General features: G+C 44.5%; 1 protein-coding gene across 1 annotated transcript; it reads left to right on the top strand.

The window, feature by feature from the left end:
- The first annotated feature begins 26,601 nt into the window (after positions 1-26,601).
- On the top strand, positions 26,602-134,720 carry VAT1 (vesicle amine transport 1). Its single transcript, XM_082271498.1, has 6 exons — positions 26,602-27,110; positions 72,049-72,256; positions 98,362-98,532; positions 107,791-107,880; positions 115,055-115,296; positions 134,180-134,720. The coding sequence occupies exons 1-6, from the start codon at positions 26,679-26,681 to the stop codon at positions 134,279-134,281; spliced, it is 1,245 nt and encodes a 414-aa protein (XP_082127624.1). The 5' UTR covers positions 26,602-26,678; the 3' UTR covers positions 134,282-134,720.
- The last annotated feature ends 9,459 nt before the right edge of the window (positions 134,721-144,179 follow it).

Below are 144,179 nucleotides of genomic sequence, written 5' to 3'. Positions count from 1 at the left end.
TTCCCACAAACAGAGCTTTCTTTGGGTGGTATTTGATCACCTGTGCGATTTTTTGATCATGTGCTATAAACAAAAAAAGAGCGTCAATTTTGCAAAAATAACAATATTTTTCACATTTTTTTATATGAAATTCCCCCAAAAAATGTAAAAATCAAAATTTTTTAACATTTTCGGCCAATTTGTTTTATGCTACATATGTTTGGTAAAAAAAATCGCAAAAAGCGTATTTTGATTGGTTTGCGCAAAAGTTATCGCATTTACTAACAAAGGGAAAGATTTTTGTCATTTTTGTTGTTTTTTTTTTAACGCGTAATGGCGGCGATCTGCGATTTTTTTTGCGGTACTGCGACATTGCGGCGGACAGATCGGACCCTTGACTGACATTTTTGACACTTTTGGGGTTACCAGTGACATTTCTACAGTAATCAGTGCTATATATATGCACTGTTACTGTAAAATTGCACTGGCAGTGAAGGGGTTAACTTTTTTGAGAGGGAGGGGCTATGTGTGTCCCTAGGGGCATGATTCTAACTGTGATTGGCTATGGCTTCAGATGTATGAACAGTGATCAACGGTTCTACATAGTAAAACCGTATGATCATCATTCATACACCGGGGAGAATGACAGGCGGCTTGTTTACACTAGCCGCCTGACTTTCTCCTCTCCCCCGACGATCGCCGAGTGACCAGCGGACATCGGGTCCGCCGGTCACACGCGCGGGGGGGTCCGTGACCACTCGGGAGCGGGTGCGCGCCTCCGGGGGCGCGCGCTCGCTCCCTAGACCCTCACAGGCTAGCGACGTAGACCTACGTCACTCTGCCTGTGAGGGGCTGACCGCCGCAGTAAAGTCGTGCGGCGGTCGGCAAGTGGTTAAGAATATCCAAAAAAATAAAAAATGAAAAAGTCAGTTTTCTTCATAAATTTTAACCAAAATGTATTCTGTCTTTGGTATAAAAAAATAATGTAAATTGATTGGTTTGCATGAAAGTTATAGCGTTTACAAACTATAGTATATACAGTGCATTAGACTTTTTGTTTATTTATTTTTTTATACTACTAATGGCGGTGATCAGCGACTTATAATGGGACTACAATCCTGCAGTGGGCAATCCTGCAGTGGGCATTCTGACAATAACTGACGCTGGGGGAAAACTGACTAACTGCCACTGACATCACAAGTGACACTAATACAGTGATCAGTGCTAATAATATGCACTGTCACTGTACTAATGACACTGGCTAGGAATGGGTTAACATTCAGGGCAATTAAGGGGTTTAATGTGTGCCTAGCAATGTTTGCTGTGTGTATTGTGTGCTGTTTATACTAAGCGATGTGATGGTTTTTACTCGCAGGAAGAGGGAGCAAAAAAACGGCATTTCGCTGTTGTCAGTAGAGAGCCCTGTGTTGTTTACCTACACAGAGCTCTCTTCTATCATTCGCTGTGGGTGATCCTGAAGTGGTTATGTTATATGCTTTTAGAGCTACCCCTGCTGATTAGGATGGGACCTCTGTTCTTTGACTTGACCTTTTGCGGAAACCTCAGCCCCTCAACAACATCAACCAACACACCAGGTTGGGTGTACAAACATACAATATCACAGGAAACCACTGAAAGTAATACTTAGTGCCGAGGCTAGTAGTACCGGTAGTGCTATGTCAAAGCAATTAGGCATCAAACCAGGTAGTAAAGGAAAATTAAATATATTGTCAACCAATCTGGTTGTAACTAAGCAAGCATAACATGGATTACTCCCTGATTCCTGTATGTTAATGGACATAATGGATTTCTGTATGTGTAGGACAATTGAGACATACTAATACCAGTATGAAATTTAACCAAAATTCCTTAAAAAGTAAATATTTATTTGACAATGAGTAAAATCATTCATGGTTTTTATAAAAACTGGACAGACAAACCATCTTGCAAATATTATATTCCTTTGAACAAGTGGTAATTTCCAGCTAGTTAGAGATCTTTTGCATCCTACTTGCACAGCAAATGCAGAGGTTGCTGCTCCAAACTAGAAAATGCAACGTGTTTTGAAAAAATTTAAAATACTTTCTTCATCAGGGATTATTTACCACTCTGTAATAAAAAGCCAAAACAAACATAAGCTACAATTCCTTCATTTCAATATTTCCATATATTGCTATATAAATACAATATATATATATATATATATATATATATATATATATATATATATATATATATATATATGTTCACATGTTCATGTTGTTTCCATGCACCAATAGCCTTCCGGCAAGCAGTCTGTCCTTGCACATTAAAGCGATCAGCACAAGGGCCTTGTCCGGTCCCATGTAAACTCCCACTTATTCCTCTTTCCAATACAGATAAATATCTAAACAAAATTAGCAAGAAATGTCATAGGGCAGTGATGGCGAACCTTGGCACCCCAGATGTTTTGGAACTACATTTCCCATGATGCTTAACTACACTGCAGAGTGCATGAGCATCATGGGAAATGTCGTTCCAAAACATCTGGGGTGCCAAGGTTCGCCATCACTGTCATAGGGTTTTCATGGGGCAATATCAATCAATATGTTTGTGTAAAATTCCAACATTTTATTAGAAAATAATTAAAAAGTGCAATTCAATAAAATGCAATAAACTCTGCATATATGACAAGCAATAATTCCAGATTGTGCAATATTTCTCAACATGTTTCACTGTAAATACAGCTTCTTCAGGAGTAATGAATATTGCTTTTCATGCATCGGTCTGTGTCTGAAAGGATCTTACTCTTGAGGGACAGAATAGTACCCACAGGTTCACTTGATAGGGGAAAACCATCATTTTTTGAAGTGGTAATTCACAACAACAATAGTGGCCATACCGGCCACATCACATGTAGGAGACATTCCTTTCAACCCAGGCAAATAACTGTGTACAGGTGAGCATTAGTGAATCATAAGGAGTAAATGGATGGAAAGTTTTTTGATCTTATATATGAACTTGACTATATGCCAGTCCTGACAGCAGCACTTAATTAAAAGTGCAGTTGATGGCTCAGATATATAATTAGATGTTAACGGCAGTGTATCGGTCCCACATCACTGGAATGTCGCCTGCGTGTGTTCCCCTCCAAGAGTGTGGCAGAGTATTCTGTCCCTCCAGAGTAAGATCCTTTCAGACACAGACCGATGCATGAAAAGCAATATTCATTACTCCTGAAGAAGCTGTATTTACAGTGAAACATGTTGAGAAAGATTGCACAATCTGGAATTATTGCTTGCCATATATGCAGAGATTATTGCATTTTATTGAATTGCACTTTTTAATTCTTTTCTAATAAAATGCTGGAATTTTACACAAAGATATTGATTTTTTGAACCATGAAAACCCTATGACATTTCTTGCTAATTTTGTTCAAAAAATTAAGGGTGAGGTGCAATAATAATAATATATGATGGTTTTCTTGATACATCCAATTGAGGTTTATTTCAATACAGATATCTGTTCAGGGAGGAGATATATATATATCCTCTGTACATTCCCCAACTAAGGAAAAGGAAAGATATTTATATTTATATAAGGCATGTAGAAAAATGTCTCCCCAGATTCCCTCGAAGGGGCTTTTTTCTAGAGAGAGATATATCCAAAACAAAGACCCTCTTTCCAATGTGCATCTGGTCATTATGTGATTATACTTACAGGGCAATAATTACTGGATGTCTTGTGGAGCATTTGAAAGGGTCCCCAACCAAAGGGAGAAGGATAATGGTGAAGGCCTCACCAGTGTCACCTTAAGAGGGGAGAGGGGCACATGTCATATCCAGACTCAAGACGACTCCATAGTGCACAGGAGCACAAATGTCTAATATTCAGTACTAAATGATCAGGGACAAGGACTTCATAGATTGGGATTAGGGATGATCGAACTTTTGAAAAGTTCGGTTCGACCAGAACACCCGAACTTCACGAAAGTTCGGCCCGGATTTCAGAACCCCATTGAAATCAATGGGACCCGAACTTCTGTAATCAAAAAACACCATTTTTAAGCCCTAAAACCCAATAAATGCCCCTAAAAAGTGCCTAGGGTTCTGGGTCATGCCCCATTAACTATTAATCACACAAAAAAAAGTTCTTAAAAATTGTCATTTTTGATAAAAAAGCCAATTATTGAAAAATTAAAAAAAAAAAAAAAAAACCTGTGAAGTTTCAGCTCTGTAGCATGTCCAGAACCATAAAAAAAAAGATTGTTTGTATTAGAAAACTTTAAGCACAGGAATATGGCTTCTCTGCTGTAACACCTTGCCGGTTTAATAGCAGGCATTTTTTTGGGTTCTTTGCAGTCAGGAAAAACATCTGAACTTGTGTATAGTGGTACTGTGCACAAGTTCTGATGTTTTGCCTGCCTCCAAAACCCCCCAAAAAATGCCAGCAAAAACACACCTGGGCATTTTTTTTTTGACGCTAGCGTTTTTTTTGGAATTTTTTGGGGTTCTTTTGAGGCAGGCAAAACATCTGAACATGTGTATAGGGGGTATATATAGGCATATATGTCTGAATATATACCCCTAGACATATATAGGTGTGATAGTAGCAGAAATATATTACTGTAAATGATTTCATTAGCGCAAGCATTTATTTCTGCTACTATCACACCTATATATGTCTAGGGGTATATATTCAGACATATATGTCTATATATTCCCCCTATACACATATTCAGATGTCATGTCTGACATCAAACATGTCCTCAAAAAAGCACTGGCAGTGGCAGCCCCTGCAGCATTAAAAAATGCTTGCTGGTGAGAAGCCACATACCTGTCCCGAAGCAGAGAAATGATCATTTCTCTATAGCGGTCACCCTGCTATGGAAGGGTTTTGTCACCCTGCCATAGCAGTCACTGTCAGTTAACCCTACACTACACTACGGTCCCCTGACACTTAACACTTTCCCTACAGAAACTAAATTTTTGAAGCTAACTTAAGTGTAAAGGAGCACTCTAACTACACTAGATATCCCTTTCCTCACACTAAAAATAGCTAAATGACACTTTTAAAGTAAAATTAACAGAACTGCTTCCACTCTCTTCCATGTCCAGTATAACAATGCTGGGAATATGGCGGGGGCGATCTTATATACTGGGGGGCGTATTCACTAATGATTGGTCTAGGGACCCCCTAGTCACTCCAATCACATTCCTAGCATTCTCCTGCCCCCTCAATTGGCTTTTGCTAATGGTTCTGGTCCAATCACGGGCTTTTAAAGCCCATTTCCTGAAGCATTGCATTTTGGGCGGTTCTGGTTGCCGAATTCCGAACTTTTTGGGCAAAAAGTTCTAAATTCGGCCGAACCTCGAACACCCAATGTTCGGGCCGAACCGATGGTGGACCCGAACCGTTCGATCATCCCTAATTGGGATGAGTTAGGAAGCTCCTCAGAAGAAGAAGAAATAGAAAAAGTGGGGATACTTCCTACAAAAAAGTTTTGCAAGCAATCGCATAGATTTCCACAGTTGAGTCTAAATCCGACCCTGGCACTCTTTGTAAAACAGGTCACCAAGGAGATAGTCTTTGAAAATAGATCGAAAGACAGACAACTTGAATCCAAATCAACGTCATGCACTCAAATACCTGAAATAAAATATGGAGATAAATCAAACCGTCAGACAAGGGAGGGAATATTGTCCTCATGGACAACCAAAAATATGCAAATATGTGGCTAAAACTCTTGAAAAATGATCAATGCAAATTCCTGTAGCCATAATAAATTAATATAATCAAGAATATTACAGCCTGGTTGATAGGGAACAGAGGGAGGGAGTCATGGGAGAGAATTATGGGAATATATACGGACAAAACATCCCCCTATACCATACTTTTACACACTCCTAAAAATTTATAAAGATATGGAAACCCCCCGGAAGACCTATCGTCTCCAGAAAAGGATGCATTTCTGAAGGTGTTAGTTTAGTGATTGACGCACACCTCAGACCACATGTGATGAGCTTGGCATCGTATACAAAAAAATATCATATATATTTTACAAATAATTAAAAATATGGAAATTCTGGAAAGGGCGTATCTGGTGACATTAGATGTTGAGTCACTTTATAATTGTATACCACACGAGAAAGGACTCGCAGCAGTTAGACAGGTTTTGCATCAACAGAGTTTGCTCGTATGGAAATTCAATGAATTTATTTTACAGATGTTGGAATATATCCTCTATCATAATGTTTTTTCTTTTCAAGGCCCCCACTACCTCCAGGTGGGTGGCGTGCTGATGGGAACTTGTTGTGCCCAAACCTACGCCAACCTCTACATGGGGGGGGGGGGGGAGCAGGACTTTTTGAGTAGAGATGACTTAGCTATGTACACTTGCCATATTTCATTGTGTCAAAGGTACATAGATGGTATTCTATTTGTATGGGATGAACAAGAAAAATTATTAAAAGAATGTTTTCAAAAATGTAATCAAAATGACAATGAACCTTTTTTTCACCATGGCATACGACCAACATCGGGTTCATTTTCTCGATGTAAGAATTTGCAAGGATGAAACAGGATGTTTAAGCAGTAGACGGTTTAGGAAAGAGACAGCTGGCAACACATTGTTGCATGCAAAAAGTTTTCACCCGGAGTCTTCAAAAAGATCTATTACCTTCAGTCAATTTCTACGGATCAAACAGAAATGTACAAAAAAGGAGGTTTTTCAAAATGAGGCAGATGAGATGAACCTACAAAGAGATTATTGAAAAGAGGATATACTAAGACCTGCTTAAAAAAGGCCTTTAACCGAGTTAAAACTATGGAAAGACAGGGCCTTTTGTTTAAAAACAAAAGACAAAAATGAAAAGACAGGAAAAAAAGGACCATCTAACGAGGGTGATAATAAGATTCTCTAATGAACATGAAATTCAAAAAATTCTAAAAAGACATTGGTCAATTTTAATGGATGGCCCGTTGTTAAAAAATTGTGTTGCACCATTTCCATCCATAACCTATAAAAAGGCAGGTTCAATTAAGTAAACTCTAGTGCAAAGTGAATTGAGAGGGGTTTAAAGAAATGATCCATGTCGGGACTTGGGAACATTACCCTGTGGGGGATGCGCCCAAAGCCCAGTCATTTAAAAATGTAAGGAAACCATTCTACCAAATGGGGAAAAATTTGCGGTGAAACATTTTGTGAACTGCAAAATAAAAGGTGTGGTCTATCTAATGCAATAAGAGTGCATCTCCTTTTATGTAGGGAAGACACAACTAGAGAACAACTCAAAGAACTAGGAAAATGTGTAAACAAGCATATGCACAGTATGAAAACAGGCAATTTATATTTACCGTACCACTTGGAAGACATATAGCGAAGATACATAAATACAGGACGCCCAGGGTCGGTTTCATGGCACTAGATAGACTACACATCCTTTCCAGGGGAGGAGACTGGAATAAGACTCTGCTCCAGCAGGAAATGCACTGGATCAGACGTCTTAATGCCATGACCCCCCCTGGATTGAATGAAATGGAAAGTTATAGACCCTTTTTGAGTTTTGCTTCAGGAAAAACGGATTAGAGAACTATGCACAATATATGCACATACACTATTAGAGACTATGCATATACAGAGTCTTAAGATGTAAGGGGACAACCTTTCTGTGTCTCTTTCTTGACTAACATAGACCGGGGAGGTGATTAGGTTGGACTGGGGACTGAACATATTTTTCCTAGGATCAATAGAGCTATTTTCTCCACTGAAAGTTTATTTATTCATTTATTTATAATAATTTTCTTCTTTTTTATTTCCTAAAAAAAAAAACTTTATTTTAAAATGTTTCATATGTAAACGCTCAGTCGTGACATCAGGGGTATATCCCAGTTTGCCTAAAAACAAGATGCGGGGCCCAGCAAAATAGAAAGATGATCATGTAAAGTAATTTACACCATTTTTTATTGTTTTGCACCCATTGACATTCCATAGGGGTCAAGGCATTGGATTCTGGAGACCCTATTTAGCTTTCAGCACCCAGCACAGGGAAGCCCCAGGTTTTTCACTGGGGCTCCCAATACTACTTTAGGGGATGGACCACGGTTCTCCCTATAGGTCCAGGGATCTGGACCTAGTGTGGTATATATCCCTGTGTCGGGGACTGTCTTTCAAATTCAGGCAGCATGTATCTCCAATCAGGAACCTCTGTTCCAATTGATGGATGTGGGCAGCAGGCACCTGCGCAATGAGTGAGTTGGTGTTGCTAGCCAAGCCGTGCGCCTCAACACTGAGAGTACTCAGACCGGCAGTTACGTCACCACGTCAGGCATCACGCTGCACATGCGCGGTACATTTAGGAAGAGGACGAGAGCCTCGAGGAGATGGGCATCATCTGCCACTTGTGGCGGGCGTAGGAGAGAGGGGAGGCAGTAAATTAGATGTCAGAGAGGAGACTTTGATCTCATGCCATATTAGGATCGAGGCAAGTAGGCCATTTCTCTCCCTGATCACTTAGTACTGAATATTAGACATTTGTGCTCCTGTGCGCTATGGAGTCGTCTTGAGTCTGGATATGACATGTACCCCTCTCCCCTCTTAAGGTGACACTGGTGAGGCCTTCACCATTATCCTTCTCCCTTTGGTTGAGGACCCTTTCAAATGCTCCACAAGACATCCAGTAATTATTGCCCTGTAAGTATAATCACATAATGACCAGATGCACATTGGAAAGGGGGTCTTTGTTTTGGATATATCTCTCTCTAGAAATAAGCCCCTTCGGGGGAATCTTGGGAGGCATTTTTCTACATGCCTTATATAAATATAAATATCTTTCCTTTCCTTAGTTGGGGTGTGTACAGAGGATATATATATATCTCCTCCCTGAACAGATATTTATCTGTATTGGAAAGCGGAATAAGTGGGAGTTTACATCGGACCTGACAAGGCTCTTGTGCTGATTGCTTTAATGTGGAAGGACAGACTGCTTGCCGGGAAAGCTATTGGTATGTCAATGGTGTATAGAAACATGAACATATGAATATATACAGTATATATATATATATACATATATATATATACATATACATACATATATATATATATATATGTATACTTTGTTCAATAAAGCTTTTTGGAAAAAAAAAAAAAACAATATATGGAAATATTGAAATGAAGAAATTGTAGCCAACATCTGGTTATTTATTAGAGAGTAGTAACTATTTCCTGATGAAGAAAATATTTTCAATGTTTTTGAAACGCTTTGGATATTCTAGCTTGGAGCATTAACTAACATCTGCATTTGCTGTGTAAGAAGGATGTGACAGATCTCTAGCTGGAAATTACCACTTGTTCAAAGGAATAATACATTTGCAAGATGGTTTGTCCCTGAAAGGGAATAACACATTATCTGTACTGTTTTTATAAAAACCATGAATGATTTTACTCATTGTTAAATAAAAATTTACTTTTTAAGGAATTTTGGTTAAATTTCGTACTGGTACATTAGTATTTCTCAATTGCCCTACACAGTCCCATAAATATAGAGGAATCAGGCAGTAATATTGTCGGGATGAAGGCAAGCACACTCATTGTTATGTGAGCATATTATAATTAAGCATAAAATGGATTAACAATGGTAATAACACAATTTAGCATCCAAAGTCATATACAGTACGGACTAGGCATAAGATAACATTTTGGGCCCTTTACAAGTGTCGGTGCACTTAATGACAGTCCCAGTTAAAGCAACGCAGTATAGGTATGGTATAGTCTCAGCAGAGGTGCAACATAGATGTGGTTCAGAGGTGGTAAAGGTTCAGTATAATGCAATATAGAGTTGGTATAGGTACAGTCTAGGCTTGGAATAAGTGCGGTATAGAGTGCAGTATGGATTTGGTATGGATTGGGTATACTTGGTGTCCTGCTCTCAATGGCTTTGTAGCTGCTAGCAATATCAGCAATGGGTGCAAAGTCCCCTCGCCAGTCCCTGGGATGTTGTGGTGACCTCTTGCTGTAGAAGGGTGCCCCCTCGGTCTCTCCCCAAAAGCCTCTGATGAGCAGCAGTGAAAAGCAGATCGTAAGTGCACGCTCCATTCACCCTATGGCAGTGGTGCAAATGCTGTGATATTGGCAATGCTGTGCTGTCCCCAGGTGTCCTCACTCTCAGGCTTAGGCCACCACTGGTTTAGTCTCCTGCTGGCAGGTGAATATCCAGACAGAAGTGCTCCCTTGGCACCGAGAGGAAGAACCTAGCTGGACAGTCTCAGAAAAACAGCTCCTTGCCCCAGTGTGTATTGGGAAATAAAGTGCAAAGAGTCCATAAGCCCCATAAAATGGCTTACGTCTTTGACATCAAATCCCATGACCCTCAGCATTCTGTATAGGGTTCCATAGGCTTTTCTGGCTATACGTAGTTTTCCCTCTGTTGACTGGAGGGGATGGTGCAACACAACATTCAGCATAACAGCAGAAAGTGAAAGTAAACTGATTGTAAAAAGGGAAATGTTACCTTCTCCAGTTTCTGTAAATCAGCACCTACCTACATACTGCTGACCCCTGCACAGTATATCAGTGTTCTCAACTTTTTTTCAGTCCAAGCACCTTTTAAAAGTATACAAGATCTTGAGGCACCCCAGCCTAAAATGTAAAAACCATATATGTTAGTTGCTAGGGATGGGCGAACGGTTTGACCTGAGCATGAGTTCGGGCCAAACATTTCCCTGTTTGGCTGTTCGCCAAACACCCTGCAATACACTGTGCCTGCACAGTGAATTCTGTGCCCTGATTGGGTAGAGGCGCAGTGTAAGCTGGTTGTTAAGGAGTGGGGTCGGGCATCCTTAACCACTTCAGCTCTGGAAAGTTTTACCCCCTTAACCTCCCTGGCGGTCTGATTATGTCAGTATTTTTGAATGTCAAAGAGGTACATTGTTTTTCACGGAAATCTGTTGTTTTATATTGTAGGCCTGTAATATATAAATTAATAAATAAATTATTAATAAGACGTTATTCATAAAAATAAAAGGAATAAAACAGTACAAGTGCAGGCAGGGCACTGGACATAGCACTAGGGACAAAACTAAGGTGAAATGGTTTGATACAGTAATGTAATCCTAACAGATTACAATGTATCATGTCATGTTTTGTGTACTTTTTTTAAATTTCCTACCCATTTCCACCCCCATGTGTCACGGCGCTCGCAGGGAAGAGAACCCGGAACAACCCCACTATGATCACCTCCCCATACCTCCAACCTGATTACACACCCCATCATACTCCCACTCCTCTCACAAACCCCCTCATACCCTCACTCCTCTCACACAAACCCCATCTGATCTCACCTCACCCTCAACCCCCCCCCCCCACTCCAATCACACCCCCCACAAACCCCCAACCTAATCACAACCTCCCCCACATACCTCCACACTGTTATCCCCCCCCCACAAACCCCCAACCTGTGCCTGATCACACCTCCCCTCACATACTGCCAGCCTGATTCTGATCACACACCCCCAGATACCCCCTCTTATCACACCCCCAGATCCCTCCGTCCTGATCATACCCTCATCCTGATCAAACCACCCCCCCCCCTCAATTTCCTCCTCCCTTATCACACACACCTTGGGTTCACCAATCCTCCCAGATCTCACCAGTCCTGCAGCTCCTCTAGATGGCATCAGTGTCGGGCATCCAGGGCCAGGATGATAAGTTGTGTCCCAGGCAGTCAGAAGATCTCCACCAGGATCTCACGTGAGGGCCTCCTTCACCCCGCATAACCGTGCGCACACACCTCCATGCCTTGAGCTTGCCGGACAGCTGGACCCTTGAGCTTGCCTGACAGCGGGACCCCGCCCCCTCCCTGCATGCAACTTGGATCCACCCACTGCTCTGTCCTCCTATTCATCCTTGGATCCCTTTTGACAATAGGGTAAGGTGGCTGCCTAGGCTGCCCTATGGTGACGCCGACTCTGACTACAGGGTAATCCCGAGTGGGGCTTGGGGTTACCGCTTTTGGTACTGAATATTATCCCGAGCCACACTCAGGATTACCGCCAGGGAGGTTAATGACCAGGCCTTTTTGGCGATATGGCACTGTGTTTCTTTAACTGACAATTGCGTGAACGTACAACGTTGTATCCAAATACAATTGATGTACTTGTTTTCCCACAAATAGAGCTTTCTTTTGGTGGTATTTGATCACCTCTGCAGTTTTAATTTTTTTGCGCTATAAACAAACAAATTCTGACAATTTTGAAAAAAAAAACAATATTTTTTACTTGCTTTACTTTTACTTTTACTTTACTGCTATAAAACCCATCCAATAAAAAAAAAAAAAATTGAAATCAAATTTCTTTATCAATTTAGGCCAATTTGTATTCTGCTACATATTTTTGGTAAAAAAAAAATCCCCAAAGGTGTATTTTGATTGGTTTGGGCAAAAGTTATAGCATTTACAAACTATGGGATAGATTTATGGACTTTTTATTTTTTTTATTGTTTTTATTAGTAATGGTGATGATCAGCCATTTTTAGCAGGACTGCGACATTGTGGCGGACAAATCTGACATAGGGTGGCACGCCCCCCTAGAGCTCGGGTATGAGATTTTGCACTTAAGGACCGCCCTGTTGCAGTAAATGTAAGTTGGGCAGTCCTTAAATGGTTAACAACCAATAAGTCATCAGCTGTCAGTAGGTTTCCTTGCTGACAGCTGAACAAAAAAAATGTGCAGCTAAAGAAAAAATAAAGAAAAAAAACAGGATGGGGTCACCCCAGTCCATACCAGACCCGTGACGTCAGTTGGAGGTGGTGCCACTAGGTTACGTAACCAGCTAGCCCCACCCCTTGCCTATATCAGGAATGTCAAACCACAGAGAGGGCATAGAGCGTTTTTAATTTTTTCTGTTTTGGGTCAGCCGGCAGCATGATTGACGATGGATTTACATCGAGGGAAAAATGTCTCATGTGGGTATTACTTTTGTACACTTTTTTGTTAAATGGGTAGGGGTACTAGGTACCCGATACCCATTAACATAGGGGGGAGGCCGGGATATGGATGCCCCCTTGTTAAAGGGGGCTTCCAGATTCCCATAAGCCCCCTGCCCACAGACCCCGGCAACCACAGCCCTGGGTTGTCAGGAATAGACCCTTTCCTGACCTGGCAGGATTAGACATTAATGGGTTGCGTTATTTTGAGGGGACAGCAAATTTATACAATTTGTACAAGCTGTACACTCACTACTTTACATTGTAGCAAAGTGTCATTTCTTCAGTGTTGTCACATGAAAAGATATAATAAAATATTTACAAAAATGTGAGGGGTGTACTCACTTTTGTGGGATACTGTATGAAGCCCCTGATGCTGATTAAGTGTTTTTGGGATGTGGAATCTCTGCAAGACTTCTAGGTAGTAATGAGCTTGAAGTTTGAGTCGAGTTGAACACACAGAGTGCTCGGCGGGAAGTTCGCATGCCGATGAGCGCCCCATAATGCACTGCATTATTGCAGTGCATTAAGTGCTTGTGATTCGCCAAAGCATACACCTGACCTGTATGCTTCAGGCAATCACAGGACAATGTCCTGTCAAAGCCATGATTGGCCAAAGGCAGGCTGCCTTTAGCCAATCATGGCTCAGGGGCTAAGTCCACTCCCCACACTGTATAAGGCTGCTTACACGGCAGTCGTGTGTAGTGTGTTAGAAGTGGAGATTAGGCAGGGTAGTTAGTGGATTGTGCTTTGATGTTTAATACAGTCAGTGCAGTGTAGTGTAGGGCTGATTCCTGTGTAACACTGTTTACTGCAGTCAGTTTAGTGTAGTACTGTGCTGATTCTTGTGTAACACTTTGTGGTGCATTGAGTGTAGTGCTGTGCTGTGATTCTTGTGTAACAAAGTGTAGAGAGACAACTGAAGTGTTGGTGTATACAACACACCTGTGTCCAGGGCCGCCATCAGGGGGGTACAGGCAGTACTGGTGTAAGGGGCCCGGGCCTCTACAGGGGCCCGGGGACCGCTTCCCCCTTACACACTTTAAAAACAATGACTCCCGATCTTCACCGCCGCAAGCCGGGGGGGGGGGGGGTCAAGCTGATATGTGCTATTGCTGTCTCTAGGGGCCCGGGCAGGGATCGCTTCTCTGGGTACATTCCCCGCATATTCTCTGAGGACCGGGGCCGCTATGAACCTCTCTGTGACAGGTCCCGGCTGCTTATCACAACAGCACAACTAGCCGACGGAGTCTGGGCTCTTCCTCCATTCTGACCAGGGGCGGACTGAGGGTCCAGGGTAAGTGGAGGAGGAGGGGGATATATTTGCCACTGTGGGGACAGCAGCAGTGTTATTGCTTCTAAATACATACACTGTCTGCACCGGCGCTGTATGTATTTAGAATCCCCACAGCTCCTTTCTCTTCTCCACTCCCTTGTCTCCCGCACTGATCTTTGACTCAAACCCCTCCCCATCCCCCTCCTCCAATCAACAGTGCGGTATGAGGAAGAAGGGCGGTGTTCACTGTAGCTACTGCTGGCTGGGATGGCTGCTCAAACTACAGGGAAAAGGTGACCACTGACCTGAAATTTTTCTTGGATGAAAAGCTGCCAAAGTTTCTGCTAGGATTTGTCTTGTAGGTATTGCAGGGATAAGGAGAGGAGGAGAATCAAGAAGAGACAGGGAGTGTGACAGATATCTCCCAAGCTGGCACACAGCCCTATCTACATAAAGACATCCCCCAACCACTCAGTCCAAATAATGTATGATCCTTCATTTAACCCTTTGTTTATGTGGTTAGTTTACACTTCTGATTGTACAGACTCAGAACTTGGATAACACAGGGTTAAATGAATTGTCATAAATTAATTTCACATCATCTGGACATGAACAGAGTGCTGGAGGTGGATTATATAGATATATATTTACAGCTTATAAAAGGAGGATTTTTTTCTTTGGGTACCAATTTTGTATTATGTATTGTTGTATATTATTAGTGAGTGAGCACAATAGTTTATTTTTTTATTCTAAACACCACAATCTGACCACATCTCAGCCCCCTACTCCCCCCAGCTTGTATCACCCACATACCACTTCATACATCCAGCTGAAAGACACTTGGACCCTTATCTGCCCAACATCACTCCCTAGTCACCCCACAGACTGCCATTAAAATAAACTCTTCCCCATTCTGCCACTTTCATACCCTCCACACTCTTCTCTACATACTGGAGGGATTACACTGGACTGGATCTGGGCTGTACTGACGGCGCAGAAGGGATAGAACGAACGACTACAGTGGGAGGACACTGAGAGAGGACTATCATAGAAGGGAGATGAGACTGGAGAAGGATGACATGGGATGGAGGAGGACATGGGATGGAAGAGGAGGATTTGGGATGGAGGAGGACATGGGATGGAAGAGGAGGACATGGGATGGAAGAGGAGGACATGGGATGGAGGAGGACATGGGATGGAGGAGGACATGGGATGGAAGAGGAGGACATGGGATGGAAGAGGAGGACATGGAATGGAGAAGGACATGGGGTGGAAGAGGAGGACATGGGATGGAAGAGGAGGACATGGGGTGGAAGAGGAGGACATGGGATGGAGGAGGACATGGGATGGAGGAGGACATGGGATGGAGAAGGACATGGGATGGAAGAGGAGGACATGGGATGGAGAAGGACATGGGGTGGAAGAGGAGGACATGGGATGGAGAAGGACATGGGGTGGAAGAGGAGGACATGGGATGGAGGAGGGCATGGGATGGAAGAGGAGGACATGGGATGGAAGAGGAGGACATGGGATGGAAAAGGACATGGGGTGGAAGAGGAGGACATGGGATGGAGAAGGACATGGAGTGGAAGAGGAGGACATGGGATGGAGGAGGACATGGGATGGAGAAGGACATGGGATGGAAGAGGAGGACATGGGATGGAGAAGGACATGGGATGGAAGAGGAGGACATGGGATGGAGAAGGACATGGGGTGGAAGAGGAGGACATGGGATGGAGGAGGACATGGGATGGAGGAGGACATGGGATGGAGAAGGACATGGGATGGAAGAGGAGGACATGGGATGGAGAAGGACATGGGATGGAGGAGGACATGGGATGGAGGAGGACATGGGATGGAAGAGGAGGACATGGGATGGAGAAGGACATGGGATGGAAGAGGAGGACATGGGATGGAGAAGGACATGGGATGGAAGAGGAGGACATGGGATGGAGAAGGACATGGGATGGAAGAGGAGGACATGGGATGGAGAAGGACATGGGGTGGAAGAGGAGGACATGGGATGGAGAAGGACATGGGATGGAAGAGGAGGACATGGGATGGAGAAGGACATGGGATGGAAGAGGAGGACATGGGATGGAGGAGGAGGATGTGGGTTGGAGGAGATGGGACTGGAGGAGCAGGAGGACATGGGATGGAGGAGATGGGACTGGGAAAAGAAGACATGGGATGGTGAAGATGGGACTGCAGAAGGAGGAGGATGTGGAAGATGGGACTGTAGGAGCAGGAAGACATGGGATGGAGGAGGAGGACATGGGATGGGGGAGATGGGACTGGGAGAGGAAGAGAAGCACATGGAATGGGGAAGGAGGAGGACATGGGATGGAGGATATATTAGGTTGTAAAAGTATTAAAATAAAAGTGGGTGCACTGAAGGACATGGTGGGATGGCCAGTGGGTGGATTTGGTCGGAGAGCCAGTGGGTGGGCCTTGAGGAATGTTTGTGGTCAGCCCCGGGGGGCCCAGACCTAAAGCTGTGTAAGGGGCCCCAAAATTTCTGATGGCTGCCCTGCCTGTGTCACCCCACTGATCCCATTTTTTTTTCTTTTGCTGCATTGAGCGTTCTGTTGCTGCCATATTGGTACTCCCCCCTTCTGTGTCGCAGGTGCTATTCCCTCTGCGTTAGCAGTGGGGTTTTTTTTCGTGGCACAGCAGCACTAATAATATTTAGGGCATAATTGCTCTCCCCCCTACTGCATCGCAGGTGCTATTCCTTCTGTGTCAGCAGTGGGTTTTTTGTTTTGTGTGCACAGCAGCACTATTAATATTTAGGGCATAATTGCTGTCCCCCCTTCGGCATCGCAGGTGCCATTCCTTCTGCGTCAGCATTCGGTTTTTTTATTTTGAATTTTTTTCATGGCACAGCAGCACTAATAATATTTAGGGTATAATTGCTGTCCCACCTTCTGCATCGCAGGTGGTATTCCTTCTGCATCAGCAGTGTTTATTTTATTTAGAATTATTTTCGTGGCACGGCAGCACTAAAAGTATTTAGGGTATAATTGCTGTCCCCCCTTCTGCATCGCAGGTGGTATTCCTTCTGCGTCAGCAGTGTTTTTTTTATTTAGAATTATTTTCGTGGCACAGCAGCACAAATAATATTTAGGGCATAACTCCTGTCCCCTCTTCTGCATCGCAGGTGCTATTCCTTCTGCTGTGCCAGCACAAGGGGTTTTTTTGTGGCACAGCCGCACTAATAATATTTAGGGCATAATTGCTGTCCCCCCTTCTGCATCGCAGGTACTATTCCCTCTGCGTCAGCAGTGGGTTATTTATTTTGTGGCACAGCTGCACTAATAATATTTAGGGCATAATTGCTGTTCCCCCTTCTGCATCGCAGGTGCTATTCCTTCTGCGTCAGCAGTGGGTTTTTTATTTTTAATTTTTTGTGGCACAGCAGCACTAATAATATTTAGGTCCCATCTGGGCAATTTTTCTCTATCTAGCTCAAAAGTATTGTACCCACGCATCATATTCCATCCCACATTCTATAATGAAAGGTTATAAAAACCCCCCCATAAATTCCCATCATCTCCGAAAGACCAACAAGGAGAGGCAGACGCTCACAGGCCACTAAAAGAGGGCAAGCAGCCTCTGTGTCCACAGTGAAAAGTGGTGGTCACGGACATGGTGCATCCTCTGCAGGAAGGGCACATTGTCCTTTTTTTCCGGTGCTGGCTGAGCCACAACATGCAGAAGAGTTGGTTGAGTGGATAACTAAGCTGTCCTCATCCTCCTCATCCTCTGTCACCCAGGCTCATACTAGTTTGCCTACCACCGCAGCTGCCAGAGCGGCCTATGCCATAGGCTCTGTGTCCACAGCTACTCCTGCCATTGCCTCAACATCATGCATGGAGGAGTTATCTGAATTATTCAATCATAGTGTCAGTTACATGATGCGGGAGGATGCACAGCCATTTGAATGGTCCGATCCTGGTTCCCAGGTTGAGGAAGGGAATAACGTGAGCCTAGAGAGAGGGGGGTGACAATGACGGACAAGAAACTAGCAGTCATGTTCCAAAAGCTGCAGCATACTGCTCAGTTTGCTCCAGTGACAAGAAGGGAGGGGGTGAGGAGATCATTAATTGTACATGGGTTCCTGAGAGAATAGACAAGGAAAGTGAGCAGGAGGAGGTGGCACAACTCCAACGAGGCAGGATGTCTTCAAGGGGCCGGCTTAAGGGCAGCCACCCTATTGCATCCCACCACTGATATCCAGAGGTGCAGGGTGCTGCTAACTCCCCGCTGACTTCCAAAAGTTCATTGGAGTGGGCTTTTTTCAACACATGTGCAGCAGACCGTAGTGTTGCTGTTTTCAATCTGAAAGTGTCTGAAGTGGATTAAGCGTGGTTGGAACACCAGCCGCTTGGGGACCACATGCTTGACAAGATATATGACGATCTGCCATGCAGTTAGTTGGCAACAGCCCCCTGAAAAACCACATCATAATAAAATGCAGACTTCTCCTTGCACCTTATCTGGGATCTCTACCCCTACTACACCTCAAGAGAACACCAGCTGCTTGGGCACCACATGCTTGACAAGATATATGACAATCTGCCATGCAGTTAGTTGGCAACAGCCCCTGAAAAAAACACATCATAATAAAATGCAGACTTCTCCTTGCACCTTATCTGGGATCTCTACCCCTACTACACCTCAAGTCTAAACCTCCACTGACAGGGAGGATGGTATAGCAATGGGTGCCACAGGTACTTGCACCCAATCTACTAGCAGTACAATACCTGTTGCTGAACCGTAAACAAAATAATACTGTCCCAGCCATCTACATACTCAGTGTCGAAATGCTAGCTTGGCCAAATTGCTAGCACTACAACTGCTGCCTTTTCATCTGGTAGACTCTGCCCCCTTTCTTGAATTTGCGGAATGTTGTGTACCCCAGTGGCAGGTTCCAAAAATAAATTTATTTTTACGTAAGGCCATTCCAGCTCTGTACCATCATGTGGAAGGCAATGTTTTGGCCTCGTTGAACAGAGCGGTCAGCAGGAAGGTTCACATTACTGCTTACTCATGGTCCAGAAGGCATGGTCAGGGACATTACATTTCCTTAACGGCGCACAGGGTAACTCTACTCTACTAGAGCTTGTTCCGCCACCACACCTCAAAAAAGCTGGTGGTGATTCTGCCACATGTGTCTTCTCCACCCCCTCCTCTTCGTCTTCCTCTATGGCCTCTTCTGCTAAATTATCCTCTGAACAAGCAGTGCCCCCTAAGCGTTCAAGTTGCTACGTAAGCAGTCAGGCTAAAAGATGCCATGCAGTGCTTCAGTTGGTCTGTCTAGGGGACAGGAGCCACACCGGGGCAGAGATTGCCTACACCGGGGCAGAGATTCTGTCAGCTCTACAGGGGCAGGCTCAGAGGTGGTTGACGCCACTGCAGCTTGAGCCAGGAATGGTTGTATTTGACAATGGCACCAACCTTCTCTCCACCCTCTGACAGGGACACTTCATGTTCAATGCTTGCCACATGTCCTGAATTTGGTGGTGCAGCGTTTATTGAACAGGTACCAGGCCAGGAAAGTCTGTGGCCATTTCCGGCAGTCATACAATGCCAGTGCTCGGCTGGCTGACATTCAACGGGAATTCAACCTGCTCACCAACAGCCTCATTTGTGACATGCCCACCAGGTGAAACTCAACTTTGGCAATGCTGCAGCGGCTGCACATGCACCAGAGGGCCATCAATAAAATACCTGTGTGAGTATGGCACAAGGACTGGCTCAGGGGAGCTTGGCTTCTTTTTGCCACGCCAGTGGCTGCTGATAAAGGATGCATGCACTGTCCTGTCACCATTTGAGGAGGCCACAAGGATGGTGAGCTGCGACGATGCATGCATCAGTGACACTATCCCTCTAGTCTTCCTGCTGGAGGACATGCTTCGTTGAATCATGGACATGACATTTGAGGCAAAACAGCGGGAGGAAGAGGAGGACTTCCTTTCCTCACAAGGCCCCCTTTAAGCAGATACCATTCCTGCAGAACCAAAAAATACACAGGAGGAAGAGGAGGGGGAGGAGGAATAGGAGGAGGAGGCTTGTGGCAGCATGGATGTAGAGGATAACATACAGCAGTCTTCAAGGGATGGTTTTCATTCCACAGAAACCCCAGGAATTGTATGTAGCTGGGGAGAGGTTGTTCCTGACAATGTCATCCTTAGTGACCCAAAGGACTCAGAATGTCATGCCTCCTCAAACTTACACTGCATGGGTCCCTGATGCTGCAAAGCCTGCAAAAGGCACCGAGGATTCGTGGTATCAAGGAGAGAGATCATTACTGGCTGGCAACCCTTCTTGATCCACATTACAAGCAAGGGTAAATTTGCAGAGCTCATCCTGCCTTCACAGAGGGAGCAGAGGATAATACATCTTGAGGATGCCTTGAAAAAAAAAATTGTGTAACACCTTTCCAGACACTGGGAGATTACCAATTCCTGGACGTGTTTCTGAGGCTTAATTCGGTCAAAGGAGGAGCGGTAGAGAAGGCAGCGGGCTGACCGATGACTTTAAACAATTATTTAGTCCTCAGCACCCAGGGCTGTTAGGTTTAAGCAACCATCAGCGGCGTCTGCAGCATATGGTGCAGGATTATCTAGGGACAAGAGCAGATTTGGAGACCTTTCCAACTGAGCATCCACTGGGTTACTGGGTCTTGAGGATGGACCACTGGCCAGAACTTGCTCAATATGCAATTAGGCTACTGGCCTGTCCTGTTTCCAGCGTGCTCTCCGAACTGACATTCAGTGCTGCTGGAGATTTTGTGATGGATAAATAAATGTGTCTGTCTACAGACTCCGCTGACCAGCTGACATTTATCAAAATTAATCAGTCCTGGATCAACAGCAGCTATCAAGCCCCTGAAGCACCAACACCAGAGGCCCAATTTGTCTGCACCTGTATCTCAAAATCTATACCAGGCCCTTAGGGTCTAGTATAAATTTGAAGGGGAACTCAACGGCTAAATTTAAAAAAAACAGTGTGGGGTCCCCCCACAATCCATACCAGAACCTTATCCGAGCATGCAGCCTGAAAGGTCAGGAAAGGGGGGGAGAGAAAGCAGCCCCCCCTCCTGAACTATACCAAGCCGCTTGCCCTCAACATGGGGAGGATGCTTTGGGGTACCCCCCAAAGCACCTTGTCCCCATGTTGATGGGAACAAGGGCCTCTTCCGACAACCCTTGGCTGTGGTTGTGGGGACTGCGAGTGAGGGGCTTATTGGAATCTGAAAGTCCCCTTTAACAAGGGGGCCCCCAGATTCCGCCCCCCCATGTGAATGGGTATCAGGTACATCCTACCCCTACCCATTTACCAAAAAAGTGTACAAAATAAATAAACACACAAAACAGTTTTTGACAAACCCTTTATTTAAAAATAAAAAAATAGTGTCCCCCGATGTAAATCCATCGTCAATCATGCCACCAACCGCATCCCTCCCATGTTGAGGGCAAGCGGCCTGGTATGGTTCAAGAGGGGAGGGGGCCGCTTGCTCTTCCCCACCCCTTTCCTGACCTGCCAGGCTGCATGCTTGGATAAGGATCTGATATGAATTTTGGGGGGGAACCTACGCAGTTTTTTTTTCTAAATTTAAAATCCAGAAATAACTAATCCAAAAAGAGCCTGGTATGGACAGCAATACATTACAGCCACGAGCAAGTTTAAATGAAATTTTTTCCTTTAGAAATGTCAGTTATGCTGCAGCTTGCTCCATACATCGTACAAATTTGCCACTTTACAGGCACATTAAGGGGACCCCTCCAGCACGATATTTAAAGGAATTTTTCATTTTTATTGTTTCACTTTAAGCATCATTAAAATCACTGCTCCTGTAAAAACGATAATTTTAAAAACATTTTTTTTGCATTGATGCATGTCCCCCCCAGGGCAATACCCGGGTCCCAATACACTTTTATTGAAATAACTTTCTTAAAAGCCTTTGAAATGAGGACTTTTGATTTTTCATGTTTGTGTCCCATAAACTTTGATAGAGTTCGAATGTTTGCTAGAAGTTTTTCCCTGATGTTCTGGTGCGAAGGAGAGTGTTTGGCCCATCACTACTTCTAGGCTGCCTAGCTTTGTGGGTGTTGATTTCATCTGGAAACAAAACAATTTTTGTAGGTTTCATGGGCACAAAAAACACCCAAAGACCAATTTTTCCACACCTGTTTGACAGATGCATATCATTTCAATTTTTGACAGCAAGGCCAATTTTTTCTTTTATCAAGAGTACCTCTATAGGATTACAGTGTAAAGGCCCCACCAACACCCAAAGCCCAATTTTCCTCACCTGTTACACTTTATCCAAAGTCTGGGAAAGAGACAACAGAATTTATCCAAATAATCTCTAATCTTGTTTCCAGTGCACTACATTGTGGCCTCTTCATACAGACTGGATCCCCAAACCGTTATTTCCAAAATAAGGAAAGCTTGCAGGGAAAATATCATTTTTTTTGGTTTTATAAATGTCATTATTGCTGCAGCAGCTTCTATACACAGTACAGATGTGCATATTTTGATTGGTTGTGCAAAAGTTATCACGTCTAATAACTATGGGAAAGATTTATGTCATTTTTATTGTTTTTTGTTTTTTTTTTACTAGCAATGGCGGCGATCTGCGATTTTTAGCGGGACTGCGACATTGCGGCAGACAGATCGGACCCCTAACTGACATTTTTTACACTTTTGGGGGGGACCAGTGACATTACTACAGTACAGGCTGTCCCCGGGTTACAAACAAGAAAGGGACTGTAGGTTTGTTCTTAAGTCAAATTTGTTTGTAAGTCGGAACAGGTACATTTTTTAAGTTTAGCTTCAGCCAAAAGAATAATTTTTACATTTTTTGGATAGCATAGGGAAGGGGTAACACCCATGTACCATTTGTTTTGCTGTTTGTACCCCTGTTCAGAAGATTTCACCTCACTTTCTGTCTCTATGACAGTTATATTTTAAACATTTGGGGTTGTTGTTGTGGAAACAAGGATTAGTTATAAAGCTTCAGTGGAGACACCTTTTGCCCATGATAACTCTTACAGGAGTGAATTTCCCTTCCTGGGGTAGATTTCTCCTCACTTCCTGTTGTCTCCCTCCGTTTGTAAGTAGGAGTCATTTGTAAGTCGGATGTTTGTAACCTGGGGACCGCCTGTAATCAGTGCTAAAAATATGCACTGTTATAGTAATAATGACACTGGCAGGGAAGTGGTTAACAGAGTGGGTGATCAAGGGGTTAAATGTAAGCCTAGGGGAGTGTTTACTAACTGTATGGGAGTTGGGCTTGTGAAATGATCACAGAGACATGTGATCCTATATAGAAGGATCACAGGCGCTCTGTGATTATTTCAGAGAGAACGGTCAGCTGTGTTTACAATAGCTGACCGTCCTTCTCTCTCAGCAGGGAGCGATCGCGGGTGCCTGGCGGCAATCGGAGCCACTGGCCCTGTGCATTGGAGTCCCCACTGCCGAGTGGGGGTGGGGGCGCACTCAATCCCTAGCTGCAGGTGCGTGACGGACATTGGGCTACGTCGGTTCGCATAGGAGGGCCAGCCTGCCGCAGTATATCTGCGGTGGGCGGTACTTAAAGCAGGGTTCCACCCAAAAGTGGAACTTCCACTCATTTGCTTCCTCCCTCCCTCCGGTGCCACATTTGGCATCTTTCAGGGGGGAGGGGGGAACTGGTACCTGCTTTTGACAGGTACCCTTCCCAACTTCCGGGAGACGGTGCCGCGGCGCTGTCCCTCAGAAGTTTGGCTCCCTCCTCCTTCCCCCGCTGCCAAGCCAATCCGAATGTGCAGCGCACTTCAGGCATGCGCATTAGGGACCCGCCCGTGAATCTGTAAGGCTTCACTGCCGGGTTCCCTTACTGGCAATCAGGGAAGACATCAGGGGGGGACAGCCCATACACCAGTAGGGGGCCCAGGCGTACCGAGGGGCCTGGCCGCCCAGGCCCCCACCAACGAGACCAAGTTGTTGCTGCTGTAGTAACTAGCAATTGCTAAAGAAATGCAGCTGCAGAGTTAGCCGATGCAGCTGAAGGAATGGCTCTTTGCTGGATTGGGATGTCTCTTTGTTGAATATTTGAGGCCGTCTCTTTACTGGATTGAGATGTCTCTTTGCTGAGTATAAGAGTTTGTCTCTTTACTGGATTGGGATGTGTCTTTTCTGAATATATATGAGGCTGTCTCTTTACTGGATTGGGATGTCCCTTTGCTGAATATATGAGGCCGTCTCTTTACTGGATTGAGATGTTTCTTTGCTGAATATAAGAGTTTGTCTCTTTACTGGATTGGGATGTGTCTTTTCTGAATATATATGAGGCTGTCTCTTTATTGGATTGGGATGCCACTTTGCTGAATATATAAGGCTATTTCTTTGTTTGGATTGGGATGTCACTTTGCTGAATTTATGAGGCCGTCTCTTTACTGTATCGGGATGTCTCTTTGTTGAATATATGGGGATGTCTCTATGCTGGATTGGATTTATTTTCATGTAATAGGTTGTAAGAGTGTTAAAATAGAAGTGGGTGCACTGAAGGACTCGTGGAATGGCCAGTGGGAAGATTTGGTGGGCCGATCAGAGGGCGGGCCCTGCGGAATGTTGGTGGTCAGGCCCAGAGGGGCCCAGGCCTAAAGCTGTGTGAGGGGCCCCAACATTTCTGATGGCTGCTCTGCCGGCAATGGCGGTGACAGCACCCGACGGCCGATGGAAACATTGGCTGCGGTGCCGACATCGCTGGACTCCAGGACAGGTAAGTGTCCTAATATTAAATATATTTTAATTTTTGGAGGGGGTGGAGGAGAAGGCGGAACTCCGCTTTAACCACTTTACCACCGGAGGATTTTGCTGTCTTACGTCTGGGCCACTTTTTGCGTTTCGGCACTGTGCGACTTTAGTCGAATCGCAAAAAGTGGCCCAAACGTAAGACAGCAAAATCCTCCGGTGGTAAAGTGGTTAAAGCGGAGTTCCGCCTTCCCCTCCACCCCCTCCAAAAATTAAAATATATTTAATATTAGGACACTTACCTGTCCTGGAGTCCAGCGATGTCGGCACCGCAGCCAATGTGGAGGGGAAGGCGGAACTCCGCTTTAACCACTTTACCACCGGAGGATTTTGCTGTCTTACGTCCAGGCCACTTTTTGCGATTCAGCATTGTGCGACTTTAACTGACAATTGCGCGGTCATGCAATGCCGTACCCAAACTAAATTTACGTCCTTTTTTTCCCACAAATAGAGCTTTCTTTTGGTGGTATTTGATCACCTGTGCGATTTTTACTTTTTGTGCTATAAACAAAAAAAGAGCGTAAATTTTTAAAAAATAACAATATTTTTCAAATTTTTTTATATGAAATTCCTCCCCAAAAAATGTAAAAATCAAAATTTTTTTACATTTTTGGCCAATTTGTTTTCTGCTACATATTTTTGGTAAAAAAAAAAAAATCACAATAAGCGTATTTTGATTGGTTTGTGCAAAAGTTATTGCGTTTACTAACTAAGGGAAAGATTTCTGTCATTTTTGGTGGGTTTTTTTTTTAACGAGTAATGGCGGCGATCTGCGATTTTTTTTGCGGGACTGCAACATTGCGGCGGACAGATCGGACCCTTGACTGACATTTTTGACACTTTTGGGGGTACCAGTGACATTTCTACAGTAATCAGTGCTATAAATATGCACTGTTACTGTAAAAATGACACTGGCAGGGAAGGGGTTAATTTTTATTGGAGAGGGAGGGGTTAATGTATGCCTGGTGCTTACTGACGTGTGTGGGGGGAGGTAACTGTGTGACACAGGGACAGATCACATGTTCAGCTATGCTGAACCCTGCAATCTGTCACTGCCTGTCACTTCGGAGATCCGCCCCCTTTGTTTACACAAGCAGGCGGATTTCCACACTAGATCCCCAACGATTGGGGAAGAGCGGCGGCGATCGCCGCCGCTCCTCCCCTGGCCCGACTCCCGCTGTGACTGAATACAGCGGGAGCACGCCTCCGGCGCCCAAGAAAGGGGAGTGTCTACGTCGCCAGACGATAACGAACCACTTTGCCGCAGTAGAGCTCTAGTGAGCAGTGGCAAAGTGGTTAAATCTTGAAAGCGCTGATGACTTGGAATAAACTCTTCATTGTCATATATTAGGTTGTAGAAGTGTTAGATATAAGTGGGGGACTTTGGTCCCTGGGGAATGTTAGTGGTCAGGCCTGGGGGGGGGGGGGGGCAGGCCTAAAGTTATATTATCGGCTCCCACATTTGTGCTGGCTGCCCTGCCTGTAGCCAGCCAATGAGTGTGGCGGGCTCTTTAAGCGGGCGGTATAAAGGCAGTGAGCGGGCCCCGCCCCTCCTTGTCTCAGCTGAGAGCTCGGTCACTCCCCACCTTTGGCTCAGTGTGCGCTGTCTGTCTGTCTGTCTCTGAGGTAACACAGCGAACCCCATTTTTCTGTCAGCCATGTCTGCCGGTGAAGAAGCGGCCCCCGCCCAGACCCCTAAGCCGGAGGAGCAGCCACCTCAGGAGGAGAGCCAGGCCGCTGAGCCCCCTAAAGAAGAGCCGGCGGAGGAGCAGAAGCCAGCCGAGGAGGCGGCTGTGGCGGCGGAGAGTGGGGAAGCGGCGGCGGCTCCTCAGCAGCCTGAAGTGACTTACAAGTCTCTGGTGCTGAGCGGACACGGCGGCTATGATAAGGTGAAGCTACAGAACAAGAAGGGCACCCCCAAACCTAAAGCCGGGGAGGTGCTGATCCGAGTCCGAGCTTGTGGACTCAACTTCGCCGACTTAATGGCCAGACAAGGAGTGTACGATCGCCTGCCGTCCCTCCCCGTCTCCCTGGGAATGGAATGTTCCGGTACCGTGGAGGAGCTGGGAGAAGGAGTCACCGACAGACAGGTCAGTCCTATCTCTCAGCATGGATGGGTGTGACCCAAATCACATCACCTGCACTCATACTGATCAATGGCTCCTCAGCAGCAGGATCTGATACAACCTGTATATCTGATACACCCCCTCGTGTCCTCTATTAATTACTAATCAGCCGATGTATTGATATTAACACGTCTATCAATTTGATAGATGTGTTAATAGCCGATTAGCGGTAATAGTACTTCGGGCTGATTCTATCACTTGCACACGAGGGGGCGCTGTTGCATTCCTCCCTATAATGTCTATCATATGGATGGGCTGTGGCTGGCTGTCAGTGTTGGCTGATGCTTCTCTTATTGACTCTACTGCAGCCATTCTCAACCAGGGTTCCTCCAGAGGTTGCTGGGGAACTCTAAATGACCTCCCACTGGATGGTGCCTGCAGGTTCCATGGCCAACACTTAGCAGAGATACCAATCATCTTTTTAGCTGTCTAAAGGTGGCATTCTGACCACTATAAAGGGACATTCATCCAACTGGCCAATGTAAAGGCCATTTTCCTTTTCTCCTCCCCCCCCCCCCCCAATAAATTTGGTTTTAGCAAGGGCTAAGACCTCAAGGGTTGATGATGGCCGCTCTCATTCATCCAACTGGCCAATGTAAGGCCATTTTCCTACTCTTCCCCCCCCCCCCCCCCAATACATTTGGTTTTGGCAAGGGTTCCCTAAGACCTGAATAGTAAATGGGGTTGCTAATGGCTGCTCTAGTTCTGTTAGTCCCCCTGAATGGAGGTTGGGGATAGGGAAATGGTTCATTAGTTCCTGATTAGTTATCAGATGTGTAGCACAGATCAGATCTTTGCCTGATGGCTAAGGGCTCTTTCACACAGGCGGACCGTTCAGATCTGCCTGTTTTTTTTTGGCTGATCTGAACGGTCCCCCCATGCATTCCTATGGGGCAGCGGAGACATGTCCACTGACATCCGATCCGTCAAATCTGGACGGATGGAAACCCTATTTTCTATCCGTCCAGCGGATCAGATGAGAACAGATCGACGGTCCGTTCCCATCTGATTTCCCCCATAGAGATGCATGGGGATGTGACAGCTGTGTCTCCACACACAGCGCGGAGACACAGCTGTCCTCCTTCTCAGCGGGGGATCGGCGGCTCGATCCCCCGCTGAGAAAAACGTCAGTTTTGACGGACATAATGTGTGAAAGAGCCCTAAGACTACGTTCACAGCAGTGGTTAGGGCTGGTGTGCGTTGTAGCAGCAGTGTGTACAGCAATAATCTCCTCCAGGTAAGTGTTGGCTGCGCAGAACGCGGTGAATAGCTGCATGTGCCGGTGACCACCGGCCGCACCTACTGGCTAAAAGCCTCAAACCGCTGCTACAGTTTGCACTGGCTGTAATCGCTGATGTGCACATAGCCTAGTTTATCACCAAATGTTACAATAAACTGTTACCCAAGCAATCTATGTATCCAATCAGGCTCCTGTACTCCCTGTTTTTGGTAGATTTAAAAGACTTCACAGATTGTAAGAACTTTGGACCAAATTCACAAGACCCGAACACCAGAATGAGGATTGTTTATCTTTTTAGTGCTGCTTATTTCTGTCCAATCAGATGTAAAAATCCTATCTGTGTGAATGGAGCCTATTGTCTCTGCTGTGTATTCACACCATGTAACATCTTAGTGGTGTAATTGGACCCTTGTTTTTATATAGAGGTTTCAGGTGCATGTGTCTGACTTAACATTTCTGTTTATACATTAGATGGTTGTAATGTCAATTTACAATCCTTCTATATAGAGCTGTAAGTGTTGTGCAGAAATAATTGTGATCCATGTTTCCCCCTGTAATTGGTTGCTCAGACAATATTGTGATCTATGGGCACCTCCTGTGTAGGGAGAAGGGCTGTATATATACAAGATGCAGCAGCTTCTAGCAGACAATCAGTGAGCTTTGTCTTATACCGGAGTGTAGAAAACCCTGACCACTCACCAATGTCCAGGATTTCTTCAGTCCTGTGATTTCTAGAATTGTAGTAAGACTTGTTATCTTTTGTGGTGTGTAATGCTCTGTCATGGCATTCTGGTTGTAGATCATGTATGGGTGAGATGGGTGTGGCGGTCAGTAGCACAGATTCTGAAGCTCTTTAATTCTCTAGCTGTGAAAGTATTTTGTGGTCTTTGGGTTTCATTATGTACCAATTACCCTCACATCAATAAAACGAACAGTTATTCTCACCACAACAAAGACTTTATTTGTGCTTCTAGAAGAATCTTATTGCTGGTATGGCTTTAACCACACCCCATTGGACCATAATAGGGGCCTTTATTGAGGTTTCCAGTTCAGTGTGTAATTTTATACGAATGCATAAATGCCTATAGGTTGTTGCCTTCTACCCTGAGAACCATAAATTAGGAGTACTTTGTAAGGCTTTGTTTCAGGTGGCCGTTAACACCCATTTGTGCGCAGGCTTCGTCTGTTATTGCGCCTGTATCCACCCCGAGCTGTGCGCAGGTGACTATAGAGGTGGAATTGGTGTAGTGGCTTCAGACACAGCCGCATGTTAACATTTGCATTTGAATGCAGGCAGTGTTCAAATCAGTGCATCAATCCCCATAGGCTGCCTGTGTGCAGCTTTAGGCAAATTCATGTGTAATAACTAGCTGCCTGTATGCCAAATGGGTGTCAATGCCCATCTGTGGCCTAAATGCTAAAAGCAATTTTCCATTCTAGATGCCAAAGGGAAGTAAGCGTTGGGAGTAAAACCTTTTACCTGTTGGCTTAATGCTTTGTCTCATAGTGCAGTGCTGATGCTTTGAAAACAAACCATGGACAGAATTTTGATTGTTGCATGCATAAGAGCTGAACGTTTTAGCCTTTCTGTGCAACTTGTTTTTAAAAGATGCATTTTTAAGATTAGACCTTCCTGTGATACTTTTTTATCTTCTGTTTTTAACCACTTTACCCCCAGCCCTATTTCGGACACTTTTTGTTCACAAGTTAAAACCAGTATTTTTTCCTAGAAAACTACTTAGAACCCCCAAACATTATATATATTTTTTTAGCAAAGACTCTGGAGAATAAAATGTCGGTCATTGCAAAATTTTTTGTCACGCGGTATTTGCGCAGCGGTCTTTAAAACGCCATTTTTTTGGAAAAAATTTGAAAAATCACATTTCACTAATTTTAAAAAATACTAAACAGTAAAGTTAGCCCATTTTTTTTGTATATTGTGAAAGAACATGTCACGCCGAGTAAATAGATACCAAACATGTTACGGTTTAAAATTGCGCCCCCCCGTGGGATAGCGACAAACTACGGTCAATAGAGATCTCAATCTGCGACGCTTTAAATTTATTTAACGGTTACCAGTTTTGAGTTAGAGTGTAGCTCTTTTTTTTAAATTATTGCTCACGCTCTGGCGATCGCGGCGATACCTCACATGTGTGGTTTGAACAGCGATTTCATTTGCGGCTCGACTTGCGTATACGTTTTTTTTTGTGCGCGAGCTAATGGGGGCGGCAAAATTTTTTTTTTTTTTTTTCCTATTTATTTTTTCTTTTTTTTTAACTATTACAGGTTTTTAAAAAAAAAAAAAAAAAAAAAATCTGATCACTTTTATTGCTGTCACAAGCAATGTAAACATCCCTTGTGACAGCAATATGTGTGACAGGTACACTTTATGGAGGGATCGAGGGTCTAAAAGACCCTAGACCCCTCCACTACACTTCCCTGTATGCAAAACGCCAAAAACGGCATTTTTGCATACAGCCGTTTTTTAAATCTGCCGCCTTTTGCGGCACAGTAACCCGGATGTGACGTCATGGACGCCGCCTCCGGGTTACGTCATCGGAGACCCGATCGATGCCGTTTCCGGCATTCATCGGGGCTCCCGGTGGGACGAGAGCCCCGAGCAAAGCCGCGGGAGGGGGGGGGACGTCCCCTCCCGCCCCCCCGGGTAACGATCGAGCGGCTCCCGAGCCGCATCGATCGTTACCGACGGAAAGCCGACCGCCGGCTTCAAACAACGGTACCGGGATGATGCCTCTAGCTAGAGGCATCATCCCGGTATAACCACTCAGTCAGCCGACGTAGATCTACGTGGCTGGTCGTTAAGTGGTTAAGGTTTGATTGAAAAGCTATGTGTAAAACCATTTTGACACATATAGTGATCTCCATATTGCTGCATTTTTGTTAAAGCTGAACTCTATACATAACTTTTTTTTTTTTTTTTTTTTTTCTGCCTAATCAGGAGTAAGGACCTAGTCCCTTGCTGGGTTTTCTGGTCCTGGCCATTTCTTTTTAAATGGGGAATTTTTTTCCCTCTGTTCCTGTGAATCTACAATCAATTGACAAACTGGGCGATGGACTGGATAATCTAGATCCAGAGGGTCCTCCCTGGGTGCGGTTGAGGTGGCTGTTGCCACATGCTCTTAAGGGGGGCTGGTTGGAGTGTCTGCTGACCAGGTTTTTCCTGGTGCGCAATGGGGGGTTAAGCAGGGTTTCCTGCCACCCTGGGGGTTGGTGACTGGGGCAGGGATGTCCTCTGGGCTCCCTGCAGCAGTGGTTGTGCTGGGGGAGAAGATAGTTTAGCATCTGCGGGTATGCGCCTCACACGGGCAGATCGGCCAAAAATTAGGCTGCAGCTTTGCGGCCTACTAGTTGGGAAACTACGTGAGGTGGCCCCTGTGAGGGTGGCTGATTCCACTGCCTCCCGTTTGGGCATCAGCTCTCCCCTTCGCTGCCCCTGGTTGGTCGGCTCCACTGGGGCTTGCATCCAAGCAGCTGGGCACCTGCAAATTTAGGCTGCGGCCTACTAGGCCATGTGGTCAGCTCCCTTGGAAGGGGTGGTGCTTCATTTTTTTTGACAGCCTTGCCACCATTGTGTGGGGCTTCTGCCCCCTTTTAGTGATGCGAGATCAGGGTACCCTTCCTCTGCGTCACAGCTGGCGGCCCCCTTTTTTAAGGGGGCTATTTCTCATGCCCTTTTTGTGGGATCCACTAGACGGTCCATTTGTGGGCCCTTGGTCGACATCCCATTTAGCTAGTTTGCTGCCTCCCCTGTTTTTGTGTTTTACGGGTGAGCTTGGTATATAGAGACCCTACTGGGTCTGCGTCCATGCACCCTGAGTGCTCAGATAGTGAGGATAATTTGTCTGCTCCTCTAGCCATGCATAAAAATGCTCTGGTGGATGCACCGTTTGTGTTAGTGCGTGACACTTTAAAAATGGAGGTTGCAGCTGATGCTGCGTCGGGAGGCGACAGTCCCTTATGGCACCCATAGGCCCTCAAAAGCGTTGGGTGTTTCCTTTTCGGCTTAGTTTGACAACATTGTCACAAAATAGTGGGGTTGTCCAAAATGCAGTGGTTACTAAGCGCTTTTTGCTTGCGGTGTCCTTATGAGGATTAACTGCATTTAAAGGTGGACGGTCCCACCTGTAGTGAACTTGCTTGTTTAGGGAGTTTCCTTGGATGACATAATTAAGGGTCTCACGGGGAAGAGAACTCCTCTACTTCCTCCGTGTGCAGGGTGTCTGAACTGGCGGCGTTATCCTGTCCACCTTATTGTTGATTCACAAGAAAAAGGTAGTGTTTTGCCCCTGTCTATTCCTTCCTAAGGTGGCCTCTTACTGTCATTTGAATGAAGACGTGTTGCCTTCACTGTGTCCCAGGCTAAACATCCGAAGGAAAATGGCTTTGATGTGGTCCGGGCAATTAGGGTGAACCTGGCAGCTACGGAGTCTTTTAGGAAGCCAGACTCTGCTCACGGATGGACCTCACAAAGGGTTCTTTTGCGACCATTTCCAGATGGATTAGACAGACGGTGGTTCAGGCCTGTTCAATCAGGAGTCGTTCCTCCTTTCCCTGTCAAGGAGCACTCTATTAAGGGCACTTAGTGTCTCCTGGGCTTCCGTCAAGCGTCAGTGACTCGGGTTTGCAAGGCAGCCACCTGGTCGTCGGTGAACCCTTTTTGTTTTTACAAAATTTTTACAAAATGTTTCTAAAGTGGCTGCAAAAGTTTTGCTGGATGCTGCTTTTCAGTTATGATTGAGCTCCTTGTTACTTGGTTGGCTATGGTTAGCCTTGGGATTCACCGCCCCCCCCCCCACCCCTCATGTTTTGACACTGCTTTGGGATTTCCTAGTGGTTAAGATTATTAGGAGGGGTGTCTGTCAATGAACGAAAGAGAAGAATGGGACCTTAAGAGTATCCCTTGGCTGGATGGACCTATTATGCCAAGTGTTGGAAGTTTGTCACATCACCACCCTACCTGAGCTTGAGAACGCCTTGCGTACATTGGGGAAAAATGGGATTTATGACTTAATGTAAAATCCATTTCCCTGATTTTCATTGGACACGGCACCCACCCCTCTGTGGAGTTGGCTTTCTTCTGACACGGCTTGTAACAAAACTTAGTGTCTATAGCTGAGAGTGAGTGTATACCCCCTGGGTCTCATCATAGGTGTAGTAAAGCTTTTTCCTGCCTAGTGTCCTACTCCTGTAGGGGGCGGTATAACCCAATGGTTATGAATCAGGAGGTGTCTGTCAATGAATATCAAATTAATTTTATGGTCAAACTAATTCTTTTCCAATGTATGTAAGGCGTTCTCAAGATTAGGTTGGTGATGTGACAAACTTCCAACACTTGACATAATTTCATCCAGCCAATTGATACTTAAGTCCCCATTCACACCTGAGCATTTTGTGGCTTGAAGCTCTGCTACAAAATGCTAGAAGAGAGCAAAACCAAGGATTCGCTATGAAGCTCAAACTTCAGGAGTTTTTTTTTTTTTTTTTTTATAGAAACGTGCATTTTGTAATGACTTTCTGACCCAGGATGAATAACTTGTCAACAACTGATGAAACATGCTTTTTATCTATTGACTAATAATAAAAAAAAAAACAAAAACCCAAGAGCAAAAACACACAACGTGCATGAAAACGCACCAAAATCGCTCATAAACACACAAAGATGTTATGCTCAGATGTGAATGCAGCCTAATGGCTTTGGGTTTTATTTACATGGTGAAGTTCACTTTTAGTAAAAGCTGTATTAGGTTACCAGGTACTGACTAGGCAGCATGCTTATCCTTTGACCAGTTAAATCTCCCTTTCCTGAGCTGACTTATGTCATTCATGTTTGTTCTAGAGTGAGAATTCCACAAGCATCAAAATGGTGTCTATAGCCAGCATTCATATATTCACCCGTTTGTAAGCGATTTAGTTTTGTCCACAGAAGTACTACTTTCCTGTTTATTCCAAGTCCACCACAGGAACACCCTTTTGTGTGTTGTACACTAGTACACTTGGGCATCAGTAACACGAAAGCAAGCTACTCACTAGGGGGGAACCTCTGGGTGAGTCTAGGATGGAAAAGGACCTGGGGGTCCTCGTGGACAACAGGCTTGGCAGTGGCATGCAATGCCAAGCGGCTGCAAGCAAAGCCAACAGAATACTGGGATGTATAAAAAAGGGGATTCACTCCAGAAATAGATTATTCTCCCGCTCTACAAGACTCTGGTCTGGCCACATCTGGAGTATTCTGTCCAGTTCTGGGCACCGGTCCTCAGGAAGGATGTGCTGGAACTGGAGAAAGTCCAGAGAAGGGCAACAAAAATAATTAGGGGAATGGAGGACATCGGCTATGAGGAAAGACTGCAAGCACTGAACTTATTCTCTCTGGAGAAGAGACGATTGAGGAGGAATATATCAATGTACAAATACTGTACTGGTGATGACCCTAGCATAAGGAACAAACTTTTTAGGAAAAGGGAATACAATAAGACACGTGGCCACTCACTAAGGCTCCATGTACACGGGACGCTGGAAATGGCCGTTTAGGAGCAGTTGGGCGTTTTTTTTCGGAAGCCCCTTAAACCCATCTACATTTTATCTTATCTGTCCATGTACACCAGGTCATTTAGTCATTTGCAGGCAGTTGCGTTCAGGGACTGTTTTTAGAACGCAATTTGCGTTCGAACGTGTGTTTCCCGGCATTTCAAACGCCCAAACGCGATGACCCGCGTTTAGCGTTCGCGTTTTCCATTTTAAAGGGGAATAATTTTTTTGACCTCCTAGGAACGCTGCTAAACGCGACCGAACGGACGTTTCAAACGTCCTAAAAATTCCAGCATTCAAAGGGACTTTTAACGTCCCGTTTACATGGAGCCTTAAACTAGAGGAAAAACGGTTTAACCTTAAATACGTAGGGGATTCTTCACTGTCAGAGCAGTGAGGATGTGGAATTTTCTTCCACAAGCAGTGGTATCAGCAGGGAGCATTGATAGTTTCAAAAAAACTATTAGATGGGCACCTTAAAGACCACAACATACAGGGGTATACAATGTACGGTTAACAGCAAACACCACACATCATAGGTTGAACTGGATGGACTGATGTCGTGTTTTTTTTTTTTTTTTTTTTTTTCCCCAACCTCCCCAAACTATGTATATGCCACTTTGAGCATTATGTAATCCCATAACTATCCTTAATCACTGAACACTGGGCCAATTCTGATACTTCTCTCATGTGAACATTTTTTTTTTTTTTTTTTTTTCTGCAAGAAAATCACTTGGAACGCCCGAGTAGATGGATGGATCTCACATTTTTTGTAAATATTTTCTTCTGACAACACTGAAGAATTTACTTTGCTACAATGTAAGTGTAGAGCTTGTATAACGGTGTACATTTGCTGTCCCCTCAAACTAATTCAACTCGCAGCCATTAATGTCTAAACCGCTGGCAACAAAAGTGAGTACACCCCTAAGTGAATGTCCAAATTGGGGCCCAATTAGCCATTTTCCCTCCCCAGGGTCATGTGGCTTGTTAGTGATGTAGGTTTCAGGTGTGATAAGGGAGCAGCAGGTATGTTAAATTTGGTGTCATCACTCTCATACTGGTCACAGGATGTTCAACATGGCACCTCACGGCAAGAACTCTGAGGATCTGAAAAAAAGAATTGTTGCTCTACATAAAGATGGCCTAGGCCACTAATGGCAAACCTTGGCACTCCAGATGTTTTGGAACTACATTTCCCATGATGCTAATGCACTCTGCAGTGTAGTGGAGCATCATGGGAAATGGAGTTCCAAAACATCTGGGGTGCCAAGGTTCACCATCACTGGCCTAGGCTAGAAGATTGCCCAAGACCCTGAAAATGAGCTGCAGCATGGTGGCCAAGACAATACAGTGGTTTACCAGGACAGGTTCCACTCAGAACAGGCCTCGTCATGGTCTACCACAGAAGTTGAGTGCACATGCTTGGAATCATATCCAGAGGTTGTCTTTGGGAAATAGATGTATGAGTGCTGCCAGCATTGCTGCAGTGGTTGAAGGGGTGAGGGCTCAGCCTGTCAGTGCTCAGACCATACGCCGCACACTGCATTAAATTGGTCTGCATGGCTGTCATCCCAGAAGGAAGCCTCTTAAGAGAATGCCCAAGAAAGATTGCAAACATTTTTGTTGAAGACAAGCAGACTAAGGCCATGGATTACTGGAACCATGTCCTGTGGTCTGATGAGACCAAATTAACCTAGTTTGGTTTATATGGTGTCAAGTGTGTGTGGTGGCAACCAGGTGACAACAAAGACAATTGTGTTGCCTAGGTCAAGCATTGTGGTGGGATTGTCATGGTCTGGGGCTGCATGAGTGCTGCCGACAATGGGGAGCTACAGTTCATTGAGGGAACCATGAATGCCAACATGTGCTGTTACTGCAGCAGAGCATTAATCCCCCCCCCCCCTCTCCTTCGGAGACTGGGTTGCAGGGCAGTATTCCAACATAACCCCTAACACACTTCCAAGATGGCCATTGCCTTGCTAAAGAAGCTAAGGGTAAAGGTGATGGACTGGCCAAGCATTTCTCCAGACCTAAACCCAACTGTGGGGCATCCTCAAAGTGGAGAAGTGCAAGGTCTCTAGCATCCACCAGCTCCGTGATGTCATCGTGGAAGAGGACTCCAGTGGCAACCTGTGAAGCTCTGGCTAAGGCCATGCTGAAAAATGGTGGCCACACAATATTAACACTTTGGGCCCAATTTGGGCATTCTCACTTAGGGGTGTACTCACTTTTGTTGCCAGCGGTTTAGACATTAATGGTTGTATGTTAGTTATTTTGAGGGGACAGCAAATTTACACTGAGTCAGTTCACACTGAGGCGACATGACTCTGTCCTACTTCGGGGCGACTTGTGCATTGCCATGCACCACGACTTCGGAGCGACTTGTATGGATTTCACATAATGGAAGTCAATGCAAGTTGCTCCGAAGTAGTACAGGACCCTTTTTCTCTAAGTCGGAGCGACTTGTGTCACTCCTATTAGAACGGGTCCTGTAGCGGTCAATGGACTGCGAGGGAGCACGACTTGTCAGGCTGACAAGTCGCGCTAGTGTGGACCGGCTCTTATACAAGCTGTACACTCACTACTTTACATTGTAGCAAAGTGTCATTCCTTCAGTGTTGTCACATGAAAAGATATATTTACAAAAGTGTGTGAACTTTTTTTTGCAGAGGCCCTAGAGCAGGGATATGCAAACTGTGGCCCTCCAGCTGTTGCAAAACTACAAGTCCCATCATGCCTCTGTGTGTAATGCTTGTGGCTGTCAGAATCTTGGTATGCCTCATGGGACTTGAGGTTCTGCAACATCTGGAGGGCCACAGTTTGCATATCCCTGCCCTAAAGGATACAATTTCTGAGTTGCAATTTTTTTGATGCACAGTGGTTCAACTTTTTAATGTATAAAAGCCAATGTAATAGCCAGTTTGGTAAAATATAAAAGATGTTTCACTGATTAAATACAAGGGCACCTCAAATTGGAATATGATCAAAATTTAATTTTGATTTCAGTAATTTAATTTTTTTACGACACCATTGGCAGCCAATTAAACTGAAAGTGACATTGCTTCTGGATTACATGATCTGAGCCGGATCCGGCTTGGTTCAGGACTCCAACCAGGAGTTGTTGGATTCCACTGGGATAAGTCGAGCAGCTGCTGAGCCCCATCGGTACAACCACTTCATACTGACGTACAGGTACATTGGTTTGTGGGAAGTGGTTACCTCTGGGAACATGTTGCAGCTCTCCCAGCCTGCTGCTTCTAGTGACAGTCATGGTTTAACCATCCCCCCAATTGTTGCAGGTGTGACATTAGATCTATATCAAATGGAAAAAGCTTAATGCGGTATTAAACCCAAAACCTGCATTGTGGTCCCCCCCCCCCGTCTTGTTCTCACCTGGTGATCTGGCCAGTAACACCTGTTGGTGTTCCACACTCTGGATGAATGAGCACAGGGGGCACAGCAGAATTGTCAGTCTAGGCTGTAGTGGGAGAGGAGCATTGAATAAACTAGCAGATTTCAATATACTAACAAATTGAAGCCAAGCTCTTAGTGTGTGATCTGTTAGAAGCTGATCATTCTACGCACCCCTGTCAGTGCTAAATGGTTTCTCATCCCTGTAAACTGATCTGAATGTGTGCATTGAAAACACTTGGTAAGCTGCAATAGGTTTGCTTTCAGGTTTAATCCAGCCTTTGTAATGAAGCATTTTATTTGCCACCTCACTAAGGTTAAGCATTTTCACACAATCTGGCCACAATACGTTTGTATGAATGTGTAAATTGTAGTGTTTTGAATTTGTCAAAGGAAACCACATGGCTGAGTTTTGCATGCTCAAAGCCTGAGTGTTAGGCCTTCTACAAAGCACTTCATAGCAGCAAAGTTTAACCAAATGCATTTGTGTGGCTTTTTAAAGGGGGGGGTACAAAGATACCTTTATGGGAAATAAGTCCAGCAGCTTAGAGTTGTGCAGAGGTTTCACTGTTAGAATGCTTGAACGCTTTTATGACTGAAGTTGTATAGCTTCTGGCTACCCTGGTAAAATTTGCTGCACTTGCCACTTTCATGTTCTGCTGCTGGCAGTAGATTGCCCTGCCATTGGGCTTTGTTTCAGCACTATATACAGGGCTGGCACCTGAGCTCTACAAATGACTGTAGGGGTACTACAGCTGTGCATGGTACTGCACTCTCCACTTGGCTTCTGATGTGCTAGAGCCTACTATTAAACCTAAAAGCAAACCGTTGTTGCCACAACAATTTTAGATGCTCTCGTTTTTGTTGGGTGGGGTGGGTTGCGCTTTTCATTTGATCCAGTCAGTAAGTCTTGTTGTTTTCCTGAACAAGCTTTACTGCCAATATTTTAGTGAGACGACCCATTTACCACTGACAGGAGTGCCCACAATGCTCCAGGGTGTCTGCTTTAGAAACATTATGTTGGCTTAAGCAATCTTAGGCTTAAAATAAACTTGGGCCTCGTTCACACCTTGTGCAGACATCAGTTTTTTTTTTTTTTTTTCAGCACACGTTCTGCTAGGGCACATGACCTTTTTTTTTTTTTTTTTTTGCCCTGTTCACACCACAACACTGTTATTGCGTGCAGAATTATTTATCTGTGCAGGAATATGCCAACGTGTGTCTATAGTTTTCTCAATTCGTCTTCCAAGGCAGCATCTGAGAAATGGGGCTCCTCCCACCTGGAAACCCGAAACAATGTCCACCATTATAAAGTTTGCACATGCCTGCCTTGTGTTTTCCTCTGGACCAACAGGATCAGCACACCTCCAGTCCCTGTGCTAGTTGCAAGGGACTCATTGGCTGGTCGTCTTCAGTTGCCTGAGTGGGTCAGGCGACTCATGCCAGGGCCTCCGGGAACCCACACAGGTGATCCCTTCTGCCTATGGATTTGCCCCAGCTGACAAGGTATCTTGGGATGCCCCCCTAAGTCCCCCTCTGGCATTGGGGTACAGCAGCATTTCCAATGGTGTCTGCGGGCAGCCATCCACCCCCCCCCCTCTGCTCTCCCTGCTGACTCTTCCTGTATACAGAATGCCATTTGTTTACATATCTGAAAATTCAGTGCAACGCACATACAGCACACCGTCCATACATGTTAGATGGCAGAACTTGTGAATGTGTGGGGAGCAATGCCTCATGGGAAATGTAGTCCTGGGCAAGAGAAGGAACAAAGTGATTCTAAAGGCAGAGGTTTTTTTTTACCTTGCTATAGGGACACTCTATACAGTACTATACTCTGCTGCTTCCTATAGGGGCACTTTGAAGGCAGGAGGGGCAAGAAGTGCCATGGGCGGGTGCGAGAAGGAGAATCAGTGCTGCTCTGTGCAAACCTGTTACACAGAGCGGGTAAGGATGACCAATTTTTGTTAAAAAAAATAAATAAATCCAACATTTACAATCACTTTAAGGGCTCTGTGCAGGGAAGATCCGCCTCTGAACCCAGGGAAGGTGGAGGCTGATAGACTGGAGGTGATATAAGGCATTACAAATACATTAAAAGTAAACGTTTACAAGTATTGTGCATTATATTTAAGATTATTATATCTATGAAAAAAGCCTCAAGTACTATGTTTTCCCCCCTCCTCCCCCCTCCACCCTTCATATAGCTTCGTGTGGCTCCCAGTTAAAATATCCTGCATATCCGACTTCTGGTGCATATTTATTATATACATACATGTGATACAAGATACAATACTGTCACTGTTTCACAGTAGAAATTATTCTAGCAGTGATTATCTGTTTTGTACTATAAAGGGCTATTTTTAACCCCATCATGACAGGTGATTAAAAAAGCATGCTGCTACTAAACGTCTTTTGCTGCCCATACATGTATTGGATTTTTGGACAAGAATATTTGCATGATAATTTTCCAAAAAATATTAGCGTATTAGTTGAAAGGACGAGTGTTTGAAAAATCCACTTGCTTTTAACATTCAATTTTAAAATGAAAAGAACGTCTGAGCAAAAAAACCCATCCACTATTTGAAGGTTCATTTGATCAAGAAGATTTCTATTCTGCTCCTTCAAATTTTCCTGTCACTGTGGTTGAGACTGAACACTGAATGGACCCCACTAATGGTTAGGAAATCGGATGAATGTTCTCAAAATTTTCTAAAGAAAAATTAGTTTGTGTGGCCAGCATAAGGCCTCTTTCACACGGTCCGCCTCCGTAGGTGGATGACAGCTCCGTCTCCGCTTGCAGAGCGGAGAGGGAGGTGTCTCAGCCCCCACTGCCCTCTATGGGGGATCGGATGAGAGCGGACTGCCTGTCCGCTCTCATCGATCACTGAACGGATGGAAAAATAGGGTTTCCATCCGTCCAGATTTCACGGACAGGATCGGATACGGATGGCAGCTGACGTCCGCTGCCCCATAGAGCTGCATGGAGGATCCGATCAGATCCGCCTAAAAAACTGACAGGCGGATCTGATCGGATCGCCCGTGTGAAAGGGCCCTTAGTGACATCAGGCGCAGGGAGCTTTTTATAAAGCTACCTGCCTATTACAAGGGAGAGGCATGAATATTTTAGAACAATCTGGTCTGAAAATTTAGCAAAACGGGTTTTTAGGGCTTTTTCAAATTTTTTTAAAATCTGAGTCTGACATTTACCATATGTAAATCTCTAATGCACAGATCTGTCACAGAGTGGATTAAATATCCAAATATATAGTTAGATTTATATTTGCTACTGCATATAAATGATCAAGAATATTAACTAAATTATGCACCAACCCTTTTTTTTTTTTTTTGAGGTTTTTTTTTGAGGTTTTATCGATAAAATATCGTATTAATCAAAACAATCGGCCAACTAATTGATTATGAAAATAATTAATTGCAGCCCTAGACTGCAACCAAAGAAACCTAGGATATTCCCTGTACATCAATCCTTAAGACATCCTAAAGAAGGAATGGGAAGAACCCGAGAGGGGGTTGTTCATCCATCAGCAATAAAACACAGGTACCCGTTTAGGAGATTTCTTTGCATGCAGCCAGTGACATCACTGGCGGCATGCGCTCTTAAGGAACGGCTGCCTGTGCCATTCTTTCAGAGCCCTTTGCTGTGAACGGCGGCTCTTGCACGCATGTGTCAGTGGTGAGTGGGTGGTGCTATGGGGGGCTTTGTTCAAAGGGAAGTATTTTTGCATATGCATACTAGCCCATTATGTGTTTGTCTTACAGGTTTTTATTTTTTGGGATGTTTTATAACCTCTCTAATGAATGACAAAAATAGATTTTTGTACAGAACTTGTTTCTTGGCATTTAAGGGGTACTGGCCCCACTCTATTTGCTAAATTCCTCCTGAAGGCGGTGTTGTAAATTTTCATCGGACCCGTGAAAATTCCGGACCGTCGTCACTTCCGGTGACGCTACGTCACCACCACAGCTGTTGCGAGCCCCGGTGCGCATGCGCACAAGACATTTTCCAGGTCCGATGAAATTTTAAGACTTTGCTAACAGCTGACTGAGAGGAGGAGGGGGGGCTGAGGTAGGACGACAACACCGCCACGGGAAAAATTTATAACGCGCCGCATCATCGAGCAAGGAACATGTTACAGAGCTGACTTAGAGGGGTTCTCTATTAACTAATTCTCCATTCGTTTCCATAGAGAATGCGGAATTCACTCCTATGTGAGGGCGGAAGTCTATGGACCTCAGGCGGAGGTATGTGTCAGTAAGGGCGGAAGTATCGGGAGAACAGGCTCTATGTGAGGGCGAAAGTCTAGGGACCTCAGGCGGTTGTCTAAAAAAAAAATATATATATATATATATATATATATATATATATATATATATATATATATATATATATATATATATATATATATATATATATATATATATAAAAAATTTAGACCTAAGCCCGTTAAATTAACGGGCGCTAGAACATATGGCTGACTGAGCGGCTCTCGCTTATCTCTCTTTTTTTTTTTCTTTTTTTTTTTTTTTCTCTTTTTTTTTTTTCTAACGCGAGAGCCGCATGACATAGCCAGCTCTGCACATAGCGTCCCTGTTGCCCTAGCAACAGAGACACATGCAGAGCTGACCGAGCGGCTCTCGCGTGCGAGCGCATACCCGTGGCTTCAAGAGTTTTGGCCGGCCGCCCGAATGGGGTGTATGTAGAATATCTATTCTATATTAATATGCAAGTGTCTCTGCGTCCGTCCCTGTGTCAGTTGAATTGCGCTACTGCACATGTGCCCCATGGACAGCTGTTGGGACTGGGGGGGGCACCATGTTGGGGGCCCCAGAAGTAAGTCACACTGACCTGTGTAGGATGGGGAGCTCCTCGGTGTTGGGGGTTACCCCGATAATGATGCTCTTCAGGGAAGTTCCTCTAGCAGCTCTATCCAGATTCCCCCCGCGCCTGCCTCTTCTCCTGACCCATGACGGGGTGCTCCTGCCCGGCTCCAGCATGCGGGTGAGTGTAGACTCTCCGGCAGGGCCGGAGTGCGACTCATTTTTAGCCCTGGAGTCATGCCTTAGACCTGCCCACTTTAGTTCACGACTGACTATATTAAAATAATGTAATTAAAACCTCAGAATATAAGTATGCGGGGCTGCGCGCATGGTGCAGAGCAATGCGGGGCTGCGCGCATGGTGCAGAGCAATGCGGGGCTGCGCATGGTGCACGGGAATGCAGGGCTGCGCGCATGGTACAGGAGTACCATGCCTGCAGCGCTGCATCTCTTGTAGTATGCCTGCAGCCCCGCATAATGGCAGGCAGTGTAGCAGTGGAGGAGTCTCACTTACCTGTTCCTGACATGTGCTGGGGAGGAGGGGGGAGCTCCTTGGTGTCGGAGGCCGGGTGTTGGGGGTCACCCCCGATAATGGTGCGGTGTGAGGGCCGTTGTACTGCCAATAGTTTCAGTAGCCACCGTTCAGAATTAGTATGTGCTGGGGAGGCGGGAGGCGGAGTTCCGATCAGTGGCTTCGATTTTAGAAATGGCGCCAACACTTCATTGCGTATGCGCCGCCGCTCGGGTAAGCTCAAACGTTCGGCTATTCCCGGAAATGTGTACGGCTTTTACCAAGCAGCGGCACATGCGCAGTGACATGTTGGTGCCGGGTGGCGCCATTTTTAAAATCTAAGGCCACTGATCGGAACTCTGCCTCCCACCTCCCTTGCACATATTAACTCAGTTTCAGTAGCCACTGTTCGATCGGCAGTACAACGGCCCTCACACCGCACCATTATCGGGGGTGACCACCAACACCCGGCCTCCGACACCGAGGAGCTCCCCCTAGCCTACACAGGTCAGTGCCCGCCCCCAGACCCAACGGCTGTCCTGTGGCACATGCGCAGTAGCGCATTTCCACGGACACAGGGAATCTGGAATTTGTGGACGCAGGGACACTTGCCTTTTATTAATGTAGAAGATTCACTTCCTTCCCGCCTAGCTCGCAACATGTTCCTTACTCGATGATGCGGCGGTGTTGTAAATTTTCCGCGGCGGTGTTGTCGTCCTACCTCAGCCCCTCCTCCTCCTCCTCTGTCAGCTGTTAGCAAAGTCTTAAAGTCTCATCGGACCTGGAAAATGTCTTTTTCGCATGCGCACCAGGGCTTGCAACAGCTGTCGCTCCAGCTGGTGGTGACGTAGTATCACCGGATGCGACAAGGGTCTGGAATTTTCACGGGTCCGACTAAATTTTATAACACCGGCAGTAGAATGCTTTTCTTAACAGAAAAAACTGATCCTGTGTCCTAACTCCTACTTTGATTTTATGGTGTGTATACAAAATCCTGTTATACTGTGACTGCCCAGACGGCATCCTTCAGTTTCCTGCTTTCTCTCCTACACAGAATGCCTGCTGCTGTGATACCTCTGCACTGCCATTTCACATCTTACCCGTAGAACCGTGCCCATTCCCAAACACTTGCTAGTAGCATGAGCATATACACACTTGAGAAGATGGGGTGCTGAGTTCTCTTCAAATAAGGTTCTTAAAATGAGACAAGTTTTCCAACAAAATGTAATCCTTCAAAAGGAAGGCATCCTTCAGTTATACCTTTTTTGAACCTTCCCATCCATGTACAGTGTACAATTAATTGAGAGCCACAGGACTAGATATGCAGCTGATTAAGTCTGTTTAGGTTTGCCGGATTAAACATGAGATGAATATGTAATCTTCACAACGTGCCTCCTTGCAAAGGGGCTCACATGCACATATATTGCGCATTTGTTTACCAGTTTCTGAACTAAAAGTTTTGCTTTGGGGCAGACTTTTCCACCTTGAAGTGAAACCTAACTTAAAAATCTGCAAGCAGACTTTTCATTGCAAGAGAAGGCATGCCATGTTTAGTTTCCAAAATATTAGTAGTTTTTGATTAAATGAAACCTGTTTCACTAACCAATCTGACATCTGTGAATTCTCTTGCAATGCTAGCATCCAGGCTAGATTGGCAGCTCTCTGGCTTGTCTTGCCGTTGAGCAGATCCCACAAAGCATTCTTGAAGCAGTGAGAGGTGGCTGTGATGTGCTGCTCCACAATAGGGGCCTGTGTCTGATTCCTGTGGTGTCTGGATGAATAAAAGAATTTGAAGAATTGAGCAGCAGGGGAAGAGGAGGTGGAAACAGCCTTTCCTGCCTATCAGATAATGCTGGGCAGCAACGTTTTAACAAATTGCTGATTGCCAGATATTTCCACCTATTTAATAATGGGATCTTCACTGGAAGCTGTTGGCCATGTTTGTAAGGATGTCATGATCTAAACACAACAGAAGGAGATTTCCTTGAGTTAAGTGTACATGAGATCTCCACACCTAGGCTGTTTAACGTGTACCATAGTGCTGCAAAACAAGGCAAATTCTGTATAGGCTTAGCGGGTACCCTCTGAATCTAATGCCTCGTACATGTGCATTGATTATTGGCTGGGAATTTTCGGCCAACGTCCGATCGGCTGATTTTCGGCTTGTTAGTATGCTTTCGACAACCAACTCCCGACTTTTCGGCCGAATAAAATCTGGTGTGCAGGCTATAAAATTTTTGTTGGCCGTCAACACAACGGCTGATTTTCCGTCAGTACAGATTTCAGCAGACAAAAATCTGATGAGCAAGACTGGGCATGCTCAGAGAAGAAAAAACACACGGAAAGTAAACCAACACATGACATCACTTCTGAAAGTAGATTTTTGTTGGCCGAGAAAATTCGTGTGCAGTTTAGGCACATTCCAACCAACAAAACACCACTCTGGACAAAAGTCGGATGATCGGTTCGCCGATAATCGTTGCATGTGTACGAGGCTTTAGTGTATAGGATTAGCGGGTACCCTCTGATTTATAGTAGACGCCGATCTCCCTAACTTGCTGCTGGAGTTATAAGCATGCAAAAATTTTTTTTTTTTTTTTTTTTTTTAACTGAGAAATCTAAAAGCTACTAAGCATTTATTTATGCCACTAGTTGTGGTCAGTACAAAATCTGGTATTTCGGAGTATCAGATAACCAACAAATAGGCACTAGAACTGTGGCTTAATAAATCCTAACCTGTTACAAAGTCTCTATACAAGTAACAGATCTATATTCCATATTAGCGATGCCCATTTAGAGCCCAGACGGTGCCATAAAATCATTACTATTTGACAAATGGAGCCACTGTCCAATCAGGAGCTGGCAGGATTTTTAGAGCCAGCTGCAATAACACTGAGGGGAAAACTGGTGGGTTTTTTTCTTCTGCGATCACAATGTACCGGTTAGAAGTCAATTTGTTGCACATACTGTTATGTTAAATTGAGCTTTAAAAATGAAAGGTAGAAGCTAGATGTCATGTGGTGCTCCAGTTCTCATTAATTCTGCACAGGGCACCAAAACTGCAGGCTAGAATAGTCTTTGGTAAACTGCAGCTAACCTGCATGGAAACTGGGTACACTACATGGACGGAGAAGGGCATATAAATAACTTCCAGGTTTAAATCTTGAGACGTTGGTTGATTGTGCCAGTTCAAACTATAGCGATGTCCGACATTGCATGTGATTTGCACTACTCAGCAAATGGCATGCGATGTCTGTGCCATGCAGATTGTATGGTTGAATTGGCATTGCTTTCGGACCAAGTCGTGCAGAATCTTGATTGCGTGGGTGTTCACACCTATGCGATTCAAATCCTGTCTGCATTGACACGTTCGCACTGTGATATGCGAACTAATCTGGGGGTGTTAACTTTTTGTATTGACACTCCCAGCAGTCCGCATATGGCAGTGTGAACTGCTTGAACCAGCACAATATCTACTTTTAGTCAGTTTCTAGGAATGCAGCACACACTAAGCAGCATAAGCTTGCGTTTAACCACTTTACCACCGGAGGATTTTGCTGTCTTGCGTCCAGGCCACTTTTTTTGTGATTTGGCGCTGTGCGACTTTAACTGACAATTGCACGGTCATGCGATGCCATACCCAAACAAAATTTACGTCCTTTTTTCCCACAAACTGAGCTTTCTTTTGGTGGTATTTGATCCTGTGCGATTTTTACTTTTTGCGCTATAAACAGAGCGTAAATTTTGAAAAAAATGTTTTTCACTTGATTTCAAATATGAAATTCCCCCCAAGAAAATGTAAAAATCAACATTTTTTTAATTTTTGGCCACTTTGTTTTCTGCTACCTATGTTTGGTAAAAAAATATCACAATAAGCGTATTTTGATTGGTTTGCGCAAAAGTTATTGCGTTTACTAAGGGAAAGATTTCTGTTTTTTTTTTTTTTTCCGCGCGGACAGATCGGACCCTTGACTGACATTTTTGACACTTTTGGGGGTACCAGTGACATTACTGCAGTAATCAGTGCTATAAATATGCACTGTTACTGTAAAAATTACACTGGCAGGGAAGCGGTTAATTTTATTGGAGAGGGAGGGGTTAATGTATGCCTGGTGCTTACTAACGTGTGGGGGGAGGTGACTGAGTGACACAGGGACAGATCGCATGTTCAGCTATGCTGAACCCTGCAATCTGACCCTGCCTGTCACTTGGGAGATCCGCCTGCTTTGTTTACACAAGCGGGCGGATCTCCAGACTTGATTCCCCGACGATCGGGGAAGAGCGGCGGTGATCACTGCCGCTCCTCCTCTGGCCCGACTCCCGCTGTGACTGAAAACAGCAGGAGCGAGCCTCCGGCGGCGCGTGCGCCGCCCACAAGGGGAGGAGTCCAGCAACATAGGTCTGCGCTGGACCGGAACGAGCCACTTTGCCGCAGTACAGTCAACGTAACCGGTCGGCAAGTGGTTAAGCAGTCTCTGGTATGTTTACTCTTGTGATCCATAGACAAGTAAACCGTTCAGTGCACCTAAAATATCAACACCATAAAGTATAGGTAAACACAATGCAGCAAAACCACATTATAGATAAAATTGCCTAGAATGGATTTTTATTTTCAAATATTTAATACCTTTTTGGAGTATAACTGAAGGCAAAACCTTTGTTTTGAATAGAGCGAGGGAGATGAATTGGAACTCCTGTCAGCTTTTTTTGCTATCTGTGCCCCTTTAAGGGAGATTCACCCACTTTGTTCGGTTTACCATAATCCTTAAGAGTAAAAATCCCAAATTTTGGGTTGTCCCCAAAAGGAGAAATCTTCCAATGGGGACACTAGTTCTGGTTACCTAGGGGTCCCCAAGTAACTTAATTTGCAGGGATTTCTGCTCACTTCCTATTTGGCTATGAGACAGGAAGTGAGGAAAGTGAATCTCCCAATGGAACAAAGCAAAAATAAACTTTGCAGAGGCCATCATCCTCCCTTTTTTCTATTTAAAATGAAAGTTTTGCCTATAGTACCACTTTAAGATTTGGTCACGGTGACTGCACAGCCTTATTTCGCACCTTTCCTCAGTGGAAAGCAGGCAGTGGCAGACATCCTAAATGGAAGGCTCTGGGTGGGAGATGCTGTTGTCCAGAAAGGGCTGCATTGTAGGCAGCGGGACACTGAATTGACTACAGGAGATGCAGGACACTGCATGTGTAGCGTCCAGTATCTCCAAAGAGCTGCACAGTAAGGCCTCATTCATAGGGACATGCTGCTTTTACAAGCATACAGCATTTTTATTCATCTTAATGTCTGCCTATGTGGCCATGCACATTAGGCATATAGATCCAGATTTAGAAGTGTAAACTGAGTGTAAAATGTGTTCCAATGGCTAGACTAAGTTAATAATCTAGCCAGTAGAATGCTTTTACGCTTACGCCAAACATGTGTACATGTACACCATTAGTGGCATTTTTTTCTGCCAAAAGTGGAGTATGTAACATGCTCCAGTATCTGCAGCTCTGCTCCCACAACCACATACTTTTCCTGTGAATGAATACCTAGAAGTACTGCCAGCTATTGTGGCTGATGCCTTGTTCTCAATGAGCTATGAGGGCACTGATGAACACTCTAGGTGGTTCATTGAGGTTCCTGCTGTTAACTGCCAGTGGTGACTCTAGTGTGTGTGTGTGTGTGTGTGTGTGTGTGTCCTAATTTTCCCCACTATATCATACCACTGAAACTAAAGTATGTATGTATATTGTCAGCCACCAATTGTGCAAGTTCTCCCACTTAAATGATGAAAGGCCTGCCATTTTCATCATGGGTATACTTGAACTATGAGACAGAATGGGGGAAAAGAATCCAGGAATCCTTGTAGGATTTCTAATGAATTGGTTAATTCCTCAGTAAAATAAGTATTGGTCCCCTACAAACAAGCAAGATTTCTGCCTCTCACAGACCTGTAACTTAAGAGCTGGTTCACGCTATTACGACTTGCCAGGTGACTTGGGCAGCCTGGCAAGTCACGCACCATCAGGTCCATTTAGTACAGGACCCGTTCTTATAGGGGCGACAAGTCGCTCCGACTTAGAAAAAGGGTCCTATACTACTTCGGGGCGACCTGGAGGCGACTTGCATTGACTTCAATTATAAGTCCGTGCAAGTTGCGCCGGTCACGGTGCACGTGACTTCACAGGTTGCCCCCGAAGTTGGAGCGACCTAATGTGAATGGGGTCTAAGACAACAGTCGCACTCCAAAATCCACTATAGCCAAGACCAAAGAGCTGTCGAAGGACACCAGAAACAAAATTGTAGACATGCACCAGGCTGGGAAGACTGAATCTGCAATAGGCAAGCAGCTTGATGTGAAGAAATCAACAGTGGGAGCCATTATTAGAAAACGGAAGACATAAAAACCACTGATCTCCCTTGATCTGGGGCTCCATGCAAGACCTCACCCCGTGGGGTCAAAATGATCACAAGAACTGTGAGCAAAAATCCCAGAACCACATGGGGGGACCTAGTGAATGACCTGCAGAGAGCTGGGACCAAAGTAACAAAGGCTACCATCAGTAACGCACTACGCCGCAAGGGACTCAAACCCTGCAGTGCCAGACTTGTCCCCCTGCTTAAGCCAGTACATGTCTGGGCCCATCTGAAGTTTGCTAGAGAGCATTTGAATGGTCCAGAAGAGGATTGGGAGAATTGTCATATGGTCAGAAACTAAAGTAGAACTTTTTGGTTAAAAACAACTCCTGTGTTTGAAGGAAGAATGCTGAGTTGCATCCAAAGAACACCATACCTACTGTGAAGCATGGTGGTGGAAACCATGTTTTTTGCAAAGGGTCCAGGGCGACTGATCCGTGCAAAGAAAAGAATGAATGGGGCCATGCATCCTGAGATTGAGTGAAAACCTCCCATCAAGGGCATTGAATATGAAATGTGGCTGGGTCTCAGTATGACCATGATCCCAAACACACCGCCTGGGCAACGGAGTGGCTTCGTAAGAAGCATTTCATGGTCCTGGAGTGGCCTAGCCAGTCTCCAGTTCTACACCCGGTAGAAAACCTTTGGAGGGAGTTGAAAGTCTGTTGCCCAGCGACAGCCCCAAAACATCACTGCTCTAGAGATCTGCATAGAGGAATGGGCCAAAATACCAGCAACAGTGTGTGACAACGTTTGACCTCTGCCATTGCCAACAAAGGGTATATAACAAAGTATTGAGATGAACTTTTGTTATTGACCAAATACTTATTTTCCACCATAATTTGCAAACAAATTCTTTAAATCAGACAATGATTTTTCTGAATTTTTTTTTTCTCATTGTTTAAAGTATACCTATGATGAAAATTACGGGCCTCATCTTTTAAGTGGGAGAACTTGCACAATTGGTGGCTGACTAAATACTTTTTTGCCCAACTGTACATATATAATATGCATGCATATGAGAGATATAGATATAGATACATTATACAGGCGATAGTAATGCCGTATGCAATGATGCCTTTTTATTGTACTAACAAATGACACCTAAAAAGACAAGCTTTTAAGAGGTTTTTCCTTTTTATTCCTTGGGTATTGCTTCAGACCTGAGAAACTCTTTAACGCTTTTTTCTTTAAAGCAATTTCAGCAAACCCAGTAATAGCATTGGTGCCAGTTTACACAGTAATAAAGCCCCTAGTGTTCTGTCTCAGCATCGATTGTACCTGTGACTTGTAGACCTAGTCTGAAAGTGTGTGCAGCAGGTTGAATGATGACTTTAACAGTTTACTCAATGAATAAAGACTCCAGAGGTGTTCTCCAATGCTGCTTTATGCTTCAAGTTAGCAAAGGCATAAACATAGAGGCTTTTCCATAGATAAATTTCCAATGAAGTTACACAGCTTCCACACTCTGCAGTCTCCTCATAACTAGATAAAATGGGAGTTACAGCAGGAAATGGAGATGGGAGAAACCAACTAGCCAGAAACAGCAGGGGTGCTAGGATGATACCAATAACCTAGCATAACATAACAACATGTAATAACTGCTAGACAGTTAAAGCTGTGTGGCAGCACACCTAGTATTGGTGCCATGCTCAGTGCGGAGGTGGGGAAGAATAGTGAGACCTGCCAACCACAGTGATGAAAGTGTAAGACCGCCACTCTTGCGGCTGGTCTGGTCTTTTTTTTTTTTTTTTTTTATAAATTTCACAGGAGATGTTTATTTCCCTGTGGGTCTCCTGATGTGCTACAGTACAGCGCAACTCTCATCCGAGACTCCTTCCTTCCGCCCCACACCACGGCAAAACTAAGAGGGAAGGCTGCCACAGCTCAACTCTCCATCCGGGACTCATGCTTTTTACAGCAGGGGTGCCCAACCTTTTTGAGGAGCGAGGGCCGCTTTAGCGACTTGGTAACCAGTCGTGGGCCACAATGAGCAGAGCGGGCAGATGACAGGTCCATGTCCACTCAGGAAATGCAGAGCAGACAGCCTGCTCTGATCCACACAAGACAGGACGGATCCCCCTTAGTTTTTTTGTATTTATTTATTTTTATATTGGATTGGAGATATGCGGCTGTAAATGACACTAGTCTGTTTAAATCTGTTGCTCTATAGAGCTGAATGGAGGGTCGGATTGGGTCCACCTGTAAGACAGGTGGACCAGATAGGATCGATTGTGTGAAAGGGGACGAAGGCTGCTTTCAAACAGATGCACTGCAGTTTACCTGCTTCTCAACTGACCTCAATCTTCACTTCTTCCTCAGGATTCCTGCAGGTATCGCTTGCTGCTGCTGTCCCCCCAGGTGGGTATAGCTGGTGGCTGCTGCTGGCTGTCCAGGGCTGGGCAGCTGGCTCCTCTGAGACACCAATGGAGATGTGTCGGGAGTGGCGCTGCAGGAAGCATGCGGCTGCAGTAGAGCGGAGCTAATGCTGCCTAGATTGCTCCTGTTACAGGCAGTGCATTTGGTATCACTCCGCCTGTGACCTGAACTGGAACTATACAGGAAGTATCGGCTCTGCTTCCTCTAGTGCGGCTCCGTTCTTCACAATGTTCGGGATGGCATAATGTTGGGGAGGCTTGGCCCCCCTAGTGACGCCATGGTTAACTGCCTTATCAAGCAGTCAGCAGTGCGAGTCTGCAGCAGGAGCCAGACATTGCGGACTTGTGATCTGCTGATAGTCGCTGCAATGCTGTGCAATTTTTTTTTTTTTTGCTCTGCAAAAAAATAAATTCAAGGTGGAACTTATCTTTTAACAAACTGACCACACCATCATGGATCTTGCATGCTTAGTTTGATCAGAATAAAGGGTAAAAAGGAGCTGGCCACAATCACCAGCTACAGGATCTCACAAAAGTGAGTACACCCCTCACATTTTTGTATATATTATATATTTTCATGTGACCACACTGAAGAAATTACACTTTGCTACAATGTAAAGTAGTGAGTGTACAGCTTGTATAAGGCTCCGTTCACATCTAGGCATTTTGGGGTGTTTTTGGGGAGTTTTTCTGCTCTAGGATCAGCTCTCAAAACGCCCAACAAGACATCTTATTCATTTCAATGGCCCCTGTTCACATCTGAGCATTTTGACGCTGTGAGCAAAACGCCCAAAGCTCAAAAAAGTACATGAGCTTCTTTTTGGGCAGATTACAGGCGTTTTCCATTGGTCTCTACTTAATCTAAAAACGCCTGCACAAAAAACGCCTGTAAATCGCGGTAAAAATCGTGTGAAAACGCTAGGCTCAGGTTTGAATGTAGCCTAACAGTTTAATTTTGCTGTCCCTTCAAAATAACTCAACACAGCCATTAATGTCTAAACGGTTGGCAACAAGTGAGTACACCCCTAAATGAATGTCAAAATTGGGCACAATGAGCCATTTTCCCTCCCCGTGTCATGTGACTTGTTAGTGTTACAAGGTCTCGGGTGTGAATGGGGAGCAGGTATGTTAAATTTGGGGTTATCGCTTTCACTCTAAAGCCCCGTACACACGTACCGATCGTCGGCCAAAAAGCTTCGGCTGACGACCGATCTGCCGATTGTAGGCTTGTTAGTATGATGCCTCCGACAGCCGACAGCGCACATTCGGCCGAAAAGAATCTGTCATGCAAGCATTAAAATTTTTGTATGCCGACACCAGAGCGGCCGATTGTTCGCCAGTCAGTACAGATTTTGGCCGACAGACCGCAGATTTGCAAGACTGGGCATGCTCAGAGAAGAAAACACAGGGAAAGTTAACCATCACATGACATCACTTCTGTAGTCGGCGGACAAAATTCTTGTGCAGTCTTTTGCACTTTTCAACCGACACCGACAGCCCTGGACAAAAGACGGCCGATCGTTCGCCGACGATCGGTGCGTGTGTACGGAGCTTTATACTGGTCCCTGGAAGCTCTACATGGCTGTTCATGGCAAAGAAATTTGATCTGGAAAATTGTTACGCTACATAAAGATGGTAAAAGATGTAAGAAATGCAGCGCTATATAAAAATTTTTCTCTATCTTGAGGTGCATAAAAAGGGTTTAAAGTGCTTTTTCACAAATAAGGTGCAAATGGAAAAAAATCAAGTCCAATCCAAGAAATTGGCAAATGTGAAACTTGTGTATATAGTGCTTGATAGGTGTCTCAATTCAAAGTGTGCTCAAAACACCACCACCGATTAGCCACAAGATGGCCTCTCACCTCAATAAGGTAATAAGAAAGCAATGGATCCTCCAATAGAGGTGAATCCGGATCAATGGATACCACTTGCTGGACTCCTAATCTCTTGGGCTCAGTATACAGGGAGGACATGAAAGAAATTGCAAGAGATCCAAGTGCTCACTGCAATGTAACCCTTTATTATTAAAAGTATACTCATATACCTAAACTCTATTGAGCATTTGTGTGGCATCCTCAAACGGAAGGTGGAGGAGCGCAAGGTCTCTAACATTCACCAGCTCAGTGATGTCGTAATGGAGGCGTGGAGGAAGACTTCAGTGGCAACCTGTGAAGCTCTGGTGAACTCCATGCCCAAGAGGGTTAAGGCAGTGCTGGAAAATGGTGGCCACACAATGTGGGTGTGATAGTTGCAATACCCGCAGCCTCCTGATTTGAAGCCCAAGCCTTAGCCTCCGTTCACATTGGCCTGATTTGACATGGCAAATCGGAGCCTATTGCCAGCAACGGCACTGTTTAAATAGCTTGGATGCTGGCTTTGTGGCGCCGCATTGATTCACAAAAGTAGTTCTTGCTCTACTTTTGGTGACTTCAGGGGCAATTTTAAGACATCTGTGCATAATCCTGCACAGATGTCTTTTCAAATAGCCCCTGAACTCTCACTGAAATGCAGGTTTGAAATTGTGTGCGTTCAGCTGAATCCGCATGATTTCACACCCGCCCTCAGTGTGAACGTGGGCTCGGTTTGATTTTACTGAAACTGGAGAGTTCAAAATCTGGTGCAGCTGTGCATGGTAGCAAATCAGCTTCTAACTTCAGCTTGTTCAATTGCAAACAAATCTGGAAGCTGATTGGAGTGTGAGAAATCTGGTGCAGCTCTGCATTGAAACCAGTTATAGTAAATCAACCCCTTAGGCCCCTTTCACACAGCCGGACCGTTAAGATCCACCAAAAAACTGATGGGCGGATCGAACAGTCACCCCATGCATCTCTATGGGGCATCGATTGTCAGCGGAGACATGTCCGCTGACATCCGATCCGTCAAATCTGGACGGATGTAAACCCCATTTTCCATGCGTCAGCGGATTGGATGAGAGGATCGACGGTCCTTCCCCATAAGATTCGCCCTTGGAGATGCATGGGGACCTGGCAGCTGTGTCTCCGCAAACAGCGTGGAGAACAGCTGTCGTCCTCCTGCTCAGCGGGGGATCGGCGGATCGCTCCCCCGCTGAGATAAACGTTGGGTGCATGCTGCAGGGCCAAAGGGAAATCTAGGAATGCATCTGCTTATGCAATGCATGGCTGGGTAAAAGCTAGCATAGGTGTAAGCAGTTTTGCAGCAAAATGTCTTGTAGTGGAACCTGAAGGGTGCACAGTAACCTGGGGTTGCATTTCAAGCACCCAGATATGTGGCTCATTCAGATGAAAACTTTACACACAGTAAAGGCACAAATTGGAGAGCTGTATCGCCTTTATTGTATCTCTCCAATTAACTAGCCTTAGTTTTGACTGCTTCTGGAGATTTGATTGCAGATCACTCGCCCACTTCCTTTCTGATTCATTAAAGCAGATTTCCATCTGTTAAACACTCTTGTCTTCATGTCAACATTTATCCTGACTTGAATAATAGTGTACAGCAATAATTGGAAAGTGCACATGTTTTCTAACGGTTTTGTCTAAGAATAGTTTCGAAGGAGATACAAAGCAAGTTAGAAATGCAGCCTGTTTCTGTGGTTTTGCTTTAGATGTTCTTCACACATGGTGATTATGCCCTATGCTCTCCAGGTTTTAGGGAAAAAGTCCTCGGTCTGGTCTAGGAAAGTCCTTCAACTTAGGGGTTTTCCTGTTAAACTTCAAGCCCCCCCCCCCCCAAGGTCTCAAATTTGCTACGCATGTCTTACTGGCAGGAAAATGGACCATAGCAAGAGCTTGGAAACGGCAGTTGCCTTTTACAGAAGTCTTCCACCATAAAAACTTTATCAAAACTCTTGTATCCTCTTAGACCAGGGGTCTTCAAACTATGGCCCTCCAGTTCAAGAACTACAATTTCCATCATGCCTAATCATCTTTGTGAATGTCAGAGCAGAGGAGACTAGCTAAACGGGTAGTGACCTAGGGAGGCGGGGTGCTGCGAGGAGACTGACCGACTGAGAGAAATCACCGCCAGGAACTGCTAGTGACAGGCTTAAAGGGACACACACTAGGTAAGTAAGACTGGTGACTGAGATTGAACAGTGACTGAGGGTGTAGTATCTGAGTGTCTGGGAGTACCTGTTGCTACCTGAGTGTACTGTGAGTGTTGTGCGACTGGCCGGGCTGTGTGTCTGTTGTGCGTCTGACCGGGCTGTGCGACTGTTGTGCGTCTGACCGGGCTGTGCGACTGTTGTGCGTCTGACCGGGCTGTGCGACTGTTGTGCGTCTGACCGGGCTGTGCGACTGTTGTGCGTCTGACCGGGCTGTGCGACTGTTGTGCGTCTGACCGGGCTGTGCGACTGTGAGTGGAGCGGAATACCAGAGGGTGAGAAGGTAGCGTTAGGAAGCCAGGAAATAGCCACATAGGATAGACTTAAATCGCTGAATCCCCATTAGATTAGTAGGTACAATGCCTGGCGGGTGTGGAGATGCGACTCGGTGTACATCTTGTGATATGTATGCGTTCCTCAGACATGTGATCGAGGGTGAATACAAATGCGCAAAATGTAAGCACGTTGCTTCCCTGGAAGCTCAGGTCCTGAATCTAGGGAAGCAGCTGGCAACACAGACGAATGTCCATACCGGAGGAGAGCCAGGATCATACCAGTCAGGTGCAGACAGGGGTCTGCACAGAGGTGGGCGGAGTATCGGTTGTGCAGGCATCAGAGCAGAGTAGAGGGGTGACAGTTAGGAGGGGTAGAAGGGGACAAGGCAAGGAGGATGATCCTGGGCTGGAGCACCCCAATAGATACGCCCAGTTGTGTGATGTTGGGAAAACCAGTCAGGGACCAGCATTGCTGGAGCAGATTGACGCCCCTAGCTGCCAGGGGAAGAACTCCTCCAGTGAGGCCGGGAGAAAGGGAAAGGAAAGACAGGTGCTGGTGGTATGGGACTCAATTATTAGAAGGGCAGATAGTGTAATCTGTGACAAAGACCGTGGGCGCCGAACAGTCTGTTGTTTTGCCGGGCGCTCGGGTTCGGCACATTGCGGATCGGGTGGACAGATTACTGGGTGGGGCTGGGGAAGACCCAGCTGTCATGGTACACGTGGGTACCAATGACATAGGCAGAGGAAGATGGAAAGTCCTAAACGATTTCAGGGCGCTAAGTTGAGGACTAGGACCTCCAAGGTAGTATTTTCTGAAATACTACCTGTACCTTGAGCCACACCAGAGAGGCAGCGGGAGATTAGGGAAGTTAACGAGTGGCTGAGGAGCTGGTGTAGGAAGGAGGGTTTCGGGTTCCTGGAGAACTGGGCCGACTTCTCAGTCGGTCACCGGCTCTTTGGTAGGGACGGATTGCACCTAAATGGGGTGGGTGCAGCCGTACTGGGTGAGAAGATGGCCAAAAAGTTACAGGGGCTTTTAAACTAGGGAATGGGGGGAGGGTACAGATGTAGAATTAGCCAGTGGAAAGCAAGTTTCGGAGGGCAGAAATGGGGGCATTAGCGGTAGGGTGTTCGGAGCTCCTAAACCCAGGGTGGGTACGGGCAAAAATCAAGAGCAGCCTAAAGACATCAAATGAGGATAAATGTAACCGATCAAAATTACGAGGTTTGTATACCAATGCCAGAAGCCTGGCCAACAAGATGGGAGAGCTGGAGCTGCTGATGTTTGAGGAGGACTTAGATTTTGTGGGGATAACTGAGACTTGGTTTGACAGCTCTCATGACTGGATGGCGACCATTCAGGGGTATTCCCTTTATCGCAGGGATGGAGAGGGTAAAAAGGGGGAGGGGTATGTCTGTATATTAAGAACAGTATACAGGTAAATGAGGGATGATATTAATAATGGAGCTAAGGACGAGGCAGAATCCCTATGGGTAGAGCTTCAAAGGGAAGGCACGGTGGGGGAAGGTAATATTGGGCATATGCTATAGGCCCCCCAACCAGAGGGAGGAGGGTGAGGCGGACCTCATGTTACAGATAGGATTGGCAGCAAGGATGGGAAATGTCATTATAATGGGGGACTTTAATTATCCGGATATAGACTGGGCAGAAGGAACCGCGCACTCAGCCAAGGCTCGGCAGTTCCTAAATGTTTTGCAGGACAATTTCATGGGTCAGATGGTGAATGCACCGACAAGAAACAATGCGGTACTTGACCTACTGATTACCAACAATACAGACCTGCTCACGGATATAGAAATATGGGAAAACTTGGGGAACAGTGACCATAGGTCAATTGGTTTCAGTATTAATTACAGTAATAGGAAACACAAGGGTAATGTAAGGACACTGAATTTCAAAAGAGCCAATTTCCCTAAACTGCGCTCGCTGCTAGAAAATATCAAATGGGATAGAACCCTGGGAACAAAGAACACGGAGGAAAAATGGGAGTGCTTCAAGAGCATACTTAACAAGGGGGTGGGCCAGTGCATTCCACAGGGAAATAAATTTAAAAGAGCAAAACTAAACCCTGGGTGGCTAAACTCCAACATAAAAATGTATATTAGAGCTAAAGAAAAGGCCTTCAAAAAATACAAGACTGAGGGGTCATTGGCAGCATTTAAGCACTACAAAGAGTGTAATAAGAAATGTAAAGACGAAATCAGGGCGGCTAAAATAGAACACGAGACATATAGCGGAGGAGAGTAAAAAGAACCCCAAGAAGTTCTTTAAGTATATAAACAGTAGGAAAGAGAGGCCAGAGCACATTGGCCCCATAAAAGATGATAAAGGAAAAATGGCCACTGAGGACAGAGAAAAGGCAGAAGTGTTAAATAATTTATTTTCTTTAGTCTTCACAAAGGAATCGGGGGGGGGGGGGGGGGGGGGGCTACACGAACCTTGCTTGTAAGGCCGAACTAAATAACACACCTCAGGAAGTGCCGCCATGGCTAACGGAGGATAGACTTAGAGCTAAACTAGAGAAACTTAAATAAATCCCCGGGACCGGATGGCTTGCACCCGAGGGTTCTTAATGAGCTCAGCCAGGTGATTGCCAGACCATTATTCTTGATCTTTAAGGATAGTTTACAGACGGGTATGGTGCCAGCTGATTGGAAAAAAGCCAACGTGGTACCAATATTTAAAAAGGGGCCGAGATATATCCTGGGTAACTATAGGCCGGTCAGCCTAACGTAGTCTGCAAAATTTTGGAGGGGATGTTAAGGGACCACATACAAGACTTTAGTAATGAAAACTGTATTATTAGTAGTAATCAGCATGGATTCATGAAAAATCGTTCGTGCCAAACCAATCTATTAACCTTCTTATGATGAAGTGAGCTGCCACCTAGATAAAGGAAAGCCTGTGGATGTGGTGTATCTGGACTTTGCAAAGGCCTTTGACACCATTCCCCACAAACGCTTACTGTACAAACTAAGGAAGGTAGGTATGGACCATAAGGTGAGTACCTGGATAGAGAACTGGCTCCAGGGGAGAGTACAGAGGGTGGTGATTAATGGGGAGAACTCGGATTGGGCGGGTGTGGAAAGTGGGGTCCCCCAGGGTTCTGTCCTGGGACCAATCCTGTTTAATTTATTCATAAATGATCTGGAGGAGGGGATATCTAGTACAATCTCAGTATTTGCAGATGATACTAAATTAGGCATGCCAATATCTTCTATGCAGGATGTGGAAACCTTGCAAGCAGACCTGAACAAAATAACTGGGTGGGCAACTACATGGCAGATGAGATTTAATGTTGAAAAATGTAAAGTAATGCACTTGGGGGCCAGAAAGCAAGCTACTCACTAAGGGGGGGAACCTCTGGGTGAGTCTAGGATGGAAAAGGACTTGGGGGTACTGGTAGACAACAGGCTTGGCAGTGGCATGCAATGCCAAGCTGCCGCAAGCAAAGCCAACAATACTGGGATGTATAAAAAAGGGGATTCACTCCAGAAATAAAGAGATTATTCTCCCGCTCTACAAGACTCTGGTCCGGCCACATCTGGAGTATGCTGTCCAGTTCTGGGCACCGGTCCTCAGGAAGGATGTGCTGGAACTGGAGAAAGTCCAGAGAAGGGCAACAAAAATAATTAGGGGAATGGAGGACATCAGCTATGAGGAAAGACTACAAGCACTGAACCTATTCTCTCTGGAGAAGAGACGATTGAGGGAGGATATGATATCAATGTACAAATACTGTACTGGTGACCCGAGCATAAGGAACAAACTATTCAGAGAAAGGAGATACAATAAGACACGTGGCCACTCACTAAAACTAGAGGAAAGGCGGTTTAACCTTAAAGCGGAGTTCCACCCTGGATTTGTTTTTTTTTTAATACCCCCGGGACAGTCAGGGCTAGTGCATTCCACAATGGCTAGCCTCTGATCTGTCCCGGGTTGCACTTACCTGCAAGACGAAATACTTACCTTGCAAACGTCTTGTCCAGCGCTGCCATCTCAGATGTGGGCAGCTTGAAGCCAGCGCGTCCTCTTCGGCGTCTTCTTCCGCCTTCTGTGGTCCCACGATGCTCTGCGCCGGCCCCGACGTCAGTTCCGGGTCGCGCGCGTCACCCCTCCACAGCTTCTGGGCATGCCCAGAAGCTGTTTAGAAGGGGATGACGCGCGTGACCTGGAACTGACGTCGGGGCCGGTGCAGGCGCAATGATTCCTGGGAGCTATGACGTCCAGCTCCCAGGAATCATTGCAGAGCCAGGAAGTGACGACGGGCCGCGGCCAAGGAAGGAGGAAGAAGGAAGTAAGGTAAGTATATTTTCTTCGCTACGAGGTAAGTAAAAAAAAAAAAAAATATGCGATTATCCATTTCTTTTTCAGGTGACCCGGAGCGAGAAGATGGAGGTAAGTATAAAAATAGGGTGGAACTCCACTTTAAAGAGGTTGTAAACTTTGAGGTTTTTTTTTTTTTTTTTTTTTACACCCTGCAAAAGAAAGACCTAATGAGCTAGTATGCATCGCATATTGGCTCATTATGCAATACTTACCTCAGAACGAGCCCCCGCCGTGCCGCTCACTCACTGTCTTCCGGGATCGCGGCATCCGGCCATCTGATTGGCCCGGAGCCGCGGTGACGTCACTCCCGCGCACGCGCGCGTGAGCCGACAGTCACGGCACGGGGCACGTCGGCCGTTCCTTCAGAGCGCATGCGCCAGTGACGTCACTGGCGATATGTAAGGTAAATATCTCCTAAACAGTACATGTTTAGGAGATATTTACAGTACCTATAGGTAAGCCTTATCATAGGCTTGCCTATAGGTACAAGTTGTAGAGGAGGGTTTACTTCCTCTTTAAAGTGCGTAAGGGGTTCTTCACTGTAAGAGCGGTAAGGATGTGGAATTCTCTTCCACAAGCAGTCGTATCAGCGGGGAGCATTGATGGTTTCAAAAAACTATTAGATGGGCACCTTAGAGACCACAACATACAGGGGTATACAATGTACGGTTAAAAGCAAACGCACACACATCATAGGTCGAACTGGATGGACTGATGTCTTTTTTCAACCTCACTAACTAACTATGTAAGAGTTTTACAATGCCTCATGGGATGTATAGTTCTGTAACAGCTGGAGGGCTGTAGTTGAGGATCCCTTTCCTAGACACAAGGGGTTTAGCCCCTAAAATTGTAAAGCCATGAGGGGAGGGTCATAAAATATATTTCTTGCTTGTGTGTAAACTTAGTTCCATGCTTTCTGCAGCTGAGATGTTGCCAGATTTTGTTCTGTTGGAGGGTGTACAGGACAAATTGCTGCAGATTATCGGGTTCAATTTATGTAGAATTAGTTTCATCTCTATGCATCACCTGAGGCCAGTCATTTCATTGGGTATATGTAAAGCCTAGTACACACCAGTATTTTTTTTTCATTCAACCCAGCAGGGCTAAACGAAACGACCAGTTAGGACAGCTGTCATTAACCACTTTACAACCACCCGCCGCAGATTCACTGAGGCAGGCAGCTGCTCCTGGGTGAACCAACGTAGCTTAAGTCGGTCGTCGTGTGCAGGCAGCTAGGGAGCAAGCGCGTGCCGCCGGCAGCACACAATCCCCCCCAGCTCTGTCAGCGGGGAAGCTGGCGCATGTCAGACGGCTCCGCTTGCCATCTGACAACGGCGATCTCTCCCCACTGACAGGACGGTCAGCTAATGTAAACACAGCTGTCCGTCCTCCCTGCAATGATCAGAGACTGTGATCCTGCTATATAGGATCGCATGTCTCTGTGCACTTGCAATGTTTTTATAAAGTGCATCTGTGGATGCTTTTGGCTGCAAGTTTTTGTGGGCTGCTGTTTAGAGGACCTAGTCCACTTTGAGGGTGTATTGTTTTTCAGGCGAGCTCCATGTTACCTGGTTGGTTATGGTTAGCCTTGGGAATTTTTGTTTTATGGGTTTCCCACCCCTCATGTTAAACACTGCTTTGGGACATCCCAATGGTTAAGAATCAGGGAACGAAAGAAAATGGGATTTTTGACTTGCCGTAAAATCCATTTCTCTGTTCAATGAAGGACGCAGCACCCACCATCAAACAAAATACAGCCCACCCCTGCATTCCCTGCTGCTGGTGCTATTGCAAATGTGTCAGCCCCAGCATATTTCCAGATGTGCATTTGCATGGCTTTTCAATGAAGTCTATGCTTTGTACCCGATGGGTTGAGTGGCTCTAGTGCATCAGCTAATAGGCTATAGCCCAAGGTTGGCTGATTTTGGGTCACAGGAGAGCAAGTGTGCAATCCTGACCACAGGAGATGTGCAGCTTAATCTTCTGTAGAAAAGGAGTTTTACAGCGATACTAAAATTTTAAAGTACTTGCCTGCTCTGTGCAATGTTTTTCAGAGCAGCCCTGATCATCCACTTGGGTCTCCTGACAGCTCTCTGGGCTCCTACCCCCGCTAATTGCCACCCTCCCCCATAGGAAAACGATTGCTATGGGGGCACTCATGCAGGCACATACCTGTGCCCCACTAGATCATTGACTCGCAGAACGGAGTTCAGCCCCACCCCTCTGCTCCCTCCTCACTGGCTGTGATTGACGGCAGCAGGAGCCAATGACTTCCACTGCTGTCTCAGCCAATGAGGGAGAGCAGCTGCTCTCATGCCAATCACTGGATTGAGATGGGGCTCAGATAAGTATAAGGGGGTGCTGCCCAAACTGCATCAGCCTTTAGAACTCAACATTATGCACTTTGTCTTGCAACTGAATTGACGTGTTGGCTTTACTCTGAGAAATAACAATTCCAGAGTTTAATATGCTCTGGCCTTTGAGACCTCTTGAATATTGTGTTTTTACATCTGACAGCCATGCGCTTATCTATCTCTGTAGCTGAGCGAAAATGAGGAAATGATATGTCATAAAGACAAGGAAGGATATTAAAATATACCTGCTTGATTCTATTTAATATCCAGAATGTCAGGAAATATAATGCGTGGTTTCCATTTGGTGTATAAATGAAAATTTGATTGCGGCGCCCAGACAACTATACATCACAATCTATCTGTATATAGAGGGTTCAATATTTGCACCTAAAGTTCAGATTTTCTAGCTTTTTAGCCATTGGACTATTTGGAGCAATCACTGCAAACTCCAGTTGTGTGGAGGTTTGTTAGCGAGCATGCCAGATCTACCTAAGTTTTCCAGTTGTTTAGTAACATTATAAAAGGGTACAGAGACACGATATTGCATTAAAACCAACCCCGCAACAGTAAAATCAGTCTGTATATGCAGTAAAGCATGCTTGTTATACTTACTGTAGAACCTGTCTTTTATCCCCTTTCTCTGATTATCTTTCCACTGTCCCCAATCTATCTCCTGGTAGAACAGAGCTTTTGGTGTCACTCTAGCAATACATACCTGTGACAAACTCACTCAGGGCAGGGGCTTTTGGAGGGGACTGCAGGCTAGCCTCTTGCCTACGGACCAGGCTTGTGAGGGAACACTTTGGGATGTATGCTGGGGAAACCCTTGGAGTAATGTTAGTTTGGATTCAAGGCCACATCTCCAAGACAGACCCAGACTCTAGGCCTAGGAGCCATGTTAATGGCCTAGCTACCTATTGCCAATAGTAGACTGCTCTGCACAGTCAGACTCGTGGCAGATGCTAATGTCATCAGCTTACCCACCTGTCTCCACACATTGGTTGTAATTAACTTGCCTATTGTCTGTGGGGATGTGTTTACACTTATGTGTATTGTACTTCATCAGCTTGATGACGGCAAGTGTGACAGCGCTGAAATTTGCCTGAGCAGGGAGGGGATGAAAATGTCTGTCTGGTATTGAGGTGGTTAAATAATGCTAGAAACTTTAAAACCTGTTTTTGTTTGGTGCACGTTCTGGCCCATCAGACCTTCAGACACTATGCATATGGCAGCTATTTGTCCTTGTCGTCCGTGTTTTTTTTTTTTTGTTTTTTTTTTTATCTGATTTTATTAAGTTTTATAAACATTCCTTTCTGTCATCCATCTTGACATGGATTCCACTGCCTATTTAAAGTGTTTGCCAACCTAATATTTCATATCCCTGATACGCCTGTGGTAATTACTTGTCAAAATGTACGCTTTTTGTGAAATACCTGGTGATCTTGCTAGCCCCACCAAAGCCCCCCCCCCCTCCCCATTGAAACCTGTGTTGGCATGTGCTCTCATGCCTAGCATGGTCAGTTTTCTGGCTGTGAGTGAGCACAGTTCTCCAATTGCCAAAACCTTTGCTGTTATGCTGACTCGTGCAGGCATCCGCTTGGAGGATTACAGTATTTTTGCTTACTGCTGTCCTGCAGTCTGACCCCCCCCCCCACCTCCTTATCTATTTTCCTTCTGCAGCTGAGAACAGGTTATGTATAACGAGGACTTCGACAAAAATATTAATGTTTTGTGTGCGCACGTATGTATATCCTGGCAGAACTTATTTCTTGGCAGTTTTTCAGAGAATATGAATAACTCAAACTTTTCTTTCACTCATGGTTAGTGTTTGGCTGAAGCCATTTATCAAACAACTATATTTTCTCTTTTAAATCATCATGACGACAAACTACCCAAATGTCCCTGATCAAAAGTTTACGTACCCCAGTTCTTAATACCGTGTATTGCCCCCTCTAACATCAATGACAGCTTGAAGTATTTTGTGGTATTTGTGGATGAGGCTCTTTATCTTCTCAGATGGTAAAGCTGCCCATTCCTGGCAAAAAGCCTCCAGTTCCTGTAAATTCTTGGGCTGTCTTGCATGAACGGCACATTTGAGATCTCCCCAGAGTGGCTCAATGATATTGAGGTCAGGAGACTGAGATGGCCACTCCAGAACCTTCAATTTATTCTGCTGTAGCCAATGACAGATCAACTTGGCCTTGTGTTTAGGATCATTGTCATGTTGGAATGTCCAAATATGTCCCATGCGCAACTTCCAGGCTGATGAATGCAAATTTTCCTCCAGTATTTTTTGATAATATACTGCATTCATCTTGCCATCAATTCTGACAATTTCCTGTGCCTTTGTAGCTCGCGATTCACCTCCGTGTTTCACAGTAGGAATGGTGTACCTTTCATCATAGTCCTTGTTGACTCCTCTCCAAATGTAGCGTTTATGGTTGTGGCCATAAAGCTTAAAGAGGAAGTAAAGTCCCCCAAAAAAACGAGAAAAAAAATGCCCTGTAGAGAGAGGCATAATGAGCTAGTATGCATCGCATACTAGCTCATTATGTAGTACTTGCCTTAAAACGAAGTCCCCGCCGTGTTGCCACCTCAGCGACAGGACGGCAACATGTCCGGCCGCCCTGCTTCCGGGTTCGCGTCCTCCGGCCATCTGGTCGGAGGTGCGATTACATCACTCCCACGCCTGCGCGCGGGAGCCGCCATTCACGACACTGAGCTCTGAAGGAACGGCACGGGTGGCCGTTCTTCAGAGCGCCTGCGCCGATGACATCATCGGCAGTATGCACTCTAAATATCTCCTAAACGGTGCAAGTTTGGGAGATATTTATAGCACCTATAGGTAAGCCTTAATATTGGCTTGCCTAATAGGTAAAAGTTTGTGAGGTGGGTTTACAACCTCTTAAATTTTGGTCTCATCACTCAATGACTTTGTGCCAGAAGGTTTGAGGCTTGTCTCTATGCTGTTTGGCGTGTTGTAAGCGGGATACTTTGTGGCATTTGCGTAGTAATGTCTTTCTTCTGGTACCTCGACCATGCAGCCCATCTTTAGTGCCTCCTTATTGTGCATCTTGAAACAGCCACACCACATGTTTTCAAAGTCCTGTATTTCACCTGAAGTTGTTTGTGGGTTTTTCTTTGAATCCTGAACAATTTTCCTGGTAGTTGTGGCTGGAATTTATGGTCCTACCTGATCATGGTTTGGTTTCAACAGAACCCCTCATTTTCCACTACTGATTAGTTTCAACACTGCTGATTATCATTCTCAATTCCTTGGATATCTCTTTTTTTTTTTTTTTTTTTTTTTTTTTTTTTTATATATCCCTTTCATGTTTTATACAGTTCAACTACCTTTTCCCGCAGATCCTTTGACAATTCTTTTGCTTTCCCCATGACTCATGACATGCAGCACTGGATGAAAGATGCAAGGGTCTGACGTTTCTGGATTCTGTCAGTCCAGGAACTCATTGAGCTTTGATATTCACACTAATTACAAGCAAACAGTTCACAGGTGAGGATGGTTGCCTTAATAGCCATTCAAACCACTTTGTGTCAAATTGTGTGCATGTTATCAGGCCAAAATCACCACGATGTAAACTTTTGATTGGGGTCATTTGGGTAGTTTCTGTTGTCATTATGATTTAAAGAGTAAATGGTTGATTAATAAATGGCTTCAGCCAAACCCCAACCATGAGTGAATTTTTTTCATTCCTATTCTTGGAAAAATGGCCAAGAAATCATAAATTCTGCCAGGGTATGTAAACTTGTGAGCACAAGTGTGTGTGTGTGTGTGTGTGTGTGTGTGTGTGTGTGTGTGTGTGTGTGTCAGGTTTCTGTGATGTAAAAAAAATAAGACTAAGATCTTTTCAGAACTTTTTCTACCTTTGTGACCTATAAACTGTACAACTCAACTGAAAAAAAAATCATTTGGGAGGGAGGGGGGAGTAACTAGAATGTGGTTGCATAAGTGTGCACACCCTCTTATAATTGGGGATGCAGCAGTGTTCAGAATTAAGCAATCACATTCAAACATGTGTTAAATGAGTCAATACACACCTGCCATCATTTAAAGTGCCTCTGAATAACCCCCCAAATAAAGTTCAGCTGTTTAGTAGGTCTTTCCTGAAATTTTTTTTAGTTTCATCCTACAGTAAAGCCTTGGTCTGTAGAGGGCTTCCAAAGCATCAGAGGGATCTCATTAACTACTTGCCGATCGCTCACGTTGAGGATACTGCAGCAAAGTGGCTCGTTATCGTCCAGCGACGTACACCTACGTCACTGGACAACGCCCCCTCTTGCGCCACCGGAAGCTCGCTCCTGCTGTATTCAGACACAGCAGGAGTCGGGCCAGGGGAGGAGAGGCGGTGATCACCGCAGCTCTTCCCCCGATCATCTGGGATCGAGTGTGGAAATCCGCCCACTTGTGTAACAAAGCAGGCAGATCTCCTATGTGACAGTCACAGATTACAGGATTCAGCATAGCTGAACTTGCGATCTGTGCCTGTCACACAATCCCCTCCCCCCCCCCCCACACGTCAGTAAGCATGAGGCATACATTTAACCCCTTGATCACCAATAAAGTTAACCCCTGCCAGTGTCATTATTACAGTAACAATGCAGATTTATAGCACTGGTTACTGTAGTAATGTCACTGGTACCCCCAAAAGTGTAAAAATGTCAGTTAGGGGTCCGGTCTGTCCGCCGCAATGTCAGTCCCACAAAAAAAATCGCAGATCGCCGCCATTACCAGTAAAAAAAGTAAACAAAAATGACATCTTTCCCGTAGTTGGTAAACTCTAACTTTTGCGCAAACCAATCAAAATACGCTTTTTTTAATATACCAAAAATATGTAGCAGAAAACAAATTGACCTAAAATGTTAAATTTTGATTTTTCCTTTTTTTTTGGTGGTTTTTTTTGGGAATGTTGTATATCAGAATGTGTAAATATATATATATTTATTTTATTTATTTATTTATTTTTTTAATTTTTTTTCTTCAAAAGTTAAAAATCGCATAGGTGATCAAATGCCACCAAAAGAAAGCGCTATTTGTGGGGGGAAAAAGACATAAATAAAATTTGGGTACAGGGATGCACAACCGCGCAATTGTCAAAGTAACGCAGTGCCGAATCACAAAATATAGCCTGGTCAGAAATGGGGTAAAATCTACCAGTCTTAAAGCGGTTAATGCGCTCATTGAGGATTTTTGTCAGACATGTAGCTAAATAAATTTTGGCCTAAATATGACAAAAATTGAATATATTGGATATTTAACTGTCAAAGTAGAAAATGTCACTTTTTTCACTTTTTTTTTTTTTATCACAAAAAATGAAAAGCGCACAGGTGATGAAAAATACCACCAAAAGAAAGCTGTGTTTGTGGGGAAAAAAAGGACGTACATTTTGTTTGGGTACAGGGTTGCATGACAGCGCAATTGTCAGTTAGTCGCGCAGTGCCAGGTTGCAAAAAGTGGCCTGGACGTAAAGCAGAAAAATCCTCCGGTTAAAGTATCAGTCAGGAGAAATGTGCAAAAGATTTCCAAGGCATTAGGTCAGGGCTTGACAAATTTGGAGCCATTTTTTTTTCCACATGTGCCGAATGGCCGGCTTGTCAGACCGCCTTGCATACACATGGGCAGAAATGGCAGCCAGTTTTTATTTGACTGATGTTGCCTGGCATTCTGCCTTTGTACTTGGATTAATGGTGATGGGCAGTGTGGGGCAGTGCAGCAAGGGTGGGGGTGATAGATCCAGTAACTCATGCCACCTTAGCTCCCTTTCATATGGGCACCTCGGCTGGGATTTCTCCACTAATCCCTGCTAAGCAGGTGGATGACAGGTCTTGTCTGCTCAGCTATGCAGCGTGAACGCTAACAGTCTTGCTCTCCTCTGTGGGGAAATAACTGCCTGGGGAAATAACTACCTGTCCATTTCCATACAATGCCATCTGATTCGATCCGCTAGACGGATGGAAAAAGAGGACCCCCCCATCCGTCTGTTTTTTGGCAGATGGGATCGGATGGCGGTGGTCAGCGGATGTCCGCCGGTCCATAGACTGAAGGGTCCAATCAGGTCCGCCTGAAAAACCTACAGGTGAACCTGATCCGACAGCCCATGTGAAAGGGGCCTTTGGCTGTGTGGCATGACGGGGAGAGAATGAAATTTTAAAAAATAATCAGTTTCGATCTTTGTGAGGTTGTAAAAGAAACTGAGGCCGTTCCAACCGTGTGGGAGACTTGGGGCCTCTGGCATGGGGAGAGGACACCTGCTGCAGTGTAGCCCAGGAGGCTAATTCTAGTCACCAGGGTTTGTCTAGCCCTGCATAGGATATACCATGGAACACGGTGAAGACAGTCATGAAGTGGCGAAAATATGGCACAACAGTGACATTACCAAGAACTGGACGCCCCTTTCAAAATTGACGAGGAGAAAACTGGTCAGGGAGGCTGCCAAGAGGCCTGCAGGAATATCTGGCATATACTGGCTGTGTGGTACATGTGACAACAAGCCCATAGTCTGTCTGGCCTATGGGGTAAAGTGACTAGACAGAAGCATTTTTCTTGCAAAGAAAAAAACGTCATCCAAGCCCAGATGTATTTTTGCAAAATATAGCTCTCAAGTCTCCCAAAAGCACATGGAAACATGTTGTGGTTTATGAAACAAAGGTTGAACTTTTCGGCCAGAATTCCAAAAGATGTTTGTTGCAAAAACCACTGCACATCACCAAAAGAACACCATACCCACAGTGAAGCATGGTGGTGGCAGCATCAAGCTTTGAGGCAGTTTTTTCTCGAACTGGAACAGGGGCTTTGGTCAAGGTAGAGGGAATTATGAACCATTCCAAATACCAGTCAGTATTGGCACAAAACAATCAGGCTTCTGTTGAAAAACTGAACATGAAGGGCAACTTAATCTTTAAAAAGGACAACAACCCAAGGCATAACATCCAAATCAACAAAGGAATTGCTTCACCAGAATATTAATGCTTTGGAATGGCCCAGACCTGAATCCGACTGAAAATCTGTGGGGTCATCTAAAGAGGGCTGTGCACAGGAGATGCCCTTACTATCTGACAGATTGGAGTGGTTTTGCAAAGAGTGAAGATGTGCCATGCTGATACGCATACCTGAAAAGATTGAGTGCTGTAATCAAAAGGTGCTTCAACAAAGTGTTTGTTTTTTAAGGTGTAAACACTTATGCAACCAAATTTTATATTTTTACTTCCACCTAAAAGATTCCAGCTTGTTCAACTGATTTTTACAGTTTATAGGTCACATTAAGATGGAAATTTTTTTTTTTTTTACCTCACAGAAACCTGACCTTTTTATTAGGTGTTTAGACCTTTATCGTGTGTGTCTATCCTCTATTCCCGGTGGTTTAATAGGCAGGGGTTCACTTATACTGAACCACTTGCTGCCCAGGAAAATGTACGCGTTTCTCATGTTTACAACTTTTTTGCAAGAAATACTTGGAATTCCCAAACATATATATTTTCTAAAAGCAGAGGCCCTGGAGAATAAAATTGTTGCAATTTGTTGCCCCAAAATTTATTTATTAAATGCAAATTTTCCTGAAGATTCACATTAATGCATTTTAGTGCCTACAAAATATAATCCATTTTTGGTAACCTGTATGAGTAAATCTTTAACATGTCAATATTTTGCAAGCCTTTCAATGGTGGCAAACTACGGTACCAAAAAAACTCTATAGGCAATGCTGTAAAAGCCTTAGTTCTAGGTCTTAGGGCTCTTTCACACGGGCTTTCCATATGTCCACAAATCATCCTATTTTTTTGCGGGTGATATACGGACATAATGGAAGTCTATGGCATTGCGGATGTCAGTGGAATACCATCTGCTGACATCCGATTTCCTTCCTTTCAGTTCTGTTCCGTTTTTTTGGAACGGAACAGAACCCTATTTTTCCTCCGTTCAAAAAAACGTAAAGGAAGGAAAATCGGATGTCAGCGGTGTCATCCAAATACATCCGCAATCCCCATAGACTTACATTAGGTCCGCAAACGGATGGGATGATATGCGGACCTACGGAGCGGATGACAGAAATGTCATCCGCTCCATGAAAAAAAGACCGCAGCGGAGCTCTCACACTGAAAGCCCGTGTGAAAGAGCCCTTACTCTGCAGTTCGCGGTGATGCCTCATGTGTAGTGCTATCAGTTTACATGTGTGCATTCAAGTGAGTATAGGGGGATGGGGCGCTTGCCATTTGTTTTTTACACTGCAAGTACAGAAATATACCTGCTAGAAATACTTTATCCCATAACACAATGCTGCCACAACATCCCAAGCAGTGTTGTCTGCCCTGCCTTAAATGTCCTCTACGGGACTCCTAAGTCTCATAACTCCTACATACCACAATGTGACTTGCTTCTAAAATGGCATCAGTGTAAAGGTGTATCTAGAATGACAGCTGTTTCAAAATGTTGGCATACTTTTTTTTTTTTTTATCCAAAACTTCACATTCCCTCATTCTTTTTCTTTTCAGGTTGGAGATAAAGTTATGGTCCTCAACAGATTTGGTTTATGGCAAGAGCTGGTTACGGTTCAGTCTAGCCACACGTTCCTTATGCCGGCGGGAATGAGCTTTGAGGAGGCTGCAGCCTTGCTGGTAAACTATATAACTGCCTACATGATTCTCTTTGACTTTGGCAATCTGAGACCAAAACAAAGTGTCCTCATCCACATGGCAGCAGGTAAGAATTTTCAGTATTTTAAGGGTTTTTTTTTTTTTTTTTTCTTTAGTAATCTGTATTGCATGTTTGCATTGGTCCATCGTGGCAAAATAAGTAGGCATGTCTCCTACCTAAGAATAGTTGGAAAGAGGGATGGCGCGCTATGGTGTAGAAAATGTGGAACTGACCCCATATGAACATTTCCAAGGGATTAGCGCCAGGGCAATTTTTTGTTTGAATGTCTCCTACCTAATGAACTACTGGGGAGGCTTAAAATCACCATAGTTGGGATGGGAGCTACTATGGTGGTGGCCACAATCTTCCGTGTCATGTTGGGGTTTGTGCTATCTGCTTCCTCTTTGCACACATGTCACTCATTGAGCACAAACTCTATTCAGAGAATGCTCTGTATTTTTTAGTGCAAGGTGTTCAGATTGGACAAAATGGAAAGGAAGGGTGGTGTCACAATGTTTCTGCCTCTTTTGGACAACACCTTGTATCCATTTAAAACTGCCTTCTGTAAATGAGGTTGTGATGAGTTGACAAACTCTTGTGTTCTGTGGGCAAAGGTGAAGCCACCCGCACAGAACCCCAACAGGACCTGGAAGATCAGATGGCAGCTATTCCTTTAGTCGTGCTGACTAAAGTGATTTTCAACTTTGTCCAGCAGCTTGTCGGGTATGGGATACACACTTGCATTGTGCTAAGCTGGACTAAGTATGCAATACAGACCAATTCTGGAGTTCAGCTTTAATTAGCCTGATGATGCAAACCTCAAGCCTGGCTGTAAGAATTGTCATTTCAAAAACCTAGCTGATCTCCAGAATAAGAATGTCTAAATACAAACAAAAGGCATATTTTATACTTAAAGCAGAGTTCCAGGCATGTTGGACCACACTAACTTTTGTTCCATTATCCTCCCAATCAAAACTGCTTTTAAAAGTGTTGCGTGGTACCTGGTTTCATCTCGTTTGTCACATCTTCACCAATCTGCTCCTGGCACCAGTTTCAGAGGTTGCTCTGCTCCAGGAGATGTCCTCCACATATGGTGGACATGTCCTAATGCTTTCCTAATTTAAGACCTTGCATTTTTGCAATCCTTGCTTACTTGCCCCTTTTAGAAAGATCAGTTGTATGTCCTGTTATACCTGAAACCTCTGGGCCTCACCAAACCTCAGTTTACACTGGCCACCTATGTCCTACTGATGGCAAAACCAACAAGAACAAGCGCTTGGCAGTTTATACCCTTTACAGAAGTCAGCCACTCTTCGACTTTATGCTAGCTCTCCAGTGTTCCAGATACGTACACCATTTTTAAAAATGGACTCTGGATCCAATATGCTCACTCTTCTATACAAATGGCCAGTTTCAATTTCTCCTCTCACCTTCCAGGACGGCAAACATATGAGATGATAGGCTCCTCCCTACAGGAAACTCAATCGGATCACAGCTTAAAAGGTCCACCCCTTCCCCTTGTCCCTCAGTTCAATTGGGTTTCTCTCAGTGAAACATTTATATTTTTACTCTGACCTGAAAACTTGGATGGTCCCCCCTGTGAGCCAGATACAGGAACGCATGTGATGTCTGCACTCTACCTGCCGCCTCCTAGGCTTCGCACAGGCCGTCGGTCACCAGGGTGATCCCTTTAGGCCTGTGTCCTGCTGTTTAGCAGGGGTTTCCTCTGGTCCTCCGGCCATTACACTGGGTCTTTTAGCGCCATGGAAAATTCAAAGACCGCCGAAAGTGCGCTCCAAGCCTCGTTTTGGAAACCGGAACTTCCGGTTTGTTAAGCGGAGCATGCGCAGCGCTACCCGGAAGAGGGAAGCAAAGGAGATGACGGACCCGCATGGAGGCTGGAAGGCAGACTCTCAGGCCCAAAGAGCCCGGAAAGTTGCAAAAGAGATTAAGCCTGCCGCAACCCACCTCGTGGAGAAGGAGGGAAGGTCGGAACTGGGTAAGTGCCGTTTTCTTGACTGGGACTAGTACCAGTATTGGATATAATCCTTGGTATTTCCCATGCTCTCCCTCAGCAGGACCTGTAGCCAGTTTACTTTGGGGTTGGAGTGATGTTATCCCCTCTTCTCTTGCAGAGTGCCCAGGTGGAACCCAGGAGGCCTCTGATGAAGCACCTCCCTCAGCAGGACCTGTAGCCAGTTTACTTTGGGGTTGGAGTGATGTTATCCCCTCTTCTCTTGCAGAGTCCCCAGGTGGAACCCAGGAGGCCTCTGATGAAGCACACCTTGTACCCGTGGGCACTAGTTCCTCTAAAAACTGTGGTAATTGCTGTGAGACTTCCCAGTTCTCACACCAAGCCCTTTTTGTCATAGGTGTATTAACAAACTGGCTGTTAAAGTGGACTCAGGGATAATTAAAGATTTCCTAAGTCCGTGCAAGAGGAAATGTTAGCCACTACAGTCCTTTTTGCACCTCTGCAGCTTCCCCACAGGTAGTATCAGAACCAGGTGAGCTAGCTCCTAAAAGAGGGCCTGTCCTCTCAGAGTTCACTTTCCGAGGCAGGCTCATCTGCTTCTCTGCCTATTTCACAGGGTCTCCCCCCCCTACTTAAGCAAGGGAAGAGGAAGGCCTAGAGAATGCAGTGTCAGGCCAGGTCTCAGCCTAGCTCTGGGAATGAGGGCGATGTGTACCCAGATTTCTATTCTGTTTGGTCTCTTCTACCTAGCTATTTGGTCTGGAAAACCTGCATGGACTCCTTTTGAGCTGTCTACGCTACAGAAGAAATTCCAGAACCCCCTAAGGAAACTTCGGCACAGGATAAAATGTACAAAGGGCTGGGTAAAAACCTATCCACGGTTTTACCTGTTCACCAATCCTTGAAGGATTTAATCCTTCAAGAATGGCAGTTTCCTGAAAGGTCTAGTTAAATCAGTCATGGACGTCCAAGATTTAATGAACCATAAGGCAGAATCCTTAAGGAAAGCTTGGGATGCCAACTCGTCCACTATGGCTCCAGCTGCAACCTGTGTGGCTAGGAATGCAAATTTCTGGATGGAAAGGCTTACAAGACACCGTTCACAGGTTAAATCCCAGGATTTGCAGGATTCCCTTTCCGTTTTTTAGGGAAAGCGGTCGCTTACCTGGTTGACACAGCAGTTTAGTCAGTAATAGCCTCAGCCAAGACTGGGGCTCTCACTAATTCACCTAGGTGAGCCATTTGGGTCAAAGAGTGAGAAGGCGACTTTACCTCAAAAGCTAAGCTCTGTGGACTACCTTTTTGAGGGGTCCTTACTGTTTGGCTCAGGCCTGGATGAAGTTTTGTCCAGGTCCTCTGGGCTTGGTAGGAAACTTCTTCCCTTTCTCAAAGAGGGAGATGTTTAGAATTTTTCCGTGGCCCCCCGGGGCAAAATCAGCAGAGGGCTAAGAGCCCAAAAAGAAATGGGGCTTCGGAAGAGGTAGGCAAATTTGCTCCCCCCCTCTCCAGCCACTAGTGCCAAAGATACTAAGTGACCCCAGAATCAAAGTGGGGGGCGGACTGCTTCATTTCGTTTCCCAATGGGAGGAATTTTCTGTCAGTCCATACATTCATTACCTCATTCAGGAAGGCTACCGCCTAGAATTTTGAACCATACCCCCACTAGCAGTAGGTTTAACTCCTCCAATGGATGTTCTAAAAATTAGCCCTTTTGCAGAGGATTCAGGAATTGGCAGAGCAACTAGTAGTAGTTCCTGTGCCAGAAAACCATCTTTACCAAGGATTTTACTCCCACGTGTTCGTGGTGCCCAAGCCCTTGGGAAAATACCGCCTCATCATAAACCTCAATCTTAAACAAGTTTCTAAAAGTTTTCTATGGAAAGTATTTATAGTCTGCAAAAACCTGTTGAAAAATGTGAGACTACTCTTGATCTCAGGAATGCCTACCTGCATGTTCCAATTCATCGAACATCAGGCTTTTCTGATATTTGTGGTGGTCCCCGAGGAGGGGACTGCACATTGGTAGTTCAAGGCACTCCCCTTTGGTCTAACAGCCAGTCCAAGGATTTTTTACCAAGATCCTGGCAGAGGCGGTGACAAATCTTCGGCTCCAGGCAATAGCCTTGATTCCTTATCTGGACTATCTTTTGGTCCATCAGTGGACCAAGTGTACTCAGGCACCCAGAGGGTGTTGACAGTCCTAAAAAAAAACTAGGCTGGTTGATCAACATGGAAAAGTCTTCCCTGCAGCCTGCCCAGGTTCAGACCTACTAAGGGGGATACCAGATAGTAACAGGCAAAAATGTTGCCTTGTTGCATTTACAGCATTCCAAATAGAATTGTCAAGTTTAAACATGGCTTCCTACCATTTCCTCCCAAGTTAGCTCAAATGATATGCAATTTCAATTAGCTTCTTTGCCTTGATATACTGAAGCAAATGGGGAATAGCCAGTCCTTTGAATAGTAAGTAGTTCAAGTCATTCCAGAGATGACCTCGCATCCTGCTTTAAAGAACCGATAACCTGTTTCCGCTCATTTTCCTGTATGTAATATCGATCTTCCTGTCCAGCTGCAGTTCTTCCTGTTTAGTTCAAACATTGAACAGGAAAAGAATCTGACTAGAAAAGCATTCAAAGAAAAATGTACTTTTTTAGGTACTTTTGCTGCCACATTAATGAGGCCACTTGATAAAGGATGCTCATATGCTTGGAAAGATCAGACTCGCAGAACAAGCGGTGTGGAGCCAACATTGTAACTATAAAATGCATAGCCAGCTCCAAAAGCTTCAGAAGTTGCCTTTCCCTGGTATGAAGCCAGCCTTCATGATTCAGGGGTTGTAGAAGCGATTGTCTCCTGACCTCATTCACCTGTATGGTCAGTATTATGGTTGAATCTTTTTAAGGCTGGGTTCACTTTGAATTGGATGTGGGTTCCCCTCATCCAGTTCGTATGACGGGATTGTGACCGGCTCTCTATAAACCAGTTTACTCATCTCCGTGGCTGCTGCTGGTACCTAGTTTTGACAGGTACTTGCTTCTGCTCAGACCACCTAGGCCAGTGATGGTGAACCTTGGCACCCCAGATGTTTTGGAACTAAATTTCCCATGATGCGCAACTACACTGCAGAGTGCATGAGCATCATGGGGAATGTAGTTCCAAAACATCTGGGGTGCCAAGGTTCGCCATCATTGACCTAGGCAATCAAAGTGGAACTTCACCCCTCCCTGCAATTGTAGCTGCTGACTTATAACAAACACAAAAAAATGAACACTGATTTTTACAGTTGTCATTTTTTTTAAATACAACTCAATTGGGGTGAGTTTCTATGTAAGCCTACATGACTTTCTCAGATTCAGTGGATCCTCTGGTTCCTCCTTCCTGGGTTTCAATCTCCCTAGGCACTCAAACCCGGTCCTTCATTACAGATGGTTCTGCTAACATGTCTGTCACTTTTGATCCAGGGACCAGCTGGATTTTCACACTTGTGTACCCAGTATAATGTGGAAGGGAACAAGGCAAACAGGCAAACCTGGGAGGGGCAGTCGTTTGCTTTCTTCAGGGACTTGCTCAGTGCAGCTCTTTCCTGTTGGCAAGAGGCCTTCCACAGAAGTTGCTGCTTGTGCTAAGGTCATGGGGATGCATCTGACCTGGTCAAAGGTTCTTTTTGTCCCCTTTGGTTAGACAGGGTAGAATATTTTTCTACCTTAATGTCCCTTTAGGCCTCATGCACACTGGGCATTCGCCCATCTCCTCAAATTACTTTCTCCTGGAAAGGGAGAAGGGGCCAAAAATTGCACCTAAAGCCTGGTTTAGCAAACCTGTTTAGGCGTGTCAAACGTTTGGGGCATTTTGGTATTTTACAGGTGTTTGGGCACATCAAGGTTTTTCTGACCACCTAACACTCATCTTCTGACTGGCAGCTTGTGATTTATTTATTTTTATTTTTCTTGCATCTTAAATGGTAACTACCACTTTTGTTGAGGGGAAAAAAATAAATTGGCAAATATTGTATAAATCAAAAAACAAAACGGGTGCGCTGCTATGGTAGAAACTTGCCACACCTATAGAATGAAAAGCAGCTCCCACCAAAATAAGTACTCAAACTTGTGAAGTGCAAATAAGTGTAAACAGTGGTGCGCTATTCAGGTGGTTTAAATATAAGAATCTCATAAACCCCACTCTTATGTTTTTTCATAGACTATTGCTTGCAAAATTGTTTTAACATGCACTTTTGTTACTGACCCAAATATCCATATTTTTGTATCTGAATATTTCTTCAATAAACGTTTATAATCAAAATCTCATAAACAATAAAATTATATCAATGTGACCCAAGGTGTGATCATAAATGGTAAATCTAAATCAGGACTGTGAAACCCGAAAAATCATAGGGGAAAAACGAAAAAAAGTCACTTCGTCCATTCATCGGTAATCTTGCCTTGTGCGTTCACCTCTTAAGTCAACAGTCAGTCTATACCATCTACAAAATCTTCATCACTTTGGTGAATCCTCATCTCGCAAAATATCCAAGATATGCAAAAGAAAAAAATGGATCTAGTGTAGTAATGTCAAAATCAATCAGTAAACCATGCTATAACAAATCACAAGTGTGCAAAAAACCGTACCATAAAATTAGTGCCACAAGAATGTGCAGGTGTGAAGTGCCGCAGAAAAATATAAAAATCTTCAATCGTGTAAGGCTGAAATGCATGCTCACCTGCAACAGAAGACTTTTAATAATCTTATGGCCTCTCAACTCGTATGTCGGGGCTGATGTTCTATGTTCTATCCACAGAGTGGAGCACTCGTTCAATATGAAATATATTATAGGGAGAATTCTAGCTTTCCTGCAAGCAGGGTAGATATGAAACTAGCTTTGCGCACGTTGAAAGGGCAGATTTCAGCTTTATCGTTTTTTTTTTTTTCCAGGAACCGAACACTTCCCATTCGTTGGTTCTAACCTTTATCCAGGGGATATTGCATTTGCTTCCACCTGTGAAGCCACCATTGTGTCCTTGGGACTTAAATTTGGCTTCGGGGGGGGGGGGGGGGGGTTGACCGGGGCTATAGCACCGAGTGGGCCTCCAAAAAGCCCCGGGTCTCCTTTTGCGTTTTTAAAAAGATTAGCCCCGAGTCAAGGCCTGAGGTTAGCTGGGAACTCTGGGCTACATACCTCAGCAGTGTACCATTTTTATAAAGCGCATCCAGTGATTGGTGGGTGATCTAGGGCAGCCACAAGGAGTGATTGGAGCTGAGTACTTGGAAAGCAGTGTGTCCAGGGGACCTAGTCCAGACTTCTGATCAATATTCTGGAACTGAGTGATAAAGCTTTGCTTGAGTCACAGGACCAATCATCTGCAGGGTTGTCCAGTTAAGATTCAATCAGATGATGCCACAGCCATGGTTTACAATTAAGGGGGCACCAAGAGTGTCCTGGCTGCCTGGGAGGTGGCTAAGAGCTTAATATTGGCAGAAAATTTTGTTCCATCCCTCTCCATAGTGCATATACCCGGATTGGAGCACTTGCGGCGTCAGGTGTTGGCTCAGAGGGAATGATCCCTGCACCCGGAGGGGTTTCACCTGTTGTGTCCGGTGGGGGAAACCTGATGTAGACCTGTTAGTTTCTCGGCTCAACGAGAAGGTACTGAGGTTTGTGGCCAGGTCTCAGTATCCTCTGTCCGACTCCACACGCACTGGTGGCTTCTTAGGAGTCGGTATCAGCTGATCTATGAGTTTCCTCCGCTGAAACTTCTGAGGCTTATGCGCTGAATAGTGGTGGAGGGGATACCGGTCATTCTTGTGGCCCCAGACTGGCCTCGCTGGTCTTGGTATGCAGATCTGGTAAGGTTGGTCGCCAATGCACCTTGGAGACTTCCTCTTATGGAAGATCTGTTGTCCAAGGGCCAATCTTTCATCCTGCTTTAGTCACTGGCTTAACGGCATGGCTGTTGAAAGCCAGGTATTGAAGGATAGGGGTCTTTCTGACTCCATGATTCCTACACTGTTGAAGGCTAGAAAATCTACCTCCCAGAAAGATTTATCGTATGTAGAATCATACATCTCATGGTGTGAATTGATTAGGGTGCATCCACGTTCCTTTTCAGTGGCTACGATATTGGCTTTCCTCCAAAGGGGGGTTGAGCAGCGGTTGGCCTTGGGTACTATTAAATGCCTGGTGTCAGCTTTGGCTTTTTTTTTTTTTTTTTTTCCACCCTTTAGCTGCGCGTTCTTTGATTTGCACTTTTATCCAGGGAGTTCGTCATGCGGCTCCTCCGATACGGTCTGTTACCTCTGTGGGATCTTAACTTGATACGGTCTTTCAAAAATCTCCCTTTGAAAACTAAGGGAGATTCCTCTGCTTACACTGTCACAGAAGGTAGCCTTTTTGGTGGCTATTACCCCTGCCTGCAGAGTGTCTGAATTGGTGGTGCTGTCCTGCTGTTCTCTGGTGGTCCAGAGATTAAGTGGTACTTTGGCCTAATCAGTCGTCTCTTCTGAAGTGGTTTCTGATTTCCATTGAATGAAGACATTGTGCTGCCTTCACTCTGTCCTAAGCACAAGCATCCCAAGGAAAATGCCTTTCATTCTTTGGCTGTGGTTTGGGCAATTAAGGTTTGCCTGGTGGTCAGAGTCTTTCAGGAAACCGCTCTCCTTTGGTCGCAGCAGACACAGCAATCCTTTCCGAGGTCCTTTGAGGACAATTCTGCTAGGGCGCCTCTTGGGCTGTTCGCCATCATGCGTCAGTAATACAAGCAAGGCGGTAATTTGGTCGTCTGTGCACACGTTCACTAAATTGTACAAAGTAGATGTATTGGCATCCTCTGATGCTGCTTTTGGCCGCAAGGTTTTGCAGGCTGCTGTTTAAAAGAGCAATTTATTCTTTGAGGGTGTATGTTTCTAAGTGAGCTCCAGCTGTTCCTGGTTGAGCTCCAAGTTACCTGGTTGGCAAGTTTAGCCTTTGGGGTATTAGGTTTTCTGTTTTCCCACCCCTCATGCAAATACTGCTTTGGGACGTCCCAATGGTTAAGAATATGGAGCTGCGTCTATCAATGAATGATGAACTGGATTTTTGACTTACTGTAAAATCCTTTTCTCTGTAGTAGGACTCCAGGAGTAGGACTAGGCAGAACAAAAAACACCTGACTACGCCCATGGGGCGTCAGCTGGTGTATAACCCCCTCCCCCCCCTTCCCCTCTGCTCTAGGTAATCCGTTTTTATTCTGTCTAGTCAGGGGTAAGGACCTAGGCTCTCACCTAGGATCTCTGGTCCTAGCAATTTTCTCCTTGCATCTTTTTTCAAATCGGGAGATCTACAATTGTCGGGCTGGATAATCTAGATCCAGTGGTCCCCCTGCCCGCGAGTGTGTGCAGACTACAGCTACGCACTAGGTCGGCCGTGACATAGCCTCACGGACAGATGCTGACCCGCCAGTTAAACGTCTCGCAGAGTCGCATACGACTGGTCTGAGTTGCAGCGGTCCCTTGGCCAACAGCTCCCCTACTTTGGTATCGGAGTTATGTCTGGAGCGTTACCTGCACCATGGAAGGGTAAGTACAGTCATCGTGCCCCCCTCCCCTTTTTTTTGGTGGTTTTCTTTGGGGCGACCGTGAACAACCTCCAGGGACCATGCCTGCCTGCAGGTTTCCTTCTCCCATCCTAATTCCCTCACTGAGCTAGGCTTCCCCCACTCCCATTCCCCCCATCTGGACCTAGACTGGTGGGGGTCCCAGGGCAGAGAATACAGCAGTCTTAGTCTGGGGATGCTGGAAACAAATGAAGCCTCATGGAAAACTTTTATCCGTGGTCGGACAAATTGAAATTTGACATTTTTGTTGGCAAGCATGGGTGCTGTGTTTTTCCAGACTAAATAGAAGAGGGTCCTTCCAGCTTATCAGTGCTCAGTTCAAAAGCCTGCATCTCGAATGGTATGGGGGTGCATTAGTGCATATGGGTAGCTTGCACATCTGAAAACACAATACTGAAGGATGCATCCAGCAGACAAGACTCCTTCAGCATGAAAGACTGCCCTCACCCATTGTGGTGGGGGGGACATCTTCACTGGTTTCTGGCCCCAGAGGACGACTTTGGTGAGTGTCAAGGAGATCTGCCAATGTTTGTTTTGGGGGTACCCAGAAAGCGGGCCAAAGCTTGTCCTCAGTCTCCTTGTGCAGATTTAATTCCTGCAAAGGTTAAGGTGATGGCTGAACAACCTAAGGTCCCCCCTATCCCTGTCCAGGAAATTGATTTTATTTAGATTTGGTTTCTGACCAGGGTGGTCCTTCCTCTGCACCAACTTCAGGGACCACAGGCCGTGATTCACCTGCTGCTGTCATAGTTCTCTCCCATTTTGCATACAGGTTCTGAGTCTGGTGGTATCCACCTTCCAAGACGGTTCTGTTTGCAGTCTTGCATGCAGCACCTTTAGCAGGTTCTGCTCAGAGGATACCAAAGTTTGTGACTGGGTCCTCTGATAGACTCAGCAGGTGTCCAAGGGCCACGGTAAGGTCAGTATCCTCCTCTGTTAAGGCTTCTTCAGCAGTTCCTGAGAGGAATCAAAAGCAATGAATCATCCTGGTGGCTGTAAACGTACCTTGGGGGCTTCTCTTAGAAAAGACCAGTTGTCCAAAGGGCTGATATACCATCCTGTTTTAGTCGCTGGTTTTAAGGCTTAGCTATTGAAAGCCAGGTACTGAGGGATAGAGGTCTGTCTGGATCAGTGATCCCTACTATGCTGAAGGCTAGGAAGTTTTCCAGCAAGATATACCATCGTACAAGGAAAACGTACATTTCTTGGTGTGAGTCAATTGGCGTTCATCCTTGATCCTTTTCTGTAGCTTGGATCTTAGATCTTAACCTCTTCAACAGGGTGTTGATCAGAAGTTGGCCTTGAGTACCATCAAAGGCCAGGTGTCTGCCCTGCCAATCTTTTCAGTTCGAACCTTAATTCAGGGGGTTCGACATATGGCTCCACCTGTACAATCTCTTTTGCCGCCATGGGATTTAAATTTTAATGTAGTACTTTCTGTTCTCCAGAAACCTAATTTGAGAATATTTTGGGAGATTCCATTGCCTGCGTTTATCGCAGAAGGTGACACCCTGTAGGCTGAGGTAGCAGCCACCAAGAATGTCAGAATTTGCAGCATTATCCTGTCGCAGTCCCTATTTAGTGGTCCATAGGGATAAAGTGGTTCTGTGCATCATTCCTACCCAAAGTTGTCTCTAACTTCCATTTTAATGACATTTTGTTGCCTTCCTTGTGTCCCAAGCCGGCTCATCCCAAGGAATTTGCCTTGCATACCTTGGATGTGGTTTATCTGATTCAGGTATATCTGGCAGCTACTGATTCCTTTCAGAGGTCACACTTTTTTTTTTTTTTTTTTTTTTTTTTTTTTTTGTGGTTACGACCAGACCAAGAACAAGGCTGGCTGTCTGATCCATCTGGAGATGGTAGCCGATGAAGCAGACGGTGACTCAGACCTATTCCATTAAAGGTCAGGTTCCACCTTTCCCTGTCACTGTGCTAGAATGCTTCTTGGGCCTTCTCTCGTCGGGCTTCAATAGCGCAAGTTTGCAAGGCGGCCATTTGGTCGTCCGTGCATACCTTTACAAAATTCTAGAAGGTAGAAACTTTTGCATCTGTGGAGCTTCTATTGGCTGTATTTTTTTTTTTTTTTTTTTTTTACAGGCTGCTTTAAGAGGGGCTGCTCCCCTCTTGAGGGGTGTTTTTTTTTTTTTTTTTTTACATTTATTTTTCAGACAGGGCTCCTGGTGTCCTGGTTAAGGGCTCTTATGTTTAGCCTTGGGTTATTTTCCCCACCTCATTTTCCTTTTGGCACTGCTTTTGGACGTCCCACTAGTTATGATTTATGGAGCGCTGTGTCCATCAAAATTGGATTTTTGTACTTTATCCATTTCTGAATTCAACAGACACAGCACCCACTCCTCTATGGAGTCTGATACTTCTAATACTGCTTGCTACTAATCTGATTACCTAGAGCAGAGAGGGAGGTTCTAGCCCAGCTGTGAACGGCCTGGGCATAGCCAGGTGTTTTTTGTTCTGCTTGGGCCTACCCCTGGAAGAGGCAATATAACCCACTAGTTATGCTTTATGGAGCACTGTGTCCGTCAATGAACTTGGAGAAATGGATTTTCACTAACGGTAAATTCGAAAATCCCTTTTTTTGATGCCTGAATTTTTTTGATGAGTGGATGCCTGAAATCTGACTTGCATCTTAGTGCAGGCTTCTGGGAAAATCAGTGAGCCAATTACACAAGCGGGAAATGTTTCCGGGGGATGTTCTGCACAGATTCTGTATAGAACACCTAGGTAGCCATATTTCATTGAATTTTCTGAAAATGTCATTAGCTGCAAATTAAAAGTATATTTTAATAACAGTAAATTGCAATATGACTTGTGTTGCAATTGTATACGCTATATTTTCTTTGCCATTCTTTTTTTTTTTTCCCCTCAAAAGTGGATTTACCCTTTGAAAAGGAAAGGTGATTTTTAAATCTGCAGCTCTAACTTTCTGTAAAATGCAATACAATATGGCTATCTGAAGGTATTCTGTACAGATGGTGTGAAGAATGCCCCGGATATGTCATTTCCTGCTTGTGTGATTGGCTTACGGATTTTCCCAGAAGTCTGCACTAGGATACAAATAATACTTTCGGCATCCCCTGCATAGAACATTTTTTTGGCAAGATGATCCCAAGGGTAAATCGTATCTAAAGGGATGCTGACCACAGGGGATGCATCTGAGAATTTTAAAACCACTCCCATTAGATGCCATTTCCACATGGACAGGCGAACTTTCACTTCAGAATTACAAAAGGTAGGAAACTGCAGCAAAGTTTGATAAAAAAAACACATTGCCTTCTGGGTGGGTGATTATGTACATTGTAAGGATTGATTTTTTTTATTTTACATGGAATTGCTGTTTAAACCCCTATGTGTTCATTAACGTAGGTTAACAGAGGGATGTTTAGATTCAGGGAAAAAAGCAAACCTCTGTAAAGTGGTGATTTGATGCCCAATGTGCATGAGCCCTTAAAGCAGTATTAAACCCAAAAGCAAACATTTTATATTGCCATTTACCAATTCTAGGATTTGATAGCTGTATTTGTTTCCTTTAGACCGCATTCACACTGCCGCGACCATAAGTCGCCCCATGTCGTAGCGACTTTACCGCGACTTGTGAATTATTTAAAGCGACTTATATGATAGACGACTTTGTATTTGGCCAATCAGAATATGATGTGTTGTGACCCAATTCCCCTCTTCTGTTTTTTTTTTTTTTTTTTTTTTTTACTCATTTCCTCATTGCCCACCAGTGCCACGTATCGGTGTCCACCAGTGCCACGTATCGGTGTCCACCAGTGCCACTCACAGACCAGGCAGAGATAATGGTATATAGGAACTGTAGGCATGGCTGCAATGTGAGGAATGCCTGGCTAATCTTCCTTCTTCCTTAAAAGTCTAACAAGTCGTTTCAAATAAGAGAAGGATTCGACTTGGAGGCGACTCCCATTGAAGTCTATTGGGACAAGTCGGATACAAGTCGCCTTAAAGTAGTACAGGACCCTTTTCTGAAGTCGGAGCGACTTCAGTAGTGCCATTTAAGACGGCACTCATTGATTTACATTGCTTTTATTATGTTAAGCGACTTGGGGTGACTTGAGGGCACACAAGTCGCCTGACAAGTTGCGGCAGTGTGAATGACTTAGTCTCTCCATCTGGTGATCCAGCCAGTCTGTTTTTCAACAGAAAAGCTTTTGCAGTTACAGAAATGAGACAGATCATTTAACTGCCAGGAGAGCTTAAAATGATCAGCTTTTATTTATGGAAAACCTTTATCCAAAAAGACAAGTCTGATTATAAAGTAGTTGTTTTTTTTTTTGTTTTGTTTTTTTGCAGCTTATTAGATGCCCCCTACTTATTCTTGTGGTAGTGTGATTCAGGTTTAAACTTGTGTTTTAGGCTAGGAATGTAATTGTTGCTGATATAGAAAAGGCCAGCTGAGGGCGCCAAGGTTAGTGTGAGTGTAATGTGTGGAACTGCATAGGAAAGGATTGATGGGAGCCTGCATCTCTCAGCCATTGCAGCTTGCTGATAGTAAGGAGGCTGGGGCTTTAACAGACCGCTCCGAGGAAAGAACAGGTAGGTACACGTCCCATACATTTTAGGCATCGTTTTCGCCAGTTGACCTTTTAATTTTTTTTTGTTTTCATACTCCAGATGTGGCCGGACCAGAGTCTTGTAGAGTGGGAGAATCTTTCTGGAGTGAATCTCCTTTATGCATCCCAGTATTCTGTTGGCTTTGCTTGCAGCGGCTTGGCATTGCATGCCACTGCCAAGCATGTTGTCTACCAGCACCCCCCAAACTATGACTAAAATATTTTTGTGGACAACATTGACATGGTATTGATGTAACGTGGCACTCACACATAGCGCAGCCAGCCAATCTCCAGGTACTTTGTCAATGAAGAGAGAATTGGTCAAGCTTGGCATGCATAAACAAGCATTCTGAGCCTTAATGAATGCAGGGACATGCTGATTAAATATCTCCATAGGCTTTGAGCAGCTGCAGACAAATGCATGCAGGTTAATATGTGAAGACTGATTTTTGATTGGTAGGTGAAACGTATGACTCGCGCCAGGCATCTGCTACTGACTACACTCAACCCTACAAGTTCTCATGCTAGCTGAGATGGGACAGCCCAGTGATGTGTATTTACTCAGCAGGATGTAAGCGGATATGTGGAGGGTTAAATGCTAGTGGCGGCATGCATTGGAGAACCATAGACTAATAATCTTCAGCCACAAAGTGAAATGCTCTGAGAATTGTTGATCAGCAGCTAGTTCTTAAAGCTAAGCTTTTTCAGTAAGGTCTTGTAGTAAGGCAAGCTGTGTCCAACATGTCTGACTTGATATCTCTATCAGCTTTGAAAGCTACACTTCAGAATGTTTGTGAATCATCCAGCTTAATTTTTGTTGGCTCAGTCTGCTTTATTATGCATGTCCAGCTGGGCTAACTTTTTTTTTTCACTGCTCACTCTGGTTATACTGCAAGCTCCTTGGTGTGTGCAGGTCTTGGTAAGAGTTGCAGTAAGTCAAAGCCTGCCTTATTTTCTGGCTGAAGATCATCTAGTGCTTCCCCCCCCCCCCCCCAGCTATACTGTCCATGGCCCTTCCTTTTCATTAATTTAATTTCATTCTCAAAATCATGGAGTCTTAGTATTGCACGTGTTACCTAGTGCAGTTTGCATGCAAAGGTAGCCTGCTTGGCATTTCCCACTCCTCGCCCAGACTGTCCACTAAATGATTCCTATATTTGCAGAACTATTACGAAGAGCCAGCCCAGTGCTTGCATCAAACCTGGGGATACTTATGTACTGGGGCAGGGTGCAGTGATCTCAATAAGCTATTTACAGCACCCTGGCAGCCTTCCCACAAGCCATGATCTGCCTGCATTACATAGAGATGCAATGATAGTGAAGACATCACTGGTGTAAGTTGTACAATACAATGGGGGGGAGGCAACATTTTATAAACGGTTTTAACTGCAGAACAGATGCAAATTACAAATGCTTTACTAAACCAGTATACTGTAAGTATATTGTAAGTGAGGTTGCAGTGGATGTGGCTAGTTTGGCATTGTGGCAAAAATGCTGGTTCTGTTTTTTCATTTTTGGAAAACTAACCTAACACAAAGCAAACTTTGCAGGGAGAAAGCCCAAAGTTAAAGTCCCTAGTCTACTAGTTTGACAGCCATGAATGTCTGATCATCATGGAGGCAGAGCTCAATCATGGAGGCAGAGCTCATAAGTCAGGGGTAGGGAACCTATGGCTCGCAAGCCAGACGTGGCTCTTTTGATGGCTGCATCTGGCTTGTGGACAAATCTTTTAATAAAGGGGGTGTGTCCGGACGTGAGCCACGCTGGACGTGTAGTCCCAGAGCTCCGCTGCATCTACCACTTAATCCAGTGCCATCCGCGTAGCTGTGCCCGGTGCCAAGGAGACTTCTGCACCCATCGGCGGTACACTTTGTGGGCTACCCTCAGTTCGTCTCTGGGTGACAGGATTGCCATGCTACGGACCCCGCGGCCTACTCAATACCGTTGCCGGCTCATGTGCTGTGCATCTGAGGACCATGGCAATCACCGACCGGTAAGCAGACCCTGCCACCTTCACCCTGTGCCCCGACAGACACGATCTCCTTCCCCCCCCCCCCTCCGACACCCAGGGACCCGCCTCTCACATCCACTTCTGAGGCCTTCAGCGGCCGGCCGCCATTTTCTCAGGGCCTATACTCACCATCACTCGCAGGCTCTTAACCACTCCGGCGTCGTTGCATGCCTGCTCTTTCTTCCCGACCGGGCTCCAGGCACTTTCACATGGCTCCATCTACTCACTGTATAGCTTCGGCCTATGAATATTAAAGGTTCTCGACCCCTGAAATAGTGTATAGCTCTCACGGAATTACATTTGAAAATATGTGGTGTTCATGGCCCAAAAAGGTTCCCGACCCCTGTCTTAAGTACTACTGAACTAAACACTGTTCACTCATTGGTTTTCTATGTATACATATAGTGCTAAGCACTTGTGAAAAAAATACTGGTGAGGATGCTTTTGAAAATGCCACCTTTTTAATTTGACAATTGCATAAACCAAAAAAGTAAATTATGTTGTATCCTTTTTGGTTCATTTAGCCAATTTTTTTCGCTCACCTGTTAAAATCTGCTTTTACTCAAACAATTGTATTTGGTCTGAAAGAGGTTTATATTCTAATAGTTTCAAATATTTATCTGAATAAATGTGTAGAAAAGTTGTTTTTTTTTTTTTGTATTTTTTTTTTTTATTTTTATTCCTGCCTGTGTCCGCCCTTTCCACCCAGCTTGTTGCCACATCTTCTATGAAAACTAGTTGTTTGACTGGAAGATGGGCTGATAAATGATACATGGAGCTTGGTAATGGTGCCCTAGATACATCTGTATCATAGGTCATACAAAGGAAACTTAACTGGTTGATATAAATGTCCCACCCACATTGTATGTGAATTTATGGGATGGACTGGACAAAAGGGTGAAAACAAAACCAAGTGCAACACATTGGGGAGGGTGCAGCTCTCCTGGGAGAGATGGCCGAAAAGTTAGTATTTTAAACTAGGCGATTGGGGGGGGTCCAGATGTAGAGCTAGCCAGTGGGGCGCAAGGTTTAGCAGGCAATATTGGGGGCATTAGCAGTAGGATGACCAGAGATCCAAAGTCCAGCCTCATAATATCTAACCAGGACCTAGTATGTGACCAGACAGTCTGGCTAACAAGATGGGAGAACTGAAACTGCTAATGTATGAGGATTTTAATTTTGTGGGAATTTAGAGACTTGGTTTGTCAGCTCTCATGATTGGCTGTCAACCATTCAGGGGTATTTCCTTTATTGCAGATAGGGAAAGGGTAAAAAAGGGGAGGGTTATGTCTGTATATCAAGAACGATGTCCAAGTGAATGAGGAACAATATCACTAATGGAGCTAGGGAGGAGGTGGAATCCTTATGGGTAGAGCTTCAAAGCAAGGAAAGTAATACTGGGTGTATGCTATAGCCCCCCCCAACCAGAGGGGCAAGGCAGACCTCCTATCACAGCTTTGAATGGCAGCAAGGATGGGAAATGTCGTCATAATGGGGGATTTTATTTATCCAGATAGACTGGGTAGATGGAACCGCGCATTAGTCGAAGGCTCGTTGTTTTCTAAATATTTTGCATTACTAGATCTACTGATTACGACCTGATCGCGGATGTAGAAATATGGGGCAACTTGGGACACAGTGACAATAGGTCAGTTCGTTCCGTATAAATTGCAGCAATAGGAAACTCAAGAGCCACCTTCCCTAAACTGCGTTCTTTGCTAGACTATAATAAATGGTGATCTAATCCTAGGAACAAAACACGGAGGAAAATGGAAGTGCTTTAAGAACATACTTAATGGTATTGGCCAGTGCATTCCAACAGGGAATACACTTTTGAAAGAGCTCAAACCCTGGGTGGCTAAACTCGAACATAAAAATGCATTTAAAAATGAAAGGAAAGACGTTCAAAAATAAAAGGCTTGAGGGGTCATCGTCAGCTTTCAAACATTAAAAAGAATGCAATAAATGTAAGCGCAATCAGGGTGGCTAAGATAGAAACGAAAGGCACATGGCGAGAAAGTGAAAGGAAATTCAGTATATAAATAGTAAGCAAGTGAGGCCAGAACATATTGGCCCCCATAAAGGATGATGGGAATTTGGCTAGAAAGGACAGAAGGCAAAGCTTTTGAATACATTTTTTCTTAGTCTTCACAAAAGAAACGGGGATACAGGAACCTAGGCTGTAATGTTAACACCTCAGAAGACAGACTCCAAACTTGGACTTGAAAAACTAAACCTAAATAAGTCACCGGGACCAGATGGCTTGCACACGAGGGTCCCAAACTCAGCCAGTTGATAGGCCAGACCATTGTTCCTAATTTTTATGGACAGTCTGCTGAGGGGAATGGTACTAGCTGATTGGAGAAAAGCCAACATGGCACCAATATTTAAAAAGGGGCCGAGCTATATCCCTGGGAACATCAGGCCAGTTAGCCTAACATTAGTCTGCAGGCGATAAGGGACTATTTACATGATTTTAGTAATAAAAACCGTATCAATAGTAGTAGTAGTAGTAGTAGTAGTAGTAGTCGGCATGGATTCATGAATCTTTCTTGCGAACAACCTTTTAACCTATGAAGTAAGCTGCCATCTAAAGGCCTGTATGTAGATGTGTATCCGGACTTTGCAAAGGCATTTGATAGTCTTCCCCCCCCACAAACATTAACTGTACAAACTATAGTACATAGGTATGTACCATAGGGTGAGTACCTGGATTGAAAACTGGCTTCAGGGGCGAGTCCTGAGGGTGGTAAAAAAAATGGCGAGTACTCTGAATGGTCTGGTGTGGAAAGTGGGGTCCCCCATAGAATTGTCCTAGGACCAATCCTGTTTAATTTATTCATAAACGATCTAGAGGATGGGATGAATAGCTCAATCTCAGTGTTTGTAGACGATGCTAAACTATGCAGGGCAATAACTTCTACACAGGATGTGGAAACCTTACAAGAATACCTGACCAAAAAGAGGTTTCATGTTGGAAAATGTAAGGAAATGCATTTGGGTGCCAAAAATATGAACGCAAGTTATGCAGTAGGGCAGTGATGGCGAACCTTGGCACCCCAGATGTTTTGGAACTACATTTCCCATAATGCTCAACTACATTGCAGAGTGCATGAGCATCATGGGAAATGGGGAACCTTGGCACCCCAGATGTTTTGGTACCACATTTCCCATGATGCTCATGCACTCTGCAATGTAGGTGAGCATTATGGGAAATGTAGTTCCAAAACATCTGGGGTGCCAAGGTTCGCCATCACTGCCCTAGGGGGAGAACCTTTGGGGGAATAAAATATGGGGAAAAATCTGGGGGTCCTAGTAGACAAGCTCAGCAATGGCATGCAATGCCAAGCTGCTGCCAGCAAGTCCAACATATTACTGGCATGTATAAAAAGGATTCACTCCAGAGATCAAATAATTCTCCCACTCTACGAGACTCTGGTTCAGCCACATCTGAAGTAAGCCGTCCAATTCTGGGCACCGGTCCTCAGGAAGTGTATGCTGGAACTGGAGAGACTTCGGAAAAGGGCAACAAAGCTAATAAAGGGAATGGAGGATTTCTGCTATGAGGAAAGATTACAAGCTTTGAACTTATTCACTCTGTAAAGGGGATATAATATCATGTACAAACTTTTCAGCGAAAGGGAATTTAAAGACGCGCGGCCATTCACGTCAATTAAGAGAAGCGGTTTAACCTTAAACTGCGTAAAGGATTCTTTACCGTCACAGGTAAGGCTGTGGAATGCTCTTCCATAAGCAATGGCATCAGCATGGAGCATTGATAGTTTTAAAAAACTGATCCACAGAAGGGTGTGCTGGAACTGGAGAGTCCAGAGAAGGGCAACAAAGATAATTGGGGGAATGGTGGACATCAGCTATGATGGAGTGCAAGCATTGAACTTGTCTCTACTCCAGAGAGAATATTTTAGGGCATATGATATCAATTTAAAAATACTGTACTGGTGACTATAGCATAAGAAACAAACTTTTCAGAGAAAGGGAATACAATAGGACACGTAGCCACTCACTAAAACTAGAAGAAAAGCGGTTTAACCTTAAACTACGTAAGGGGTTCTTTATCATGGTTACATAGTAAGATCAAATAAAGACAATAGTTCATCTAGTTCAACCTGTGTAGGTGTGGCCATAATTTCCCATAACCCTGAATGTTTTTTGATCCTTGAGATGCAAGTCCAAGATTCTTTTAAACGTATCCTAACTACCATTTGTGTTGGAGAATTCCACAATCTTGTAGCCCTTACTGTAAAGAACCCCCTGCGTAGCCTGAGGTTAAAACACTTCTCTAATCTCATTGTACGGCCTCGTGTTCTCACGCATTCCTTGCGATTGTAGATTTTTTTTTTCTATGTCTAGATCACGGTTGAGGTATTTGTAAATCGCTATCGTGTCCCCTCTCAGGCGTCTCTTCTCTAGGGGAGAATAAATCAAGCGTTGTAGGCGCTCTTCATAATTAAGGTCCTCCGATCTCCCTAATCTCTGGACTCTCCAGCTCCAACACATCTCTTCTGAGAATTGTTAACCCGAACTGGACAGAATATTCCAGATGCGGTCGGACCAGAGTTTTATAAAGTGGTAGGATTATGGTTTTATCTCTGGAATACATCCCCTTCCTTATGCATGCCATAATATTCTGCCGGCTTTGGCAGCTGCAGCTTGACATTGCATGCTATTGCAAAGTCGATCTTCTAAGACTCCCAGATCTTTCTCCTTTTTTGATTCCCCCAGAGGTTCCCCCTCCTAGAGTGTATTGTGCTTTAATGTTTTTAGTCCAAGTGCAATACCTTACACTTTTCCACATTAAACCTCATTTGCCATGTAGTTGCCCACTCTTGTTGTTCAGGTCATTCTGTAAGATTTCTGCCTCACGATGTGAAGTTGTTGCCCAGCCCAATTTTGTGTCCTCTGCAAAAACTGAGATCGAGCTAATGATCCCATCCTCAATGCTATTTTTGAATAAATTGAACAAAGTTGGTCCCAGGACTGAACCTTAGGGGGGGACTCCACTCGCCACCCCAGACCAGTCTGAGTACACGTTTAAATTACCACCCTTTGGACATGCCCCTTTAAAAAGTTCCGTATCCAAGAGCAAACCTTGTGGTCGATGCCTGCAGACCTTATCTTATAAATTAAACTTCTGTGGGGAACTACATCAAATGCCTTCGCAAAATCCAGGTACACCACATCCACTGGTCTCCCCCTATCTAGTTCACAGCTCACCTCCTCGTAGAATGTTGCCAGATTGGTTTTGACAAGAGCGCCCTTTTGTAAATCCGTGCTGATGTTGTCTTTAGCAAACTCTTGGATATAGTCCCTTATCCCTTCCAGAAGTTTACATATTATTGGCCTATAATTTCCTGGGATATGCCTCTGCCCTTTTTTGAATATTGGTATCACGTTGGCTTTCCTCCAATCACCTGGTACAGTTCATGTCAAAATACTGTCAGCAAAGATCGGGAACAGTGGTCTAGATATAACATTAGAGTTCTTTGAGTACTCTCAGATGTATGCCATCCGGGCCTGGTGATTTACTTGTGTAATTTTATCCAGTCTTTCCCTGATTTCACCCTCTGTTAGGCATAGCGGCAAGTCCAGTGAAGTACTGCTAACCATACAGTCATCGGTGTACCCCTCTTCCTGTGTAAAGACAGGTGAAGAAAGCATTAAGCACGGTTGCCTTTTTCAGTGTCCTCTGTAACCATCCTCCCATCGTAATTATGTGTGCAACATGCTCTTTTTTGCTGTTGATTATATTTAAAGAATTTCTTGGGGCTCTTTTTACTATCCTCTATTTCTCTCGAAGTTGATTTTAGCCATTTTGATTTCGTATTTACATTTCTTGATTCCTTGTACTGCTGATAATGTGCCCTCCGATTTTGTATTTCTTGAAGGCCATTTTTTCCCCGAATAACTTTAGTTACATTATGGTTTAGCCAGCCAGGTTTGGCTTTGGCTCTTCTAAATTTATTTCCTATAGGAATGCACTGAGATGCATTGGTTTTAATGTTCCTAAAGCATTCCCATTTTTCCTCCATCGTTAGTGTTCCTAGGGTTTAGTCCCAGTTTATTTCCTTTATCATTGAGCAGTTTGGGAAAGTTTGCCCTTCTGAAGTTTAGAGTTCTTATGTTCCCCTCTTGCCTTGCTATATTGTAATTTACGCTAAATTACATCATCTGGTGATTGCTAGAACCCAAGTTTCCCCAGACTCCTACATCTGAAATGCAGTCTGCCAGCCGGGAGCCACTGTCACCTATTTTGCAAATCTCTATTGTATCCTTAAGTTTACTATGACCCTGCCTCAGTAAGAGCCTCTGCAATTATTTTGGACTTCAGTTGTCCATATTGAATGACACGTGGCCGGCTTCACCACCTGCTATACCATCTATATTCCTGTGATAAACAAGACACTGCTAATCAGACTGTGGTTAACCCATTGATTTTAACATCCTTGCAAGCATCACTTATTCCCTGTACAGTCAACCATAACACCACTCAAAGCCACCCCTGAGGAAGAAGCTTTACAGTCTTCGAAACGCGCCGGGTTTTGGTCTTTGTATGTGGTTGGTTACTGTAATGGTATAAATGTTTTTGCTTGCAATCATTTTAACCTCACTTTTTGTATATTTCTGTTTAATAAAATATTATAACTATACTTAATATTTCTATAAATCTTTGTGCCTAAAAAATCCCACCCCAGGGGAACCCTCCCAATTCTTGTACATCTGAAATTAGGTCAGGGTCATTAGTAATTAATATATCCAGCACTGCATTCTTTCTAGTAGAATCCACCAACTGAGACATGAAGTTGTCATGTAAGTTTTCCATGAAGAGGCGGGCCTTAAAGCGGAGTTACGGCCACAGAAAAAAAATTTCAATGAACATACCCCCGGGACAGTCAGGGCTAGTACATTCCACAATGGCTAGCATCTGATCTGTCCCGGTTCGCACTTACCTGCAAGAAGAAATACTCACTTTTAAAATTTCTTCTCCAGCGTTGCCATCTCTGTTGTGGGCAGCTGAAGCCAGCGTGTCCTCTTCTGAGTCCTCTTCCGTGTCTTCTTCTCCCAGAATGTGCCGGCACCGGCCCCTCTCGTCACTTCCGGTGCGGCGCCGCATTCCTCCACAGCCTCTGGGCATGCCCAGAAGCTGTTTAGCAGGGAATGTGGCGTCGCACCGGAAGTGACGAGCAGGGCCGGTGCTGTCGCATTGATTCCTGGGAGCGATGACGTTCAGCTCCCAGGAATCATTGCAAAGCGGAAGGGACGGCACGGGCTGCGCGGCCGAGGGAGGAAGTGGAAGAAAGGTGAGTATTTTCTTTCTGCAATTACAAGGCAAGTTTAAAAAAAAAAAACAATCGTAACTTCCCATTTCTTCAGGTGACAACTAGGAAGCGGATGGCCCAAAATCGTCTGTCGATTTTGTGTCGAACTCCGCTTTAAGTGAGTGTTCAGTCCCCTCTTTCCCCAGTCATTGTCTGGATAATTGAAGTGCCCGAATATGACTGATCCCAGCTTTGCCGCCTTACCCAACAGTGATCTAAATTCCAGCTCTACCTCCTCCTTTTGGTTGTGTGGCCTAGAACAAACCCCCCACAATTACTTTTCCCTTTACTTCTTCCCTGGGAGTTCTACCCACACGGATTCTAACTCTGTACTCATCCCTTACATAATGTCACTCCTCTCCACCACCCTTACATTATGCTGACTCCAATAATACCGTCTGTCCTTAACTCCCTTCTGACTGACTCTACTCCTGAGCCCTTCTCCCCCCCACTCCTAGTTTTAAAGCCCCTCCAACTTTGTGGCCATCTTTCTCCCCAATAGAGCTGAACCATCCCCATTAAGGTGCAGCCCGTCCTTACTAAAGAGTCGGTAGCCTACTTTAGTCAGCCCAGTTCTCCAGGAACCCGAACCCCTCCTTCCTACACCAGTTCCTCAGCCACTTCAGTTCCCTAATCTCCTGCCTTTCTGGTGTGACTTGAGGTACAGGCAGTATTTCAGAGAAAACTACCTTGGAGGTCCTACCTCCATCTATTCCCTAAGTCCCTGAAATCATTTTTTAGGATCCTCCACCTTCCTCTTGGTCATTGATGCCTATATGCACCATGACCACTGGGTCCTCAGCCCCGCCCAAAAATCTGTCTACCCGATCTGCCGAACTCGAGCGCCTGGTAAACATACTGTTGGCTACCACGATCCTTTTGACAGATTGTTCTTTCTGTCCTCTTGATGATTGAGTCTCCCACTACCACAAGCTGTTTAACCTTTCCTGAATCTCGGCCCCCCTCCTTCCTGGAGCCGCCGCTCCCCTGGTAGCTGGGGGAGGGCACAAGCTCACGCACTGCCACCCCTGAGCTGATATCCCCATAGTCATGCAACTTGGCATATTTTATGGGGTGTACAAACTTGGGACTGGCCTCCCTAGCACTCTTCCCTTCCCCCCCCCCCTTCTGTCACCCAACTTGCCTACCTCTGGTGCCTGCGTCTCCACTCCCCCCCCCCCCCCCCCCCTCCTATATGCCTGCCCCTGCTGGGTAATGTCCCAAGCTCCTTTCCCGGCTATTGATGCTACGCAATATTGCCACTTTGTTTTCTAGATCTGGGCTTCCAGAGAAACAAGTCGCACACATCTTGCACAGCAGTGTTCGCCCTCGTTTGGTTCATCAAGGAACGCATACATGCAGCAAGAAGTGCAATGAGTGGCATCCCCAATCCTGTCGGGCATTACCCTGTACTCTGAGGATAATTGGTATACGACCTGCTATTGTTTACCTACCCTACCTCCTATCTCCCCTGGTACTCACCAGTCGCCTGGTTACACCCAGACACTCTGTACCTTCAGTCGCAAGGAACTCGCAGTCGCACTCCCAGTCGCAAGTGCTCTAGGTATTAAGGTATTAAAGTGTTCCAAGTCCCTCTGCTGACCCTTCAGTTATGCCTGTCCCACCCCCTGGATTGTCCCGCGCAGCCTCCCTGTATAGAGTGAGCAGAGTAGATCAGCTCACTGCAGACTATTCCAGCTCCCACTTATTCCCTTACAGTGACTTTTAGTCTCTTACAGTGCTGATAGTTATTGCTCCCTTCAGCCCCCCCCCCCCCACGATCTGCCGATCAGCTGATTCAGTCCCCTACTCACGTCCGCTGCCTCTGTCCGTCGTCCGCCACTGCTTCTGCCACACTGTCACCGGTCCCGAGGGTCCCCGCACCCGGCTTCCTTGTGCGGATCCCCCCCCCCGTGCACATGTCGCATGCAGCTCTGCCTCCTCTGTACAGAGCGGTAAGGATGTGGAATACTCTTCCACAAGCAGTGGTATCTGTAGGAAGCATCGATTAGATGGGCACCTTAAAGACAATATACTGGGTATGCGATGTACGGTTAGCAGTAAACACACACACACACACTATGGGTTGAACTGGATGGACTAAAGTCTTCTCTCCCCCCCCCCCCCCCCCGACCTCGCCAACTATGTAAGATGTGTACCTTAAGAGCACAACCAAAAGGTATATACAATGTTTTATTGACAGCAGACACACATGGGTTGGACTGGTGGTGTTTTTTTCTTTCTTTCCCCCAACCTTACAAACTAGAACAATTAGGGGAACTTCTGCATCCGCGTTAAAAAAAACTTTGCAAACAATATTTGAACTCCGTTGTAACAGCCGAACACTCATGGCATTCTTACCTCTGCAAAAGGTGTTACTTAGAGTAAAAAATGTTAAATTAAAGGAAACTATTCCATGATTTTTGTCAAATTGTCAATTGTACTATGCTCTTTTCAGAGTACATTGAGACTTTGTGCATATTAGTCTATTAAACTGGAAAAATGGGGTTGTTCTAAAACTTGACCAGTGTATGTACTTGTAATCATACTGTCTATATTTTTTGGACTAATTTATGGATGTATTGTGGTGGTTTTTTCTTTGTATTTTGAAAAAAAAGATTAGTGGGCTGATCCTGTTAGCCATCTTATGTAATGTATTCTCTTCCATAGGTGGTGTTGGCACTGCAGCAATACAGCTCTGTAAAACTGTGGAGGATGTAACCATATTTGGAACTGCTTCTTCTGCCAAGCATGAAGCACTTAAAGAACATGGTGTGACTTACCCTATTGACTACAGGACGAGTGATTATGTGGATGAACTTAAGAAAATCTCTCCTAAAGGTACAATATATAAATGGAAGTGCAGCACTACACCTATAATGCATACACGAAAAAGCACATACAATTTCTGTGACATTCAAAAATATAAATTGTATCCAGTGCTAAACTTTCCTTCATTGACTGACACAGCTCCTGTCATTCTTGACCATTGGGTTATGCTGCCCCCTACAGGAGTAGGACTCTAGGCAGAAAACTTCTGGCTACACCCATGGGCAGTCACATGGGGTATACTTCCTCTTTCTGCTATAGCCAGTCACTTTTTTTTTTTTTTTTTTTTATGCCTAGTCAGGAGTAAGGACCTAGTTCCTTGCTGGGATCTTTGGTCCTGGCAATTTTTTAGATCATTTTTACCTCCTGGATTTTTCTGGTGAGAGCTACGATCATCAACTGCCAGACTGGGCGAGAGGCTGCATAATCTAGATCCAGTGGTCCAGGCAACTTCGCCCCCCCCCCCCCCCCCCGCTAAGTCCCTTATTCTGCCCCTCCCTTCCACATACGCAGGGCATGTATTTTTTGGGTCTCCTGGCCACTTTCCTGGGGGGGGGGGGGGGGCAGGGCGCTAACTGGCGATGGGGGCTGGGGGGGTGCACCGCTGTCGACCGGACAATAGATTATGCGGGGGGGCGGGGTTGTACCCGCTGCAGGCTCCTGCCAGGGCCCCTGTTCTGCCATGATCTGTCCTGAGGCCTGGTCTCCCATATCTGGGTCCCTGTACGCCTAGTGGTGCCGCCATTTTGTTGTAGCCTGTATATTCCTATATATGGCGGCCAAGTTTGTGTAGTCTGGTGGCCGTTTTCTTGTGGTTTGCAATTGCAAATAGCGGCGGCCATGACAGTGGAGCCCCATGGGTGGCTATTTCGGCAGTGGGAGCCCCTCCTTATCCCCTGGTGCTGAATCCTGGATTAATTAGCTTCCTGATCGCTGCAAGTGTAGTGCAGATGCCTGTGTCGGCGGGTGGCAAGTCTGGTTGGGTCCTCGCCCTCTCTCCTGAGGATTGCTCTGGGCCTTGTGCTTGGCGACCGGATGGTGTGGGGTCCTCCTGGTGACTCATGCAGTCTTTTGAGCAAGTTTCCCCTCCTGATTTCCCCCCCCCCCTTGCTGAGGCTGTGGGGCCCTCCGGGTCCCAGCCACCCATCCATGCACTGACGGCAGTCCTGGAGTCCCTTGTGTCCCGGGTGGAGGTGGCTTGCGGGCGACGGACTAGCAAAAAGCGCTCCCCGGCCTTACCCCTGTCTCATCTGATCCTGAATCTGGTTCGGCTGCCGTGAATGTGAGTCAACCCGAGTTGGCGACCACATGCCTGGAATCCTCTGGTGAGGACAATTCGACAGTATGGTCGCTAAAGAGTGGTGACGACCAAAGCCTCCCTGTGGGGTTCCTAAGAGTTTTACTAGGCGTTACCCCTATTAGGGAGTCAAACATGATTCTGGTTGAAGAGCACCCGGCCTTTAAGGATCCGACTGATGGGAAGGTGGAGGCTGTTCTCCTTAGCTGGTACGTCAATGAGGCCAGTATTTACCATTGCCCTGTGGTGTCACAAACTCTGACAAAGTGGGATAAGCGCCTACGCTGTGACCAAGAGGGAGAACAGCTCCCCGTTCCTTTGCTGAGCTGGTGGACCAACTGGTTCAGGGGCTGCAGTTTATCTGTGGTGCCTCTTTGGATGCCGATCCCCTGATGGCTCGCCTCTGTTTTGGCAGTAGTCCTTTAGCGTGTCTCTTGGCTCAAATGCTGGTCTGCGGACCAGACTTCCAAAAAGACTGTGACTGATCTTCCCTTACAAGGAGATCGTCTGTTTGGAGCTAGAATAGGAGAGTGCCTGTTTGGAGCTAGCATGGATGACATTTAAAAGTCTCACAGGGAGGAAAAAGAGTACCCTCTCCTGCAGGCTCCGAAGGCTCAAGTTTTTTTTTTTTTTTTTTTTCTCCCCCCCCCCCCCCCCACCCCGTCCCTCAAGGTTGACTGGCAAGGGCTCAAAGCCTTCCAGGGCCTCCTCTGGTGGCCCTGAACGAACCTGGTCTGGCAAACCCAGAGCAGGCTTTTCCAGACCTGTGAACACGGCTCCTTCTGCATGAAGGTCTGCCCCTCCTGTATCGGGGGTGGGGGGGGGCATCTTTGCTGGTTTCCGGACCCGTGGACTTCCCTGGTACAAGACAAGTGGGTGAGTTTTGCTCTTGTCCCAGCAAGGTTTTCCTTCCAACCTGCGCCTGTCCCCAGACCGGTTACAGGGTCTGTTTGGGCGATTGTCCCGGTTCCGACTTCAGAAAGTTTTCAGGGTTTTCACTTACCTTTTCAGTCCCTAGGAAGGCAAAGTGCGTCCAATCCTGGACCTCAAGGTGCTAAACTGCTGATTGGTCTTCATCCAGAGGTGTTTCATCAGCTTTGTCTCTGGAGCACCTCCCAGGTAGATCAACAGGTGCAGAGAATTGTGGCTCGGTCAGGGATCCACTGGTGTACACGCTGGTGGCCCCGTGAGGTCAGTATCGTCCGATGCCTTCCCCCCTCAAGCTTCTGCCCAGACTCCTATGCAGGATAGAGACAGAAGGGATTCTGGTCATCTTGGTGGCTCTGGACTGGCCTCACTGGGCTTGGTATGCCAATCTAGTGTGGCTGGTCGCTGACATTGCTTAGATGCTTCCTCTCATGGAGGATCTGCTGTCCATCCTGCTTTAGTCGATGCCGTTGACTGTTTGGCTGAACGCCAGGTGCCGAAGGATAGAGGTTTGAGTCAGTGATTTCCTACTTTAAGCTAGGAAATTACTTCTAGGAAGATCTACCATCGTATGTGGAAGACTTGCATTGCGTGGTGTCTCTTGGGGTTCATCCTCGCTTCTTGGTGGCTCAAATCTTGACCTTCCTTCAACAGGGGGTTGAACAGAAATTTCCCTTGAGTACCATCAAGGGCCAGGTATCGCCCTTGTCTCTTTTTCCAGCGCCCTTTAGCCACACTCCCTGGTGCGTACTTTCTTCAGGGTGTCCCGCATTTTGGTTCCTCCAGTGCAGGGCTCCATTGCCGCCTTGGGATCTTGATTTGGTGCTTTCAGCTCTACAGAAGCCTGCCAATATTTGGGAGATTACCCGGCTTACTGTCTCAGCAGGTGGCCTTTTTGGTGGCCATCTTCTCAGCGGGCAGGGTTTCGGAACTGGTGGCATTCTCCTGTCCGCCTTATCTGGTGATTCACAAGGATAAGGTGGTGCTTCGCCTCTGTCATCCCTTCCAAAGGTGGTCACTTTCATTTGAATGAAGACAATTGTGTTGCCTTCCCTGTGTCCTAGGCCTAAACATCCGAAGGAAATTGTCTTGGATGTGGTCCAGAGAATGAATGTGTACCTGGCAGCTAGCGAGTCTTTCAAGAGGTCAGACTCTATATTTGTGTTCACGGATGGACCTCGCAAAGGGTTCGCTTCCTCTGCGACCATTTCCAGATGAATCGGACACAATGTTTCAGGCCTATTCCATCAGAGGTCAGATTCCTCCTTTTCCTGTCAATTCGCACGCTCCTAGGGCGATTGGTGCCTCCTGGGCCCTTCCGTCAAGCGTCAGTCGTCGGTGCACACTTTTACAAAGTTTTATAAAGTGGATTTGTTTGCATCTGTGGATGCTTCCTTTGGCCGCAAGATTTTGCAGGCTGCCGTTTAGAGGACCTAATCCTGTACTGTTTTTTTTTTTTTTTTTTTTTGGTGGGCTCCAGTTTTGGTTGAGCCCTTGTTGCCTGGTTTTGTTACTGTTTAGCCTTGGGAAATTTTTGCTGTTTCCCACCCCTGGTTAACACTGCTTTGAGACGTCCCAAGAATGATAGGAGCTGTGTCTGTCAATGAACGAAAGAGAATGGGATTTCTGACTTGCCGTAAAATCCATTTCTCTGTTCATTGACCGTCACAGCACCCACCCCTCTGAAGTTATAATTGACACTGCCTGTAACAAAACTGTATCTATAGCAGGAAGGAGTATACCCCCTGGGACTGCCCATGGGTGTAGGAAGAAGTTTTCTGCCTAGTGTCCTCCTGTAGGGGGCAGAATAACCCAATGGTCAAGAATGACAGGAGCTGTATCCGTCAATGAACATCCAAGAAATGGAGTTTACAGTAAGTCAAAAATTTTTATCGCTCTGTGCAAGCGATTTAAAACACTCCAACACTGTGCTTAACCTAAGATGTAGTCTTAACTTAAAACAATGACCTGGATATTAGATGTCATACAGAGCCTTTTTCTCCCTGAGGTCTTGCTGTCCCTGATGGTGTCCAATGCCTCACTGTCAACTCAAGACAGATGCCATATATAGTGTTCCATTTTAAGAAAAAAACCCTTTTTAAAGCACTTACAATTACTTGTGCACAATCTACTAAGTTTACACAGGTAACCTGCAGTGTTCATAAAACTCAATTTGGCATGCAGCTTATAGTAGCCCAACAAATCTGAATCCAGTTGCTTCCTGGCTTGTGTGCAGTGTCACAAGCCAGGAAGCCCAGCCCCTAAAGGTAGTGTCCATACTTTATGGACACCTTTTTATGTTCTCTTTAGATCAAGATAATGAAATGTAATGCACAATGAGAATCCTAATAACAGTAACAAGTCTGTTCTATAACAGACTAGTTTCTCCATGGAAGAGCTGGAGTCTGTCATTTCGGGAACGATCAGTCAAGCATTTTTTTTACAGTTTAAACTTATATGGGCTACATAACTTTTAACTTAAATCTTTCCCTACACAAGCCTGCCTTAACTTTTTGTCCTAGAGGAAACCTAGAAATTCAGGTAACCATTTCTAAAACCAATTCACTGTGGCCATAAGAAAAATGACCCCCTTTGTGGAGGTCCCACCTTACACACAGCTTAAAAAGGTCCTTGTTGGGCAACTGGTTTCACCAAGTGTTTTCTTCGAACTTTGCAGGCAACATCCAATTGTAGGTCAATTGGAAATGGCTCAAACCTCTAGCAACCACTGGAGGAACTCTAAGATTCCTTGGCACTCTGAGAGTGACTGCCCCAGATAAGGAATTTCTTGCCAAATCATTTGTGAATTTTCAAAATCTCACTAAGTTTTGGAAATGCATTCTTCTGCCCTAAAGGTACCCAAAAACAGAATCGGACATCTCTTCTCATAAGTACTTGCAGGTCTTGCTGACTGCTGTTGCGGCGATTGGAGCATTTGGCAGGACAGAAAAACGGACCCGATTGCTAGTCTTCCTCTTGGATATGCCAAAGCTGATGTTTCTGCTTCACTTTTCACGGACTTCATAAGGTTGGCTAAGTTGCCATTACAAGTTCAAAGGACGCTCTAGAGACCATTTACCTAACGTGTAGTCCGATGTAACACTTGCTATGAAGTATTTAGGGCAGCTTAAGCTTTAGTTTTGCTAAATTGAATTCCCTACAGCTTTAGTCACATCACTTCCTGGAAGTATACAGTTGTGCTCATAAGGTTACATACCCTGGCAGAATTTGATTTCTTGGCCATTTTTCCGAGAATATGAATAACACAATTTTCTTTCACTCATGGTTAGGGTCTGGCTGAAGCCATTAACTGTTTTTACTCTTTAAATCATAGTTACAACAGAAAATACCCAAATGACCATGATCCAAAGTTTACATACCCTGGTGATTTTGGCCTGATAACATGCACACAAGTTGACATAGGGGTTTGAATGGCTATTAAAAAGGTAACCATCCTCACCTGCCATCTTTTTACGTGTAATTTAGTGTGTATAAAAGGTCAATGAGTTTCTGGACTCCTGACAGACCCTTACATCTTTCATCCAGTACTTCACTGACCTTTCTGGATTCTGAGTCATGGGGAAAGCAAAAGAATTGTCTGCAAAGGATCTGCAGGAAAAGGTAGTTGAACTGTATAAAACAGGAAAGGGATATAAAGACATCCACGGAATTAAGAATGCCAATCGGCAGTGTTCAAACTCTAATCAAGAAGTGGAAAATTAGGGGTTCTGTTGAAACCAAACCACGGTCAGGTAGACAACTAAAATTTCAGCCACAACTGCCAGGAAAATTGTTCTGGATGTAAAGAAAAACCCACAAGTAACTTCAGGTGAAATACAGGACTCTCTGAAAACATGTGGTGTGGCTGTTTCAAGATGCACAATAAGGAGGCACTTGACGGAGGGGCTGCAGGGTCGAGTCACCAGAAGAAAGCCATTACTATGCAAATGTCACAAAGTATCCAACTTAAAATATGCCAAACAGCACAGACAAGCCTCAAACCTTCTGGCAGTCATTTGCAGTAATGAAACCAAAATTTAGCTTTTCGGCCACAACCATAAACGCTACATTTGGAGAGGAGTCAAGGCCTATGATGAAAGGTAAACCATTCCTACGGTGAAAACACGGAGGTGGATCGCTGATGTTTTGGGGATGTGTGGGCTGCAAAGGCACAGGAAATTTGGGTCAGAATTGATGGCAAGATGAATGCAGTATGTTATAAAATACTGGAGGAAAATTTGCATTCATCAGCCCGGAAGTTGCGCTTGGGACGTACTTGGACATTCCAACATTATGATCCGAAACACAAGGCCAAGTCGACCTGTCATTGGCTACAGCAGAATAAAGTGAAGGTTCTGGAGTGGCCATCTGTCTCCTGACCTCAATATAATTGAGCCACTCTGGGAAGATCTCGAAACATGCCGTTCATGCAAGACAGCCCAAGAATTTACAGGAACTGGAGGCTTTTTGCCAGGAAGAATGGGCAGCTTTACCATCTGAGAAGATAAATGCCACAAACTACCACAAGACTTCAAGCTGTCATTGATGTTAAAGGGGGAAATACACGGTATTAAGAACTGGGTATGTAAACTTTTTAAATCCTAACTACCCAAATGACCCTGATCAAAAGGGTAAACAGTTTATAAATGGCTTCAGCCAAAAAATGCTAACCATGAGTGAGAAGGGTTTTGTGTTTATCATTCATTCTCTGAAAAATGGCCAAGAAATCACATTCTGCCAGGGTATGTAAATTTAGGAGCACAACTGTATCTCACATTGTGCATACAGTGGGACCCTGGAGATGTCCAATCCTTGTTTCTTCACTTCAGCTCTGTAATGGTGAACTGCTTCAAGTCTTTTGGTCTCCAGGCAGAACAGCTGTCTAACAGGTACCATCCCCTCCTTTCTCCATCAGTCTTTTGACTACACTGCTTGTAACATTATCTGTGAATGAGGAGAGTGATCAGTGACGGGGCTCTCCCCCATTCATATTGATACAAACATTGTAATAAGTGTTTTGGGCTCATCCACACAACAAGAAAGGAGTGCTTCCCAAATGCATCTAGAAAATGCAGTGTTATTGAGGTTACCAAATTGCATATTGCAGTGCATTCTGGAAAAGTAGTGCTTGCACTAATTTTTCACATTCAGTGTCTTTTGTAGCCCACTTGAAGGAATGAGCTGTCAAAATGGGAATGCGTGCATTCTGGTGTTAACCAGTAAGGAAGGGGCATGTCCCCTTCAGACCATCTTTACTGCTATTCTGCCTGAACATCCAAAGCCGCACCTTTTCAGAAAAGGTGAACACCCTATAACCCCCACAAACAAACCCCCCCCCCCCTCCTTACCCCACGTGACTTGTGGGTGTTGAGCTGCCAGTACCCATGCAGCTGGTGCTGCAATCTGGGGGATTTTAAATTCCTGCTCTTCTCCTTTTTGGATTTGTCCTGGAAGCCCTGCAGAAAGGAGATCTGCTCTGTTGTGGTGCTGACCAGTCAATCCCTGATCTGTCCTAAAAGCTCTTCAGAAAAGGGAGGGTGGGGGAGAGAGAGAAGAGTGGGCATTTTAAATGCCTGGACTGCTGTGCCAGCTGCATGGGCACTGGCTGCTCATCACCCATGGCAAGTACAGTGAGGACTGGGGGCTGTCCGTGTGCTTGATTTACATGCAGAATCAACTTCATGGATGCTTGTCCACTTGCAGAACTTTCAGTGCTGTAGTGTTTAACCTTGCTCTTGTTCCCCCATTTATGCTGTCTCGCCCTGTGCAGTTTTACACATACTTCATAAAGTGGATTGTGTTGGCATGCAGCTGTCAGGAACCCCCTTTTTTTTTTGTGTGCACCATATGGGCTGGATGAGCACCCTTCTGGCAGATGTGAGGTGTAGATAGTGTGGACGGACCTCGAGCAGCTGCTACTGACTGTGCAGCCCGAACCCCAAACATCCTTTTCTGAAAGCAGGCAAAGCATAAAAACCATTTGGGAAAACCTTTTCAGTAAAAATACTTATTTTAGGGCACACAAATGCAATATTACCTAATTGTTGCAATTGTTGGCAGAGTATAAAAGATAAGGTTGCGCCAAATGGATACCCAACATGCCAAACCTTAAAATTGCATGAAGTGAAATGGAGACACAGGAACAGTGCCCTATATTTCCATAGGCAGTGCTCTAAAAGCCCCAACAGGTCATCAGTTTAGAGTTACCCAGAAGCTCTGGTGTTAGAATTATTGCTCTTTGGCATATGGGGTGATATGGATTGTCGCAATCAACATTGTGTGCATAGATGTCCTGCAGTGTGCGTTTATGTACAGGGGGGGGTCCTGAAAATGACAAATTTTATCTTTGACCAGGGGTGTTAGACCCCCTCATGCCTCACCTGCATGAAAGATCCCATTCCATCAGCTTCCTTTCCAGTGGAGGGGGGATCTGGAAATTGATTCTGGGTCATAAAGGGGAGGAGAGTTGATGCATTCACTAGGCTCCCTGCCCTCTGTGGCTGCACCTGCCATGCCGGTCCTGGGTGCGCTGATGGCAAAGCAGAGCCCTGGGATACATGGCCCGGGGCTGCATTTTTTTCGTGTTCAGAAGTGAGTGGCCAGCTGCGCTGTTTGCCTGTGGGATATACTCACTGCAGCCACCTCTGCTGTAAGGTCTGGTCCCATACAAATTTGGCAGTTAGAGGGGGAACTTACCGTTCCGGGAGAGATCTTCCTTGCTGTCTCGGATTGAGAAGAAATTTTTCCTCTGCTGGAGAAAATTGGACAATGTTTCATAGGGTTTTTATGTGACTAAAGCTGTAGGGATTTTTACAATCAACTTTTTGCTCGGTGTCCGTCCGTCCTTTTTGCTGATAGAATGTGAAATAACGAGGTTTGAGATAGAATGTGAAATACCGAGGTTTGAGAATGGAGGCATCCTAGACCTGGCAAGATGAATGCACAAAAAAGGCTGGGCTTTAGGTTGTGGTATGACTTTAGTATTTGATTGCAGCTGCAAGGCTAGGTTGCTGAAGTGATCATTTCTTTTTTTTTTTTTTCCCTAGGTGTAGACATAGTGATGGATCCCCTGGGAGGTTCTGACACTTGTAAAGCCTACAACCTGCTGAAACCTATGGGAAAACTGGTAATGTATGGTGAGTATTTTTAGAATTTCCTTTTTTAGAACAATGAAAGAAAGGTTTATGTTTGTACTAAGTTTGGATAAAGGGGTACCGCATCCCTAAAATGTATACTGTAAATTATGGGAAAAATTCCCAAAGTACACCCAAGGCTAAATCTTATCTTGGAGTTGTAAAGATGCTGCCATATTCAGGCTGGTGTGGACTTCTGCCCTGTAAGGCTTTGTCTATAAATACATCTTGCATGTGATCATTGTCATTGCTGTCAGTGTTAGCATGATTGGGAGCCAAGCCGATTGCTCTACAGTCATTGGTGACTGGAGCAGTCAAATGCAGTATGTTCAGAGTGCATCAAGATTGTGTGCATGCTGCTAGTCAACCCAGGGCTCAGACATTGTGTATTGAACATTAATCTACAGATAAATCAGGGGGGTGTACATAATTTTTTTTTTTTTTTTTGTATTGTGCAGCTTGCCCTAACATTGTAAAGCACTGTGCAAACTGTTGGCGCTATGTGTTTTTTTGTTTTTGCCAACTTCATCTACCTGTTCAACACAAATATACACTCACTGGCCACTTAGGTAAACCTTACTAGTACAGTACTGTTGGACCCCCTTTTGCCTTCAGCACTGTCTTAATTTGTGGCATACATTTAAAAGTGTTGAAAACATTGCTTTTGGTCCATATTGACATGATGGCCTCACACGTTTACTTCAGATTTGTCGGCTGCAAATCCTTGATGTGACTCTCCCGTTCCACTGCATCACAAAGGTGCTCTATGGAGTTGAGATCTGGGGACATTGGAGGCCATTAGAGTACAGAACTCATTGTCTGTCCAAGAAACCAGTTAATATTTGAGCTTCGTGACATGGTGCATTAATCTGCTGGAATTGGCCATCAGATGGGTACACTGTAGTAATAAAGGCATGGATGTAATCGGCAACAATACTCGGGTAGGGTGTGATGTTTAAACTACGCTAAGTTGGTACTAACACGCCCAAGTGTGCCAAGAAAACCTCTTCCACACCGTTACACCACCACCAGCCTGAAACTTTGATACAAGGCAGGATGGTAAAATTAAATTAAAACCCGCGCTAGGATTTAGTAACGTGTGTTAAACTTACAATGATGTGTTGCAGCTGCTGCCCACTAAGTAAAACTTAGAAAAATATATATACCCAAAAAACAGCGCTCGCAGAATAGATAAAAATAGATGGCATCAATTGATATACTGTACATTTTGACTCAACAGTGTTAGAATACTAAAATATGTGCATAAAGTTCTCTGTGCAAAAAAATATATCCAATTATATAAGTGCATAAAGTATTGACGTGCTGGATACAGAATAAAAACTTGTATAATTACAAAAACGTGCCCTGCAAAAGTGCCATCACTACTCAAAGTCCACAATAATAGCCCAAATTGGTTTCTTTCCACAATTATGATCGTGCTCCTATAAAGTGCTGTATATCTAAGGTGCCAATTTTCAAGGTGCAATGGTGCTCCACACAGTGACGGTGCTTCCAGCCCCCCTGAGGGAATGCACTCACCAGAGCTTAAAGGTAAATAGGCCTTTATAATATGGCCCAATGCTTCTCCAACCCAGGACTTCCCCTTCGGTGTCTCCTGTATCACTCAAAGGATGAGCCAAACCTAGTGAAGCCCGTAATATAAAATGTTAAGATAGATAAATACTCATAATAAAGCATAAGATAATCGGCAGAAGAATCCTATTAACCGCAAACACGGCTCCATTCCTGGAACGAGGCCGGCATGCCTTCCACGGGATCCAGGAAGTGACTTATTATGGGACTTATTATGGTAGCCGTTCACTGGCAGTGCGTCCACGCGTTTCGCACGCCTATAAGGGGTGGCATCTTTGATAATGCCCCTTATAGGTGGGCGAAACGTGCCAACGCATTTCCGGTGAACGGCTACCGTAATAAGTCACTTCCTGGATCCCGTGGAACGCATGCCGGCTGCGTTCTGGGAGTGGAGCTGTGTTTGCGGTTAATAGGATTCTTCTGCCGATTTATCTTATGCTTTATTGTGAGTAGTATTTATCTTAATAACCTTTTATATTACGGGCGTCACTAGTTTAGACATCCTTTGAGTGATACCGGAGATACCGAAGGGGAAGTCTGTATTCCTGGGTTGGAGAAGCATTGGTCCAGATTATAAAGGCCCATTTACCTTTGAGCTCTGGTGAGTGCATTAACTCGGGGGGGGGGGGGGGGGGGCTGGAAGCACTGTCACTGTGTGGAGCACCTTAGATATACAGCACTTTATATGAGCACGATCATAATTGTGGAAAGAAACCAATTATTTGGGCTATTGTGAACTTTGAGTAGTGATGGCACTTTTGCACTTTGCAGGGCACGTTTTTGTAATTATATAAGTTTTTTTATTCTGTATCCAGCACGTCAATACTTTATGCACTTTTATATAATTATTGAATTTTTTTTGCACAGAGCACTTTATGCACATATTATATTCTAACACTGTTGGAGTCAAAATGTATATGAATTGATGCTATCTATTTTTATTCATCTATGTTGCGAGTGCTGTTTTTTGGGTATATACAAGGCAGGATGGATCCATGCTTTCATGTATATGCCAAATTGTGACCCGAACATCTGAATGTAGCAGCTGAAATGGAGACTCCTCAGACTAGGCAACATTTTCTATTATCCAATTTTGGTGAGCTTGTGCAAATTTTAGCCTGTTTCCGGTTCTTGGCTGACAGTGGCACCCGCTGGAGTTTTCTGCTGCTGTAGCAGCCAGTCTGCTTCAAGGTTCGATGTGTTCAGAGATAATATTTTGCATGCCTTGGTTGTAGCGAGTGGTTGTTACTGTTTTTCTTTCATCTCAAACCAGTTTGCCTATTTTCCTGACATCTGTAGTGATATAATTCGTAGTGGTAGTATTATGTTAGGCCATAATCCACATTTATAAACCTACATATACAGAATATCCTATATAAACAATGCAACATCAACAAGGCATTTTTGCCCACACAACTGCTGCTCACTGGATATTTTCTTTCGGACCATTCTCTCTAAACCCTAGAGATGGTTGTGTATAAATCCCAGTAAATCAGCAGTTTGTTGCAATACTCAAATCAGCCCTTCTGGCACCAACAACCATGCCTTGTTCAAAGTCTTTCTAGTCTCCTTTCTTTCCAATCCTGATGCTGTTTGAACTTCAAGTTGTCTTCCCCATATCTAGATGCCTAAATGCATTGAACTGCTGCTGCCATGCAACTGGCCACTTAGCAATTTGTGTTGCCAAGCAATTGAACAGGTGTACCTAATAAAGTGGTATGTTTTTCTCAGGGATCACCTAAAAGTATATAGAGTAGCAGATAGTCGGACAGATTGGGGTAGGGAATTCCAAAGGATGAAAGGCTCAGGAGAAGTCCTAGAGATGAAATGACAGGGGAACTAGAGAGCAGGAGGTCGGGGGAAGGGGGGGAAAAAAACAAAGAATGATTAGGTTGGTATTGTGAGACTAGGATACTGATGTAGCTGTAGGGACCAAGTTGGGGATTGGTTTAAGTTGTTGGGTGAGTGGCAGCCAATGGAGGGACTGGCAGAGGTAGCAGACTCTGAGCGGTTTGTAAGGTGGATGAATCTGGCAGCATTCATGAATAGGGGGGGATAGCCTTTTTATCAGCTGACCCAGGGAGGTGGTGTAGATTGAGAATAGAGGTCTAAGGAGAGAACCTTGGGGGGGAACCCAATGGAGAAACTGAGTGGCTGAAGTATAATTGACACTGAAGGTGCGGGGAGTTGGGTAGGATGAGCCGGCAATGCGCACAGCCACTTTTTTTTTTTTGGGGGGGGGGGGGGGTTGATCAACATCTAAGGCAGCTGAAAGGTCAAGAAATAGTGTCCATTGGTTTTTGCTGTTAGTAAAGCCTCGTATACACGATCAGATTATCGGACAAATTTGTGTCCATTTTTGTTGTATGTTAGTCTTGTATGTAAGTAAAGAGGTTACTTTCATACGAAAATTCTCGTATGACAGAATTCAATTTCAGAAGTGATTTTATTGAATGGTTTTCTATGTATTTTCATTTCCAAGCATGCATAGTCTTGGTCTTACAATTTTTTCCGGACGGAAACTGTACTAATTAAACAAATAAGACGTGTTCATGTGCCATAAAAATTTTATAGCCTGCCCATCCAGTTTGTCATACAAAAATGCTGTCAAGCACTGTACTAACTATCTGAAAATTGACAGATCGTTTCTTGGACAAAAATGTATTTCCGATTTTTCTTATCGTGTATGGGCCTTTAGTCATTTTGAGTTTTAGAAGAGCAGTTTGTGTGGAGTGTTGAGGGCGAAAGCCAGACAGAAGGGGGAGAGTCACTCGGTTGTAGACCAGGCATTTAAAGAGGTTGTAAACCTCAATTTTTAAAAAAAAAACCTAACCCCTGAAAGATTAAACCCATAATGAGCTAGTATTCCATCGCATACTAGCTCATTATGGAAGTGCCAACCGCTCACCTCTCATGGGTGACATGCTGTGTCGCCCTTCTGGGTTTGCGGCATCCGGCCATCTGATTACGCGTGGGAGCCGACGGTCACGGCACGAGCAGCCGTTCCTTCAGGGTGCATGTGCCAGTGACGTCACTGGCTGCATGCAAAGTAAATATCTCCTAAACGGTACATGTTTAGGAGATATTTACAATACTTATAGGTAAGCCTGATCATAGGGTTAGCTATAGGTACAAGTTGCAGAGGAGGGTTTACTTCCTCTTTAAGGAGTTTCAAGGAGATGGGGGGCATAGATGGTTAAGATTAGTGAGGTCCAAGGATGGCTTGAAGTATGGGGGGGGGGGGGGGACTAGTGCATGTTGGAGTAATCTGTAAGCTTTCCCAACAGAGGAAGATTGAAGATTTGGGTTAGTGTGTAGGACAGAAGGGGACAGGTGGTTAGGTGGGTGTTTAGAAATAAGTTCAGCAACCACTTCTATAGTAGCAGGGGAGTGTTGATAGTAAGGGGATTATATATAGTTGTATAGAAAGTTTATATATTGTTATATAGTAAGGGGAGTGTTAATTGTACCTGTTGACGTGGGGTGTTAAGTGGTGGGGAATATCCGTAGTGGAGATTTCATCACAAATCTTATTTAAGTGATTGGCGATCTCCTGGGCAGTGAGTGGGTGGAGGATGAACTGTCCCTACTGAAAATGCTTTGAAAGTTTTTTGTACTTTACGCCAGCCTCTTGGCCAAAATTTCAATAGTTGGTGCTGTAGAATGGCTGTTGACAAAGGGAAATACTGTGATGTATTTCTGCAAGGGACAGTGTCGGTGTACTTGTAGCGGATGCAATTTTTTCCTTGCAAGATTCTAGTGTGAAAGGCTGTAAGATGCATTATAAATGGGGCACCTTGCGTGAGGTAAATCCTCATTATATTACAAAGGGGATACCTTGCATAGTAGGTTTATGGTTTGGCTTTTTTCTTGTCTAACACCTCTGCTTTATGCAGATTTGTGCTCATATGTAGCAACTTTGGTTTTTGTCTCATGGCTGCTTTCCCATCTTTGTGCGAGTTGCTGTTTGGGCTGGAGTCTAATAAATGTACTTGAGTATATTGCAGGGAATCTTTGGGGTCCAACTCTAAATGGTGTTCAGTAAAGGTTGTGTGTGTTTTGCCATCATTTTTTTGAAGAAAGTTGGATTAATTTTGTCATGTGAGGAGATGCAGTACTAGGAGCAGACTGATAAAGCTCATGAGTGTAGCAAAGGCCAGTCATGTGAGTTAACGGCTAGATTGTGTGTATATTTTAGAAATGAAAGGGGGGGGGGGGGAGCTTGCTTTGAAGCTAGCTGACCTCACTCAACAAGTAAATGTACACTAGCATTTCGTGTTCTATACATGACAAAGCAATAAACTGGCCAGTGTTTTGCACCCTGCTGTTTTCAGGTGCTTGAGGCACAGATAAAGCACCAAGCTTCAGTACCAGTATACTGTTAAATCTGGCAGGCTGAGAACTCTAACGAGTGGTACAAGCATTTAGGTCCGTGTGCTTTCAGGGATGTATGCCTGGAACACAGGCATTCCTAAATACCCAAAACATGTAAGTAGTCAGTATGAAAGTAGGCACTGGCTGTGGCTGGTTATAGCTGACGTGTTGAAGCACACGTCACCAAATGCTTTACTAACTTGAAGTGTGTGTATATTTTGTGTATATGCAGCATTAAACCATTCAGGTTTTGCCTGCACTTTTCATCAAGGCAGCAAATATACTATGCTGGAAAAGGCCTTCCTGCACTATGCTGGAAAAGGCGTTCCTGCACTATGCTGGAAAAGGCGTTCCTGCACTATGCTGGAAAAGGCCTTCCTGCACTATGCTGGAAAAGGCCTTCCTGCACTATGCTGGAAAAAGCCCTCATCGTCTGAGCCTCTAACTACTTGGATCAGTTCTGTCAGGGAACCTCCAAGGGGTTTCCCAAAACGGGCAGCAATTGTTTGATCAGCACTCAGCCTTTTCACCCAGCAGCAGGCTTCCACAGCATAGACTGAGGTCTAGCTTCCAGATAAGTTATGGGTCTGGTAAATGGAGGCTTTGCCCCACCCTAAGCTCAACAGACTTAATGATTCCAGGACCAAGAAAAAGTGTTTTTTTTGGTTTCTCAGAAAAAAAAAAATTCTCCATTGGCCATAAACCCCACACTATGTACTTTACGTTTTTACACATGAGGCTTGGTAATCAAAGTACTAAAACAGCGAAGCTAGTATAATATACACAGCAGCTAAACAATACATATTGGCAAAGTTAAATCCTCATTTTTGAATGCTCATCACTTGTTATAAGATGCAGTGTGGAGTGTTTGTATTCAGATTCAGGCAAAGAAATGGAGTTCCCCAGCCTGCAGGCTTTTGCTGGCATTAACACTTGTGGTTCTTCATCTCGGATTTAGTGTAAAATCTTAAAACTGATTTTGCAGTTAAGCTTTTGCACATTTGAAATTGCTTTCAGTTGTGATGCCAGTTTCTTTATTCTAGACTGGTAGATGTATCTTAAGGAAGGGAATGGGTATAATAACTTATATTTTGCTATAGCTTTTTCCTCAGATTTTGTACATAAACCCTACTGGGATGGGCACATGCCATTTGTTGGAACTATTGTGTAGCCTTATTTTATGGATAGTATTACTCATTTTATTTTATAGGGGCTGCCAATTTGTTGACTGGACAAAAGAAGAACCTTGTTGCCTTAGCAAAGACTTGGTGGAACCAGTTCAGTGTAAATGCTCTGCAGCTTATTCCTTCCAACAAAGCTGTGTGTGGCTTCCATCTAGGCCACCTGGATACTGAAACAGAGCTGATCACAGATGTTGTGGTTAAACTGCTTGACCTTTACAAGCAAGGGAAGATAAAGCCCAAAATCGACAGCATATATCCTTTTGAGCAGGTATGTTAAATTACTTTTTAGTTAATTTGTTTGGAGACTCATTAACTTTGACATGTTTACATTATTTTTTTTTAGCGAAGCATGTGTTGTATGGTATGGAAACCTATCTTAGTTGTATAGTATAGGACAAAGTATTTATACATAATGGGTTATCGGTGTGTACCTTTTATTAACTGACTGGACACTGGCAAAGCTTTAGAGTCTCAAGGTGGGTCTGTCTGCTTTTATGGAGAGAATCTGTAGTTCGCTGAGGGTGCTATACAGATCTAGGGTTATGGTCCATCACCAAATAACCTAGTCACTGACAACCCCTTCAGGGGTATGGCCACTGTGATGGATGAACCCTGGACTTTATTACAATCCATCTTTGTGAACAGGTAAGTTGGTATCACTATAAAAAATAGGGTGGCAGGTAACTGCTACACAGAGCCAAGGGGTGCCGGTGTGTATAACGGCACACCAGCCTAGTCCACTAACCTAAATAGGTGTGGAACCAGGTGCCTAGTTAAACAGAAAAATAGTATGGAAAGAACCATACAGACACTTGTAGGTCCACGTAGTATGACTAAGGCAACGTTTGTTAAATGCAAAAAATAAGATACTCAAAATGTTTATCGCACCAAACACCATGTTTGAAATCTATCTTGCCGTATACAAATTTGGGGGGGGGGGGTTGTCCTTTCCCAGCAGAATGAGTTGGATCCCTCAAGATCTCTCCACTACGAAGGTAGACCTTAGTTAAGCATGTGGAGTAGATCTTTGGAGCCTGGTTTTTCAGTAGGGATGTCTTGTTACCAAGCATCTAAACGTGAACCTTAAAGAGGTAAACCTGTAACATTTTTTTTTTTTTTTTTTTGCAACCTGAAAGGGAAACTCATAATGAGCTAGTATGCATCGCATACTAGCTCATTATGAAATACTTACCTTAGAACGAGCCCTCGCCGTGCCGCCCACTTACCTGTATGACGGGCGACATGTCCAGTCGCCCGTCTTCTGGGATCGCGGCATCCGGCCATCTGATTGGCCGGAGCCGCGGTGACGTCACTAGCACGCGTGCGGGAGCCGACGGTCACGGCACGGGACTCTGAAGGAACGGTGTTCCGTGAGAATTACCTTCCCGTGAGAAAAACCTACCCTCGTCACTTCTGATGCACGGCAGTGTGTGTAACGCGACCGGTTACATTAAAACAGCTGTGCTGCAATATGAGACATCTCCACTCCTATCCCTGTCACTTCCCTGATCTCGGCTAGTAAATATAAAAGCAGCGGCGGCTGTATGAAAAGAGAAATCACGGAGCCTAGAGCCGCTTTTATATTTACTAGCCCAGATCAGGGAAGGGATAGGAGTGGAGATGACTCATATTGTAGCACAGCTGTTTAAATGTAAAAAAAACCTACCCAACCGCCGTGGGTAGGTTTTTTTTTTTTCACGGACACCGTGATCATTTCATACTAGTGCGCATGTGCACTAGTCAGCTCCTCAACTCTTCCATTGCGTATCTGGGGCTGTGATCATGCGCACTGCTGCGCTGCTCAGCTGTTCCTGGCCGGAAGTGACAAGGGTAGGTTTTTCTCACGGGGTAGGTAATTCTCACGTTACAACGGCACCAGCGGCCGTTCCTTCAGAGCGCATGCGCCAGTGATGTCACTGGCTGCATGTAAGGTAAATATCTCCTAAACTGCATGTTTAGGAGATATTTACAGTACCTATAGGTAATCCTATGATAAGGCTTACCTATAGGTACAAGTTACAGAGGAGGGTTTACTTCCTCTTTAACAGGTTCTTTCCTGATTGGAGAATTTCGAGATTGCGCTTAGTCTTTCAGTGAAAAATACGTGATTCACTTGGTCCTTCTGTACAGAGACCAGTGCAATTCCAATCTGACATCGCTCATAAATAATACTTATGTCAGTTTTAAAGCTAAACAAGGCTGTCGACATCTGTAGAGATATTGAACTTGTAATGCATTCGACAAATGTGATGTGGATATTTGTATCAAAGGGCTGATGTTGGCTTGCTAGACCTTGTGGCATAAGTTTGTTTTCATGTCTTAAACTGGCTGATATCTTCCAATGCAGTAGTGTAACAATTTTTATGAAGATAACTATCTCAATAGGAGTTTGGAATATGTATAGTTTGGCTCCAGTTTGTTTTTTTGTGTTTTTGTCTAGGATGTGTATTAGCTGAATTAGGAGACCTTTTTTCAGGATTCTTGCTAATGGGTTTACAACATCCTGTGTTTTTTTTTTTTTTTTTTTTCTCCTCCTCTCTCAACACCCTCCCCAAGCTCCCAAACCTTCCAATAATTAAAATGAGCAGTGCACGTCGGTTGTTGTGCTGCTCCTATGCACTATACAAATTCTATAGTCTTTAGGGCATCTTGAGAGCAAGTTCAGCTTCTATCATTATCCTTGAGCTAGTGCTCAAAATAATCCACCTTCCTTGGGCTCTAGCCCCAGACCCCTTGCTCCAGTCCATGTTGGTACAATCTCTGGTGCTGTGCCACATCCAGTTCACCACTCTTTCCCTCAGGAAATTCCCCGTCCTTTGCACATAGTACCTTTCGGGATTCAGCCTTGCTCCAGAAGGGGACCCCTTAATCCACTAGGTCAGCTGGAACTAGCTTTGACTGTTCCCCCCCCCCCTTTTCAGATAAGGGCCTGGATCATCAGTTTAGCTCATGTACACCAGATGCTGCTTGGAGCATTGACTACAGTGTTTGGTCGAACACCTTTCTTGGCATCCCCATTGTAGAATGCTCAGGCAACATCCTGTGAACATCCTTCATAGATCCTTGTAGTTGACTCTCTAGAGTACTCCAGCAGTACTAGTGTGCTAGAAGGGCTGTATTTTATACCCACTTCTCTAGTTCTGTCACCAGTCTCTTATTTTCCATGTACTGTTGTGGGTTACTTTCCATGCACCCTACCCCCTTTAGTCACTGACGACTTTGATCGAACTTCTGGGGTCTCTGGCAGTCATGGTAGGGGAGTTTTGTCCCCTGATTCTAGGGTTTGGGTGTAACGTTTCAGGCCTTCCAATTTACATCTTGGTGTTTTTTTTATCGAGGGCACAATCGCCTTGATGCTGCCTGTGACTTCAACGTTGCTAAAATAACGACTTGAATTTTAGATGGCATTCATTTTAATGGCACCTAAAAATACCACTGTAGTTCTGCCTTGGTGGTTGTGCTGCAATTGCAGCAAACTGCATTGTGTGAAGCTTGTTGCCCAAAAGAAGAAAAAGGGGAAGTGGAAAAATCCCGGGGAAGAGATTCACCGCCCAAAATCAAGACAGACAGGAATACGACACCATAAATAGGATACCTAACGGTAGTGTAACCGGGCAATATACTAGAAAACACAAAGTTGCAAATATTGGCTCGAACACAGGCATTTGAAAAAGTCGAAAATTTTACTTTATTGAGGTGAAGACAATTAGATAATTACATACAGTGTATAAAAAAAGTAAAATTGAAATAAACAAAATGGAAAAAAAATGTTCAAAGGCCCATGAACTGTATACCGGTGAGACTTCGTCCCAGCTGATAAAACACACATGGAATACCTTGAAAGCTCAAGCCAAGCTTTCGAGGTATTCCATGTGTGTTTTATGAGCTGGGACGAAGTCTCACCGGTATACAGTTAATGGGCCTTTGAACATTTTTTTTCAATTTTGTTTATTTTCAATTTTACTTTATACACTGTATGGAATTACTTAATTCACCTCAATGTACAATTTTCTACTTTTTCAAACACCTGTGTTCAAGCCAATATTTGCAACTCCTTTTGTGTTTTGTTGCCCAAAAGAAGCTCCTGAGAATTTTTTTGGACAAAAAGCTTCATGCGATGTGGTTTGCCGTGATTGCAGCGTCATTTAGCACATGGCAACCACAGCAGAAATGCACCAAGTTTTTAGGTACCATTAAAAGGAGTCCTCTGAAATATGCATTGTGGTGGTTGCCATATTGGAAAAGATTTTGAAATGGCGGGCAGAATTGCAACAAACGCCCAGGTGTGAATGCAGCCTTAGGGGATTGCCCCTAGCTTAACAAGGTTGTGAGCTCTCTTCTGTACTTGTGAATTTTTGGTTTCACCTGTTGGGCTTGGTTACATGGTCTCTGATTCTGGTAAATTGTTGCTTCCAGGTGGAGTGTTTTTTTTTTTTTTCTGGGCTAGGTCTTAATCAGGGTGATCTGTTTCACCCACCCTCTTGTGTTTATCTGGTAGGGCTCTTGGCCTCATCTAGGTTCAGCCTCATCTAGGTTCAGATTCAGGCATTGGTCCTTCACAAGACACTTGGACTGCAGGACATGCCCAGTTCTCACTGTTGCTACAACCCTCAGATGGCTGCTTCTGGGCGTCCCAAAAATATTTCTTATTTTGGTCAGTGGGCATAAGAAAATGTGTTTTTTTTTTTTTTTTTTTTAAGGGGGGAGGGGGGCGGTGTCATGATTTCATTATCCTGAGATTGCCATTTACAAGATGAATTGAATACTGGCAATCAAAGCCCACTGGGCAGGTATGCCTTCCAATTGCCAGCATGCTTCATGTCTTAGGAAATTGTCTCAACCTTCTTTATGAAGGCCACATTGTATATCGAGGACCACAAATTCGTTTTATGAATGAATGAGGCGTGTTTTTTTTTTTTTTTTTTCTGTCTTGGAATTGGCACGATATGATTGGATTGTAGGTCTCCAGTTAAGTAATGAGTACTTGCCTAATGCTGTGGCTGACTTGCGTTTAATTCTCATTTTTTTTTTTTTTTTTTTTTGTTTTGTACTCCATTCCAAGTAGTGGGTATTGTGCGGGTGAGTAATTCAACTCAGATGTGGACATTTTTTAGGAGGGTGGCATATACTACTTTCCAGAATGTTTGGATTACTGCGCATGACCACCAAATGTGAAGCAGGGATCCTGGTTCTTAATTGCATCTCCAACAGAGCTTGGAGATGGACAGATTAAATTTGTGGAGGAGAGTTGGAACCCTGTACCATCGCGTGAGAATTTTGTAGCCATTCTCTTGGGCCGAGACATTAGATGAGCCTTTGAGAATAGTTTCAAAGGTGCTTTGCCATTGCGTGTCAGAGGTTTAGTTTAAGATCATGTTCCCAAGTCTTGCATGTTTTGTTTTTCATGGGATGCTTGTCAAATAGTAAGGAGTATATTCTGGAAATTGGATGTTTTTGGGATGATTCCTCCAGGCAAAGGGATTCAAGCTTTGTGAGTGGATGCGTCCAGGTATTAGGGTTTCTTGCTCAAAAGTAAGTGGCGTACCTGCAGGTATGTCCATAGAGGAAAACTATAGTTTAACATTTGGGAAGAGAGTTGGTCACGGGTCAGGAGTTCTGCTTTGCAAAATAAATGTTTGGCTAATATGTTTGTGGCCAAGATGTAGCGAGAAATCAAGAAATCTGGTTGACATCCTGGGTGTAAGTCTGGGTTAAGACGGAGCGAAGTAAGCGGACCAGGTGTAGAGGAGATGGGAAAACGTTGCTTTTTGTCTCGTGATAAGTGTTTTTTTTTTTTTTTTGTAGGGAAGGACCTATCAAGGGGTGTTTAAGGAGTGATTGGGGGACATGTTTCAGAGATAGCCAGGGCATAGAAGGTAGCAGTGCTGGCAAGATGGCGTCTTCTAGAGCCCAACTAGAGATTATGCTCTGCCGGACCTGGTAAACTGTACAAGAAAATTGTCTTGCAATAGGTTTATTTGTCTTTACTCTTACTGTTCCAGCAGAGTCACTCTAGCCAATTTCAGGGTAGTTTAAATTGCCCCCCTTATTAGTCTTAGCCCTTTATATCTGTGCAAGAAGCAGTCTCCACCACCAACACTGGATGGCTTCTAGCAAACAGCAATAGTTTAGTATGACCACTATGTGCAGCTCCACCCATAATGCTTCAGCACTATTTAACCACTTAAGCCCCGGAAGATTTTACCCCCTTCCTGACCAGCGGGTTTTTTGCGAAATAATTTTTTTTACTGCGTGACATTAACGGACAATTGCGCGGTCATGCGACGCTGTACCTAAAAGAATTTGACATCCTTTTTTTCCCACAAACAGAGCTTTCTTTTGGTGGTATTTGATCACCTGTGCGATTTTTACTTTTTGCGCTATAAACAAAGAGCATAAATTTTGCAAAAATAACTATTTTCACATTTTTTTATATGAAATTCCCCCCAAAAAAATGTGAAAATCTTTTTTTAACATTTTTGGCCAATTTGTTTTCTGCTACATATGTTTGGTAAAAAAAAATAGCAAAAAGCGTATTTTGATTGGTTTGCGCAAAAGTTATTGCGTTTACTAAGGGAAAGATTTCGGTCATTTTTGGTGTTTTTTTTTTTTTAACGCGTAATGGCGGCGATCGTTTTTTTTTTTTTTTGCGCAGTACTGCGACATTGCGGCGGACAGATCGGACCCTTGACTGACATTTTTGACACTTTTGGGGTTACCCGTGACATTACTGCAGTAATCAGTGCTATACATATGCATTGTTACTGCAAAATGACACTGGCAGGGAAGGGGTTAACTTTATTGGAGGGAGGGGTTAAGTGTCCCTAGGGGCGTGCTTTTTACTGTGATTGGCTGTGGCTACTAGTGTAGGAACAGTGATCAACGGTCCTACATAGTAGAACCGTGTGTTCACTGTTTCTATACCGGGGAGAATGACAGGCGGCTTGTTTACATCAGCCGTCTGACTTTCTCCCTCTGCACCGACCATCGGCGAGTGACTGGCGGACATCGGGTCCGCCGGTCACACGCACTGACTTCCCTGTGAACGAGCCGCAGCGGGCGCTCGCCCGCTATTGGCTCACAAAGAAGTGACAGGCAAGCGACGTAGATCTACGTCACTTTGCCTGGCCGGGGCTGACCGCCGCAGTAAATAGTCATGCGGCGGTCGGCAACCGGTTAATACCATCAATGTCCTCGTTCACACTTTGAGATCACTTCTCAGACACACCACCTTTTATTTTTACCCTGTCTGATAAAAACCTAGCGAGAAATATCCAATGTGAAGAATTAAGTCAAGATTCAGCAAAAACAATTAGATCCCAGTTCTTTGTTCACCAACGCCAGAAGTCAGCCAAGCAAGAGTTGAAAATTTTGGAAAAAGGTACTATTTGCCAGAAGGTTTGTAACAAGCAACTATCCATAGCCATATCTACTTATCCTGCCAAAGCCCTCCCCCATCTTCCCCTGTTTTCCCCTATTAGTGCGTGACCCCTGTCAGACTTGTCTGCCTCATTATTATATTCTTATTTCCCCTCCCCTTCATTCGTAGTTTAAATTACTCCTCCATCCTTCCTATAAACCTCTCACCCAGCACAGCAGACTGTGCCCTCCTTCCATGGTTTAGGCAAGCCATTTTTAGCATATAGGTGGTACCCCAATGAAAAGTCAGCTCAGTGCTCTAGAAACCAAATTCCTTATCTGAACACCAGGTTATTAGTAATGCATCCATTTTAAAGCAAGGGGTGCCTTGGTAAAATTAAACAATTTCAACAAGCTGGTGGGTGGCTCAACCCTAAACCAAAAGATTTCCTAGCACACTTGCCTGCCAGCCTGCAAATCCAAATGGACGATTTACATTAAAACATAGGGTTTTGTTGTACACATTTTGCAAATGTATACGGAAGCAATAGTGCCTTGTCAAGGGACCTCTGTATATACTGTGGTCCCAACTCCAGAGCCTTCATAGTAGCCCATATAAAAATGAATAGATCAAGGGCATGTATGCCTTCAGGGAGCCAACGCCTCAAAGGCAGAAGGACAGATGTGGCATCCCTGCACCCGATTCAACCAAATCTTCAAAAAATTGCAACCACCTCAAGCATGCTGTCAAACAAATCCACTGGATTTTTATCATTCAGCATTATGACCTTGGGCCAGCTGCCTGCACAGTATCCTTGTTTGCACTCTCCATCAGCACTGGGGTTAAACTAGCAAAGCTAAACAGAGGGAGAAGGGAAACCCTGGAATACTGGTCCGTACTAGATTTGCTTTGTAAAAAAAATTGCCTCTATTTTTTGGGTGTCCTGCATGTGTGGCTGGTGCTGTTATGTAGTGTTTTTTTTTAAATATTTTTAGAATGAGGCCTTAAGATTGCATGCCCTGACTGACTGAAAAAAGTTGTCATCGGAAGAAGCAAATTTCCAACATTCTGGAGCACATAGAAGTGGTTCTGTGCCACTGAACACCCGAAGCCCCCTCCCTCCCCCTTTCTGCAAGGACACCCAATCAAGGTGCAGTTGGGACAATGCTATGGCTGTGGCATACCTTGATCACCAAGGGGGTACAAAGTTGTGCACTCTTGAGAAAACATGCCAGATGGACATGGCAAAGATCCTGGTACTGACTTCTAGCACATGACCCTTGGCCTTGTCCCAATAGGGTAAATCTAGATTAAAGCTGAGTTCCGGCCTCAAAATCTATTTCACACGATTCGCTTGCTGTACTGTTGCTGAAAAAGAATTGGATAATTTCACATTTTTTTAATTTACTTGCCTTGTTAAAGAAAATATACTTGCCTTCCGTCCTCTTCCTCCCTCTTCGGCCGTGGCCAGCGCCGTCTCTTCCTGCTTGCATTGACTCCTGGGAGCTGAGCGTCATCGCTCCGAAGAGTCAATGCGCCTGCACCGGCCCTGCTCGTCACTTCCGGTTCAGGCGTGTTATTCCCTGCTAAACAGCTTGCACCAGAAGTGACAAGTAGGGCCGGTGCAGGACATTCTGGCTTCAGCTGCCCACACCTGAGATGGCAGCGCTGGACAAGACATTTTCAAGGTAAGTATTCTAAAAGGTAAGTGAACCCGGGACAGTGCAGAGGCTATCATTGCTGAAATGCACTAGCCCTGACTGTCCCGGGGTATTATCGAAAAAAAAAAATTTGAGGCCGGAATTCTGCTTTAATGCCCTCCAGACCAGATCTGGTATCTCAGAACCTTCTATTCCATCTCAGCCACTGGCTTTAATGGAATGGCTTTTGAAGGCTGAGGGTCTCCTATTCTTGATCTTCCTTTACATTAGACAGGGTTAATTATGGCAAACACAGCTGCCCAGCCCCCTCATAAACAAAGACCTGTGTAGGATTTTTCCTTGCTGAACGGTCCAGACAATTGCGTTTGGTTTTTACAATTGAGGTTAAAGAGAGGTAGCAAACAGATTTGGCTGAAGGAAGTAAATATAGATCAGCTATGCAGTATGTGCACATGGTTTGGCTGACATCCATTTTGATTTTAATGTACATGTAACTACTATACAATGTAACTTGTACTATATATTTATATATGATCTCACACTGAACATTTTTGCAAAGAAGCACAATACTGACATTATCTGCAAAGGAACGCTAGAATCTGCTTTTGCTTGCATCTCTCGATGACCTCTTTATTGCTTCCCTCTGTACTGACATCTGGTAACTGTGCCAAAGAAAGAAGTCATTCTCCAGATGTCTTAACTACAGGGACACTTTCCTCATTCTATGGGAACGCTGGCTGATTCCACCCAGATTCTTCCAGAAGCAGCGGAGTCTGAACTGCTTTTACTTGGGCTCTAAGAAGCAGCATACGGTTTCAAATGCAACACTTGTGAAAGCCATTCTGTTTCTTGGCATTAAATTTAGTTAAAATATGAAAATTTTAGAATGACATTTTATATTGTTTAAGACTGATAGGAGGAGCACTTTTTTTAGCTTTGCTTGCCAAAGCTATTTGAGTTTAAGGCAAATACGTTTTACCTTCTAACCTTGAAGCACTGAAAACTTTTAAAAAGCTTGTATCCATCTCCACTCACCGACAGCATAAGCTCAGCTATGCTGAAGGCCTGCAACATACAAACTGCTCAGGAACGTAACTCAAACTCTGAAGGACCAAGGATGGTCTCTGCATCCAATTTTAGGTCTAGCTCTAACTGATCTGCAACAAGCAGCCTATCTGGCATGGCTGCAGAAAAATCTGCCTTTGATTATCTTGGACCATAGAACTGCTTAAAACAACCATCCCTGTGCAGAGTCAAGCGCCAAGATCTTCACACTAGTCTCTGCCAGAGTCAGTGTAGTGCTACCTCTAGAGGGCACAGACATTGAGGGAAATGAAGACTTAGACACTGTTACAGGAGGCTATAGAGAATCTCTCAACTCCAGACTTTTACACCCGATATGTTTTCATGCTTTCCAATAAAGATATGCTCCTTTCTGCCTTGGCACTTTCACTCTTCTCCTATCTCACTCTGAACCCTTGGGTAAGAAGACCTGTTAAGCCAAAAAAAATCCCCATTCGTTCACATATATAATGGAGAATTTGATTTCAGAGTTTAACCCTGAAAAGAGTATTCTCTAAGTATCCTTTCCAAATTCTATCCAGTAGAAAAATGGTTGCTTTTGGGTAGTCTAGTAGTGGACCCTGTTTTCAGTCCTTTAGATCTTAGTGCCCATAGAGGTTAATTTCCGCAGACCACTATTGCTGCTGTTTAGGTTTCCCAGACTTGGCTAATTTGACTACGGCAATGAACGACAAAGCAGGATCCAGACTTCCAGGTGTGAACCTTGGAGCTCCTGCAGACTCTGCAATCTGCCTTACACTTTTTTTTGTAAATGCCCTGAAGCAAGTTGTGACCTCCAGCAGGTCTCATTTCTGTCCCATATATGCAGCATCTTATGGCTAAAAGCCTGGTTAGCTGAAGAAGCTCCATCGTCTCATGTGTGCCCTTTTTTTGAAGCTCAACATCCTATCTGAGCCATGTGACAAATTCATCTGTCACAGGCAGAAAGGTCATCCTTTTTTGCAACAGAGCCTTAACAAACCCCCTTCAGGAGTTTTCTACCCCCTCAGAGGGCGCAATCACTCTCCAGCTTCATCTTCAAATCCTAATCTCAGTCCTTTTGCTCCAAGACTTAAACCTACCAAGTCCACCATAAAACCCTCTTTATAATGAAGGGGGGGCAACCTCACTCCTAAGTGTCCGGTGGTGGCTGCATCGGTTTGCCTCTCTGTGGTTTTAAAGGGACCCAAATGGTTCAAAACCTTACCCCCTCATTTTCTTCTCTCAAACCAACTGAAATTTCCAAGGGGAGTCAGATTTTCAAACTGCTCTGAACCATCTCTGGTGTCATTCGATGTCTGGGAACAGGTTCAAAGGATTCTATTCAAACCCGTTCAGTGTCAAAACCCAGTGGGAGTGTTTGTCCTATTCTAGACAAAATCCTTAACTTTCAAAAGTTTTGCATGGAATCCATAATCGGTTTATGCCTCCTGAGACGAGACTACTTGGCATCTGTAGACATCAAAGATGCTGATATACATGCCTCCTATTGTATAGGAGACATGTAGATAAGTAGGTCTCTCCTACTGTGAAGTGCAGGAAGTAGTAACACTTTGTTGTACTGCCAGTTTTGGCATATCCACCTCACCCAAAATAGTTACAAAAGGCACTTGCACCCCATCGTGCCCTCTTAAGATTTCAGGTACAGGATACTAGGCCACCTTCTTCGAAGACTAACTTCCCATAAAATCCAAAGGACTATTTGTTACTTCCAGATTTTGTTTGGGTAATTGGCTTTCACAAATCTGCACTTAATCCCTTGCTCTCCCTAGAATACATTCATGCCTGGGCTGTGCCCAGAATGATGCATAAGATTCATGCTCTGATCCAAAGATCAGATTTTTCAGTGAGATTCTCTTCAGTTCTGTGCCTCACAGTAGCCTCATTTAAGGCTGTCCTATTCAATTCCTTCCAAAGACTTTCACAACCTCTTGTTGGCCTGGAACAAGCATGCTCCTTGTGTCCTCCATATGTTTCCCTCAAACCAAGCAAGGAACTTGGTGTTTCCAAACCAGTCTTGGCAGTAAGGGAAGTCTTTTCTACCACACCTATTAAGGATGATGCCAGCCTCACAGGCTGGGGAGGGGTGCTTTAATCTCACAATTCAGGGCACCTGGTCATCCAAAGAAGCCAAGCTCCCTATCAACATCCTGGAAGCAAATCAAATTGATTAGGGTAAAATCTGACATTACGGCTGTGGCTCTGTATCAACCACCAAGGGGGTACCAGAAGTAAGAGCCTTAATAGAAGTAGGTCTGATGGTCTCATTGACAGGGGATCACTGTCCTGCCCTACCTGCTGTTCATCTTTAAGGAGTGGTAAATTGGAAGGAAGATTACCTCAGCAGTTACCACCTGAACTAAGGGAAATGGACACCTCACCCTAACCTCTTTAATCTGTCAGAAATGGAGAACTCCCAGCTGTGGCTGTACTAGCCTGCAGGTTCAACAAATTACTTGTTTAAAGTCATCACCAAGTATCCTCTAAACACTGGCATTGGATGCTCTGGTAATTCCCTGGATTCTATGTCGGCTCGTATGCCTTTCCTCCGGTGCAAATTCTACCCTGCACAATTCTAGAAGAGACCGAGTGAGTCTCATTGCACCAACCTGGCCCAGGGTAACCTTATAAACAGACTTACTCAAACTTCTAGGAGACTATCCCTGGCCAGACCTGTCTCAGGACCCCTAGTTCCATACTGCTTCTCAGTCACTGGATTTAACAGCATAGCTGTGAAGCCCAGGTCTTACGGAACAGGGGCGTCATTACATCAAAAAAGCTACTTCTAGAAAAATATACAATTGTTTGGAAATCTTCTGTCAGGTGTGGGCAAAGGCACTGTAGTCCCAGAAATTACTGTTCTTTACATTCTGGCATTCTTACAATTGGAACTTGAGCTGGGTTAGGCCTCAGGTACTCAAAAGCTACATTCACGCTTGAGCTGAGTTTTTCGGGGACTTTGGTTTTTTTTTTTGTTTTTTTTTTAAGCAGACTTGCAAATATTTATTTAGGCATTTTTACTGTGGCTAATAGAAACATGTGTAAGGTGTGGAGTAAATGGAGGGGGGGGTGCTTTTTTGAGCTGAAATTGCCTGGAAAAAGTTCATTTCTCAGTGTTTAGGTGTTTTTCCATTGAAATTTATGGGGACAAACTCAAATCTGCATGAAAAGTAGCTCATGTATTTTTTGAGCGACAGGTGCCATATCTTGGAGTACAGGAGCCAGGCTGCAATTTCCTGTGTTACAGGAGCCAGGCTGCAATTTCCTGTGTTATGTTACTTTTTATAACCTGCTAGGTTATGTATTGTGCTGGGGTGGCTAGTGAATAATGTGGTGGTGGTTCCCTGCTCGGAGCTTATGAATCACTATATATTCAAAGTGCAACTCAATCTAGTTTTTAATAGGGTATATAGTTTGTGTAAAGGAAGCAAAAATCCCTCCCAACTAAAGCTGTATAAATGGCTCCCCCTCTTTAAACAGACAGCATTTACAAAATGTCATTAGCAGCACAGACTATGGATTTACAGGATTACTGCACCTTTAGGATCTGCCCTCCATTGAATATTTCTCCAATAAGTCATGTACATGACTACAGGGCTAGCTTTATCTTGGCAATGCAGCCTTCCCAAACATGCTACCTTTTCACAAATTTTACCTCGCTGGTCACTACCAGTTTGTTGATTTTCAAATTGTCTGCAAATTCAGTAGGGGGCTGAACAAGTGCAAATTTTGTCAAAAGGCTGCACAGTGAAGATCACTGGTGCCCCACTTTCTAGGTAAGTATATGCTGTTAGGGTGTCGCTTTTAGGGTTCATCCAAAGGTGAACATTTTCCTGTTAGACTTATTTCTACAAAGATAATGGGCATTTAACCACTAGCCGTCGGGAGGAGGTTCCATGGACGTCCTCAAGTTGCAGTGGTTATACCGAACTTGCAGGCATCCCGGTATGAAAATTTTCAGCTAGCTATTCTCTTTCCAGTAGAAGTAATTAGTGGCTGAATAGCAACTCGATCACTTCTGCGGGTGGTTGGAGGGGGTCCCATCTCCCCTCCTGCTGCCGCTGCCTTTCCCAGGTCTTGTTAGATCCTGGAGCTCGAGAGTGATGCGACTGCTGCACAGAACAGAGAACTGACGTTTCTCTCGGACTCCAGAAATGGGAAGCTACGAGAATGCTGTCACTTAGCGGCCAGGAAAACAGCTGATCAGACCGATCTGTGTCTGATCAGCCGCATTGGAGGCCAGAGGAGAGATTTGGGGTCTAATAGACTCCAAATCTCTCCAAAAAGAGGACCAGTCACGGCCCATGCTTTCACAAGGGATGGTCACCCCTTGTGATAGCAAAGCTTTATTATAAAAAAATATAGGTGTAGTTTGGGTATATTGCAGCATACATGTGTGTGTACCCCCCATTACGCTCAAATTGGAACACATGCGTTACTCCCGCATGCATATGTAAACTGATCGCACCATACATGTGGTATCATCGCAAATCAGCGTGAGCAATAATTCTAAAGTATAGCTCTAGACTGGTAACCTGTAAAGGCGTGCCGTGGGAGAGGAGCATTATTAGTTTGTGGCGTTACCCTTTTGGTCTTTGAGTCTGCTGGTTCTGTCTAAAAAAAGCTGGACTATCTGGGTCTGACTCTGGACTCGGCCTTAGTCAGTGCTCCTTCCTCTGGGCAAACTCCAGAAATTGCAGGCTGCAACTTTCCTCCTGTCCAGCAGATGGGTCATCCCTCAGGATTTGCATGTGGGTGCTGGGCCTGATGGGGTCTACCTTTTTTGAGGCGGTTCCATTTGCACAGTTCCATATGAGGTCCTTGCTAAGGGAGATTCTGACCAAATGGGACAAGATTCTGCAGTCTCTGGACAATCAGATCCATCAAATGAGTCCCTGATATGGTGGCTTTATTCTCAGGTGCTTGGACTGGGTAAATCCTTCCTCCCCTTGTATTGGACAGTGGGTCACCATGGATGTCAGTCTGTCTGGCTGGGGAGGCGTCCTCGGCAAAAATTCTTCTCGGGCTCTGGACGCTGGAAGAGTCCAGACTACTGATCAATGAGACTTTGCCTGGACCAAAGGATGGATTGTCTTCAGGGATGTCCAGTGTGCATTCAATCGGACAATGCCACGGCTTTGGCTTAGGTCAATCCCTAGGAGCGCAGGAAGTATCCTGGGGGGTCTCTGGAGGTAGCTGGCATTCGAAGATGGACAGAACGGTTTGTTCCAGTCCTCTCCGCCGTACACATCCTAGGTGTGGAAAACTCAGGCATATTATCTCAGTCAGCAGGCATTGGACCAAGGGGAGTTGTCCCTTCATCCAGCAGTGTCAGTTGCGTCTCCGCTGGGGCAGTTCCGAGGTTGATCTGTTGGTGTCTCGGTTCAACAAAGGTAGAGGTTTGTGGCTTAATCACGGGATCCTCTGGTGGATGCCACAGACGCGCTGGTCGCCACGTGGGGTCAGTATCGTCTGATTTACGCCTTCCCTTCTCTCAATCGTTTGCTGAGACTTCTACGCTGGATCGAGGCGCTAGGGATTCTGGTCAGATTAGTTGCTCCGGTCTGGCCTCGCTGGGTTTGGTACGCTGCTTTGGTGCGGCTGGTCGCCGGCGTTGCTTTGAAGCTACCTCTGAGGAAGGATCTGCTGTCCCAAGGACCAATCTTCCATCCTACTAGTCTCTGGCTTTGACAGGTTGGCAGTTGAATGCCAGGTGCTGATAGAGGTTCGTCTGCTTCTGTGTGTTCAACGCTTTTAAGTTAAAATCTACTTCTAGGAAGATCTACTATTGTACGTGCAAGTCGTACATTGCGTGGTGCGAATTTCTTGCGGTTCATCCTTGCTTTCTCGGTAGCTCGGATCTTGACCTTCCTTTAATGGAGGGTTAGCAGAAACTGGCCTTGAGTAATATCAAGGGTCAGGTGTCGGCCTTAGGAGTGTGCTTTCAACGGCCCTTGGCCACACACTCCCTGGTGCGTACTTTTCTTCAGGGAGTTAAGCACTTGGCCCCTCCAGTGCAGTCTCCGTTGCCACCTTGGGACCTCAATTTGGTACTCAGTCCTTCAGAAGCCTCCTTTTGATCTTCAGGAGATTTCCCCTGCTTACTGTCCCAGAAGATGGCCGCCTTGGTGGCTATCACTTCTGTGCACAGGGTGTCGTAATTGACGGCGTTATCTTGTCCACCTTGGTGGTTCACAGAGATAAGGTGGGTTCTTCGTCCCTGTCCGTCCCTTCCAAAGGTCGTCTCTGATTTTCATTTAAATGAAGAAATTGTTTCCTTCCCTGTGCCCCAAGCCAAAACATCCGAAGTAAAATTGCTTTGCATGCCTTGGATGTGGTCCGGGTAATTGGGGTGTACCTGGCAGCTACGGAGTCTTTTTTTTTTTTTTTTTTTTTTTTTTTTCTCCCTGTTTGTGCTTACAGATGGGCCTTGGAAAGGCTTGCCTGCTTCCTCTGAGACAGACCATTTTCCAGACAGACAGATGGTGGTTCAGGCCTATTCAATCAAGGGTCAGGTTCCTCCTTTCCCTGTCACAGTACACTCTACTCGAGCGCTCCTGGGCCTTCTGTCATCAGTGACGCAGGTTTGCAGGGTGGCCACTTTGTGAAAGTGTGCACCGACGACTAAGTTCTATAAAGTGGATGTGTTGGCATCTGCGGGTGCTTCCTTTGGCTTCAAGGTTTTGCAGGCTGCTGTTTTTAGAGGGCCTAGCCTTCTTTGAGGTTGTATCGTTTTTTTCAGGGGAGTTCTAGTTTTGGTTGAGCTCCTATTTACCTGGTTGGCTAAAGTTGGCCTTGGGAATTTTTTTTTTTTTTCTTTTTTTTTTTTGCTGTTTCCACCCCTCATGTTTAGCACTGCTTTGGGCTGTCCCAATGGTTAATATCAGCTGTGTCAATGAACGAAAAAAAAAAAAAAAATAGGATTTTTGACTTGGCATAAAATCCATTTCTCTGATCATTGCACCCACCCCTCTGGAGTTGTATTCTTCTGACGCTGCTTGTGACAAAACTGAGTACCTATAATAGGAGTATAACCCTTGGGACTGCCCATAGGCATAGCCAGACTTTTTTTTTTTTTCTGCCTAGAGTCCTACTCCTGGAGGGGGGAAATATAACCCAATGATTAAGATTATCCGGATGTGTCCAACGATCATTAGGGATGCACCGAAATTTTCAGCCGAAAATGGGTTAAAAATGCCGAAATTGTGCCGTGAGGAAGGACGCAGCGCAGGTTTGAAAAGTCCCGCCTCTGGCCGGCCGCCAGCCTCTCAATGATGTCCCTACTACTACGATCTGTGCATGAATGAACTAACACGGCGGTAGGGCGAGCGGCCGCTAATAGCTGTAACTATGTTGAGTGCTTCACTTCCCTGTTAGGCATGCATCTCCTCTGACAGGGAAGTGGAGCGCTCACATAGTTATAGCTATTAGCGGCCGCTCGCCCGCCCGGTGTGTTGTTCATGCACAGATCATAGTAGTAGGGACATCACCAGGAGGCGGGTCTTTTGAATGAAGGACACCGGAGGAGCAGAGTGAGTAGGAGATTGCATCCTTGGGATGGGGAGGGACGCTGAGGCGGGATGGGGGGGGGGAGAGTGTACTGCCGAGGGGGGCGCGGGGGGGGGAGCTGAGGCGAGCTTACCAATGGTTTTAGTATTATGCAGCATGAGGGGGTTAATGTATTGCCACTGCTGGTCACTGATGCATTAGTGACCAACCAGTGGCAGTTAATTAACCCCTTTGTGCTGCATTAGTGCAACCAGTGTTAATTAACACTGATACTGGTTGCACTAATGCAGCACAAGGGGGTTAATTAACTGCCACTGGTCGGTCACTAATGCATCAGTGACCAGCAGTGGCAATACATTAACCCCCTCATGCTGCTTAATACAAATACCATTGGTAATTAAATTAGCCTCTTGCCAACCCGTCACAGTACATATACTGTGGCAGCGACAGGTGTACGTCGCTGCCTGTTTTTGGTGTATGCCCCTCTTATCCATTTTAAAATTATTTGGGGGAAAAATTCATTTTCGGTTTTCGGCCACGGGCATCCTACATTTTCGTTTCGGCCCAGAATTTTCATTTCGGTGCATCCCTAATCAGATTTTATGGATTTTACGGTGTCAAACTTTTTTTTTTTTTTTTTTTTTTTTCTGCTTTAAAACGGCCAATAAAAAAAATGATCATTTTAGGCCAATATGTATTCTGCCACATTTTTGGTAAAATCCCAGTAAGTGTATATTGATTTGCGCTAAATTTATCGCGTCTATAAACTAGGGGATAGATTTATAGCATTTTTATTTTTTTTTGCCAGGCTGCGACCTTGCAGTGGACAGATCGGACACCTGACACTTTTGTGCACCAGTGACATTACTACAGTAATCAGTGCTAAAAGTTTGCACTGGCAGGGAAGGGGTGCTCATACACTCTGCAGTGTAGTTGAGCATCATGGGAAATATAGTTCCAAAACATCTGGGGTGCCAAGGTTCACCATCAATGACCTAGGGGATGCTTTCTAACTGTGTGGGGGATGGACTTACTACAGCTACATAGTTTTGCATAATAAAGCCGACCTGCTGCAGTATATGCAAGTGGTTAAAGATACTATTTCTCGGGAAGGAATACACTGCCCAAGTGTTTCAAATCGTTAGTATAGGGGTCACTTAATGTATGGTCATAGCTTTTTTTTTTTTTTTTTTTTTTTTGGGCATACTTCTCTTCTGGGTCACAAGATTGCACTCCTGTAACCCAGATTCAGTTGAAAGTGGGATCAAGCTGGTTGATCTGTCATCTAGTCTCTGGATGTATCCGGACAATGTTGGGATCCACCCAGATGTCTAAGCAGCTGGCTCGGGCTCTCAGCGCTCGGGAGCCAACTGCTCCCGCCCCCTCCACAGCCTGAAGCTTCTGAGGGGTAGAGCAGAGCTGGGGACAGAGCCTGCAGGGGACATCTGCAACCTATGCTGCAGCCACGTAGATGAGTATGTATGTTTTTTTTACATCCAGCACTTAGATTTGATTTAAAAAAATATTCACTTATCTTCACTTATCTTCCTCATTTGCAGGTGGGTGATGCCATGAGACAGATGCAGGAGAAGAAAAATGTTGGTAAAGTGATCCTGGTTCCTGAAGTGCCAAAAGAAGAAGCAAAAAAAGAAGAAAACTAAAGGGATGAGATGCAGGAGCAAGCGCAGCATCCTGCAAATTGTGAAAACTGTCCTAGTGTGTGTGTTTGGGGAAGAATGTCTGAGTCCTCCTGTAAAATGCCTATATACCTACTCACTTGCCATTAGGTGCTGCAAGAGCATTTGGGTGTGAGTGGGTTATACTTCCAACACCCTTACTATGTGCCTGGGGATATTACATGTTGAGAAATCTCACTTTTAGAGTCTCTAAAGCCAAGCTGTAGGGAATTGGGTTTTGGTGCTGCAGTTTTGCTTTACTGAAAAGGAGAATTTTCATTGTACTCTAGGCCTTTACACAATAACATTCCAGATATTGGGTTGCAGTCTTGCTGAGGGCAAGTAAAATGTCTGTTTCCACCATCAGGCACATTAATGAAGATGGTTCATATTAATGCTCAACTATTCGTACAAACTGTGGTTTCTGATGTTTTGTTAAATAAATGTACTTTGTATTTCCATTTTTTTTTCTTTGCTTTTTTTTTGTAGTATTTTACATATGGTCAGTTTAGTGCTACAATCTTTATAGTTTATGAAGTAGATTAATAAACAGCGATGCTTGTCAAACAACGAACACATTGTTAATATGATGCACCCGTAAGCGGTGTAAAAAAACCTAACCCCATCCATTAAAAAAAATAGGTAATTTTGTCAGATCTTTATTTGTGCCCTCGATGTAGAGCAAAGGTGTGTTTAAGTCGGGAAAGGCAAAGAGAAACTGATCAGTACATTGGGATAAAACTGGAATTTTTGTGTTCCCCTTTGCTAGATTTCCTAGCTTTATTTCCTGACAGAGTAAGGGAAAATCTCCCTAATAGACACACAAATGAAACCTTTAAAGCACATGCTTTAATCGTCTTTGGGGTGTGTGTTTTGACTGGTATTTGGCTTTAAGTCCTGGCAGAGTTGGCTTCTAGCTTCTTTGTCTCTCCCTGCCATAAATCTAATTCTTTTTTAGCCTACCTGAGAGTTTGGGTATTCCTGGCTACATCTGCATGCTCTGTTCTCCGGTTGCAATTGGTATCAATAAAAATAACGGGAGGTGGTACAGACCCAGAAACTGACTGCAGAAATTTTAGCGTCTCGGAGAAAAATGTTCAGGTGGTATACCTCCAGCATCTACCAAAAATAAAATAAAAGCATCTGCTCTAAGTGTTAACCCTTAGGGCACAAAGTTCTGTGGTTTCCTGTAGAATCATTGGTAGTTGTCTGTGGCATTTCCTTAAAATTGTTTTGCCTATGTGTGCCTGCATATAGCACGTTTCAGAAAAACTAACAGATAATGGCTCTCTAATGGTGGTACCTGACCAGCTCATGTTAAAAAGATCCAGCATTTTAAATTATTTTGATCTCCAAATAGTTAAAGTTGTTCCATGACTAAAAATTAATAAATATCCTTAAGTATCCTATGCACCTCAGTGGCTGAATGAGCCTCAGGGGACAAATGATTGAGCAGCATAGCTTTTATTAGCTGCCATACTCATGTTTTTCAGTCAGTTTGAATGTAGTGCCAAAATATGACTTCCGTGCTACTTTTTTCAAAAGTCTAAACTTTACGTCACAACTAAGGAAAAACCTTGTAAAAAGTTTGTGTTTTTATAGTTTCATCAAACATGCTTTAGCACTGGCAGATCTAGTCCATACATACTGATGCAGAGTTTGTGATGTGCATCCTGATCTCGACTGTACCCACACCTTGTCCTATTGGATGATGTGGAGAATATCTTTGTTGGGAAGGACACCAGGAACTGCATCTACATGGTCCCTACAACCCCTCCCCCCTTTTGCAGGGAAGGGATGTTGGGAATGGGTGCATATGATTTGGCTTTCTAGATCATTTTTTCCTAATGTCTTAAACTGGAGGAAAGGGCTACATATGCTTAGACATATTTAAATGCAGCTCTAGGTCCTAATTAGCCGATGCTAATCCATTGCCAGAAAAAGGAAAAGAACTACTGGATTGCAAAAAATTGTTAAACCTGCACATTTTGAAGGAGCTTGTCAAAACTAGTACTGCTTGACCTCTGTAATAAACCTGGGGGGGGGATCCTGTTGCACATGTTGAAATGTGTCCTTGGAACAGTTAACTTTTTTGCTACTGGGTTTTTTTTTCTTTCAACTTAAAAAAATCTAAAGTCAGAAGTTCAGGTTGCCATTTTATCCATTAACAGTGCTAAATCTTACAAGAATCGAATCTGTAAAACAGTACTGGTACAGTCCCAGGAGCTGTTGCCAATTAGCCCAAGCAAACCTAATGTTGGTCCTGATCTTTTGCAGATGGTTTCCTGTGATGTCAACCTATGGATCTCACACATTGTGTTTGTGTTAACGTCCCTGGCTGGCCTTAAGCTGTACATTCTTAACAAAAACAAAGGATTTGTTATGCTGCCTGTTGCCTCAGTCATGAACATTTTGCTATTCCTAAAAGACCTGTTTTTAGATAACCTTAGAATGGGTGTAAAATACAGTTGAACCTCATCTTCATCACTTTGTGCCAAACCAGGAAAGCCTTTCTAATTCCTTGTCTAAAGGCTATAAAGTCTTGATGCTCACTGGTTGCCTTATTGGAGTGCTTTTATTAGCCACCTGGATTGTTTAGGATACTTCACTTTAGCTGGACCACTACCACATGTTTACAATCCCATTCACAAATGCCAATGTGCCAACTAACTTTTTATGGTGCCATTTAAAGTAAATGTATTTTTCAAACTTTATTATTCGAGCTGGCCATGGACATTAGAGTGGTTTAATGTTCAGGCACAAACTGCTTAGTTATCTCATGTTGATGGTCACCTTAACTTGTGAAGTTGTGAAAATTTTAACCTACTGTTTACAATGAGGTGGTTCAGTAAAAATGTTTACGCTATTAGGAGTACTTCACTTTAGTTAAAACCGAATTATGGTTGTCTGTCTATTGCACTCGTTGAAAAGGAATCTGCAGTGTCCCAGAATTTTTTTCACAGGTTACGTTGTGATGCTTTTTATGCTAAGTCCTAGAACAACAGATGACCAAAATATTGGTATGTTTAGCTTTGTGGAGTACTAAAAGTTTTAGGTTGCTAGTTGGCTTTTAATTGTAGCCAAGCTGCTAGCAGTTTTGTGAGCAGTTTATGGTTGCAATCCCTAGAATTTAGCTTCCTGCTACTTGTGCTGAGTTGTCATTGCTAACTTTTTATAACTGCACTTGAAGGCATGTTTTGTTTGAAATTGAGTACTTCTGTATTTTTTTAGTTTTAGAATTTTGTAAAAAAAAAAAAACACAATTCTGTTAAGGATACATTTTATATTGTAGCATAAAGCACAATGAGCAGGTTGCTCCCTTTGGCCTATTCTATTTGGCAAGGACTGGAATAAAACCCCGTTGATGGGTTTTTGCATTCCTGTATAGCTAAGCATCTGAAACGAATGTCCTGCTGATGCCATTGACACAGGCTCTAATCTACACCACCTGATCTGAGGACAGAAAAAAGTTGGCATTGTTTAAAACTGTGTAAAACTGTAAATGCAGTTACAGATGAGCATGTTCAAGTAAGTTCATTATACTGCATTATTTCGTTATCAGTGTGAAAACTTGCACATCTCAGGAATGTGTGCATTATGAGATGCATTCATACCTGTGCTACACTGAAACCACTTGCTATTATGTCTCTGGCATTGCACTTAATGAGTGCTTGACTTCAAAATGTGAAGTAACACCATTTTTCATTGGTCCTTTTGAAGCTGTGAAATTCTGCTTTCCACCAATCCAGTTAGGCAAAGGTAATTTTTATGCAGTGTAGAAGCCTAGCTTGGAGGTATAGAAAACTGTTTTTTGCAGCATTCAGTGTTGCGTGCTGATATATATTTTGAGACTTCAGTTTTGTAGATTTCTTTGTAGCTGCTGACTTAAATGACTGGAGCTCCTCTGAGTGTAGCTGCTGACATTACACATTACACTCACCTGTCCCAGGATCCAGCGAGGTGGCTGCCCGAACTCCACCTTATGCCAGAATTACAACTGTGGGCACCTGGCTGTGACGGCTTCACTAGGCTAGGTCTGACTTGTTCTCTTACAGTTTCCTTAAACATTGAAATGTGTGCTGTTTGGGGACTAAGCTATATGCCTTCAAGTGCAGGCCTAGAGCACAAGCCTTGCCAAATATATCAAGCGTTACATGGACATCTAACATTGAGCAGCATTACTCCCTTGATGGCACCTACAGTGGGGAAAATAATGAATCCCCTGAAGATTTTGTAAGTTTGCCCACTTACGCCTATGATAAAAATTATAGAACCTTAATTTTTGTATTTGAAATGAGATATAGCTAGAATATCAACCAAAAATACAGAAAAAAACACAAATCCTATGAATCAAGTTGCAGTTCAGTGAGTAAAAAAGTATGATTCCCCAGCAAAACATAATTTTTTTTTTTTTTTTGTAGTTGACCAGGTTTGCTTTACGGATCTCTAAATTCTGGTTTCTTGGCTGTCACTTGGCAACTCGAAGTTTCAGTTCCCTCCCATAAATTTTCTATAGGGTTAAGGTCTAGAGACTAGGCCACTCCATGACCTTAATGTGCAGTTTCTTGAGCCACTCCTTTGTTGCCTTGGCGGTACGTTTTGGGTCCTTGTCATGCTGGAAGACCCATCCACAACCCATCTTCTCCGAGATTTTACAATACATGGCCCCTCAATAAGGCAAAGTTGGCCTGTACCTTCAGCAGAGAAACAGCCTCAAAACATGTTTCCACCTCTGTGCTTGACTGTAGGGATGGTGTTTTTAGGATTATAGTGAGCATTTTTTGTCAAACACAGCAAGTCCCCCTCAGACACGTGCAGTCATGCCAATTAACATCTAAATGATTCAGAGAAGGATTGTGAGTGCTGTGGTTAGAGGAGACCAAAATTGATCTTTGGCATTAACTTGACTCACTGGAGGAAGAAAAATGCTGCTTATGACCCTAAGAACACCATCCCTACATTCAAGCACGAAGGTGGAAACCTGATGCTTTGGGACTGTTTCTCTGCTAAAGGTACAGACTGACTTTGCTGCATTGAGGGACCACTGGACAGGGCCATGTATTGTAAAATATTGGATGAGAACCCTTTTCCCTTAGCCAGAACACTGAAGATGGGTCTTTTAGCAGGACAATGGCCCAAAACATACCGCCAAGGCAACAAAGGAGTGACCTCAAGAAGCACATTAAGGTCATGGAGTGGCCTTGCCAGTCTGCAAACCCTAATCCTATAGAAAATTTATGGAGGGAACTGAAACTGTGTTGCCAAGTGATGGCTAAGAAACCTTAAAGCGGAGTTCCGGGCACAGATGTCATTTTTTAATGAACATACCCCCGGGACAGTCAGGGCTAGCACATTCCACAATGGCTAGCCTCTGATCTGTCCCGGTTCGCACTTACCTTTTAGAAGAAATACTTATAAAATTTCTTCCACAGCGTTTCCATCTTTCTTGTGGGCAGCTGAAGCCGGTGCGGTCCTCTTCTGTATCTTCCGCGTCTTCTTGTCCCAGAATGCGCCGCACCGGCCCCTTTCGTCACTTCCGGTGATGCCCAGAAGCTGTTTAGCAGGGGAATGCAGCGTCGCCCCGAAGTGACGAGCGGGGCCGGTGCCGTCGCATTGATTCCTGGGAGCAATGACTTGGCTCCCAGGAATCATCGCAGCGCAGGAAGTGACGGGGTGAGCCGCGGCTCCGAGGGAGGAAGTACCCTGAGGTGAGTATTTACGATCGTCAATTACAAGGTGAGTTTTTAAAAAAAAAAAAAAATCTAACTAATTCCTTTTCAGGTTAGGCTGAACTAGCGGACGGGCACAAAAAAAAATATTGTTTTTGTGCCCGGAACTCCGCTTTAAGGATTTAGAGATCTGTAAGAGTGGACAAAATTCTCGATGTGTGCAAACCTGGTCACTAACTAAGTTTTACATCGGTGCTTGCCAACAAGGGTTTCTCCCAAGTATGAAGTCCTGTCTTTTGCTTGGGGATCAAATACTTGTTTGTTTGGATTTTTGGCTGATATTCTGTCACTTCATATCCACCACCTATGATAAAAATTAGACTCTTCATTTCTATAAGTGGGCAAACTTACAAAATCTGCAGGGGATCAAAAAATTTCTCCACTGTACCTGCATGGTCTGTCTACTTGTACATGTACATTTTACTTTATGGTGCAAGTAGGAAGAATGGACCTTAAATTCCTAATTCATGCTACAGGTTTCCAAATGGCATTCCTTTGTTTTTTTTCAATGTTTGACACTTTGCTGTTTTGAAGCACGGGGCCTACGACACAATATTTTTGCAGTTTTTTCTTAATGCTTTAACACTTAGCCTCAAAAATCCTAATACAAGATAGCTATGGTTAAACCTAATCTGAATACTAGTCAGGCAATTGCATTAAAAAAAAACCTCTGCCCATAAGTAGCCCATAAACACCTGTTATAGCCAACAGGTTGGCTGCTTAAAATGACGGTGAAGTTTTGGCCACTCCTGAGCCATGTCACAAGGTCCTAGTATATAAAGCCTTGAGCATACTACAATAAATATGCTAATATTTACTGGGTAGGTGTGTTCTAGCTTTTTGTGATGGTCTTATTTCTTTATAGCCATGGAGCAAAAACCAGCACGCATTTCTAAATATTGAGATTATAGACTAGGTGTGAATCCTCAGCACTTAAATTCCACCTTAAAAATTCTCCCAGAATGTATAGACTTTCATCGAGACGCAAATCAATTTGAATTTTTTAGTGTGGTGGTGTTGATGAATAAATTGTATGAAAGGTTTTCCAGTTTAATTTATCAATTTCCTAACCTAACTGGTACATGTATAGGCAACATTACAATTTGATTTTAAATTTGGTTATTTAGGAATGTGTGTAAACTATAGATTAATAATGGATTTTTTTTCTGCTACTGCCCCAGCTCTAAGGCTGGTCATTCACTATACAGCCTGGTTGTACAATCTCATTTAGTTTGAAAAGCAACTATACAGTGCAAGGACTCGACTGTATATTAGGATGGTGTCTTGCCCTCCTATAGGAGATTTACAGGATTTGTACAGGCAAAGACAATGCAAGGCTGTTTGCCATAGTTTTGCAGTCTCTTGGCAGTTTTAGGTGCATATCCTGATAGACTGGTTTCATTGGTTTTGCTCAGACTGTAAAATGTAAATTACAGGTTGTTGCATAGTCAATATTGGGAACAGAAATTTCCTCTTCTAGGCCAAAGCTATGGTTCAGTGATAGAATGTGAAACTGTCACTGAACCAAAACTGTCAGGCTCAGTATATTGGTGTAGTGAGAAGCATAGGAAGCACAAAACTAATATGTATTTGGCTGCAGAACTTGGAGAAATGCTGAGGACAGACTTGGCGTCCCCTGTTTAGAAAAAGTTTGTTAGAAAAACAGGGTTTACATGTATAGTCATAGATGTCATGAAATGTACTATGACTATCTATCATAGGTATTCAGTCAATTTCTCAGACACGTGTTTGACCAAAGCTTGCTTATTGTGCATTTTTTTTTTTATACCATATGCTTTTCCTTAATGAGAAAATGGCATTTTATATTCATACAACCGCTTATAAAGGGTTATACCTTAACATACAAATAGGCAGACATTTGCTGGTATTGTGCTTTTTTGCCAAATGGGAGTCTGTTGCCATGATTTGGATGACGTTGGTACTGAATGTGACAATTTACAAATTAAAAAAAAAAAAAATGCCAAATGACCATTCTTGACATAGTCCTCCCTATGTTCAGTCTATGCATTCCAAAGAACAGGGCTATGTGCATCATGTAATAAGTTTCTGAAAGATATTTAGTTACATTGGGCAATAGACCTTCTCAGACCAAAGTTTTTCCTAGAGCAACCTAGTTCAAGCGCCATTTAAACCTGAAGAAAAAGCGAAGTGCCATGAAAGTCAAATTGCTTAGTTTAAACATCTTTATACATAGTCTTGTATGCTGTGCCAGCCAAGCAGCACAGTGTAAGATAATTCACCTTTGTAAACACATGGAGAATGTTCGCTGTGTTTTAATCTACTTTTTTCTGGATGGTATCCTTTCAGCAACTTACTACAGTATGAAAAAAACCCAGCTTTGTTTTTACAGTTACTAAATAGAAATTTCACCCTCCTTACCATTCATTTAAACTTTGTGGTTGGGCTGGGGTAGCTGTTTATGCTTCCCTCATAAGTGGGAAGTGATGTCATAGCCCTGCTGCATTTCCTGTATGTTAACTCAAGGGTCAAGCTCAGGTTTTTCTCTGAATAGATAAATGCAGTCTTTCTGACATAGTATCCTTTTTAACTGAACCAACTGATAAGACAAATTTTCATCAATGTTCCTTTTGATCAGTTGTCACTGTCTTATAAAAATTGCCCGCTTTTTTGTGTAAGAGGTGAACAAACGTTTTGTGCCAATGCTGATTACATGATGTGTAATGCTTTTCTGCCTAATTTTGCCGTATGCCTTACATGTTTCAAATGTTAAATAAAAGCATAGCAAAAATTTAAGTCTTGTGGCTTTATTTCTGCTAAAACATTCACGTTTCTATATATCCCACCTGCAGTCTCGGTTCACAACTTTTCTTAACTTCCTTCTAGGACAGGCAGCTCCAAATAAGAGCTTACAGTTAACACCTTGCTGCCCTGCCTATAGCAGAATGATGGGTGGGCGGTGGCTTTCCCATCTTGACTGGATAACATATGATGTCCTCTCAGCGCCAGTCGCAGGGCCGTGCAGTGGCACGATCTGTTACCAGCTCTGTCCGCGGGACACAGCCAATGACTAAGTATACCAGCTCGCTGCCTGTACAGTGTCTTGAAAGTGTTCATAAGACAATACATTTTTGCCCATTCTTTGCAAAATAGTTTAAGCTCTGTCAGATTGAACAGTCTGTGAACAGCAATTTTCAAGTCTTTCCACAGATTCTCAATTGGATTTAGGTCTGGGCTTTGACTAGGCCATTTTAACACATGGATATGCTTTGACCTAAAACATTCCTTTGTAGCTCTGGCTGTATGTTTAGGGCTGTTGTCCTGGAAGGTGAACCTCCGCCTCAGTCTAAAGTCTTTTGGAGACTTACAAGATTTCTACTAAGATTGCCCTGTATTTGGCTCCCATCAACTTCCCTATCGCTACTGAAGAAAAGCATCCCCACAACATGATGCTGCCACCACCAAGTTTCACAGGGGGATGGTGTGTTCAGGATGTGCAGTGTGTTTTGTGCCAGTGTTTTGATTTTAGGTCAAAAAGTTAAATTTCTTTAATAGTCACTGACTGACACAGCTTCATGTCTTCTTAGACCCTTGGACTTATGCTGCTCTCCAAGAGTAGGACTAGGCAGAAACCATTTTGGCTACGCCTCTGAGGCTGTCCCAGGGGGTATTCCATCACTTCCTGCTATAGAACTTCTGCCTAGTCAGGAATAAGAACATGGCTCTCTGCTGGGATCTGCGGTCCTGGCATTTATTTACTTTTTTAAATGGAATTTTTTTCTTTGTTTCTGTTCCTGTGTGAACTACAATCAACAGCCATACTAGGCGGTGCACTGGATATCCTAGATCCTTAGGGCCTTCCCAGTCTGGCCTGTGAACCCAACTATTGGCTCCACGCTAGGTTGGCTGCGACATAGCCCCACTGGACGGGCTGGCCGGTGAGTGAAATACCTCCACGAGGTCCCATAGCCCTGGTCAAGACAACGGTCACGACCAGAGTTACAGCGTGCCTCTGGCTGCAGCACCCCCATTCAAAGATGGCACAGTGGACTGCTGGGAGGGGTGCCTGGTTGGTTCCAAGGTGTGGTGAGTAGTGTCCTCCTTTTTTTTTTTTTTTTTTTTTTTTTTTTTTTTTTTTCTGGGTGGAAGCGGGCAGGTAGCCCCTCGTATCCATC

Source organism: Pelophylax lessonae (assembly GCF_965119305.1).
Source record: "Pelophylax lessonae genome assembly, chromosome: 11".
Taxonomy (NCBI): Eukaryota; Metazoa; Chordata; class Amphibia; order Anura; family Ranidae; genus Pelophylax; species Pelophylax lessonae.
The sequence above is the reverse complement of the archived record's forward strand: the minus strand, read 5'-3'. Positions and strand labels throughout refer to the sequence as shown.

What these genes read in the sequence shown, in the direction of transcription:
- VAT1 (XM_082271498.1), top strand. Translation starts at nt 26,679, where the DNA reads ATGTCTGCCGGTGAAGAAGCGGCCCCCGCCCAGACCCCTAAGCCGGAG. An exon ending in CCTCATCCACATGGCAGCAG is followed by an intron (nt 72,257 to 98,361) that starts GTAAGAATTTTC and finishes TCTCTTCCATAG; the next exon opens with GTGGTGTTGGCACTGCAGCA. An exon ending in TAAGAAAATCTCTCCTAAAG is followed by an intron (nt 98,533 to 107,790) that starts GTACAATATATA and finishes TTTTTTCCCTAG; the next exon opens with GTGTAGACATAGTGATGGAT.